The 144179-nt window shown below is 44.2% G+C and overlaps 1 protein-coding gene across 2 annotated transcripts; it reads right to left on the bottom strand.

Annotated features, from left to right (window-relative positions):
- Positions 1–42056: 42056 nt before the first annotated feature.
- Positions 42057–140628, bottom strand: GAK (cyclin G associated kinase). Of its 2 annotated transcripts, none has more exons than XM_065549802.1 (28): positions 140284–140628; positions 120008–120069; positions 117996–118055; positions 115092–115206; positions 113955–114097; positions 110923–111048; positions 109173–109262; positions 103825–103960; positions 103023–103135; positions 98268–98379; positions 95818–95941; positions 93154–93203; positions 92915–93063; positions 89529–89651; positions 86965–87098; positions 85368–85562; positions 84049–84166; positions 78321–78400; positions 77724–77917; positions 76118–76276; positions 74470–74961; positions 71887–72057; positions 59911–60048; positions 58144–58263; positions 52120–52350; positions 47121–47269; positions 45312–45488; positions 42057–42744 (listed from the first exon to the last, which is right to left on the bottom strand). In XM_065549802.1, the coding sequence occupies exons 1-28, from the start codon at positions 140423–140425 to the stop codon at positions 42643–42645; spliced, it is 4005 nt and encodes a 1334-aa protein (XP_065405874.1). In that variant the 5' UTR covers positions 140426–140628; the 3' UTR covers positions 42057–42642. The 2 variants fall into 2 exon arrangements, with proteins under 2 accessions (XP_065405874.1, XP_065405875.1); XM_065549803.1 differs by having other exon boundaries at positions 58222–58263.
- Between the last annotated feature and the right edge of the window lie 3551 nt (positions 140629–144179).

Raw genomic sequence — 144179 nt, 5'->3', positions numbered from 1 at the left:
AAACACAGCCCACCCCATACTTGCAAAACGTTACCATCCCTTCCTCCTGGCCCTGACAATTTCATCTGAGACATGGCCTTCACTTACCCCTCACTAAGTCCCAGAGACCAATCATATACCACCAAAGTGCTGACGATCCCGAGACAAGACAACCCCATGCACTGCTACTGACACAACCTACAGAATGCAGGGCTGAAAGGAGGGATGCTTGATTTCTCAAGGTATATGTGCGCCTGTCCTCACATCACAGTGACAACTGCTCCAACCTGCTCCAATCACTCCCCCCTCAGCATTCAATACAGCCCCACCTAACACAGTGAATGCAACTGATAAATGCTGCAGTTCAACCATAGGCAATGCAACACAAACAATGGCAGATTCTTAGTCTTTCATGTCTACTTATGACGGCACCACCTTTACTGACCCACACCCAGTGACTAGTGCCAGCTCCATGGGGCAGACATAAGTTTGCATTGAAGGAGGGCGTGTACTTTAACTCTTCGCTTCCTGGTTTTCAGAGGTTTGAGTGTCACTGAACCTGATGCTCTGGAAAGGCACAAGGCACCACTGGGCAACCCTGTTAAGATTTTAAGCATTAATTTCCCTATTTTTTCTTATCTTATCTTTACTGTGTTTTATTTTTAAATGCATTTTTATACATGATTCTACATTTGTAAATTCAGTTTCCATGATAATGAGATTGCACTACAGTACTTGTATTTGGTGAATTGAAAAATACTATTGCTTTTGTTTTTTACAGTGCAAATACTTGTAACCAAAAATAAATATAAAGTGAGCACTGTACACTTTGTATTCTGTGTTGTAATTGAAATCAATATATCTGAAAATGTGGAAAACATCCAAAAAATTTAAATAAATGGTATCCTATTATTGATTAACAGTGTGATTAATCAGAATTAATCTTTTTAATCATAGAAAAATGAGGTCATCTAGTCCAACCCCCTGCTCAAAGCAGGACCAATCCCCAGACAGATTTTTGCCACAGATCTCTAAATGGCCCCCTCAAAGATTGAACCCACAACCCTGGGCTTAGCAGGCCAATGCTCAAACCTCCCCCCCTAAATAATATATGGAGATATACCTATCTCATAGAGCTGGAAGAGACCCTGACAGGTTATTGAGTCCAGCCCCCTGCCTTCACTAGCAGGACCAAGTACTGATTTTGCTCTAGATCCCTAAGTGGTCCCCTCAAGGATTAGAACTCACCACCCTGGGTCTAGCAGGCCAATGCGCAAACCACTGAGCTATCCCTCCCTCCTTAACAACCCTCATCTAAAGTAAAATAAGTCTGCATGTGGATTTCAGAGGCCTTTAAAATATCAAACTAGAAACTTTGGTCCCAAGGCAAAGTGTCCAATGCAAACAGAGCAATTAATGTGCACAACACACATTCTCTGAAAGCTGCCAAGAATAGGACTTGAGCTCCCAATATGCGAATATAGCCCAGGTTCAGCGGCCACAGCATGTCACCTTGAACCGCAGTTACTGTACCAAGAGCCTGGCTATAAAGCCTATATGGCATTAGCAGAGCCATAGACTTGCTGCACATGGGCATTTCACCCTCTGGCAAGTCAGTTTGGCTCAAACCAACCTGGCGTTCTAAATTTAACTGTCAATAACTTTTGCTTCCCCACAGGGGCTGGAGCTGCCATCCTAGTTGAGCTCAATCCTGAGTGGGTGAAACCCGTTTGAGGCGGATCAGAGCTTTAGAGCCCCAGCTAGGCACACCCACAAAAGAAAGCTAAGAAACAGGTGATTTTGTAAAGACATGATTGGGGGTCTGTATTTTGGGAACCCTTTGCTCAAATGATCCTAAATTTGGGCCACCAGCTCTACTCTGCATCCCCATGAGGCACAGCAATTTTCAGGGCAATCCGAGTCAGCATATGAATTTCAGAGCATTTCTAATTGGTCTTCCTTCAACCAGTAAGCGAGGCTCAACCTTGAGTGGCAGCTCTGCTATCACATGGCATTAGTGAGCAGGGCCAGCGCAACCCATTAGGCGACCTAGGTGGTCACCTAGGGGCTACAATTTGGGGGGCAGCGACTGTGGCGGTATTTCGGCGGCTGGACCTACCGCCGCCTCTGTTTGGGGCAGCATTTCGGGGCAGGACCTTCCGCCGGCTAGGCCGGAAGAAAAGCTGGCGGCACTCCTGTTAGTGAGCCCGTTACTGGAACACCGTGTTCAGCTCTGGTAGTCACAGTTCAACAAGCGTGTAAAATGGGAAGGGGTGTTTAGGAAGGGGTGACAAGAATGATTCATGAGCTGGAAAACTCGCCTCACAGACAGAGACTAAAGAATCTCAGTGTAAGAGACGGTTGAGGTATTTTGATCAGTCTACAAGTTCCCTCGGGGGATAGAGATTTCTGATATTAGAGGGCTCTTGAATCGAACAGAAAAAAGTAGACTGAGATCCAGTGGTTGGAAGCTAAAGCTAAGCTATTCAGACTAGAAATAAGATGCAAATGTTCAATAATGAGGAACAACTATGGATCTAACGATAAATCCACCATTTACTATAGACTGCAACTTTAACTCTTCAGTGATGGAATGCTGATGGAGTCTAAGCTACAGCTAAGAGATGTCCTCCCCTGGTAAACACTCTCTGCACTGACTTTGGAGTAAATCATCACCATCCTTACTGAAGAATAAAGGTGGAAGAAACATACCAGACAATATAGTTTTGAGTCGAGGTCAAAGAAAAACCTTGCACATTTCTAAGTGACCTTCTCACTTCAGTGATATAGTTGGTTGCTGTCTAGACAGCTACAGAATCCGTCAATCTCACACTCAAGGTCTGACTCATCCAGTGTACTTAACGACTTCCTGAACACCGAAGACCAAATTCAGATTGGAGTTTAAGCCCTTGTAGTTTATGCCTTCCAGCCTCTTGGCATTTAAATTACATCAAATTAGGCTGCCTTACATACATTTAAAACCACTTAACAACATGTGACTTACTACATTTCTGCCAGATGTGAACAAGAGCTCTCAAAAATGCGTAGCAGAAAGGCCCACAGTTGCACCGGGTGTTCTCCAGGGGCAGTGCAGACCTGCACCATCCCTGTGGGAGCTCAAGGAGGCAAAATGCCTGAGCTCGCTGGCGAAGAAGGTGAACACATCAGCTGCTGCCTCCCTTCAGAGGTCACGGCCTACTTCCTTTGCTATCTCAGTCCCCTTCAGGACACTGGTGTTGGGTGGAAAGGGCATTGCTATTGTGCCATTGCCTCTGGGTGCTATATGTACCCCCAGGGGTGAAGGAAGGGAGAAGTCCCTGTTTTCCCCTGATACAGGCCCTCCGACAGCAATTCTGGGCCCCAGAGCAGAACAGTCAACGGGCCCCCACACACACACAAGCCGCGCCCACGGTCCACCTAACATTTGGGCGGTGCTGCGCCTGCGCTGGCTAGTACCCAGCGAGCTGCCGGCTGCGCTGATGGGCACCCTCTTCCGGCACGGCCACGGCTCCCACGTGCCCGCCCCGTAAGGTTGCCAACTAATTGCGCAAACCCAAGGACCCTTGCCCCACCCCTTTCCTGAGACCACACCCCTGACCCGCCCTTTCTCCAAGGCCCCACCTCCTGTTCATGCCCTCCCCCGTCCCTCTGTCGCTCGCTCTCCCCTACCCTCACTCACTTTCACCAGGCTGGGGCAGGAGGTTGGGATGCGGGAGGGGGTGCAGGGTGCAGGCTCTGGGAGGGAGTTTGGGTGTGGGAGGGGGTGAGGGGTCGGACTATGGGAGGGTGTTTGGGTGCAGGGGGGTGCGGGCCCTGGGGGGGAGTTTGGGTGCAGGCTCTAGGCTGGGGCAGGGGGTTGGGGTGCAGGAGGAGGTCAGGGAGTTGGCACTTACCTCAGGTGGCTCCCGAAAGTGACCGGCACACCCCTCTGGCAGCGGCTCCTAGGTGGGGGATTCAGGGGGTCTCCGCACACCGCTGCCCACAGGCACCACCCCCGCAGCTCCCATTGTCTGCAGTTTCTGGCCCATGAGAGCTGCGGAGTCAGCGCTGGGAGCGGGGGCAGTGCGCGGAGACTCCCTGTCCCGCCCGAGGCCATAGGGCCGTTCCGGCCGCTTCCGGGAATGGCGTGGAGTGAGGGCAGGCAGGAAACCTGGCTTAGCCCCACTGCACTGACAACGGTGGCAGCTCCTGGGCCCTTTTAAATCATCTGGGCCCTGGGCCATTGCCCCCTTTGCCCCCTGTCAGCGGGCCTGCCCTGATCACAGGGACATCTCTTATGTGGGCTACCCAAGGTGCGGGGTGAGATAAGAGAGCTGCTTGTGGACACGTCCACACTGCAATACAATCTTAAAGGCCAGGCTCAATCTTAGTGATGTGCTTACTGCCAATCCCTGCTCTATGCAGCCAGGAGACATGGCACCTCATTCCCAGGCCTGTAATTAACTAAGGAGAGATTGGGAGGCTGTAAGAAATTGTGGGGAGACTCAAAAAAAAAAAAAAAGTCAGTTGGCTCCAGGGTTCCTCCTCTAGAAAAATCTGAAAATAGCAAGAGAAATTTCCTGCACTTATAAGACTTAAAATATTTTCAGGATAAAAGGGCTCAAATTCTGTACTCAGGAAAACTTCACAGTGGGGCAAGCAACCCAATCAGAGCAACACACACTCATGGAAATCAGCGGGGCCCCAAGCGCTTTCATGTCTCGTTAGATGCATAGAGGAGAAAGAGCACGCCTGGGGCAAGAGCTGACGCCTGAACCAAAGTTGGGCTGTGTATCAAAGCAGATGTTTACAAGTTCACTACATGACCTTGGCAAAGGTACTGCTAGCACGGCTGAAACACAGGCACTCCGAAGAAGCGACGGATACTGGGTATGCGTGAGAACATACTCCAAAAGATTAGCCCAGGGACATGCTGGCCTAGTGCCAGATAAGAGGGTCTACTAGAAGTAATGAATAGGGATGTTGTGCCAGAGATACCTGGAGCATGATACAAGGGGAGGTCACAAGCAGTTGTCTTGAAACATGTAAGATGGCATGAGAGTTGTTTATCTCAGTCTATAAATATTAGGATGCCTTGCCTTTACCATTTGTGCGGCCTTGGGAACAGCAGAAATTCCCACTGCTGATGAAATGTTCCTTGCCACTGGAGACTCTTGTGTTAGTGTAGCCATAACCATGGAGCCAGTATCTTGTGGGCAATAAATCTGGCTGAGTGCCTTTGTCACTGAACCATGCCAGTGGTCATTCTTTCCGAGTAGTACTGTCAAGGTCTGCTGAATCTTTGCAGGGTTTGGACAGCACACAGAGAGAGCACACACGCACCTACCTGACAACAGTGCACATAGAAAGGGGCCTGGAGCTTCAAAGATGCATATGCACAGCCTCTTTTTGTGCACAAATATGTGGCTCTTACAAGCCACTAAACCCCAGTACAACAGAGCTAACCATGTAAATTAATTGCCTAGATTTCAAGGCCAGGAGGGACCATTTTGATGGTGAGGCTGGCCTCCTGCATCACAGGACCTAGAATTTCACTCAGTGATTCCTGCACCAAGCCCAATAGCTCATGGCTGAACCGCAGCATCTTTTTTAGAAAAACATCCAATCTTGATTTAAAGACTAAGCGATGGAGAATCTACCACATGCCAGTCTGCTACAATGGTTAATTACTTTCATATGTTTCTCTTCACCGTTTTAAACTTTGAGCGGTTGGATTTTATGCCATTGCTGGACTGAAGTGCGTTGTGGTATCAGACTAGATCAATTTATGCAGCAAGGTTATTAGCAACCAGTAGAGAGACCTTATAAGCACGTATACAACACTTTTCCTCTGTAGATCTCAAAGTGCTCTGCAAAGAAAGGTAAGCATTGTCACCTCCACTTTCCAAACAGGGAACTTGAAATAGACACCTCACCCAAGACCACAGAAGCAAGCTACACTGAAAAACACATACCCAAGGGGTCTTTTAGCACTGAAAGCCAAGCTGCTATCCTGTGCCACAACACACAACCTGCTCATATGAGGCATGGAACATATAGGTAGGGTCCTTCGTTTTCAGTTTTTATTTAATTTAATTTTCCCCAGGAATTCATAGGTGTTTATTATTACAATAATGAAAATCGGAGCAAAAAAACTATTCGTTTTTCTGGGTAAATCTTGGGTTTTATATTGGTGGACGAAAGGACGGGGGGGGAAGTATTCCGTAGATTAATAATTTGATGAATGGAATTCAATGTGCTTTACTGCAGAACTAAAATAGAACTCAAAACACAAGGCCAACTCTGAGTTTAAGAAAACAATACATCTCTAATCCCCAAATCACACTTTTCATTTGAATCAACAGTTTACTGTTGTAGACTTCAAACTATTAGCCTATAAATATTTACATTTAATAATTGGGCCATACTATTTGCAGTGCGTACACTCAACTTCATCCTCTTCTCCTGTTTTTGTTTTTTTTCAAACTTTCGAATACTTCCTTGTGTTCTGAAACGTATTCTGACACAGATTTCGTTTTCTTCCCATTTTAGTGTGTCAGATCTTTAAACAGTTATCTGCTAACAGCTTGAAACGTGTACGTGGTGGGCGTGAGATTCATCAGTACGTTCAGATGCGCGCACTCTTCAGAACTTGCATGCTGCCTGTTTGTTTATTGGGTGTATCTTCTAGACTAACACAGAGCCTGACTTCAACAGGCAGCTTTGCACATACACACAGACTAATGTATCATAACACATATTTCTCATGCAATTAATTGTATTTTCCCAATAAAACAAGTTATTTTTTATATATTTGAATGATACCAAAGTAGGGTGAAAAATCGGAAAAAAACGAATAATACTGTTTGTAAAATCCAGGATTTTTTCGGTAAAAATTGGTTTAAACTGAAAACGAAAGGACTTACATATAGGCCAAGAATCTCTCGCTAGGAAGTGCCCTGCAGGAACGATTTCCTGTTCTTTAGCCACTAGCCAATTAGAAGTAAGACATGGGCCTATCTTAATACATTTTATTTAAGGAGGGCACTGGGTCTGGGCTCTCAGAATAGCCAAATGAGCCAGACAGCTGCCGACAGTCTGCAGAGCCCAATTCCCCAAGCTCGAGGCTGCATAGTTTTAGAATATTAGAAGCAGTGCGATTTTGTGAATCCTGGAACACAGAACGTGAGGAGAATAATCGTGGGAGTGAACAGCTCCAATTACCTAGGAGCAGTTCCTGAAGCACTGGCTGCGATGACATCGCTCTGCGATAATAATGAAGAGGAGTCTTTTTGTACATCAAGTTATTTGAAATATTTGCTAGCTTGTTCTAGCACTTCCGTGACAAGTTAACATCAGCTAGTCTCATTTCTTACAGCTTGGTTCCTGTTAGCTTGGTGCTATAACACTGGTAACCAAGTGATATTTAAAGCAACTTTCCCCTTGTTATTTTTCAAGGAATCAAAACTTTGATCTCTGCTTTCACTTAACCCACTCAAGATAAGAATCCAGACGCCAGAAAGGCTCAGACAGCAACAAGGGCAGACTCCTTGATGATAGTGGGACTACTTTTCCATAAAAAGCAACCTGGTAAATTGAGAAACTAGGTTGGAAGTTTCAATCTTGCCAAATTGTCTTCTTCTTGTTTGTTTTTGAATTTGCAAAAAGATAAATTGGGGTTTCATTCACTGAAATGACTGATCCCTTTGGCAACTCTGCAAACATTTCTATCTGACAGGTTTCAGAGTAGCAGCCATGTTAGTCTGTATCCGCAAAAAGAACAGGAGTACTTGGGGCACCTTAGAGACTAACAAATTTAGTAGAGCATAAGCTTTCGTGGACTACAGCCCTGAGTGAGACAAAGTAATGAAAATACCTGCACCTTAATTACACTCACACCACTACCTAATCCCACACTCTCATAATGCTGTATTTCTTAAAGGGCAATGAGCACTATTTTCAGGTTTGCAAGCTAAGAAAAATGAATGCTCATGGGGTTACTAAATGAGCATCTAGCCTCATTCATTGCACCCATGTAAGTACCAGCCATCTTGAGCACAAATACTAACGGCGGATTTATTAGCGTTTTGGCATCATGTTTACCTCATTTTAGTTTACACAATTGTGTAAACAGACAATATTGTACACAGTGTGGGAGAATAACAGTGTCTTCGCTCTTAGGTTGGTTGCAAGATGTCAGAGGCAGTTTATTCTCAAGCAATATTGCAAGGGGGAGAGTGCACAATGGCAGGTCTCCCAAAAGATAAACAATGAAGGCAAGCATTTATACCTTTTGTTACACACAGTAATGATCAACAACTGCATTTTGTTTATACCTATTCCTTCCTGATAGCTTACTTTTCTCAGCAGTTCTTGCTATAGTCTGCGTTCCATTCTTATCTAACACAAGGTCAAAACAACCTCTCTTACAGTTCTTTTCCACGCGCCCAGGCCCTGCCAGGACATCTCGCGTTATTAGCTGTTAGAGTTAGCCTGACTCTTGCTCTTCCTAGAAGACTAAGATATCTGTGCTTTTTTTCCACTTCCACAACAGAAACAACCTAACTCCATACGAAACAAGCTGAACTTAAAATATGAGTCAATACAGGTGACCTTAAATCTTATTAAAATATGTAGAATCTGTTTGGCCCACACAAGGTTGTGGTTAGGTTTATATGGCCCTCCTATGTAATAAGGCTGGGCACCACCGGGTTAGGTGACCATAACGGTCCTTCTGGCTTTGGAATCCATGGATGTATGTGGAGAAGTGAGATTTCAGTGGGGCGGCGGATAGCCAGGGAGACACTAAGTAGACAAAAGGAGACCTTCTGGGTGAGGGAAGAGGTGTGGAAAGGGACTGGGAGGTGGAAAGGATGACAAGGGGAGGTCTATCCCAAGAGAATTGAAGGTGAAAACTGAAGGGGGAAAGACCCTAAAGAAAGTAGTAAGTGGGTTATCAAAGGGGGAGAGAGCCCAGGAGAGGGAAGGGACCCAACAGGGAAAGAGGAACTTGGGCTGAGCTCCTGTATGAAGACATCCCAGGGGAGACATCCCAGCTGGAAGATGGAATAAGTGGATTTAGCAGGAAGACGGAGAAATAGGGACAATGAGGGATGGGGAAGAAGAAAATAAAAAGAGGAAAAGGGAAGTGTTGGAAGGGCAGAAAAACAAATGCTGAAAAGGACTGAGAAAAAGATGAGATTGGAGTGAAAGTTAACAACCATCGGTGGAAACACAATAAATCGCTGTGACCCAAAGACCTCTTGGTGTCAATAGGCAGAGGACACAGGGGTACATAGCATTCCAAGGATCCCCTGGGTCTGGTATCTATCTACCACTTCACACAAGAGAGCTATGCACGGCCTGTATTGAAAGCCCATGTCACGCTGGTCATCACAATCACTGCAAGATGTATTTGTGGAAAACATGTGAAGGGTTATATATAGGGCCCTAGCAAATTCACGGCCATGAAAAACGTGTCATGGACCGTGAAATCTGGTCTTTTGTGTGCTTTTACCCTATACTGTACCAATTTCACAGGGAACACCAGAGTTTCTCAAACTTGGGGGTCCTGACCAAAAAGGAAGTTGCAGCGGGATCACAAGGGTTATTTTAGGGGAGGATTGTGGTATTACCTCCCTTACTTCTGCGCTGCCTTCAGAGTTGGGTGGCCGGAGAGCGGCGGTGATTGGCTGGGCGCCCCTCCAGCTGCAGCACAGAAGTAAGGGTGACAATACTATACTATTCCACTCTTACTTCTGTGCTGCGGCCTTCAGAGCTGGGCGGCTGGAGAGTGGCGACTGCTGACTGAGGGCCCAGCTCTGCAGGCAGTAGTGCAAAAGTAAGGGTGGCAATACCACAACCCCTTCCCCCCCTCCAATAACCTTGCAATCTCTCCACAACTCCTTTTTGGGTCAGGACCCCTACAATGACAACACTGTGACATTTCAGATTTAAATAGCTGAAATCGTGAAATTTACAATTTTAAAAATCCTATGACCGTGAAATGGACCAAAATGGACTGTGATTTTGGTAGGGCCCTAGTTATGTAAACATACTACAAATTATGTTCTCCAGGGCTGTGAGCAAAGGCAAGTCCCCAAGAGGTGATCCACGTTCTCCTGTCAGACAGGGGGAGAAGAGACACTTACCTCGCTCTGGCTGGTCATGTGCAAATTGAATATAGCCTGGCTCATGGGAGATGCCCATTTACAGTCCGAGCAACATGCTAATCAATAGATTGCAGGGGGTGTAGGAAAAAACAAAACCAGCAGTGGTTATCCTGTTTAGGGGTAAAACAATGAGTTTTTGAAACTATAGGTTTTTAAGACCCAGCTTGAGAAAGCCCTGGCTGGGATGATTTAGTTGGGGATTGGTCCTGCTTTGAGCAGGGGGTTGGACTAGGTGACCTCCTGAAGTCCCTTCCAACCCTGATATTCTATGATTCTATGCTGGTGCAGCTGAACCATCAAACTGCGAGGACAGGCTATCAGCAGGCTTGATCTTAGGAGAAAGGATCTCAGCCAAGCTCACTGAAAGCTCTGGCAGAAGGACTTGGGGTACACCATCTTGCAGGAGACAAGTAAAGTTAAGTTTAGGCTCTAGAAAGCCTGCTATGATTTTGTTTTATATGTAACCGCTTGTTTCCAATATTCTCACTCTCCAATTAGTTGAGCCTCTGTTCTTTGATAATAAACGCGTTCTTGTTTCCACTCTGTTATAGAAGTGCGGTGTGTTAAACAGAGTGGTGATCCTGTTCCTTTGGGAGGAGCGAACCCAAGAGTTCTGGGAGTGCTCAATGGATCAAGGACCGGGCACTACAGGGAATGTGTGGAGGACTCTGGGGTTGGTGTAGGCCAATCGCTAACCTCTACAGAGAGCGTGAGGCCTGGAAGGCAGAGCCTGTGTGGCCAGAGGCTGGTGGATTCAGGGAGCTGATCCACCGCAGGCACAGACAAGACAATCAGAAAACAAGAAAAGTCAGATTTCCACACAGTGGTTTTTTGCTGCAGACCAGGGCCGGCGCAACCCATTAGGCGACCTAGGCGGTCGCCTAGGGCGCTACAATTTGGGGGGCGGCAACCGCGGCAGTATTTCGGCAGTGGGACCTTCCGCCGCCTCTGTGGGGGGGCGGCATTTCGGGGCGGGTCCTTCCGCCGCCTAGGGCAACAGAAAAGCTGGCGGCGCTCCTGCTGCAGACAGATGAGCATTGTGATATCAGGGGTCACTCAGCCAGTCATAATTTGCTGTCTCCTGTTCATTTGCATACTTTAATCCCATTGGTTGAAGTGAGTCAGCAAATGAAAATGCAGGTGACTTTCACAGAGTCGGTGGATGCGGGTGGTTCAGGACGAGTAACCGGGGCTGCTTCAGGTCAGGGGCTGAATTGGCCAAGTAGGCGCGAGGCTGGAGATTTGTGTTGTGGCTCCTTCCCTCCACACTGTACTGGCTCAAACAAAACCGGCCACCTTTGCCCAGTCAGAACTGTCTAGTTCATCTAAACAGTGCCCATTCGGTGCTGCAGGGAGAGAGATTCCCCTGCCTTCAGCACCAGGTGGGCACTGGCGAGCCGAGAGACGACCAAGGCAGGCAGCGGGGTCAGGGTTCCAGGAGGGAGGAAAGGAGTGAAGAATGGCTGAGTTGGACAATGCTCATTGTCCCCTGCCTGCAGCACCAAATGGGCCCTGTCAAGGGGAAGCTTTTGTTGAAATGAAACTACTAAAACAATGGCAAGAAGGAGGAGGAGCAGCGTAGAGAAATTACCAATCACAGGTAGGGTTAGTGGCAGTGCCCTGTAAAATGGCTACAAGTTCAGGGACAGAGACTGCGCGCCTGCCTTTCACGCCAGCTGCCAGCTCCGGCGTGTGTCAGCAACTGAACATGCGGCCCTCTACTATGGCCCTGGCATCAATACAAGGGTCTGCCCTGAAGAGCTAACAACTGAAACAGGTGGGCCACCATAGAAACCAGCACCTCTGCCGGGGAAGCCGAGCCCAGAGCTGCTTGGTAGATAGTTTTTTAAAATAGCTTCTGCGAATGCTACGTAACAACACATCCAGACTTAGATTTTATCTAGCAGAGACACTGTTGACATGGCCATGGGAAGCAGAACCGGGCGCTCCGTCATGGTGAGCATGGGAAGGGGTAACACGGTTTGGTTTTCTTTTCAGCAGCGATGCTGGCTCTTCAAATCTTTTTTTGTACGTCTGTGTGTTTGATGAGCAGTCAGGGCCCTATGGATCTGGTGCATCTTTATTGGCCTCTGCCAAATTTTGCTCGGTGAGAATGCAAATTATTAAATACAGACTCGCACCAGGAGGTTTCTTATTCTCTTACAAGGTTTTTTTTTTTTTTAATTAATGTCTTAATCTTTTTGGAAAGTGTTCTGAGAAAGGTGCCTGGGCTGCTCCATTTCCAGCCTCCCCTAAAGGTCCATTTTCAGGTCCCTAGATCAGCCTGTGTTTTCAGTGCCAGCGGCAGTCATGGGAGAGGGATAGCTCAGTGGTTTGTCCATTGGCCTGCTAAACCTAGGGTTGTGAGTTCAATCCTTGGGGGGATCATTTAGGGATTTGGGGGATTTAGTTGGGGGTTGGTCCTGCTTTGAGCAGGGGGTTAGACTAGATACCTCCTGAGATCCCTTCCAACCCTGAAAATTCTATGGTTGAAACAGCCCAGGAGAGTGCTGTGGCTGGGGCAAGAAGCCTTGACTGATTGGGGAAAGTAGGATCAGCTGTGGCCATGCTCCAATCAGGCCCAGCCTGTCCCTATAAGAGGCTGTGAACCAGAAGCCCACTCAGTCTCCCTCTGCTTGTAGAGGGAGAAGGGCCTGGCTGCAGGGACCTAAGCAAGACACCTCGATGGGGGGTGGAGCTGGGAGCTCGGGCCGGGAAAGGCGCAGGCCTGACTATAGGCCGAATAGGTGCAGGGTTGCAATGAGGCAGCAGGTCCTGAACCCCTTTGCCTGTGATGAGTGGCTTATACTGCAGGCTGCCCCAGTGAACGGGGGCTAGATGGTGACTGGCAGTAGCCCAGACGGAGGTGAAGTGGGGTTAGTGGGTGGGGAGACCCAGAAGCTGAGAGTGTGGGGGTTACTGCCAGGGGGGTAGCAACCCAGAGAAAGGGGGCACTGGGGTCCTGGAGGGACACAGGGGCCCAGCAGTAGCGGATCACCAGCCAACAGATGGTGTGCCAGAGGGCTGGTGAGCTAATTCCCACCGACGACCAGCAGGAGGCACCACCTGCTTACAGACCCTCACATGTTGCATTTCAGGAATCAAGAGACCATGGGTACTTGTTTTAAAGAAACATTACAAGATTCAGGATAAGTATCAGGAGACCCGGCCACTTGCTTCTCTCTCTGCCCTGATGGGGATTCCTGGGCTAAGATGAAATAACTGCATCACTGTCTCCCCCTTCCCTTCACAATGTCTGCCCAAATAAATAGGATTTATTGGGGCTGCAGAACTTGTAGGAACATGGCTCTGCAGGACCTGTGTTTCCACAGCAGCTGGGAGGTAGAATGGGTCACACAGCCACCATCGGGATGGTTGGACCTCTGCTGGATCTTCTGAGATGATCACATTTGGGGAGGTGTAGGGGGTAGCCAGAGGTTTCCAAGTCAATCTAGTTCTCCAGGGGAGACCGCTAACCCCCGAAGCAGCTGAAAGAATCAGGGGGCAATTCAGCGTCCACTCTTGAATGTGAGCATTTTACACACGCAGGAGACAATATGACCCTCTCCCTTCAACAGCGTTAGAATGCAATTCAATCTGCTACTGTTAGAATAGCGGCTAAGCCTGCCTGTTTTTCCATAAATGTTAGTGCGGTTTAAGTGCCATCTGTGCCTATGCAATCTGCCATCCGTTTATAAACCATGTGCAGGGAACTGGGGAGTTCTCTAATTGATATGCTTTTCTCCAAAGTCCTCTCAACATGTTGAGCATGTCAAATATTTGTAATGATTGAAACCGTTCATTTCAATAAAACGTCGGCTAAGTACTTTAAAAAAAAATTTTTTTAAACCCTCACACTGTTAAATCAAAATGATGTCAAGAAAGTTAAAACATGAAGGGAAATGCTGGCAAAACTCTGACAAGAAACTAAAAGAGCAAGTGACCAAAGTCAAATTGCTCTCAAGTAGATGCCATTTGATGCTAAGAGAATATTACAAAGGCTCTGCTTAGATCAGAAAGTGAATTCAATGCTAGCAAAATAAGCACCTCTTTAAATCAGCCTCCACATATTCCTATTTCCACTAAGAGTTGTCTGAAGTCCCCTTAACGTAATCATCCCTTGAGGGAAATTTCCTTTTGCATCTTTGTACAAATTGCTCTTACTGACTAGGTGATCATTTCGCTCTGGGAGATGTGAGAATGCCTCTTCCTATCTGGCTCAATTCAAACGTCTTTTTTCAAAAACGTAACCCCTCATTTTCTGCACATCTTGTGTTTCCAGTCTTGTGTCTGAAATTAGGACACACTTGGAAACACTAATTACTTCATGATCTAACAGCCGATTTAATCTAGCTGTATCTCTTATTCAGAGTAACAAACCCCTTCCTTTGGATTCAACCCCCTACTTTCCCCAGATGCTAATGTACACATGTTGCATTTATCGCATTTCACAGCAATGGAAACCTTCCTAGCCATAAAACTAGCAATACCTCTGCAACACAGTCTGACAAGTCTGTTAGGGAATTATCCTCCGTATTGCCAGATAGGAGAAGCTGTTTCCGGAAAGGAAGAGAAGGGGTGGATGATAATCAGCATGTGCTAATGACAGAGATGAGGCTGCATCAGCTGGGTTTGACAGCCAGGATTTTGCAGATTGGCAAGAGGCATCTACCCTAGCGAATCCTATCATTAGTAACTGACCAAGGATTGCACTGGCAATGTCCCAGCTCTGGGCAAGGCCACAGGCTAACCAGTAAATACATTCTTGTACGACTAATACCTATACCACAGGCGTTAGCTAAGAACTGACCAGCTCAGAGCTGGAACCCAGCCCAGATCACCTGGATGTTAGTTTTGTTCAAAATAGGTATTAGTCGTACAAGAATGTATTTCCTGGTTAGACCAGGGGCGGGCAAACTTTTTGGCCAGAGGGCTGCATTGGGTTTCGTAAATTGTATGGAGGACCGGTTAGGGGAGAGGGTCGTGGCCCAGCCCCCACCTCCTATCTGCCCCCTGCAGGACTCCTGCCCCATCCAACCCCCCCTGTTCCCTGATGGCCCTTCTGGGACCCCTGCCCCATACACACACCCCTGCTCTCTGTCCCCTGACTGCTCCCGTACCCCCGCCGCCCCATCCAACCCCTCCTCTCATTCCTGACACGCCCCCTCCCACCAGGACCCCTGCCTCTGACTGCCCCCTGCCGCCCCATCCAACCCCCCCTCTCCTTCCTGACTCCAGGACCCCGACCCCCATTCAACCCTCTGTTCCCCCCCGACCACTCCAACCTCTATCCACACCCCCGCCCCCTGACCACCACCTCAAACTCCTCTGCCCTCTATCCAACCCCCCCTGCTCCCTTACCACAGTGCCTGGAGCACCGGTGGCTGACGGCACTACAGCTGTGCCGCCCGGCTGGAGCCGGGCCATGCCGCCGCTGCCACCGCACAGCACAGCACAGAGACCGGGTCAGGTCGGGCTCTGCAGCTGCGCTGCCCCAGGAGCTCACAGCCCGGCCGCCCAGAGCACTGCGCCGGGGGCAGAGCGAGCGAGATGAGGCTGCGGGGGAGGGGGGACAACGGGGGAGGGGCCGGGGTAGCCTCCCAGGCCAGGAGCTCAGGGGCTGGGCAGGACGGTCCCGTAGGCCGTAGTTTGCCCACCTCTGGTTTAAGCAATGACTGAATGACTTCTACTTAAAGCAGCAACTTCTGCCCGCTGGAGTGAAGGGATTAAAATAGCCAGAGTACCAAGATATACATTTTCACAGATGGCTCAAAAACCGTGCCGTGATCATGCAAAGCCCTGTAATTTGACTGGGTAATAGTGACGGTGAGCAAATCAGAGGACAGGGATTTGCATAATCACTGATTATGCAAATCAGGCCCTCAAAACCAGAGTGCAGGGAATTGAATAACTTGTGGGGGGCTGGGGCAGAGAACTGGGGGAGTACTGTGACTGACTAGCAGCCTTCCTTGGCTGTCACTTCCAGTTCCGTATGATATTAGACATTAAGAAATAAATACATGGATGTAAGAAACTACATGTTGGGAGGGTGACAGATGCCCTGAGTGCAGGGTTCATTCTCAGCTTGAACGCTTCTGCTTAGCTTCGGGGCCACTCACTGAGCTGAGAACTTCTCCCAGGGCAGGTGAGAGGGAGGGGAAGAGGCCAAGAGGCTGGAGCCTACAACCAGCCAAGGAAGCCGCCTGCTCTGCCCTGGGGCTGCGCGGTTAAGCAGGACCAGGAGGCTGAACGGAAGAGGGGTCTAGGAGTTATGCATGTTGCGAGGTTCTCCCCGCAACTCCCAGATTGGGTCCAGAGACTTTTGTTTGCTGACTAAGGTCTGGTCTATACTACCCGCCTGAATCGGCGGTTAGAAATCGACCTCTCGGGGATCGATTTATCGCGTCCCGTCGGGACGCGACAATCGATCCCCGAATCGGCGCTCTAACTCCACCAGCGGAGGTGGTAGTAAGCGCCGCCGACAAAAAGCGGCAGAAGTCGATTTTGCCGCCGTCCTCACAACGGGGTAAGTCGGCTGCAATACGTCGAATTCAGCTACGCTATTCACGTAGCTGAATTTGCGTATCTTAAATCGACTCCCCGCTGTAGTGTAGATGTACCCTAAGTCTGGGAGCCCTGAGGAAAGAGCCTTCTGAATTCCATTAAGAATGATCCTTCCGTGAGACCTTCTTAAATGGAACACACTTGTTTTGGTTTTCCTTTGCTCGGATCCTCTATGGTACAACGCAGCAGCAGGACCAGGAGTAGCACGAGGAAGGCGGAGAGGAGTTTGGGGATTGAAGCTGGGTGGAGGGCTTTATATCAGTGATTTAAACCACTCCTTGTGGATTTAAATCCAGTTGCAGCTTTGTAAAACAAACTTGAGCTACTGCAACTTTGGATGAAGATTTATAATGAAGTAAATTATAAATGCAGTGTTTTAAATGATAGTACTAGTAGAGTGTCACTGGAATCTTTCAAACTCCCGTAGACAATACATAAATCATTTAATTGACAATTAAAGCCCTGATCCGGCAAACACTTGTGCAGCTATGTAACTTTGCTCATCTGAATAATCCCATTTGACTACATGGGGACTACTCCCCTGCTGAGAGAGAAGCAAAAATAGTGTTTTCAGCACTGGGCTAAAATTGGATATTTATTAATACTTTTCTTAGTACTGTATCATAAAACCTTTGCCACTTCAAAACAAAAGCAAACTTGACTTTTACTAGATCTTTAAAGGTCTGAGGTGTTGCTGCGCTCAGCTTATTGAGATGGGTTTTAGGCTCTGAAGTGCCTAAATCACTTTTGAAAAGGAGATTAGGTTTCTAAATCAGTTAAGCAGTGCAATGCTGAACACATCAATGCCTAAATGCCTTTACAAATCTGGGCTTTAATACATGAACAGAATTAGTGTGCACACAGGCAAAACATTTCGGTGATAGGGACCTAAAGTGGGACTCCTAAACCCACGTGCAGGCCAGTGAAGGGTGAGCTTTTCCAAAGCACGTCAGTGATTCAGAGTATGTCAAATGAGGGGTGTCATTCCCAGCTCAAGCAGATGTACCGCGCAAGCTTTGATTGAGCGAGCATGCTTCTATTTTTAGCTGCTTAGCTCAATCAGAGCTGGGGCTTTAAGGAAAAACAACAAATACCGTGACATTTGCTCTACAAATCCCAAGAGTTGGCACGACGGCATGCTAGATACAGTGGAGTAGTTACCAAATCCAATTCTGCACCCACTGCATTCAGTGCAAGTTTTGCCGCTCACTTCAGTGGGAGCTGGATTAGGCCCGTACTGCGGTTTAGTGAAAATGGAATCATTAAAAATATTTATCCATTGGGGGAAATTAATCCCTGGTGTAACTAGACTGAAATCAATTCTGCTAAGAATGAATTAGACCCATTATAGGTGTTGTAAATGTTCTATGATTACTTTAACCTAACAAGTTTGTTTGGACTTTTTAATGGACTTATATTTGGGTTCTGTGAACTGTCAAGGGCAGACAGAATTAGAGCATTTTGTATGTGATTCGAGGGGGAAGGAAACAGTGGAAGTTCAGCAAGGGGACGAGAAAGTGAGGGGGGATGGTTTCCCAGCTAACCAGCGCCACTAGTTCAGTCCCCTTTGGGTGTAAAGAATCCATGGTGCGAAGCTGAGAGAAATGGAGAATTGTCATTGGAGGATCGCGACCGACAGGCCATGAGAGCTACGACGGACTAAACTCTGATCCCTTTACTCACACAGAGCAGCCCTACTGATTACACGTGGTGCAAAGTACTTTCCAACATTAGTAAGGAGATCTCAGTTTTGCCCCAAAAGAAGCAAAGCATCTATGGGAACTGGAGCAACTGGACAAGCATTAGTGTTGTGCCTATTGGGGGTAATTCACATTGGAAAACATAATCCAAACTATACATATGAAATGATGGGGGTCTCAATTAGCTATTACCACTCGAGAGAGAGATCTTGGAGAGTTCTCTGAAAACATCCACTCAATGTGCAGCGACAGTCAAAAAAGCGAACAGAATGTTGGGAGTCATTAAGAAAGGGATAGATGATAAGACAGAAAATATCATATTGCCTCTATATAAATCCATGGTACACCCACATCTTGAATATTGTGTGCAGATGCGGTTGCCCCATCTCAAAAAAGATATTTTGAAATTGGAAAAGGTTCAGAAAAGGGCAACAAAAATAATTAGGAGTATGGAACGGCTTCCGTATGAGGAGAGATTAATAAGATTGGGACTTTTCAGCTTGGAAAAGAGATGACTAAGGGGGATATGATAGAGGTCTGTAAAATCATGACTGGCATGGAAAAAGTAAATGAGGAAGTGTTATTTACTCCTCCTCATAATACAAGAACTGGGGTGGGGGGGGTCACCAAATGAAATTAATAGGCAGCAGATTTAAAACAAACAAAAGGAAGTATTTCTTCACACAACATACCGTCAACCTGTGGAACTCTTTGCCAGAGGATGTTGTGAAGGCCAAGACTATAACAGGGTTCAAAAAAGAACTAGATAAGTTCATGGAGGATAGCTCCATCAATGGCTATTAGCCAGGATGGGCAGGGATGGTGTCACTAGCCTCTGTTTGCCAGAAGCTGGGAATGGGCAACAGGGGATGGATCACTTGATGATCACCTGTTCTGTTCATTCCCTCTGAAGCACCTGGCATTGACCACTGTTGGCAGACAGGATACTGGGCTAGATGGGCCTTTGGTCTGATCCAGTGTGGCCATTTTTATGTCCTGATGACTAAGAGCTAGTCCTTTCCTCAAACTAGCGTGAGTTGCAACTAGATGTGCGTCATGAGGAAGGTGGATCCCATACTTTGCTTCATTACTGTATAGCCTCAAATATAAATACGGTGAGTGACAGAATGCTGAGAGCCGGTCGCTGACCCAGCACTCTGATCATTTAAGCATTAATTAGCTCCACCGGGAAAGGCTTGATGGGGGAGGAGAGTACTAAACTGCCTAAGCAGACTGGGGATTGATGAGCCAAGGAGCTAATTATCCCACCAGCTGGGGAGGCTCGTTAAAAGCATAGGAAGGAAGTGCAAAATGGAAGGAGAGTCTAGCAGAGCCCATGGGAAAGTAGGTCTCTGGCTGCTGAAAGTGCTTCCTCTTCCTGGAGACAAGGCTGAAGGACACGAAACTAGAAGCACTGCATGAGATTGTGATGGGGGACGTGATGGTGGTAACGTTAAGGAAACTCACAGAGGTGCTGACAAGCAAGAGGTATCCAAGACTGTGAGGGAGAGGAGCCTGCCCTGTCACAGGAGGGCAGAATAAAGTATAAAGTACAAAGGGTGTTGATTATACCCAGGATCTAGCCCTACCCTAGAATAAGGGATGTACAGAATTTTCATCTGGAACTCTAACTACAAACGAACAGGAGTACTTGTGGCACCTTAGAGACTAACAAAAAGGTGGGAGTTGTCTTACCAACTCGAGAGGCCAATTAAGTAAGAGGAAAAAATACTTTTGAAGTGATAATCAAGATAGCCCAGTACAGACAGTTTGATAAGAAGTGTGAGAATTCAATAGGAATGAATAAGGACTGGGAATGGCTGAGCCATTACAAACATTGAATCTATCTCCACTTGTAAGTATTCTCACACTTCTTATCAAACTGTCTGTACTGGGCTACCTTGATTATCACTTCAAAAGTTTTTTTCCTCTTACTTAATTGGCCTCTCAGAGTTGGTAAGACAACTCCCACCTGTTCATGTTCCCAGTATGTGCGTATATATATATATCCTCAATATATGTTCCATTCTATATGCATCCGAAGAAGTGGGCTGTAGCACACGAAAGCTTATGCTCTAATAAATTTGTTAGTCTCTAAGGTGCCACAAGTACTCCTGTTCTTTTTGCGGATACAGACTAACACGGCTGCTACTCTGAAACCTTCAGAAGCATGTACCTCAAAAGATTCACCATATGGCTCAGAAGTTTTGTTTATCATCCCCGTAGAAACTTCAGCCTTCCTCCTGCTCTTATTACTGCTTTTGCTGCTGTTATCTCTGCTCATTCTTGATAAAATACTAAATACTTGTTTTATGAGAGGGGTCATGGGAGATGAATTTGTATCACAATGTTGGCCACAAGCGTAAAAAAATCATTAAAAGCCATGATAGGTCATAGTGACTTGTCTTTCAGTCTGTTTAAATGATGCTCACCTTTGACAATAATCGTGTAACACTATTTGCATCGTGTTGAAATTTAAAAAACCCACATCATCTGTATCCGCCACAGCAGCTACGTTACACTTGACACCAACGGAATTAGACTTTAAAGCTTCTCATTTTGTTTACTGTACACAACATACTTGATCATATTAATGATGCAGGAGAATTTCCAGCCCTCCCTCTGGGCAAATCTCTAAGTGTTTGATTTTAAGGCATTATTAATGACTTACGGTGATAACTATTCACACTAGGCCAGATTCTCATCTCAGTTACACCAGTGTCAATCCAGAGTAATCCCGTCAAAGTCAATGGAGTCACTGAATTTACCAGGCAGATTTCATCAAGTACTTGTATCATTTCATAGTGTTACTAGTGCTCATGATTCTAAAATGTTTAATACTAGGGATGGGCAAACCTTGGGGCATTCATAGTGGGAGTGTAAGAAAATAGAAACTAAATCTATTTTATTCTATTTGCAATTGACTATTGCAGTTTAACCACTTTTCTCTTTAGGATCTACTTCCAATGCAACCTTATTCTATTTTTTCCTAATTTCCTACACAGCAAAAATACAGCTGGATGACAGAAGCGACTCAGAGCCCCGATCCTCATGTGTGCCTGAACCCCATCACTTTCGCATTCCTTCCATCCTCAGAGAAACTGAGGGCCAGTTCAACCTCCAGCATAATTCAGAGCAGCCTCAAGGCTATTCTAATTTACGGCTGCCTACGGTGGCCATTATGCTGATGAGCTGCACTCTGGCCAACATCCCTTCAGACCTGGCCCCCATAGCAGGAATGTGTATACCTCTCTGCCAGCCAAGGCTGAATTGTGGGATGCAATGTGTGACAACCAAAATGAGGGATATGAAATTATTTATACAAGAAAGTTAAAAAGCTGTAGGATTTTGCCCCTTAGTGGACATGACTTCCAATAAGCTCCGTTTCTTTTAGAGGTAAATAATTTATCAAATGGGAGGGGAGCATTCTTTTAGACTGTAGGGAACTTTGAAAGTCAAGCATGATGTCTTTTGAAAGGAGGAGTATTTGAGATGTATAAGCAGGGGGGATAGAAGGGGATGATATAGAGCTGATTACACGTCTCCCAGTGATTTCCCCCATGTTGGGGGGTTCTCAGCTGCACTGGTAGGGCATGGGCATAGCCACACTTCCATCATCAAAGCAGCACAAAGGAGACTTATCACATGCCATGGTCTGGCCCCTCTGTGTTTTTAGACATACAACGGATTGGAAAGCGTTGAGCAAGAGGGGACAGCCAAATTCCAAAGGAAAATTCCTAATCCTACTTTTCCCAGTCAGACAAAAGCGGTGGAGAAAGCGGTGAAACTCCTTGCAGACCAACAAACCAAGAGCTGAACGATGAGTGACTGTATTGCCTAAGTACAGTCAAAGTTGTACTTAAAAGCAGCCGGTGCCTCTGAGCAGCTCTGCACAATCCCATTGGGAAGCGAAGGGCAGGGCTTGAGCGGTCCTGTCTGAAAAGACGGCCGTGCTTTCAGTTTGCCCTGGCCGGAGAATGTTTTTGGTGTTGAACCTACACGTCCCCTTTACCTCATCCCATTGCAAATAGCTCTAGGCCTTGAACCACTCACCAGCCTTAGTTTTACATTCTTTAAATTCGTGCAGATTTTACTCCTATTCCCCCTTACTCTCATTTAGTCCCACACTGCAAGTCTCTCTTAGCTCAGCCTCCCCTCCCCTCCCTTACCATTTCTGTTGCTCTTCGCTCCCTTTCACTTGTTGAGGTTTCTCTTGCCTGGAGGTACCCAAGTGCTTTATCTTTTCCTCCCATTTCCTTTCATGTACATGAGATGACAGTAAGGCTGTTGTCACATTTCCGTGTTGCGTGCTATGTGACATAGGCACGACAACCAAAACGATCCCGACAGCTACGGTGGAACCACACCTGGAATACTGCATTCAATTCCAGATGCCTCCAGGCGAGACAAATGACCGAGAGGGCAGCAGAAATGGCCAGGGGAATGCAGATAGCCTTGCTGTGCAAAATGTGTATAGCTGGGCTAAGTGATGAACAAGGGGGATCTGATCTGATAAACATCACAGAGGGAGAAAAAATGGAGTTGTTCGAGGGGGCCTGACTGGGAGTCTGGGGATTAAATTTTAAAGGGGGGGGGGGGGAGATTCAACAATAAAATCTTCCTGCTGAGCAGGCTGTTAAATTGTTTAGTGGACTTGTGAGGAAAGTTGGCAGAAACCCCAGGGCTTGAAACATTTAAAATGATATCGGAAGTTTGCCAGGGCTTCTGTCCTACAAGGAACAATCCTGCCTGGGCAGGGAAATAAACAAAAAACTAATTTTGCTTGAAACTCCATTGGCTATTCATAGGATGGGAGCCGAGTTACCAGCCATCCAAACAGTGATAGACTTTCCTATAAAAAGGTTACAGGAGTTCGTGCATGTGGTGCAAACTCAGAGAAAAATGCCAGTAAAAGCAAGCCAGCTCTTTGCACAATGACTTTCCCCCAGCTAGAATTGATAGGAATTTGCCCTTTCAGGCCAGGAGGTGGCAGTATAAGCTAAGAAATGTATTCCGTTTTTTTAAAATTATCATACCCGTTTGTATTCATGTGCTTTGTTATCCAAGGAATTGTCAAACTCCAATGTTTCTCTGACTGCACCTGTCTTCCAGTTGTGTCACTAGCTGTAGATTTGTGGTCGTGGGGGGGATCAGGGTTTCCATGCAGTAGAAATTGGAAGGGGCTATCTTTGTTTCTCCAGTAGATTTTGTCTTTCAGCATGTGTGCTGCTTGACAGTCCTTGAATCCCTGTACTTGCTCCCCCTTTTCCACTCTATCAGTTTCCATCTGCTTTGCCTTGGGAGGCATGGGTGACTGCCTCTCTAGCTGTCTTTCCTGCGGTCCCCTCTGTTCTGCCACCAATGCTAGCTTTGTGTACTTCTAACAAGTGTCCTTGCACCTTCTTTCTCTGTACGCATGTAACATTCTCCACAAACTGATCTGCAAGGCTGCTACTCTTTGAGGCCTACAAGGCCAATTAATAATTGAGAGGCCAGGCAGCTGGATAGCAGTGGCACATCTAACGAAGTATATTGTACATATAAAAAAATGAGCACAGAACAGGATTCTATTAAGCCTCTGCCTTTTTATCTGAAATTTCCTGTACTGTAAGCTTTTTGGGGCAGGGGACTGAACCATCCTGTAACATTGCAACAGTGTGGCCTACTGCCTTGCTAGCAGAGGGAAGTTAGTGTTGCTCAGCAGAGGAAGATGGTCCTTCGCCCCAGGGGATTACACGCGAAAGATGACAGACAACAATTCAGAGCGATGCAGCACCAGGAGGTGCTGGAGTCATGGCAGGGTGGTGGTGCCAGGACTGGGCATTGTGTTTTTTAAAATGAGTAAAATCTCTCCTAAGGTGGTGGATTAACACGGGCATGCTTCACAGAAGAGGACTCTTGCAGGGGTATTGAAAAAGAAGAAAGTGGACTGATTCTCTCCAATCGCATAACTTTTTAATATTTAAAGGCCTTATTTGAAGGTTGTCATGGAGTCTCCATCACCGGCACCTTTTAAATCAAGACTGGATGGTTTTCTAAAAGATCTGCTCTCGTTCAGACAGGAATTATTGTGGGGAAGTCCTACGGCCTCTGTTATAGAGGAGGTCAGACAAACTGATCACAATGGTCCCTTCTGGCATTGGAATCTATTAAACAATCATAGAACGGGAAGGACTGTAAAATGCTGGTAATAAAGAGAAACACAGAGAGGGCTGTGTATGGGATGGGCACACATTCATGGTGCTTTCTCAGGGTTAGTGTGTTCCTGTTTGAATAGCCAACTGATTTGGCGTCAGAATTTAACCCCCGATTTCTTTCTGCTTGGATAGAGTAAAATTACTAGGGACATTCACAGCTTTCACTGTGTCTGAATTTGGCCCATTATATTGAAATTCCACTGAAGGTGATGGTCCTGCCTCCCAGGCAGAGACATATGGCGTGGAACTGGTGTGCAGACAAGGTCTATGTTGCGTACTAGAAAGATGAGTAACAGAGGGCTGGGGGAATTAGGGAGGTAGGATGCCTCCCGGTGCTTCCCCCAGAGCAGTTCAGCTCTGCATCACATCCAGCCACGGCCTGGGCACTAAAGGCACAATAGAATCCAGCCGTTGCTAGGTAACAGTATTTTGCTCTGGAAGGGCCATGTTTAATCAACCTGTGTTGGTTCAGACGATGTAGTGTTGCTGATCCAGTATGTGTTAGAATTTGTAGGGGAGCTCTCTATCGCCAACACTACGTCTCTGTAGCTGAGACCACTACAGCTAGCGTGCTCCGTCAATGAAGCAGGCATCTCTCATTAGCTTCTTGACTCCAAACAGAACCAGTAGGAAATCATGAAGCTGCTTACGATGCTACTAACCACAAGTTGATGCTTGTTCTTGCATCCATTTTGCCGATAATGACTTGTGTTTTGAAACCAAGAACGGTAAAGCTATTGTCATGGAAATTCTCCAAGAGTTAAATGGAAATCAAGATGATGGAAATGAAAGCACCAATGACGGTAGAAACTCAGGGTCAAATACTCCATTAGCAATTGCCAGCAAGGCTGTCAACATCACTTAGCATTTTAGAAATTCATAATGAAATTGACAAGATCCAACTAATGCCGATTAGAAATGTGTTGAGAATCGGTCAGGAACTGACCTGAAGAAAAGGCAGATGAAAGTATTGAACTCAAACGGCATTAATCTAATGGAAATGGAGCACTTTGCAAGACATCAAATTTTACATTAATGAGCATCAAATACAGTGAGTGTGGCTGTCTTACTTCTTTAAATCACATTTCTATGCAGAAATAACAGTGCACTGCAGCATGCTTATTGAATACTATATTTTATTCAGCACTCCAAGAACACCATATTCCAAAACTAAAGTGGATTATTTATATAATCAGCTTTAAATATTGAATATTTGCTTCAGCTTGTTCGGTAAAGTAAATATCAACAAGCATGTTTCGTAGTCGATACCTTCAACATATTAGAGGTCACATAAAGAAAATTACTATTCTGAGTCCATTAAATCTGCTGTCACAAGGTTTTTGACTCAAACTCTAAAATCTACCTATGGATAAATATACTTGGGATTGCTTGAGAATAAGGGCATTCTCCGGATATAGAACAGTCAACCACCAACCTGTGAAAAACACTTCAGTGCTCTCTCTTGGCAGAACACGTGTGTTTTCATTCACCAGATTCTGCTGCCCACGTGCTAAGTAACACGTTACTTCACAAATAGTGCCCTTGACTTAAGTTGGACGGCTTGCGGCGTGAGAGTGGCAGAATCATTCCCCGACGAACTGTGGGCCCAAACATAGATCTTTAGACTAAGTCCAGAAGAGACCATTATGATATTCTACTCCGACTTACCTCTGCATAACACAGGCCAAAGAACCTCACCCAGTAACTTTGGGCATCAAGCGCAGAACCTGTTTGAGCTGTAGCATCTCTCTTAAGATGACCTTCAGTGTTGATTTAAAAACTACAAAAAGCTGGAGAATCCACCAGATCCCTAGATAAGTTGTGCAATGCTGCACAGCATGTAGTCAACGCGGGGAGGAATGACGTGAGTCAAAGACAGGAATCTGGCAGGAGAACTGAAGAGTGTGAACGTAGCTGAGTTTGGCAGATTATTCTTTATGAATAATGAAAGGATTGACTGGAGACAAGTCTATTGTGGAGAGAACAACTTGTGGAACACTGTAAACGCCTTCTGTGAGGGGAGGCTGGTTGAGAGTCAATGGTCCTCATTTAAAACAGATGGGTGCCAACCAGCTGGGTTCAAAACTCTGAGGGCTTGTTAAATGGATGTGAGGGGCGGAGGGTTTTATGTTAAAGAATCTGAAATGCTTACAGTTTGAATGACAGAAAGACAATGTTCTGCAAAAGATCAACTAAGACTAAAAGTCAGTATTATCTACTTAAGTGACTACCGAAAAAGGCAAGGAGTGTGGGAAAAGACATGCTAAAGGATGCAGAATGGAAAGTTGGTGGGAGGCTTATCACAATGAGACTGACTGCGTCAATGGGAACAAGCTACACAAGACAGACGAAGGAAGGAAGAGGTTCAAGGGTGCTGTTACAGTTTCAAAGGTGTTTAACAGACTGACCCAGAGAGTTATGATTTGATAATGAAGGGAGTTAAGGAAATATATCAGGTAAGGAAACATTTACAAAATTACAAGTCGTGGCATTAATCTTTTACAAACCACCACTCTCCAACTCCAGTGCTAGAGAAGTCGTGGGGGGGGGGGGAAGGGAGGAAATAATTGAGGATCAAAAAATGGAGATTATGTACTTGTAACTGGAGGTTCTTTGAGATGTGCTGTCCCTGTGTGTATTCCACACATGGGTATGCATGCACATCATGTGACTGAGTCCAGAATTTCTTGCAAGCAGCATCCATTGACCTGCACATGCACCGTAGCTCTCTTTGCACTCCCAACCCAGGGCATAAAGGATGGGGTGGGCCAATGCCTCTCCAGTTTCCCATTCTGACTGCAGGGTAACAAATCTGCAACAGAGAGGACGGCAGGCAGGTATTGGGATCTAGATAGGGACCATATATCTCGAAGAACCTCCCGTGATAGGTAAGTAACCTTCATTTCTTCTTCCAGTGATGGTCCTTAGGTGTATTCAACATACGGGAGATTAACAAGCAATGGTCAAATAGGTCCTGGGTGTGAGGACACAGAGAGGTGTTAGCTGACTGTAGTACTGCCGTCTCCACTGCCATAGCTGCAGTTGACGACTGACCCAGGGCGTAGTGTCTCAGGGAGGTATGCAAAGAGCTCCAAGCAGCTGCCCTACACATCTCTAGTACAGGTACATCTCTCAGAGATGCAGCTGAAGGAGCTTGACCCCGGTGGAATGAGCCTTTACCCTTTCTGAGATGGTGGAGGGATACCAACTAGTTGGTAACAAAAAGTAATACAACCCAAGATCCATTTCAAAAATCTCTTGAGCGGATATAGGTTGACCTCTTGATCATTCTGCTACGGAAACAAACAGTTTAGGTGTCCTTCTACGGTCTTTTGTTCTTTGCAGGTAAAAGGCCAAAGCCCTTTAGATGTCCAGAGAATGCAGTCTTCTCTCCTCTTCTGAGGCATGTGGTTTAGGAAAAAATGCAGGTAAGTGGATGACCTGTCTTATATGAAACTTGGAAACTACCTTGGGTAGTAACCTGGGGTGGGGGTGTAGCGAGACCTTTTCTTAATAGAAGGTGGTATATGGTGGACCCACCGTAAGTGCTTCCAATTCACTGACTCTTCTAGCTGATGTTCTAGCTATCAGAAAGGCCACGGTCACTGACCGACAGGTCACAGAGCACATGGCCAGTGGCTCAAGGGAATCTTAGTGAGACATGATCGAACAGAACAGAGGTTCCACTGAAATGTGAACTTCACCATTGATGGAAAGGTTCTGAGAAACCCCCTCAGAAATCTAATTGTGACCGATGTGTGAAGCTCACACAATTATCCATTGGAGGACCCCCTCCTGATGCTCCCATAGCAGCCTCCCCTGGAATCCAGATGTTGCCCTTCCCCCAGAGCAGCCCATTTTCCTTCGCTCTGCTGCACCAATCATCCAGCTGCCCCCTGCTCCCCCCCCAAAGCAGCTCCTGACTCTGCCCTCCCCCATACTGTCCCTTGATTCCTCCAGGGCTGCTCCTACCCCTCGTCTCCTGCCTGGACCCTCCAGGGCTCCTCTTCCCTCTCCCCCAAGCCCATGTAGTCCTCACTGTGGTGTGTCCCTATCCCCAGAAGCTCCCCCATTCCCAGGTGCCTCGCACCTCAAGCGGTTGGGTGAGGGGAGAAGGGAAGCTGCTGATTTCAGGCCTCGCCTGGCTCCACAGACCCTTACAGCCTGGAGGTGAGTGGGCAGGAGGCCAAGCAAGGTGGGGAGCGGACTGCAGCCAGGTGCTAGGGGAAGCAGCCTCAGACCATTCTGACCCCCCCCCCCCCTTCACAGCCAACCAAGAACTGAGGGGAGTTACTCCCATCCCTTCCAGCTGAGAGATGACCCCCGCCCAGGGATACCAGGTACTCTGCTCCCTGCCTCACATGCTATACGGCAGGAAGCTCTCTGGCCCCACCACATTCTGCCCCCATTGGAGCATCTTTAAACTGGATCGTTGAAAGCCCATCTTCACATATCCACTCAGGGAACTCAATCACTGGGTCACGTTGCACTCCATAATGTTTTATGGAAATATGCTTATGAGTAAATATGATGTGACTGGAATATGTTTCACGCAAAAGGTCTCTTGTAAGGTATCATTACAAAGCTTATGATCTACTGAGTGTGTTCCTCCCATTTGTTTGCATGTATTATTTCTATGTCTGGAGTTAGGAGAATAAGATATAAACTTGTATTACTGATGTAGACATATTAAGTGGAAGCCATTAAAGGTGCTTCAGAATCAATGAACTGTGAATGGCTCTGTTTACCTGCAAGCCTTCCTGTGTATGTGTCGGCCAGCTCCTGGGTAATGAAGAATGAGGTCTGACAGGACATGTGATCATGTCACCTGAACTGGAATCCATCTTAAACCTGGTACTTTTCCATTTAGAAAGAGGGGTGGGGACCCAGAGACACACAAGATTCCCGCCTTGTGCCAAAGCTATAAAAGGGGATGGAGCAGGACAAAGAGGGTTCCAGTCATGAGAAAGGCCCTGCTTTCCACTTAAGATGCCTGCTGGAACTAACAAGGACTATACCATGGGAAAGGATTGGGCCCAGACTAGGAAGGAGTCTAGTCTGTGAAAGAAGCTTATTGGAACATCTCTGAGGGTGAAATTTACCTGTAATCAGTTTCTTAATGTATTAGGCTTAGACTTGCGTGTTTTGTTTTATTTTGCTTGGTGACTTACTTTTTTTTGTCTGTTATTACTTGAAACCACTTAAATCCTACGTTTTATACTTAATAAACTCACTTTTGTTTATTAATAAATCCAGAGTAAGTGATTAATACCTGGGGGAGCAAACAGCTGTGCATATCTCTCTATCAGTGTTATAGAGGGCAGACAATTTATGAGTTTACCCTGCATAAGCTTTATACAGAGTAAAATGGATTTATTTGGGGTTTGGATCCCATTGGGAGCTGTCTGTCTGGGTGCTGGAGATAGGTGACCTGCTGAGCAGTTTTTGGTTAAAGTCTGCAGCTTTGAGGGCATGGACCAGACCTGGGTCTATATTGCAGCAGGCTAGCATGTCTGGCTCAACAAGGCAGGGTTCTGAAGTCCCAAGCTGGCAGGGAAAATGGACTCAGAGGTAATTGCAGCACATCAGGTGACAGTCCCAAGGGGGGTCTCTGTGACCAAACCCATCACACAGTCTACATAAGAGTGTAACTGCAAGTATGAGGCTTGCTTAATTGTAACCCACGTTGCCTGCCTAATGTAATACAGAAACATTTAAAGAGGCTTTGAAAATAAGTTTTGTGAGGAAAAGTTAAGTTCTTTCCTCTTCTTTTAAAGAAAGAAATAGGCAGAAACTGTGTTTGTTTTGTTTTAATTGATCATTGATTGAATCATGTCACATTTCAAACAAAGTGTTTTGTTCAAAAACGTTGTGCCCAACATTAATAGCCCATTCATTTTTTGTTTACAAGGTTTAATCTTAGACTATTTCCTTTATATACATACACATGTATAGATTTTCATTTCACTAGTAGCAAAATGACTTGATACATTGCATTTCCTGATAAAGATGCCAAAAACAAGGTACAAACTTCCTTTGTCCTTCCACTCAGAAAACAAAAAACTCAAATAAAAAGTACAGTAGCAACTACATAAAATTACACAAAGTATCTCCAAGTGATTTAAATCTTCCTAATTTAGATGCTAGAAGACTAAATTGCAAATATACAGTACATTCAATTAAAGAGAGGTTTCTGGATGCCTCTCAATCCTGTTTTGCAACACTTCATCAAAAAACTTCAATCAGAAAATGCATCCTTCATAGAACAGTTGCATTCATATTTTTGGAGTGTCTGTTTTAAAATGTGAGGCAGTATAACCACCAGTCTGGCCATAAACTTATCTTAAATAGGGGGTAAGTGAATTATGCAAGATTCAAAGAGATTAGGACCATAGTCCATTTGTTATTCTCTTACCTTAATACACAGATTTCAATATTCTATGACCATTGCTAAATATTCTGAATACACATCTCTGGTAGTTAAAAGATTTCTGCATAGGAGTAGACTAAAGCAGTGGGAAAGTGACACATTCTTATTAGTGATTTTGAAGGCTGATTACCTTCAACTCCAACAGAAAAACCTCAGCTGACCCACAAAAAAAAGTGCAAGACCAAAACGTTAAGGTTTTATTTTAACCTCATTCACAATATCAAAGTATTTGTGATAAAGAAATTCTTGGAAAACTAAGTGTAGAACTTATACAAGTGAATCACTTTTAAAATCAATTAATTAAACTCCTAAGACCCTGCAACTATTTTTCATAGGCAGCAAATGAAATAAATTGGGCCTAATTGCCAATGGCTGGAAAATTAAAAGCCTGATCCGGAGACGCTGAACATTTGAGAGTCCCAATGACTGAGAATTGCAAGTCCTCAGCACCTCCCAGGTCAGGCCCGTATTTGTGCAAAATCTTAATGCCCAGAACACAACTTTGAGAGAACAAACTCTGCTTGGAGAGGAACTCATTCTGCTCATGGTACAAAGCCAGCTCTTCTAAGGGGAGGTAAAAAAAACCCCCCACAATTCAATCTAGTGAGTGTGAGCACTAACGGAGCAGCACTGAGAAGTGCAAAGGGAAAGACTACTTGCCTGTTTTGCTGATGGATGAAGAAGGGTTGAAAGTGTCCCTGTATTGCTATTTATGCTCACATCCCTCCTGGCCAGTGTGGCTTAAGAGGACAATTTCAGGTCCTGCCTACCTTCTTTGCTGGAGGAAAGAAGTGACAAAGTGGAAGGGCTATTTAATCAGACTGTTCTTTGGGTAGCCTACTTAACTCCATAGCTAACACCCACTAGGGAGAAAAGGCTTCGCTGTTAATGATTCTATATGGCTAGCACTGGATGAAAATACTAAAATGCTCAATTCTAAATCACTATTTTATTCCTTTTGGATATGTCCGAGTTCTCAAGCCAAAGTAGGGAAGGCCAGGCTTGGCTTGCCTGGTGTTCTTACAGTTAAAGAAAAAGTAAGCGGATTTCAGCATCACCACCACACACACTTTCAGGAAGATATATCCCTCCTTTTAGGTCATCTTTAAGGTACACTGAACCATTCTTAACCATGCCTTCACTGTCAGCTCTCCTTTGGGTCAGATCTATAGTCACAGCCCAATTGCCCTACCCTACAGAGCTGACAAATTCCTATTGTCTACAGTTTATTACCCCAGAAACAATGACTAGAACTGTCCCTCACTTTCACATTGTATATTCCCTTCCCTCACTGCCCCACTCACCAAAAATGGTCCCTGCAGCCAGGCCTTGGTCCTGGATTTAACTGATTGCAGGCAGGCAGTGCTGCTCTGAAAACAGTTGGAGACCAGAGACTATACAAGTCTTAGCCTCTGATTCTGCATGTGATGATGATGGTGCAAGGCATGAATAATCCCACCGCAGTCAATGGAGTAGCGGTGACTTTTTTACACTGGTGTTTTAAGTGAGTTTAGAATCGGGCTGTTGACCTCTGCTCCTCCACAATGATTTACGCTACATCCTCTTAAGTTTGCTCCTGCACTACAGCAGTGTTGACTTTGTCAAGGACTAACTCCTTTGTGGCTGCAGCCATGAACTGATAACACGCAAAGATGGTTGCTTTTCATTCACAGTAGGCCTGAAAGGACTCCAGATCCAGACCACAAAGCATTACAGTTCAGTATATCAAGTGTGGTCTTTAGAGGCTGCACTGCTTGTAGACTGAAATACAGTGGATAACCAGACGGAATACCATCTTTGCAAACACAGCAAGTGCAAAGTTTAAGACATAATACAGGACTACATCAACAGGCCGGCAATCTGTAGGAACTTTAATTCATCTGTGATGGATATCAAATGAACTTCTCAGGGGACAATTGTTTGTTTCTAACTCTTAAGTGCACGTTGTTACCTTCAGTTTTACCTCAGACTCTAAAATGCTCTAAATATTTTTTTATGTAGTGTAGTTGTAGCCATGTGGGTCCCAGGGTATTAGAGAGACAGGGTGGGTGAAGTAATATCCTTTATTGGACTAACCTGAAGAAGAGCTCTGCGTGGTTCAAAAGCCTGTCTCTCACTAACAGAAGTTGGTCCAAAAAAAAAAAAAAAAAAAAAAAAAAAGGTATTACCTCATCCATCTTGTCTCGCTAAATATTTTTGATGACGAAGCACCACATGCTGAGTTCCTAACAGAGCATATAAAATCAAGTTGTGATGGGTACTTGTTCTAATTTTAAAGACTTAACATGCTTGGGAATGAGATGCTGAGGAGGAAGGGGAGAGAACAACGCAACCAGTAAGGGGCAGTCCAGTGAGAAGAGCTACCGTTTACGTTTAAATGAGCAGTTAACAAGTGAGAAGGTAAACACGCAGCATTTCAGTATGGCTGAAGGCATGCATCTGCCAGCAGGATTAGCATCCAGGACATTGCATTTTGTAATGAATTGTAAGGGCTGCAGTTAAACTGAATCTCATTGCAGGTTTGCATTACCAGTAGGGTGACCAGATAGCACGTGTGAAACATCGGGACAGAGAGTGGGGAGTAACAGGAGCCTATATAAGAAAAAGCCCCAAATATTGGGACTGTCCCTATAAAATCAGGACCTCTGGTCACCCTAGTTACCAGTGAGGTTCCAAGTACGAAGAAAAGGGTTTGCAGGGCACTGGGCTACAGACCAGGGAGGTTGGGATTACTGAGTGGTGTCACATGTCCACTTCTCCTCCAGCTGCAGAGGGAGCAAAGAGAGACCCTGCTGCCACTTCAGTCTCATTAGGAGCAGAAGTTGATGGACCTGCTCTTGCTAGATCTTATTTATTGCTCATTTATTTTTCATTTTCCATCCTCTCACCATTAAACTCCTTGCAAGCTTTCTGGGGAAGGGCTGTTTTTCTCTTGCTTCTCGAGGGCCTAGCACGCACTTGTTGCTATGTAAATAAAAGTAGCTGTGGATCAGGCCTCAGCCAGGGGCAAGAGGGAGCAGGGTGACATGGTTCTCTGCAACTGATCAGCACTACCCCTGCTCCCTAGCGCTAACTGCTTGTAAACATCCCTAACGGGCTCAAAGGCCTCCCCCTTCGCATCGGTGGGCCCCCAAAACTTCCTCTGGAGAGAACGGAAACTGGAACACCTAGAACTTCTGAAAAGCAAGACCCTAGGGAGGTTCTACTGTACGTCGAATCTTTAGCCAGGGTTAAACAATAAAATTAGGAATAGCTTTTCCGAAGTGTTGGTCAGTTTTTCCTAATTTAATCACCATTACTCCTTAATACAACTGTTAAATACCCGACTCACTTATTCTGCTAATGCCATTCTAGGTAAAAGAAAAACAGCACTGAACGCAGCAGTTCCTCTAGACGTGTACTCACTAGCCACTTACACACTCCAGCCACACTGTGTCTGGCTGTAGGAAAAGACTAACTAAAATGGCTGCATTATTTTCAATTAGGACATGTATTTAGATGTGTATCTTTTGGACTGTGGGTGTGTCATGCGTAATTGTTTCAAAGATTAAATTAATCACAACATTCAACCAATAGAAAGAATGTGTCCCAGTGGTGGGGGAGGGTTCCCCCACTGGCTTTTCTTTCAGTAGAACTATTTCCTGGGTGACAATTGCGTGCATGCTGGTCATCTGGGCCAGTTACAGATCAAGGTCTCCTGACCTGTAACTGGCATTTTGGGGGTCATTAGGGCTAAAAGTCAGTCTTGCCCCGACACTTCACCACCTGCTGCTCATTATGGCACTTAGGCCTGAAAAGGCCCTGCTCACCTCAGCCAGTATAACAGCTCGGGAAAGGAATGATGTCAGAATTAGAAGCGACACAGAACCGTCACCAGGTGGCTGCCCTTCCCAATACACTACCAATCATTAGTGAATACTTAGCTTTGTCTAGCCTTTAATCTTTACGTTGATGGCACTTTTCTCTGAGAAGCTACTCTGCTGTTTACAGTCTCCGTTCAGAACACTAACTTGCTAGAACTTCATCTGAACTTCTAAACAGAAACCAGCAGGGAACGGGCACGTGTTCCATACACTGGTCTCCAATATTTAAGTCACCCTCCACCATCTGATTCTGAGATGGGGCAGCTCAGCTTTTCCTTTCTTTGAGGTGCATCATTTGAGTTCCCTGCAGTTTCCTGAGTTGAGGTATTTCTGCTGAAACACTAAAAAACAGAGGCTGGTGTTTTCAAGTCGGGGTGCCTAAGGTTGGGCAGCTAAGTGAGAGATCAAGTGCTAATCACTCTGTTCACTTCCACAGGAACTGCAGGGCTCAGTCCTTTGAAGATTAGGCCACTTATTTTAGATGCCTAACTCTAGGTACCCAGGATTAAATACTGATGCCCAGAAGTCCTGGCTGTGCTGCGTTGACATTAAAAGGTCCCGTGACAGGTTTTGTAAGATTAAGCACCGTGTGCAGTGGTGGCACTTCCTGTCCCCAGCCATGGTGGAGATCCGCTGCTCCTTGTACTAGAGATTGTGGCATTTCAACAGTGATGATGATTGTGATTTCTGAAAACCCACAAACGGAAACATGAACAGTTCTTTACTGTCTACTATATACATTCTTGTATCCCATAATAAACAGTTCAGTCAAAGGCAATCAAGTGTCTCTAGCAAGATTTACTAAGTACACATCCATACAGCATCTTCCATCCCCAAAGACTTCATACATCTCTATCACTTCACCCGTCAATTAAATGGAGACAACTTGGATGAAAGGCAGGCAACTCATTCCCTGCAGTACCCCACATTGGTTAAGGGGGTAACTCTAGGCTCTTTGTTATTCATATCGCCTCTCCATACTTCATTACTTCACAAAGACTTCACAGTAACTGGCAGAATTGGTCTTTTCTTAAAAATCCACTACCACACTCCCCAGTTCTCCTAGACTTCAAAGGACACCACACTGGAAACCTAGCCACATTTCAAACTGACTTGAGTTTCTGGTCCTGTACTTGTCCTTCCCTCACCTCGCCAATTTTTATTATTTTAAATTGCTCCCTGTGGCTGCCCCCAAAACCCGCACACTGATGATACAAGAGAAAGCGTGAAAGTGACTGCACATGAAGTGCTGTGAAATATACAAAGTAAACAGAAAAAAATAGTTCTCTAACCTTTTCCATTACAGTAATCTTAGTTGCTATACTTGTGGTGTTTTTTTCTTTGCTACATGATTTTAAAACGGACAACCTCCCTTTAAAAAGGTCCCTGAATGTCCTGGCCCAACAAAGTTTAAAAATGCACTACTGCCTAATGGTCCAAACCACCCTTCCCCACCCCCCCGTATACAACTTACATTGCTTTACATTACCTTGCCCCAGATAGATTTGTAAAAGTCCTTATAATCTTAATACTTCAGCCCTCCCAAGAGGACCTTAAATTTCATGAAAATAGGCCTTGTATATAAGTTGTATGAAGGGCCCCAAACATGTAAAGTGAGTTTGTCATGTCCATTCCACTCTAGGTAACCACATGCACAGTTGTCAGAGACTTTTGCCTTAGTGGTGTTTGTAGGGCCAGCTGTGGCGTGCCGTGCTCATATGTCGTTATATCAGGTGCCAGCGACCCTATGCCCTCTCAGTTCCTTCTTGCCGGCAACTCCGACAGAGGGGCAGGTGGGTAGGTAATGGAATGGACATGAGCAACACACAGAATCATAGAATATCACAGTTGGAAGGGACCTCAGGAGGTCATCTAGTCCAACCCCCTGCTCAAGGCAGGACCAATCCCCAGACAGATTTTTGCCCCAGATCCCTAAATGGCCCCCTCAAGGATTGAACTCACAATCCTGGGTTTAGCAGGCCAATGCACAAACCACTGAGCTATCCCTCCCCCCTTCCCTCTCCAAGAACAGATGTGAAAAGGTGGGTAACCATTTTTAATTCTTCGAGTGCTTGCTCATGTCGATTCCATTCTAAGTGACTCACAAGCAGTATCCCCGGAGGTGGTCTCAGAATTAACGGATGTGCAGCTTGCAATACTGCTCTACCGAAGCCAGCATTGTCTCGGGCTTGCTGGGTAAGTGCATAGTGAGATGTGAATGTGTGAATGGATGACCAGGTGGTGGCCCTGCAGATGTTTAGAACTGGCACATGGGCCAGGAAGGCCGCTGCCAAGGCTTGTACTCCAGTTCAGTGGGTGGTTACAATCGCCGGTGGAAGAACTTTTGCCTGATGATAGCAAAATCGGATGCAGGCAGTGATCCCTGATTAAATTCTCCAGGTGGACACTGGATGACCTTTCATCCTATTGACCACGGTGACTTGCAGAATGGCTTGGTCCTCTCGATGTAGAAGGCTTGCAGGGAGTGCAACCTACGTTCCTCCTCAGACTTATGAGGCTTCAGGAAGAAGACTGACAAAAATATGTCCTGGCTCATGTGAAATTGCGAAACCACCTTGGGCAGGAATGCTGGATGCGGCTGCAGCTGGACCTCGTCCATGAAAAACATTGTATAGGACAGGCCCGAGGTAACTGCCCAAATCTCAGAGACCCTTCAGGCAGAAGTGATCGCCACCAGGAATGACAGCTTGCAGGAGAGCAGACGAAGGGAACAGGATGCCAAGGGCTCGAAGGGAGCTCTCTTGAGCTTGGCAAGCACCAGATACAGGTCCCACAGAAGGACTGGGTCCCAGACCTGGGGGTAAAGTCACTCCAGACCTTTCAAGAACCAGACTGTCATGTTATGAGCGAAGACCGACCTGCCCTGGAACGGAGGGTGAAAAGGTCCACTTAGCCGCCATATCAGCCTAATTGATGGAGCTTGAGATGCACAAGGTAGTCCAGGATCGACTGCAGCAAGGCCTGCTCAGGCCTAACCCCTAGGACCGTGGCACGTGAAGAGTTTCCATTTGGCCAGGAAGGTTGCTCTAGTGGAGGGCTTTTTACTCCCCAGTAGGATCTGCTGGATGTGGGCCGACCACTCCTGCTCTTCCGCAGTTAACCATGCGGCAACCAAGCCGTCAGGTGCAGCGCTGCCAGATTCGGGTGCAGGAGCCTGCTGTGATTCTGGGAGAGAAGATCCAGCCGGAGGGGCAGCTGCAGCAGGGACGTCGCCAACAGGTCCATCAGTGTGCCGAGGCCAAGCCAGGGCCATCAGGTTAACCTTGGCCGTGTCCATTTATCTTCACAAGGACTCTGTGAAGCAACGACACTGGTGGGAAAGTGTACATCAGAGCCCCGACCACGGAAGTAAGAAGGCGTCCGACAAGGAGCCCGTTGATCCCCCGAAATGAGCAGAACAGGCATTTCCTTTTCTGTCAAGTTGTGAACAAGTCGACCTGGAGAGATCCCCACTTTCACAAGATCCCGCTGATCACCTCGGGGTGGAGTGACCATTCATGGAGAGACGAGAAGGCTCTGCTGAGGCAAGCTGCTAACATGTTCCTGGTTCCAGGGAGGTGTGCTGCCACGAGATGAACAGCATGCTGCACACAGAAGTCCCAGAGCTGGAGAGCTTCCTGGCAGAGGGCTGGTGACCTGGCTCCGTCTTGCTTTTGTTGATATAAAACATCATGGCGATGTCATCCATCAGGATTTGAACCACTTTGCCTTGTATGTGGGACTGAAAACCCTGACAGGCCAGGCAAACCGCTCTGAGCTCCCTGACATTTATGTGGAGGGAGCGGTCAAACCCCGACCAGCGGCCTTGTGTACTGAGCTCACCTAGATGGGTCCCCCAGCCCAGGTCCAAGACGTCGGAAACCAGAGTTAGCGATGGGACCACCAAGGGAACTCCCTGCAATGCCAATGTGGGGTCCAACCACCATGCCAGTGATGACTGGGCGTGGTCCGGCACCTTGACTACCAGATCGAGGTCATGCCTGTTGGGGATATAGACCGATGCCAACCAAGCCTGCAGCGGCCCGAGGTGGAGCTGGGCATAACGGACCGTGTAAGTACAGGCAGCCATGTGGCCTAGCCACCATAGGCAAGTGCGGGCAGTGGTGAGCAGGTGGCCCCTTATACAGGAAATCACATCCGAAATGGCTTGGAAAAGGGCCTCCCGAAGGAAGGCTCTGGCCCGTGTGGAGTTGAGGACTGCCTCAATAAACTCTATTCGTTGCACTGGTATGAGGGTCGATTTCTTTTCATTCACTAACAGGCCCAGGTCGTGACTGGTGGAACGCACCAGATCAAGAGACTGTTCTGCATTTGATCCCGCGACTTGCCCTTGATGAGCCAATCGTTGAGATAAGGATAGACCTGGGCCCCCCCAATGCCTCAAGTAAGCGACTATTGGGGCCAGGCATTTTGTAAATACTCGCGGTGCTGAGGAGAGGCCAAGGGGAAGCGCAGTGAATTGGAGCCAATGAGAGGATGGAAACCGGGAGGGCAGTGCTGGCCATCTGTGGTGGTGAACCGGTGACCTGGGCTAATGCGGAAACCAGGGACTCAGCGACAAGGAGTTCTGCCTCAGCTCCAGAAACTGGCAGCATTCACTCGCCTTCTGGGAGGCTTTCATGGCTGGCTTGCCCTCGTAGAGAGCCTTTGCCAGGTCCATCGCCATACACGATGTCCTTTGCTTTCTCAGCGCTGGGAGCGGGGAAGGCGTTAACTCCGCCATAGGTCTGGGTCCCCTACCGACAGGGCCGGCTTTAGGAAGTGCGGGGCCCAATTCGAACAGTTTCGACGGGGCCCCGACAGGGATGACTAAAAAAAAGACCACATAAAAAAAAACACGCAGGGCTTGTACTAACCCGGCCGCGCTCCTAGTCTTTGGCGGCAGGTCCTTCACTCACTCCAGGTCTTCGACGGCACTGAAGGACCCGCCGCCAAAGTGCCGCCAAAGACCCGGTGAGTAAAAATTAAAAAAGGTGCCTCTAGCCAGAGAAGGGATTCTCTGTCACTTGCCCCCCACTCTGGGCGGCCCTGCCACTGGGCGCGGGGCCCTCTTAGGCGCGGGGCCCGATTCGGGGGAATTGGTGGAATAGGCCTAAAGCCGGCCCTGCCTACCGCTCCCTGGTATCAGTGGCAGATCCCTTGGGGAGTAGGAGGTCCCCTCAGGGACATGTCCCCCTGGGGCTCTGGCATGGGCCAGTGGCCAAAACAGGGTCCTTGACCCAATGCCCCTTGGTCCATCTTGCTCAGTGCTGGTTCCTGCTTTTTAGATTTCTTCTTGGGGATCAGTGCCAGGTAGAGCCCGGTGCCAGGGGTGCACTACACACTGAGCCCAACGTGCTGGGAGTTGCATCCGGCTGGGACAGCTCTGAGGCTGGAGAGCAGTCTCCATGAGGAGGGCCTTCAAACGCATGTCGCATTCTTTCTGTGTCTTGGGACAAAAGTTCTTACAGATGCAACACTTTTCTTTTACCTGGGATTCCCCCAGGCACTTCAGACAGCTGCCATGCAGGTCACTAACAGGCAGGGCTTAAAACCCGGTGACTGGGGCATGCCCTGCCTGGGGTAAAGTCCCCACCGGGACCCTTAAGTACTGCAGTTAGTCCGTAACAGCTACTTACTAACTAATCTACAATAAACAAAACTATTTACAGCTGTAACTCAAAGGGAAAGAACCACTGACCACCTGCGAGGCACTTGGACCAACCAGCACAGGTGGCAAGAAGGAACTGAGAGGGCGTAGGGCCGGTGGTGCCTGATGTACTGATGCATGAGTGTGGCACTCCAGAAGGCACCACAGCCAACCCTACGGATACAGCTAAGGCAAAAGTCTCTGACAACTGTGCATGTGAATGCGCATACACCCAGAATGGAATAGACGTGAGCAAGCACTCGAAGAAGAACCAATGAGATTAAGGCTAATTCAGAGCTGTGCCGGCCTAAGGCCATACTTTGCATTTCAAATCAGAGTTCAATAATCCTCCTCCACTCTTTCAAAATTCACAGTGACCGAATATATGTACACACATTACATACAGAGGTAACAGTTCAACTGTGTTGTATCTGAGTTTGGTGGGAGCCCGTAAAGTGTACCCAGCATACAAACAAACCAACCAACCAACCTCTTCTCCAACCCATTCACTGTGATGTCGATTTGGCAGTGGAAAGCCTCATTTCATGCAAATTGTGGGATAATCGGAATAGAAAAATTAGAAGATGCTCATTGTAAGACAGCTGCCTTGATGTCACTGCAGCGCCTTTCGCAATTAAGAATCCAAACTGGATGCAAAGGCAAATTGATTAAAAATACATCTTTTAAGCGACTTGGGTAGCAAAGTTCCAGTGCAAGAGACGGTCACCAAAACTTAAATATCACTCTAACAAACATTTGCAAACTAGCCCCAGGAACTGGGATTTACAGTTTGGAGTTATACAATACTGTACAATAGTCATTGGTCGTTAGTATTCAATTATCCATATACTTGTACATGTTAATTTGTTTGTTTCTTTTTTAAAGAGACGAGAAACAACAGTGGAGTGAGCTGTGTTCTCACGTTGGGTTCTCAACTAGGCTTGCACCAGCCAATGCACTCACAGTGTACATCAAGTATATGATGTCCTAACTATACACACTGGTTGGTTCTTTGCATACATAGCTATGTGCATGCAGGCTTCTAAAAATCAAGTTCTCAGACATGCAACATAAGTATCCCACTGTCAGCATAAGCACAGGAAATGCTTTCAAGAGGATAGCTAACAATATAACATTGACTCAGTTAAAACAGACAAATCAAAGCAGAGTAAACGGTTTTGTGCTCACATTTCAAGTTTCGGAATAAATGACTGTCAACATTTTTTCTAGTATGGTATTTATAACGCCAATGGAAGGCACATTCCACTGGAAAAAAAATACGAGGAAAAGCTGAAATTCACAGAGTAGGAAAATAAACGCTAGTCATAGTTGTGCCTTTCAGAAGTTCATAATAAATAACAAAAAGTTAGAATGTGCAGTCCTTATATTAAAGCTAAGATTTATTTCCAGGTTCATGATATGCATTAAAAAAAAAAAAATCAAGAACAACCCTGGCTGACTTTCCCATAACTGGGAGCTTTTTGGCTAAGCAACTGTCAATTCATTGTAAGGAACACAGGTATTGTCAGAAAATATTTTAATTATTTACAGAATGATTATCTGAATGATTACACAAAATACAGATGAAAATGTACACCTCTTATAGATTCAACAAAAAGATATGCTGAGCAAATTCACTGCTGATAATATAACTAAAGCACTTAGAATAAGGCGACGGCACCAAACATCAAAATCAAATCATATAACTATTGAAAATATAAAGTACAAATTGAGGTTGTGTGTTTCTTTTAAAGAAAAATAAAAAAAACAGTGGATTTGGAATGGCTTACGCTTTTGATACCATTACACAAAAATCAGTGGACATCATTAAAGTTACTTCTATTTCACCATATTTAAACCGGAATGGAAAGATCTGTTCTCGGGCTAAGATTCTGAAGCATTGAGCAGCTGTTTTCTGAGTGCATCTGTGTATGTTTTGGATTCTGCATCTTACAAAATGCATCACCCACTTCTGAGTGTATGATTTCAAACGGTGCTGAAATCATGCAAAAATCTTCCCTAAATCCTAGAGATAAGAAATACAGACTAACAATACTCCACTCCATTTTGCTGCACATACATTTTGAAAATCCCGTACAGATGAAGTTTTAGAAAAGGGATTTTGATCCCTGGTTTTCAAACTCTGACCACGCATCACTCAACTCCATGAAGATCATTTTGGCATACTGTTCATAAGGCTGTCCTGTGGCCTGTAAACAAACAGAGCAGGTATTAGACGCTTACTGCAGAAGTCTAAAGAATGTGAAGAACTGCAGCAGGGCTTGAGAAAAAACTGCATTTTACGAACAGTGAAATTCACACATTCTGTTTACTTTTATTTGTTCTATAGTGCTGTAAGTTTGTGTGGCTTTTTCATCCAGAACCTGTAATTCCCTTTTCCCCAAGTCCCCATATATACCAAAGTCAGAGTTTAAATGGCACTGAGGGATTATAATTTGCCTGCATCGCTTCAAATTTTTAGTCTAATTTGCCCAATGTAACTGAAGTCATACTAAAGTTTCCATCTTGTATTAAAGGAGTTATAGCGAATGATCTTCATTTTCAGCAAGTGGCTCTTTAAAAATGAAATCAAAACCAATTTAGGTAGAAACTACTGCACAGCAGCTCTGACATTAGTACCCCACAATGCAACTGAAGAGCAATTTCCAAGAACGCTGTTAAATTCTTTTATGCTGGAGTCCGACTTTCCCAGTTGAACATGCCCTGCTGACTATGAACACTCCTAGACTTTTTACCTTCAAAGAAATACACCAAGTCATGGAGGAAGTTCTGCTGTCGCAGCACGGACCTCAATCTAAATTGGTCTGGGGAACCAGTGCGTGCACAGCAATACTGCAGATACACCACCTGCTCCATTTCAACTCATCCTGGCTCAGATGGGCATAAACAAGAGGCCCCGTGTATTCTGCAACCCCAGACGTTGCTGCGGGATTATGCTCCAGAATCGGAGTTTTCTTTTTTTTTTTTTAAATTCCTTAATTCTTGCTCTCGTTGTTAGAAAAGCATGAAAATGTGAACCAAGTGCAAGAGATGCAATGTTATCTTCCTACATCTGTACACAGCCACGAACAGGAGCCCTGAAAGGGGTGAACTGCCCTAATACTTTTACAGGAGTCAAGTAACAGAGGGGTAGCCGTGTTAGTCTGAATCTGTAAAAAGCAACAGAGGGTCCTGTGGCACCTTTAAGACTAAACAGAGCTTTCGTGGGTGAATGCCCACTTTGTCGGACACAAGTAATGGAAATTTCCAGAGGCAGGTATAAATCAGTATGGAGATAACGAGGTTAGTTCAATCAGGGAGGGTGAGGTGCTCTGCTAGCAGTTGAGGTGTGAACACCAAGGGAGGTGCTTCTGTAGTTGGATAGCCATTCACAGTCTTTGTTTAATCCTGATCTGATGGTGTCAAATTTGCAAATGAACTGGAGCTCAGCAGTTTCTCTTTGGAGTCTGGTCCTGAAGTTTTTTTGCTGTAAGATGGCTACCTTTACATCTGCTATTGTGTGGCCAGGGAGGCTGAAGTGTTCTCCTACAGGTTTTTGTATATTGCCATTCCTGATATCTGACTTGTGTCCATTTATCCTCTTGCGTAGTGACTGTCCAGTTTGGCCAATGTACATAGCAGAGGGGCATTGCTGGCACATGATGGCATATATAACATTGGTGGACGTGCAGGTGAATGAGCCGGTGATGTTGTAGCTGATCTGGTTAGGTCCTGTGATGGTGTTGTTGGTGTAGAGCCTCTGTTGCTTTTTACAGGAGTGTTATTGCAGACACTACAGATAATGTAGATATAGTCACCATTTACATAGGGACTACTGTGCTTATTGGATTATTCTTTTTGTATCTTTATTTATTTATTTATTTTTAATTGGAAGCTGCCACATAATTCCCACCAGGACCTTTCAGCAGATTTTATATCCAGTTTGCTGTGACTTACATGGGACCACTGAAATCTCTGGGAGGCCTGGGAGTTGGAGGACCCTCCCCAAGACCCATTCAAGAAGTAGAGATTAAGCACAGATTACAATGATCTGCATTTTGGTTGGCAGATGTCCAGAACCTAACAGAACTCTGCTCCAGTAACTGGGCTTTTCTCAGACTGATCCGAGTGGGACCGAGACGGGCAGGAGTTTCGGTGAGGGCAGGACTCAGCCCCGGCTGCTCTGACACCTCATCACTGTGTTATGGATGAGGGGTGAGACTTGAATTCCTGTACTGCATGGTCTCATTGGTGTGCTAACTTCAGAAGACAACACAACAAACGGAAGGAAGGCAAAGCATGTGGCTAGACAAGCACCCATGTAGCTGGGTCTAGTGAATGATAATATGAGTGGTGGTAAAAGTGCTTCTCAACCTTTGCATCTGAAGGGAATCCATTCCACTTCATTCCTCCTTCACCAAACAGGTGCTGATGGGTAAGGCAGCACTAAGCACTACTGTCCAGCCCAGCTGCTGGAGACCCTCTTCTCCCTCCTTTCCCTGGAGATCCTTATCTCCACAGTCTGATGCTGCCACCTTAGAAGTGCCAGAGTTCAACACAATAACCGTACAGCAGAAAAGTGGACTGAAAAAATGCCCAGAAACTAGCCTATTGTCCCTGGCAATATCAAACCCTTCCTCACCGAGCCTTGCTGTGCTTGCGTGGGTGTCTGTTCAAAAGTAGGAAGCTTAGCAGATTTTCCTTTTAGGATTGCAGAATTAATTTGGTAATACCAGTTTGATAAATAGCCTTTAACATACCCAAGAAAACTACTCACCTTATCTGGATGAACCACAAGTACTGCCTTCCTATAATACTTCTTTACTTGTTCAGGGGTAACTAGGTCTGCCATGCCAACTGGCTTCCACTTGTTCTCCCCTTCCCAGAGCACAGTGTGAAGAGTGGATATTAATGCTCTTATATTTCTCTCTTTTCCTTCAATCCAATCTAGAATCTGAAACAAAATTAGAAAAATTCAAATGGACTGCAGTTGCCTTAAATGGTGCTTCCAATTCACTTGAAGATGTTTTCAATGATGGGAGAGGAAAGTAAGACAATTGGACTTTGGGCTTCAAAAGTTTTGAGGGCATTTTGCAAATACGATCTTAATCGTGCATCCAAATTCCACAGAGTGGACACCGTGCTTAGCCTTGGAACCCAACAGTGATATATCTAGTCTGCTAGCCGAGGACCAGCATGTTTATACGTAATTATTTATTTGGCCCTTTCTTAGATAGGAATCATTCCAAGAGAACTGAATTATTAAGAAGTTAAGTGTAAAAACTGTATAATAGATGACAAGAAGTGATCTGAACAAAGTAACCATGGCAGAATATTCATTTTAGTTGCACTAATTAATCCCATGGTAACACAGGTTGTCCATTCCAGTGCTAGAAATCTTGTTTTACTTGTAAATTTCAGGTAAGGGTCTTAAGCTCTTTTGAGACTTGTACACTCATATGGCTTGTTTGAGTAAATTGAAGTTTTCTGTACTAGATTGCCCCTTGAACTACAATTGGCTAACAGTGCCCTTTTCTTAGTTGATTTTATAGAATGATCTTTGCATCAATCAATGTAGAATCCTTATGGCAGTAAGGGGAGTCTCTCTAAACTGTAATATCACAGTATAGAATATCTCCCATCTCCCCTACTAACACCAGTGATGGCAGGTAAAAGGCTCTATTTTTTATTTATAGTATTTTACCTAAAAAAAGCATTCAACCCAACCTATGGACACGAGTTGGAATATTCCATCAATAAGCTGATTTCCCCACTTCCTCCCGGAGATTATTTCTATTAATATTGTTCAGAACTACATACTTTATCCTCACAATGTTTTACAAAACTAAATAGTAAATGTTACCATTTAACCTTATCTGCAAGTAACGTACCAGGAAGAAATACAAAATCGGATCAGAATACACATGGGGGTGATGCCACCCTGGAGACTGGAAAGAGTAATTTTAATATGAGTTGAATAGTCCATTTTCAGTGGATTTGATAGAGGGGCAGAGAGCCACTGGGAGGAGAATGAATGACCTGCCCTAAGAAAGTGATTCTCAAGTAGTTTTTGTTCTCCACAAGCTGTAATTTTGTATTATCAGACACAGCCATCACAGCACCATAGTCCTGAACCCTTTCGCTGAAAGGGCACTAGTAAAACTGCACTTGATTGGATAAAAGGTAATGAAACAAAGCTCTAACTGCCAAAGAGTGGACCTGACAGCAATGAAAACCTTTTGACCCAAGCTCTCCCAGTTTGGCACAGACCAGAAATGCACCCTCCCAGCTTCTCCACAGTCAAAAAGTGAGTTGTGCTTGTCTAGCCAAGTCTGTACCAAGACATGCTCTTTAATGAAATGGGAAACCCAGGCCCTTGTACTCCCTATGGGAGAAAGTCCTGCATTAGATGTAAAACTTCAGTTCACACACATCAGGATTTTACTTGTTTGTATCCTGGTTTGTTTTCAGCTGAGTTCGTAATTATGTTCTTTAGAACTGTCCAGCTCTCTCACAATAGTTGTAAGTAACAGAATTAGGTTTATATTTGAATCAAAACAATGGTTTTTATTATTAAACATCAAACCTTTAATTTTAAGGGGTCCATGTCTTTAGACATTTCTTGCTTTCTCATCTCGGCAATTGTCTTGGTTCCTTTTTTGTCAGATTTAGCTGAAAATCCTTGATTAGATAATAGATCCTCAAAATCATTTTCTGAAACTTTTGGCTTCTGTCCTGTTAAAAAGAAAAGAAAAATTAACGGAAGAAAAATGCTTACTGGTACATGATCATGACAGAGGTAACAAGTGTACCACATTATGGGTATGTCTACGCTGCACATTCACTGACAGCAGCATGTAGGGCAGACGTGGGCAAACTACGGCCCACGGGCCACATCCGGCCTGCGGGACCATCCTGCCTGGACCCTGAGCTCCCGGCCGGGGAACCTAGTCCCCGGCCCCTCACCCACAGCCACGCCGCTCCGGCTGGGCAGCGTGGGAAGCACAGCTGGCTCTGGCCGGGTGTCGCAGCTGCGAGCTCCTGCTGCTGGTAAGGGGCGGGGAGTGGGGGGTTGGGTAAGGGAGCAGGGGGTCCTGGGGGGCCGTCAGGGAGGAGGGGGTGGCTGGATGGGGTGGATGTTCTGGGGGTGCAGTCAGGGGATGGGGAACAGGGAGGGTTGGGAGTGGGAGTCCCGGGGGGCCTGTCAGAGGGCTGGGATGTGGATAGGGGTCGAGAGGGCAATCAGGGGACAGGGAGCAGGGGGGTTGAATAAGGGGGTGGGATCCCAGGGGGGCAGTTAGGGGCAGGGGGTCCTGGGAGAGGGTGGTCAGGGGATGAGGAGCAGAGGGAGGTTGGATAGGGGGTGGGAGTCCAGGGGGGGGGGCTGCCAGGGGGCGGGGAACAGGGGGTTTGGATAGGGTGCGGGGGTCCCAGGAGGGGGCGGTCAGGGGACAAGGAGCAGGGGGGGCTGGATGGGTCAGAGGTTCTGAGGGGGTCAGTCAAGGGGCAGGGGCCAGGCTGTTTGGGGAGGCACAGCCTTCCCTACCCGGCCCTCCATATAGTTGTGCAACCCCGATGTGGCCCTTGGGCCAAAAAGTTTGCCCACCCCTGATGTAGGGCGTGTGTAGCCACATACCACAGCAAAGAGCAGGCTGTGTCCACACTGAGATGTGTAACTACACACAGCAGTGAAAGGCTCCAGCAGTAGGGAGCTACCAGAGCCTTTCCCCCCTGCAAGAGCCTTTCCCCACTGCTGGGAAAGACTCCAGCAGTGGCACATGACGCTGCTAAAAACAGCCGTGTAGACAGGGAAAGGTACTGCTATGCCAATAGAGAATTGTGTAGAACCACAGAATCGTAGGACTGGAAGGGACCTCGAGAGCTCATCTAGTCCAGTCCCCTGCATGCTTGATCTAGACCATCCCTGACAGGTGTTTGTGGAATCTCCATCACTGGAGATGTTTAATAGCAGGTTAGGCAATCTCCCTAGGCAATTTATTCTAGTGCTTAACTACCCTGACAGGAAGTTTTTCCTAATGTCCAACCTAAACCTCCCTTGCTGCAATTTAAGCCCATTGCTTCTTGTCCTATCCTCAGAGGTTAACAAAAACAATTTTTCTCCCTCCTCCTTGTAACAATCTTTTATGTACTTGAAAACTGTTATGTCCCCTCTCAGTCTTCTCTGCTTCAGACTAAAACCCAATTTTTGCAATATTTCCTCAGAGATCATGTTTTCTAGACCTTTAATCATTTTTGTTGCTCTTCTCTGGACTTTCTCCAATTTGTCCACATCTTTCCTGAAATGTGGTGCCCAGAACTGGGCACAATACTCCAGTTGAGGCCTAATCAATGCGGAGTAGAGTGGAAGAATTACTTTTTGTGTCTTGCTTACAACTCTTCTGCGAATACATCCCAGAACTATGCTCGCATTTTTTTTGCAACGGTGTTACACTGTTGACTCATACTTAGCTTCTGGTCCACTATGACCCTCAGATCCCTTTCCGTGGTACTCCTTCCTAGGCAGTAATTTCCCATTTTGTATGCGTGCAACTGGTTGTTCCTTCCTAAGTGGAGTATTTACTTCAGATCATTTTGAATTTTAGTCCTATCCTCCTAAGCACTTGCAACCCCTCTCAGCTTGGCATCATCCACAAACTTTATAAGTGTACTCTCTATACCATTATCTAAATCTCTGATGAGGATATTGAACAGAACCGGACCAGAACTGATCCCTGCGGGATCCCACTCATTATGCAGTTCCAGCATAACTGTGAACCACTGATAACTACTCTCTGAGAACAGTTTTCTAACCAGTTATGAAGCCACCTTGTAGTAGCTCCATCTAGGTTGTATTTCCTAGCTTATGAGAAGGTCATGCGAGACAGTATCAAAAGCCTTACTAAAGTGAAGATATACCACATTTACTGCTTGCCCCCATCCACAAGGCTTGTTCCCTGGTCAAAGAAAGCTATCAGGTTGGTTGGACACGATTTGTTCTTGACAAATCCATGATGACTGTTACTTATCACCTTATCTTCTAGATGTTTGCAAACTGATGGCTTAATTATTTGCTCCATTATCTTTCTAGGTACTGAAGTTAAGCTGACTGGTGTGTAATTCGCCAGGTTGTACTCATTGCCATTTTTATAGATGGGCACTATATTTGCCCTTTTCCAGTCCTCTGGAATTTCTCCCGTCTTCCATGACTTTTTGAAGAGAATTGCTAATGGCTCAGATATCTCCTCAGTCAGCTCCTTGAGTATTTTAGCACGTATTTCATCAAGCCCTGGCGACTTGAAAACATCTTATTTGTTTAAGTAATTTTTAACTTGTTCTTTCCCTATTTTAGCCTCTGATCCTACCTCATTTTCACTGGCATTCACTGTGTTAGATGTCCAATCACCACCAACCTTCTTGGTGAAAACCGAAACAAAAATATCATTTAGAACTTCTGCCATTTCCACATTTTCTATTATTGTTTTCTCCCCCTCATTGAGAAATGGGCCTACAGCGTCCTTGGTTGTCTTCTTGCTTCTAATGTATTTGTAGAATATTTTCTTGTTTTATGTCTCTAGCTAGTTTGATCTCGTTTTGTGCCTTGGTCTTTCTAATTTTGTCCCTACATACTTGTGTTATTTGTTTATATTCATCCTTTGTAATTTGACTTAGGTTCCACTTTTTGTAAGATTTTTTTTTTTTTTTTTTTTTTGAGTTTCAGATCATTGAAGATCTCCTGGTTAAGCCAGGGTGGTCTCTTGCCATACTTCCTATCTTTCCTACGCGGTGAGGTAGTTTGCTATTTTACCCTTAATAATGTCTCTCTGAAAAACTGCCAGCTCTCTTAAAAACTGTTTTTCCCCTAACACCATGTCTACACTAGCGAGCTTACTGATGCAGGTGTGCTGCTGTCGGATAGCTCATGTAGCTGCTCTATATCCACAGGACAGAGCTCTCCTGTAGACATAATTAAACCACCTCCAACGAGCAGCAGCAGTAATGTCGGTGGGAGAGCCTCTGTCCACACCAGCACTTCTGTCGGTGTAACTTTATGTCACTCAGGGGGTGTTTCACATATCTCAAGGGACCATTCAAGGTTAAGTGGGTTATAGCTTTCACACACACCCCCACCCCCTCCTTTCCCGCTCTATGACTGAAGAGATGTTAACAGGCCACTTAACACATTTCAAGGGACCATTCAAGGTTAACTCCTTATGCTAAACAATCTACCCCCTTGTACTTAGCTGTGGCACTCTGGGCTTTTTGACGTTTAGGGCTTAGCTACACTTGCAAGTTAGAACGCATTAAAGGAGCCCAGGGCACACTCGCTCACTACCTGTCCACACTGGCAAGGCCCGTAGAGCACTCTGACTCCACAGCTAGAGCGCTGCTGGTACTCCACCTTGGCGAGAGGAATAACGTTTGCTGCGCCCCCGCTGGAGCTCCCCTGCGTCAGTGTGAACGAGGTGTTGCATTACTGCGCTCTGATCAGCCTCCGGAAACGTCCCATAATCCCCTTAAGTCAAGTGAACACTCTTGTCATTGTTTTGGATATGCCCTTTCAAAGCTCCGTTTCTGATAGCTGGCTGTTTAGCTGCTCCAAGACAAAGCAACCATTAGTGTGGAATGCTGCGTGTGAGAGAGAGAGGTGGGGAGAGAGGGGCTCTGCTGCTGTCTGAACTTACAAGACAGCATGCGGACATGCTCTCAGTCCCCCCCAAACCCACTCTTTCCCCCCACATACACACAACACACTCCCTGTCACGTCACACCCCCACTTGAAAAGCATGTTGCAACCACTTGCATGCTGCTCTTTGTGGCCGTTGCAAGAGCTGCTAATGTGGACAGACTGCAGCGCTTTCCCTACTGCGCTGTCGGAGGGCTGGTTTAACTCAAAGCGCTCTACATCTGCAAGTGTAGCCATGCCCTTAATGAAGACACTACCTATGCCAATGGGAGGAGTTCTTCCATCAGTGTAGGTAATTCACCTCCCCGAGAGGTGGTAGCTAAGTTGATGGGAGAATTCTCCCATTGATCTAGAGCTGTCTACACCAGGGGTTAGGATGATTTAACTGCATTGCTCAGGGGCGTGGATTTTTCACACCCCTGAGTGACAGAGTTATAACTGACCTAGTTTCCTACTGTAACCAGGCCTCTGTGTACATTTCCCAGATCTGAAGAGCTCTGTGTAAACTAAAAAGCTTGTCTCTCTCAACAACAGAAGTTGGTCCAATAAAAGATATTACCTCACCCACCTGTGTCACTAATATCCTGGGACCAACACAGCTACAGCAACAATGCATATTGTCATGCTAATATCTATTAGGAACTGCTGGTAGGCAATGAGAGATATCTGAGAAGTGGACCTTTATCTGAACACAACTGCTTAAATGCCACTCATGTCATTGCTATTAGACCTCATTTAATAACAAAACAAAATATGAAGCCTGTAACATGACTAAAATAAGTTCTTCAGAACCTTTCAAAGCTTCTGTTTTCATAAAGCGCCAGAACCATGCTTGTAGAGACCACAAGGACTTCATACGCAACACGCCATTATAACTATAGTTCCAGGAAACAGAACTTACCAAAGCCTGGAGCTCGGATACCTCTCTCTTCTCGACCTCCAATAACACTGAAGTTCCCGGTATAGTTGGGTTTACTCTGTGTGCTGGATTTAGCTTGCTGTGGTTGAGTGTGGGACTGCCACGTAGTACCTGTATTTTGTGGTTTCTTTGTCTGCCACTGATTCCCTCCTTTCTGGGATGGAGCTGACTTCTGACCAAACCCACCAGCTGGGAATCCACCACTGGAAGGACCTGGACAATAACAGTGCCTGATTTAGTTGCAATACATTTTAAAACATTTTGACTACATAATACCGTCTCGTCCAAGTTCTTGTCTGATGCCTACCCAAGTGTTTTAATAAGAGACACCCTTCAATTTAAAGGAAATCTAATGTAGAGAACACGGGCGTCTGAAAGTGAAACTTAATGAGAACAGTTTCAGCAGAGTTCGAGACAATATCGCAGTTCTAGTCTGGAACCCACTACTGTGTGTCAGTTATTCCATCTCAAACCTCAACCACTTAACTGTCATTTTGTGACAACTGCTAACCCTGGTCTGGTCACCACACAGTGCACTTCGGTGGATATATTCACCACAGAAAAATGCATTAGGTTTTCACTGCCAACTATTCACATTTAAGTATTTACTAATTATTACGAGAAGGATGCTGGGATACTCCTCTCATACTCAAGAAAAAGTGGTGTGCTCTGAAGGCACTCCCAATAAAATCCATGCCCTCAAGCTTCCTTTTGTGTATTAGTGTTTTTAAATAAAGAAGTCTTCACCAGGTCAGAGAAATGGCTCTAAAGACTTTTAAAAAAACGTTAGTAACGGGCTGTATACAAATACGGAGAAAATAACTGAACGAGGTCTGAGCAGAGAAATTGCTTTAAGAACAACACTGAAGTACGATATATACACAAACCCAACACACTAAAATTATCTTGAATGATAAGCTAGCATTATCTCCCTAATTAAATCACAGACTAGATTTCTCTAGTACCTCCCATCTCTGCCTGGAGAGTGGAAAATATATTAGTCCTCTGTAACTTTGCCAGCTACAACGGAAGGCCTGATCCTCTATTGGTTACACCGGCGTAAGCCCAGTGTAATGGAATCCAGTTCTAAAGCTTTAGTTTCAGCACTCAGCATGACAAGCCAGGGAATGATACTCCTAGCCAAGCTCCACCCAGACTGCCTTTATTTGACTTCTCTTTCCTCCAGACACCATTTCTAGAAAGCGAGTTTCCTTGGCAACTGGCACGTGGCCAACAGAACACTTCCTGGCACAGGCCCATTCAACTGAAAAGTAGCTTGGTAGTTGAATTTAAATGCAGTATTATCATCCAAATTCAGACTGGAAAGAGGAAGGTCATGTTCTTTGGAGGAAACTTCCTTTAAACCTGCTACACCTCCATAAAGCAGATCTAAACCACTTCACACTGGAATAGGTGTAAGCCAAGCACAGATGGCCTTAGACATCCAAACACAGGCAGGAATGCCCTTTACTTCACCATTTACCCCGTACCCCACCTCTACAAAAAGTTACAGTTGAGCTGTTTTGAGAAAAAAATCAGAACAGAAGGCCCTGCATGTATGGGTCTATTTGCAGCTTTCTATATGACACTGTTTAAATTTGGCTAATTTTACAGACAGTACATTGAAGCATTGACAATATTCATAGTAAAGGCAATAGGAAAACACATTGTTGTGAGAAACCTTATATGGTACATGAACACGCAGCAAGCTTCTAGTGACAACCATGCAAATTGCTTATATGGACTAATTTGACACCCTCTACTCTGGTTGTCACAAATAATTATGAGCTTTAATTTCTCCGACACAATCTCCCCACTACGCCCCACTGTGGTGGTTACAAGTGGCTGGCCGGCTCTTGCAGTCTGATCCTGAAAGCTGTGCACCGAGGGGCACAGAGGTATTTTCTGCATTTGCAGTTTGCTTCTGCATCTCTTCAGATGATTGCCAATGAGAGGAAGGGGACAGAGGTGAAGGAGGGAGCTGATTTTGGTGGCCATACTGAATGGGAATTAGTAATGCTTGGTTTAGTTTTTATAGTAAGGGTGAAGTGCTAGCCCTGATGATGTTTCTTTGGGATGATCCTGTAGTGCAACAGGGCCATAGAAGTTCCCTAAGCAGCTAGGCTGTGAATTTCCCCAGCATAGACCTAAAGCCTCAGGTGATACTGGGCTGGGCTCTCTCTATGGTGCCACGTCTTCAGGCTGCAGCGTGAGAGGTGTGGCCAAAACGCTTCTACATCCTGTTGTAACTCCCCCACTGGACTCTGCGGCACACTGGCCTAGATTATGGTTTGACATACACCAGTGTAAAACTGGGGTAACGCCACTGTAGCTGATGGAATTACATTGGTGTACAATGTATGAGGGAGGACTGAATCAGGCTGACTAGGACATACTAAAGTGACAAAGCTATTAAGATAAAGGCGTGCATGACATTAACCATATCATAGTTGTTTGGCACAGGGTAACCTAATGGGGATGGTATAAAATGAAAAACAAAGTGTTAGTTACATCAAAACTATTGAGATTATCTAGCAAAAATAATTTGCCAGATTTGCCATTGGCATGAAGTAAAGCAAAACAGAAGCGTGTTGGCACTTCTGCAGCATCTAGCGTCTCCCCAAGAGCTTCCACGGTTGGCATATAAACGACATTTTCTCACCTCCCCAGCACACAAGGGCCTTCCATGTTTCTGCGCCTTTGTGCATCTGGCTGCCTAGGACAATGGCAACGAACCGCCAGGCATAACAGACTGGCACAATAGCTCATTTTCCCCCTGAAGCAGCATCCCAGCAGAAGCACCTTGAAGTTATCAGGTAAAAGGTGGTGGATCATCAGCTGACGCAGAGACTTCATTAGTAACGGCATGTGCTGTATTGCTGCACGCAGCACAAGGACCAGGCTTGGATATCATGACCTCTGTGCCTGGCCTCCCCCATCCCCCCCAGTCTTGCACTTGCAGTGGAGCCGAGTGAACTGAAATCTCTCAATTGCTAGAGACGGATTCCATCCAGCTGCACTATCACAGTGTCGTTCTAACACAGCAGCAGAAGGAAGACACGGTTGGGGGGGGGGGGGGAGGTAACAATTGGAGTGGGGGCCATGGAGAAAGATCAGAGTGAGCCAGCACTTCATGGCTCCATTAATTACTGATTAAATTAACAAAAATCATGTTTTAAGCTTAACACATTTTTCTTGGACAAAAGCTCTCCCAACGTGAACTGCACTGAGACTGCAGACGGGATTCAAATAGGAAGGTGTAGAAGCTTCCTTACTGATTCCAGCAAGAGTAAGAGCTGGACACAGCCACAAAGACACTCAAAAAATTCAGCAAGAAAGCAGAGTCCATGCTGGAGACTGACAATCCAGAAGAGGAGGAAACCTGATGCCTCATGCAGATTTTAATACAAGGTAGAAAAGACCAGGCTTCTCTGATTAGGTTGGCACATATTTTACTAGGGAGTAGGGGCCAGGGAGTATACAGACAGACAATGTAGGGGAATGAAAGACCACACACCATATATACTTTGCTAATTGTATCAGAGGTTTCTTGCTTACCCTTGACTTCCAACCCTCTGCTCCCAGTGCCTGACCACCTCACCTCACCTCCTCTCACTCACTCTCCCAACTCCAGCTCCTTTTCCTTAGCATAAAAACTTGCACTAGGACCCTCACTTCTCAAAAGGCCAGTCCTTAACCCCTATTGCCTCGCCAACTACTGGCGTCTTTCTTTTCCACTGCACCTCCTGAACAAGCTGTTTATAGTCACTGCCTTGATTTCCTCTCCTCCAATCCATGTAGATCCCCGGCTGTGCAGCCTGTGCACTTCCCCACTCCATTGGATCAGCTCTTTCTAGCTCTCCAATTACCTCTTCTTGGCCAAGTCAAAGAACTGTCTTCACCCTCCCTGAGCTTTCTGCTGCTTCTGAGAGTGTCAATCACTTTCTCCTTCCTGGATTTTTACCGCCGTGGCCTCTCCATTTTCTGGCTGCATCCAAGGGCTCTTTCAGCATCTCCTGTAGCAACTTCTTCTCTTCCTTGCCTTCACTGTTGTGAGTCCCTCAGGGCTCTATCCTCAGTCCCCTCTTCTCCCTGAGTGACTTCATTGGCTCGCAGCTTCAGCTACCACTTCTACGCTACCACTCAAACATGCTCCCTCCACTCCCGTCAACTTCCCTCTGTACCTTACACAATATCTAAAGGTCTTTCCAAAGCATCGTCCTGGATGCACTTCCGCCACCACCAAAACCCAGCGGAGCTACTTCCAAAACATTTGCCACTTCCTGTTATCAGTAACCTTTATCTACACTCAGGCTCACAAGCACAAGGCCATTTTAGACTTCTCCCCCTTCCTCCCCTGTACATCCAAGATAGCACTAAATATCATTACATCTTGCCCTTTATTCCATTTCATAAACAGTACAAAAAAAAAAAGTCGGACAATTCCTTTCTGTCCTGTCATCACTGCCTGCCTTGGCTTTAATAACCACCTCCTCTCTGGCCTCCCTCAGCACCGACATCTTTCTTCTCAAGTCTGCTTAAAACTCAACAAAAAAACGTTAAACTTGTCCTTTCCTCCAAAGCCCTGTGCAATGTTGCCTCGAGCAAGTCTCAGATTTTCTCACCCATGTCTCCTTCTGACTCTGCCAAGTACGCCAGTCGCACCACCCAATTTGTTTTCTTCTATTCCAGAACCCTTGCTTTCCTCCTGGCTGCCCCATATGCATGGAACGATCTCTTGGTCTGTGTGCTAGTCCCCACCCCTTCCCAAAGACCTGCTGCTTTCATAAACCCCACAAACTAACTCCTTCTCAAATGCTTTCTACATCCCATATTTAATGGGCAGTAGACACCTGAATGGGTTTTTAAAATCATTTTGAGATACCACCTCCCCCAAATCACTCAGTGTATCTTCTCTCTTACGCCTGTCTTTTGGATAAAAAGCTTCTGGGGTAGGGACTAGCTATATATTGGAGTCTTATACAGTTGCAAAGATATGGTCAGTACATAAACATTAACTTATAACCAAGTAGTTGGTTACTCTTTTTCTTGATTGAATTTGCTGCAATATGGCATGTGGCCATTGACAAAAGGAAGCGCTAATCCAGGTTTCTGAGGTTTCCTCTTTAACTCAATACTTGCTGCAAAATTATACAAAAATAGTGAAGAGAAATAGCTAATTTTAACAGACATACCAAGTCTGTAAAGTTGGGTGTAAATTTACAGATGACATACACTGGGTGCAACTCAGGAAGTCAGACACTGAGATAGCATGTGGATAAATACTGAAAAATTCTCACTACTAAATAATGATTCATAAAATGATCATAGACTCATAGGAAAAATTTCTGAACAGAGAATATCAGGGTTGGAAGGGACTTCAGGAGATCATCTAGTCCAACCCCCTGCTCAAAGCAGGACCAATCCCCAACTAAATCATCCCAGCCAGGGCTTTGTCAAGACGGACCTTAAAAACCTCAACCCTGCAATGAAACTCAGTGTAACACTGATCATGTGTGAGTACTGAGAGACAATTTAACAAGGAAGTTCTTTAAGTTCCTATCCAGAGTTCAACCATAAACCAGTGGAGAGAGATTACAACTGGCCATGTATTCTGTTTCCTTTTTTAAAAGTTACCAATATAAAATAAAGAGCAGTTTAACATTTCTACTAACGGCGAAAGCAGTTTCATAAGTTCTGCATTTCACAGTTGTCCTGGTCCACAAAAAATTAGGATCATAAGTAAATAGAAATTGCCACACCAGCTCAGACCAATAATCCCATCGCTGACAGGACAACATGCATCACAGGAAGGTGCAAGAAACCTCCCGGTGGGCAATTCTGGAATAACGTGCTCATTCAGAAACGTTTTTCAAACCACTTCAGTTAGAAGTTGAAGCATTAAAGGGTTTATATTGCTTCCAAGCTATGTTTTCAAAACAATTTCTGTGTAGTAACTGGAAGTTATTAGTTGCTTTATTCTTCTAAGAAAACATACAAGATTACCTGGAAGACCAGATTTAAGGTTAGCAAGGTCAGCAAAGGGGTCGAAGGTCTGAGATTTTGGTTGGCTGAAAGACAAACCTGAAGGCACACTTGTCTGGCTTCCTGTAGTAAGAGCTTGGCCTGTGTCATAAAAACAAATATGAAGTTATGTCCAGGGCGCACAGATGGCAGGGGATGAAAATATCCACTTAAAAAAAAAAAAAAAAAAAAAAAGATGTTGACAGAAACTGTCTCCCTGATTCATAGCAAATTGCTATCAATATTTTCTAGGTAGATTCTTGTCGAAGGCCTCTCCTCCAAAATTCTTCTCAGGGCCAGCCAGAGGATTCAGGGGGCCTGGGGCAAAGCAATTTGGGGGGCCCCTTTCATAAAAAAAAGGTTGCAATATCATAGTAACATGTATTTGGAAATGTAAAAAATAACCATTCAAAAATTAGTTTTAATAATTTGAAAAATACACAAAATACATTATTTAAAAATATTAAATGCTTTAATGGTATGTATAAATTTGCAATTACATAATGGGCTGTTGCTGGGTGATGGTTGGTGCCAATGGGCTGTCACTGCCTGGGGGTGGTGCTGCTGTTGCCCAGGGCTGGGTGGGGAGCTGGGCTCTGGGTCTGGGGGTGCCCGGCTCACAGGGGCTGGGGGTCAGGGCTGTGGGGGGAGTCCGGCTCAGAGGAGCTGGGCTCGGAGCTGGGGGTCAGGGGTCAGGGCTGTGGGGGTGTCCAGCTCAGAGGGGCTGGACTGGGAGCCGGGGGTCAGGGCTGTGGGGGGATGGGATCGGGGGGGGGGGGTGGGTGTCCGGCTCAGAGGGGCTGGGCTCGGAGCCGGGGGTCAGGGCTGTGGGGGGATGGGATCGGGGGGGGGGGGGGGGTGTCCGGCTCAGAGGGGCTGGGCTCGGAGCCGGGGGTCAGGGCTGTGGGGGGATGGGGTCGGGGGGGGGGGGGGGGTGTCCGGCTCAGAGTGGCTGGGCTCGGAGCCGGGGGTCAGGGCTGTGGGGGGATGGGGTCGGGGGGGGGTGTCCGGCTCAGAGTGGCTGGGCTCGGAGCCGGGGGTCAGGGCTGTGGGGGGATGGGATCGGGGGGGGGGGGGGTGTGTCCGGCTCAGAGGGGCTGGGCTCGGAGCCAGGGGTTGGGGGGGGGGGGGGGTGTCCGGCTCAGAGGGGCTGGGCTCGGAGCCGAGGGTCTGGGCTGTGCGGGGAGTGGGGTCGGGGGGGTGTCCAGTTCAGAGGGGCTTACCATGCTGCTTACTCCCGCCTCCCCCCTCTCCTGGAGCCTCAGTGCGCCGCGTCCAGGAGCACCGCTGGATAGCGCTGCAGTGGCGTGGCTCCACGGGACCTGAGCTCCCGCCGCTCGGAGCCCCGCCTCCTTACCACGCGGCTCTGAGCGAGAGGAGCTCAGGCCACACCGCTGCAGTGCGGTCCAGGGCTGCTCCTGGATGCGGCGCGCTGAGGCGCTGGGGAAAGGCGGAGGGGCAGCCTCCGACATTCTCATGGGGGCTCCTGCGGGGCCTGGGGCAAATTACCCCATTTGCCCCCTCCTCTGGGCGGCCCTGATGCTTGTTATATGTTACACTGTTAGCTTTTACCATGTCTATAACTGTCAGTATGTTAAAGCCGAGTACTTTAATGAGACTGTATTTAATGAGCCACGAGAGTTGCATAAGGTTGTTCCGTTGTTTTGGGTGGCTGAGATGACTGATATTTGGAGTGCACGCATTTTCTTTAGCAATAGAAATACACAGTATATTTTTGTTGAATAATACCTTCAAGTGCAGGCTTCTTCGGCTGTTGTGATGCTAGGTTGGCTGTAGCTGGGGAATCTGCCCAAGAATCCCATCCGCTTAAAAGATCTGGGTGGCTTGCGGAGGAAGTCATTTTAGGTAGGTCTGGAGCCAAATTTCCTAGAAAAAAATTGCAAAAATTGTCAGTAACAAACCCACAGTGGTAACTGCACTTTTGGGCAAGAGAACTCAAGACTGCTATCTAGATTCCCAGCTGGGTCACTATTTGGCCTGTTTACATTCCCTATATTAGTACCAATTATTAAAATTATATAGTGTTGCTGCGTTCCTAGAAGGGTTCTGCCACTGGGGTACTTGAGATGTAGCTTTGATTTCTATTTTCAAACTTTGCTGAGCAGGCCAAAATAAAAGTACCTTCATTCACAGCTGCTGCTGTTAAATTAACACTTTAGCTCTTCCAGACTAAGGGATCATGCATGGGTCACTGCTTCAGGGTCCTCATCTGTTTTTTTTTTTTTTTTTTTTTAAACAATAGAGCAGATGGCTCCAAACCCGCAGCACTTTAGGAATGGCGCTCCATGCCACTCAACAGCCCAGGAACTACCAAGCTGGACTGAGGGACACCTGCTCTCCTAAAATGGATTTACATGGGCTACGGGTAGTGCCAGTGGAGCTCCATGTGGGGCAAAGGTTTGTTCATGGGCTCAATACCATAATGACCACAGACAGCTGAAGAGCAGGGCACAGCAAGGTATCTTCTGCTCCATCTTGGGAAAATAATTTCAGGGACAAGTGAATCTTTTGCTCCAGGAAGAAAAGGTGGAGAGTGAACCTTCAGGCCCTTCCCTCCGTACATGCAGCAAAAGAAGAGTCTGTCCTGATTTAAAATGCAGAATGAAATGAGAACAAAGTTAGACTGAAAAGGGTTTGAGGGGACCGTCCCATTGACTGCCATTACTCGTGTCCCAGCTAGAGTATTAACTTAGAGCTGCTTCCTTCTTCTCCACCTCAGCGATTTGTGCATTTCACTGATGGAATAAGCAACTCATATACATGATGCAAAATATTTGGTGTCCTTTCAGAGTCCGAAGTGCTAGATACATTGGCATTTATTAGTAAATAACATTTAGTGCCTCATGTTAGCTTTGAGCGTTCCCTCCAACAGTTTGCTGAGAAACTAACATACAGGAATACACCTCTACCCCAATATAACGCTGTCCTTGGGAGTCAAAAAAATCTTACTGCGTTATAGGTGAAACCGCGTTATATTGAACTTGCTTTGATCCGCCGGAGTGCGCAGCCCCCCCGCCCTCCCCGGAGCACTGCTTTACTGCGTTATATCTGAATTCATGTTATATCGGGGTAGAGGTGTAATACACAATTTTGCGCTCTCTCTTTTCTTGACTGCTCGGGCAATGGGTGACCAGAAATACAGACTGCAACTGAAAAGTTCTTTGGTGAAGGTGGCATATAGTTTAGCATCAACCCAGGACAGCTACCAGAACAAGGCACTGTAACCCAATCACGACGACTCAGGAAAACATTATGATTTTTCCAATTCTCTCAGTCTTCCAACTCCAAAGAGCCTCACTTTTTGGAGGCTGAGAAAAGACAGCACCATCACCCAGTGTGTGTGGAATACTCTGAAAATCTGGTTTAACAGAATATAATCTGAAGCTCCGTATTTGCTAAGTCTCCTTTTTCTAGTCCCGTATGTTCAAATTGTTTAATTTAAAAAATTAAGTCTGTGGCACTTATGGTTGCAAAGAAATCCTTTAAAATAGGAATTATGTGTAACTGACTTGTTCATCTAAATAGAATGTTAACTCTGGATTCTAATGAGGACACCTTAAAATGTCAGCACTGAAGTATCATACCATCCATTCAATCTTAGCTACCTCACCACTGATCATGTTAGCAGATTCCTCAAGCCAAAGTACTTCTCTGTTGCTACATGTAACAGAAGACATAGGGATAGAGGACAGCTAGTTTCTGATAAAGATTACAAGAGGCAAATGAGCTAGGGTATAATATAGCTCCTAAGTGAATAGCCATCCTCTCTCTGAAGACATTGAAACAACTTGTTCAAACTAGTCCCTCCAACAGGTTATTCCAAGTTGCAAATAACAGCAGGAGACACTCAAGCCTACACTTGTTTAACTTCTAATTATGATCAACTATTATAGCTCTTCCCTACAATCTAATGAGGTCTGGTGATTATTTACTGCCCATGAAATTTACTCATTCCCTCTAATTACTAAGCCCTCTACACCAATATTCCACACAAAGATGGACTACAAGCTATCAGGAACAGTATCCCTGATAATGTCACAGCTAACCTGGTGGCTGAACTTTGTGATTTTGTCCTCACCCACAACTATTTCACATTTGGGGACAATATATACCTTCAAGTCAGCGGCACTGCTATGGGTACCCGCATGGCCCCACAATATGCCAACATTTTTATGGCTGACTTAGAACAACGCTTCCTTAGCTCTCGTCCCCTAACGCCCCTACTCTACTTGCGCTACATTGATGACATCTTCATCATCTGGACCCATGGAAAAGAAGCCCTTGAGGAATTTCACCATGATTTCAATAATTTCCATCCCACCATCAACCTCAGCCTAGATCAATCCACACAAGCAGTCCATTTCCTGGACACTACTGTGCTAATAAGCGATGGTCACATAAATACCACCCTATACCGGAAACCTACTGACCGCTACACTTACCTACATGCCTCCAGCTTCCATCCAAGACACACCACACGATCCATTGTCTACAGCCAAGCTCTAAGATATAACCGCATTTGCTCCAATCCCACGGATAGAGACAAGCACCTACAAGATCTCTATCAAGCATTCTTAAAACTACAATACCCACCTGCTGAAGTGAAAAAACAGATTGACAGAGCCAGACGAGTACCCAGAAGTCACCTCCTACAAGACAGGCCCAACAAAGAAAATAACAGAACACCACTAGCTGTCACCTTCAGCCCCCAACTAAAACCTCTCCAGCGCATCATCAGAGATCTACAACCTATCCTGAAAGATGATCCTTTACTCTCACAGATTTTGGGAGACAGACCTGTCCTCGCTTACAGACAACCCCCCAACCTAAAGCAAATACTCACCAGCAACCACACATCACTGAACAAAACCACTAACCAAGGAACCTATCCTTGTAACAAACCCCGATGCCAACTCTGTCCACATATCTATTCAAGTGACATCATCATAGGACCTAATCACACCAGCCATACCATCAGGGGCTCGTTCACCTGCACATCTACCAATGTGATATATGCCATCATGTGCCAGCAATGCCCCTCTGCCATGTACATTGGCCAAACCGGACAGTCTCTACGCAAAAGAATTAATGGACACAAATCTGACATCAGGAATCAAAATACTCAAAAACCAGTGGGAGAACACTTTAACCTGTCTGGTCATTCAGTGACAGACCTGCGGGTGGCTATATTACAACAGAAAAACTTCAAAAACAGACTCCAACGAGAGACTGCTGAGCTAGAATTGATATGCAAACTAGACACAATCAACTCCGGTTTGAATAAGGACTGGGAATGGCTGAGCCATTACAAACATTGATTCTATCTCCCCTTGTAAGTATGCTCACACTTCTTATCAAGCTGTCTGTACTGGGCTATCTTGATTATCACTTCAAAAGTTTTTTTTCTCTTAATTAATTGGCCTCTCAGAGTTGGTAAGACAACTCCCACCTGTTTATGCTCTCTGTATGTGTGTATATATATCTCCTCAATATATGTTCCATTCTATATGCATCCGAAGAAGTGGGCTGTAGTCCACGAAAGCTTATGCTCTAATACATTTGTTAGTCTCTAAGGTGCCACAAGTACTCCTGTTCTTTTTGCGGATACAGACTAACACAGCTGCTACTCTGAAACTCATTCCTTTATTATTGAATTATACGCACCCATCACTGCTCCGACACTGAGTTCACTCCATCTCATTACAGTGGATTATTTTAATGAACACGGACAATACTACTAATTCACTTTTTAATGAGTTTAAAATTGCTTCTCGATTCAAATGACCCTAGCTGTGCTTGTGTTTTGCTCTACATGTCCGTGGTAGCGCTCTGGACATGGTCTCTCTCGGTCTCTCGCTAAAGAAGTTGCTCTCCTTTGCACTTGCATTTCAGGTCACCGTACACCAGTCTGTGCGTCTTTTCACTCAGTGGGTTTTGCCTCTTACTGTACAACACTCCCTTAAGTTAACAGCACTACAATTATCTTTGCATTCTCTAAATTTCTTATTAAAATAAATGCATAAACCTGACCACAAGGTGAAGGGGGGGGAGCGCACAGAGAGCCACTTCAGACACCGTACTGAGGAGTTTTCATTCTGGAGGTCAATCTGAAAGATCCCTAACAGCAACCTACCTCCCCCATTTCTGCTGGGTTTTATGGAGCCTGTGAGACATCAGTTTGCTGCCAAAGGAAATCTGATGACAGATGCTGAACAACAATCTCATTAGGGAATCACTGAAGGAGAAAAAATGGGCTTTTCTGACTCTGAAAGGACACAAATATTTGGTGCCCTTTCAGAGTCAGAAGTGCTAGATACATTGGCATTTATTAGTAAATAATATTTAGCACCTCATGTTAGCTTTGAGCGTTCCCTCCAACCGTTTGCTGAGAAACTAAACCCGGAATAATACACAATTTTGCAATGCATTTGTGCTCTCTGTTTTCTTGACTGCTAGGGCAAAGGGGGACCAGAGATACAGACTGACAGGAAGGATCAGAATGGTTCTATCTGCATGTGACACACAAGCTTGCAATTGTAGAGATCCATTTCCTGGTTCGGGGGGAAAGGGAACACCTGAAACCTGAGGATATTTCTGTTTCAGTGAATGAGGATTTTCTTCACCATGGAGACACGCACCATCCTTGCTGCCAGCCAGCCTTTCAGAAGCTCTCCAGTGACATGAGGTTTAACAGACCACTATTCAGTCCTTGCGAGGAGGGGGCATAGCAGAGCCTTTTTCATCAAGAGTATAATTGACCTGGGCTGGACTGTAACCATTATCCATAACAGCCACAAAAGAAGAATACAAAAATCCAATAGCAATTCACTCATCCATAGAGTAAAAGATGGCTCAGTACAAGTAATATTGGCTCAGCTTATCTATGGAACACCACACCTCAATGCTAAGCAACGTCAGCTGATTTTCTGAATCCATTAATTATGGCAAAAGAAATTTCCTACCAAATGTTTCAGACATTGGGTCATCATTAAACATGTGCAACAGAGCCAATGCTACTGGGGGAATTGCCGCAAAAAGTTCAATTAATGCTCCCCCCACTAGCCGGGGCACAGCTTTGATGGGGCGGGAACATTGGAGACTCTTTCTGGGGCAGAAAAAGATCTGAATTGGAATAGCTGAGGCAGTATGCCACATGCCCATTCCTTTTCTCCCCTCTCCTCCCTGCCTTCACTGGGTGGGGATGGTTATTTCTCTCTTCCCACCCCATGGTGCAAGGCTTAGGGGACAAAAGCAGGGGACCACATGCTGCATCTGGCCCTATTGTGTCCACTGCTGTTGCCAATGGACAGTTGGGGTGGTGCTGTGACCAGGTGATTGGCTTCTGTCTGTTCCTTGCTTGGGCGGGGGGGAGGGGGAATTTATACACTTTGTGGACTCCTTTCAGCCACATCCTTCCCACCCTTAATCTAGTTGCTGGATCTCGGGGGTGCCAGGAGCTTGGTTTATCGCCAGTTTGGGGTTCTGAAAGGGATTTTGCCCATATGACAAAATTGGCACATTGCTGTGTGGGCTTTTTCACCTTCCACCTAGCATCCAGGAGGGCTGGTTGGGGAATTTAGGTTACAACTGCTGCAAGGCAGGTTCCTGTGAGGTTGGTGGGTAGAGGGTCCAATTGATGTCCTCATAGCCTGAGGCCTGCATCAATACACACAATTCCCTCTTCACTCCAGTCTCAGCTCTGCAGAAAGCTGTATCCATCACTCGTGCTTTTCCTGCATGCTCTGATCTCCACTGACTGCCCCGCCCCCATCCACATCCCTGCCCCCTGAGCACCACCCCAAGCTCCCCTGCCCTCTATCCAACACCCTTCCCCTTCTCTCCCCCCCCCCGCTCCCTGCCCCCCTTACCGCGCTGCCTGGAACACGGTGGCTGGTGGCACTACAACTGCTCCACCCAGAGCTCCAGGACAGGCAGCCATGCCGCCTGGCTGGAGCCAGCCCCGCTACCGTGCAGCACATAGCACCGGGTCAAGCCGTGGCTCTGCAGCCCCGCTGCCCACAGCATTGCGCCGGCGGCGCAGTGAGCTGAGGCTGCAGGGGTGAGGGAACAACAGGGGAGGGGCCAGGGGCTAGCCTCCCGGGCCAGGAGCACAGGGGCCGGGCAAGAGGGTCCCGCGGGCTGGATGTGGCCCATGGGCCATAGTTTGCCCACCTCTGTCCTAAATGAACATAGTTAACTGCATGAAAAGACAACCTCCTAATGGGAAAGACTGCCTTTGACTGCCTTCACTGGCATCCTAGTGCTTCCTCTCTCATTTCCCCCACAGACTGACACCACTGGTGAGCTCAGTTTTTATGTGGGTGAACTGTACTATTTTTCTGTAAACACTAGTTTGTATGATCTTTGGGGCAGGGCATGGTCTAACTAGGTAACTAGTTTTGTAAAGTTTCAGAGTAGCAGTCGTGTTAGTTTGTATCCACAAAAAGAACAGGAGTACTTGGGGCACCTTAGAGACTAACAAATTTATTTGAGCATAAGCTTTCGCGGGCTACAGCCCACTTCATCGGATGCATGCAGTGGAAAATACAGTAGGAAGACACACACACACACACACACACACACAGAACATGAAACAATGGGTGTTACCATACACACTATAAGGAGAGTGATCAGTTAAGGTGAGTTTTTATCAGCAGGAGAGAAAAAAAAACTTTGTGGTGGTAATGAAAATGGCCCATTTCCAGCAATTGACAAGGAGATATCTTGTTAGTTTATACTGCAAATTCAGTGATTTTTAATACTTTTGCCCGTTTGCTTTGCTCCATCCTGCCTACATGACAAAGTGGAACAGTGTGGCCCAGTTCCCCTACCTGAAGTGCATAAGGGCCTTTAGGCATTGTCTAAACTACACAAATAGACATATTTTATCATGGTTGTGGCCTAAACAGTTTCTTTTTGCCTGTGCAGACAGAACATCTTGCAGCCATGTTAAAATAGCCTCGTGATGGGGTATACAAACCCACACTGGGACAGAAGGAGTAAAAGGGCAATGCTGGGCCCAGCTAGCCCCGCTCCTCCAACCCTGCAGAGCCTACTCCAACCGGAAGCAGAGTTGAAAAGAGAGCAACCCAGCTCAGAAGTGGGGAGAAGTGCAGAGCTACCCCTGCGGGCTCCTGGAAAAGGGATTACAGACACCTCCCGGAAGCACCAGGATGCTATGCTGAGCCCAATGAGGCTAACGGTTTGGTTTCCTTTTTATTTTCTTTTTCCTTATCTGGGACCAGAAGCGGAGGGAGCAGTGGTAGCAAGCGACCCAAGGAGGGTAAAACAGAGGGTTCACTCCCACCCCACTCCGGGGGTCAATGTTGCTGACACTTTGAGGGCCTTGGGTCAGAGCGTGGTGGAGTGGGTGGACCTGCTCTCTCCTACTACTACCCTTCTCCCCCCAAGATGAGTGGACGCTAACCACTAGGCCACCTGGTCCAGCAAGGATGCTACTACAATCCTATCATGTCTAGGCAGATGTATCCATCAGGATTCAAGTGTCCGTAAGCCTGCAAGCACTTCTTAAAGACAGCTTCATATCTCCTATTGTTATAACAGCAAACATCACTGTAAATGAAAAGTCCCACGTTCAACTTGTTTCCTCTGACCCTACACAAAGTGCTGCCAACTGCACAAGTTTGCTATTCCCTTGAATAACCAGGTAGTTGGTTTCTCAACTGTCCCAAAAACCCATATAAAATATTAGCAGGGAGCAGAATGTCTTATTCGAGGAATTTCTTCATTTTTATTCTGGGTATTATTTAAAGGGCATCCTATTAGAATCTGGAGGGGGGTTTTGTTTCGTTTCTTTAAACTAGTCAACTCAGAGTTCAGGTTGACAGTCCCTTCAAAACAATTCCCTAAAATGGTATAACACGGCTTTTTCAAAACCAGGATTCATAATTGTATTTTAACATGGTCAGCTCTGTAGTGTAGACAGAACTTGTGTGGCTCCAGATAAGCCGGTTTCCAGCCAACTAAACTGAAAAAAGTTGGTTTACTTTTTTGTTACAATACAAATGGGACAGTAGGTAGTGCAGTACATGTACTGTAATTGTTCAGACACATTACACGATAGGTGAACTTGTCTAGACTTTGGTATGGGCTTACTCCCAGTGACCGTGGCTGATGAATTCAGGCAGCCATCACAACTCCACCAAGCCCTTCATTCATCAAACCAACGAATGACAGAGAACTACCCAGGAAGCTGTGAGAGACAGCCTCTGAGAGTCAGATACAGGGTAGGATTCTAAATCCATGCAAAGGCTTTTCCCCCTTGGTCTGCTCTAATTTCCTACCAAAAAATTCCTCTTCCGCGCGACACTTGTTATCTAAGTAGATACTGAAACTTTCTATGCCATTATTTTCACTTGCACAAGTGATGATTTATCATCAGACAGCCTTCATATTGATCAGTAATACAGCAGCTCAGCTGAGAATATGCAAATGGGCCTTACCATTGTGTAAAGAAACAAGTATTGGGATACACCTTTAAGAGAAGAAAAAATTCTTCACTGTTTGGTATTAGTCAACAATCCCTGCACTTCTATATTACCCCTAGTTTCAGATGGGATTCATGAGAATAGGTAACGTGTATATTCAGTTTTCCTGCATCATTAAACAATTGCACCTTGCCCTAAAGCATGAAAGATTCCCCTACACACATACCTGGCATCTGCTTCAATTTTGCAAAGGGAAAATCATTTTCAAGTAATATCTTGCTTTGAAATGATTCCAGTGTGGGTGGTTTTATAAACCTGTGAGAGCATAACATGATATTTACACGGATTTACAATATAGACAAGGTATGTCCAGCCATAGCCCTTTGATTGGCTTCTCATTTTAAGGACAAACTAGTGTGTGATCCAATATTGCCTTGCCCAGTTTTGGATACCACTTATATGTGACTAATAGTCAGACTGCAATATGGCACACTGCAAAGTAATCTAGTACTACTCCATCAAGGACAAGAGGTTGTCCCAAAAAACCCTTTCCATAAAGCAAGCTTCTGAGAAGGAGAAGATGCCCCATATGTCAACTAGAGGAAAAAACAGAGGTGAGGAAAAGGTATTACTATCCCCTTACTATCACCCACACTTTGTAAGCTCACTCTTAACTGTATATAGCTCACACAACCATTTTTCTGGTTCCACATATTTATCCTACCTAGCCTTGTACTTGACTGCATGGCAAAGCTGAAAAAGTTGCATGGCTGACCTTGTACCAAACCACAGCACTTCCTCTGACATGAAAGGAAACGAAATCCCCACAGTGGCAGTGAGCAGTAGTCATAGGACCCACAGAGGATATTGTCCAACATGCCTTATGATATCTGGCCTCTGTCTTGGTGTGCAGAAACTACCTCTCTTCCACAGGGAACTTCAAGGTTTTAGCAAAATTGGCCCTTCCCTCAGGCGAGGTGCACGCAATGCTATTTGTCACGTTAACCATCTAGCAGGATCTCTTCCTGAGACAGCAAGAACTACCCAACTTAAGAAAATGGAGAACTGTGCCCCTGAAATGCCATGGCACCTATAACCTGACTCTAAATGGGTCCCTTCCCACTGAGCTCCTGTTTTGACATTGTTAAATTATATGAGTGGGTATTTCACCTTCACAAGCTTTTGAATACAGTCTAGTATTCACATTACAGTAATCTCATAATCACCACCAGGGCCCGGCTCTGTTTAGCGCTGTACGAAAGTAAAGTGAGACCTGCACTTTGCCTCAAACTGCTTACAACCTGGGGACAAGAGGCAATAAGTGAATAACAAAAGGGGACAGGGAGTGAAGACAAACGAACAGTTTTATCATGTGGTTAAAGACTAACCATTTACACAACTTGATGGGTCCACATTAGACTTCAAGAAATATTTTAAGGAGCCACAGCAAGTGGTAGCCATCTGTGCTCCCTTAACATCCGCTCCCATCCCCAGGAGAGAGTGACCTAAGCCCACGACCTATAGTCTTCTTCATTCATTTGCTTCGCCTTCTAGATAGGCCACTCCCCAATCTCCCATTTACCTGACATCATTAGCCCTTTATTTAAAAAAGATGCAGACTGTTCCCACAACTCTAAGAGGACGAGCCCCTTTAGGGAATTAGCATCTCTGAAATTTCCACTAAGTGGAGTTTTAGAAGAGTATCCTTATGCCAGGGTCTTTCATTATTCCTTGGGCGATTCATCAGGGACATGGGGCATAGCATTGGTTTGTTCTAGGTAGGAAGTACAACTTGAGCGCACTTTACTTTTGCCCATTATGATTAAAAGTATGTGCACAGATATTTCTCGTATTTACAAAACTCTGAGATCTGTCTCTTTTACAAGGGGGGCTAAGCTTCATTATCCTCGTTTTACAGCTACAGAAACCCAAAGAGAGGGGTTGTGAAGTTTTTACAGAAGATCAACACCACACCCAGAATAGAACTAAGTTTTTCTGAATGGCAGGCCAGTGCCCTATCCAGCGACTACCTTCACAGAAAGATGTTCATATACCGATATGGACGGTGCTGTATTTTTTATTTGCTCCGTAATTCAGACATGTTTCTAACACAGATTTCAGATTTTACAATTAAATTAAAATCTGAAGGTGTAACTATTATGGCAAATTTACTGCATGACAGTTATACTTCTGAATCACATCTCACTGAATATTAAAAAAAATTAAATTGAAAAATCCACAGATTAATTTTAGCTTTATGAGAAACTGAGAATTTAAAGGGTGACACAGAATTCTTGTACCTTCCGTTTTTAATTAACAGGGATATATATTTTTAAATTTTTACAGTCCAAATCAAGTAACTTAACTTGTTTCTGTTTAGTAAAGCAACCATGTAGTCTACAACTTCATTGGATAGTATCTGAGTTAACTGACAAATCTAAATGGATGATTTAATCTTTAAATGCTGTTGAGTTACTTTACATACACAGTACTGGAAAACTGAAATTTGCTTTTGATGAGTATATAGGTGAGTTGCTATTGAGTGACAGTTTGTATTACTAGTTCTATCGGCATTTATGGAAAATTAATCATTTTATGTAATTATTATAACTAACTTGGATATAGTGTTAAAAGGAAGCACATGGAGAAAAGGATTTTGCCTATGGTAGCCGGAAGAAACCACTGAAACAAATTAGATTAGCTCCAAGTATTATATAATGTAGCCTATAAATATATTTTAACAAAATTACTTCAGTACAAGTAGTTCCAACTAGCCTCAGTTCTGAAATGTTTAAGGAAACAACATTCTTTTATCAGATCCTATTCCAGAATCACTTGTATTCCTCTACTCTCCCTTTCCAAGACCTTAAGAACCTAATTCAAACCTAAGCATGTAAATCACATTTACATTTAGTAATCTAGGTAATTTAATGAGATTGAAAACACAACACTCTGTGTAACCTCAGTTCTACACTGTCATCTTCCAGAAGAAAATTAAACACAGGATTAGCAAAAGATTAGCAATCTTAGCAAAATAATTGTACCAAGACTTACTACAGTAACACTATACAGGAAATACTACCAGATGGACATGTTCATCTGTGCACAGGGAACATGGAGCTTATTAAAATAGCAGCCACAACAAGAGGATCTGTTAGACGCTAATCAACCTTGACTAAACTGAGAGAGTAAAGAACTAAACCCAGGGAAAGCCACAGAAACCCTTACCAAAAAATCATGCCAAAAGCACACTTACCTAAACGTAAGAAGTCTGAGCTGGAAGAAGGAGGTGGTGCGCTGTGTGTGGAAGGAAATATACTAGATGTAGATGTTGCATTTGGATTAAGAAAGGCTCCAAAGAGATCAGAACCAGACAAAGTCGGCTTCTCAGATCCTGATGACATTGTGAATGGGTCAAATGGATCAGCTAAAGAAAGAGGCAGAAAACAAAATTATCTTGAGGGCAGGTGTTACTGCAAATAAAATCACAGGAAAAACTTACTTACACCCTCTTGGGCAGGGGCAATAAGGTGAGGTCATGGGTGTCAACTGACGAAGGCTTTTGAAATTTCTCTTCTTTCCGGCAGGAGACAACGATCGGTCCCTGCCTCCAGACATTAGTACTTACATGCTATTAGACAAGCAGAGCATTTCAGCCAATCACAGTCAGGGAAAACAATTATCCCTTCCAACGGAAATCCTTACTGACACTGTATAAAAATTCAGCCACAACGCTAGTTTTCTCTACACAAGCCATTCCCTCAATCTTGAGTCATTCATTTCAGATCAGCCCACATTTATCCAAAAAGTCACATTAGTAGGGAGATCTAAAAAGAAGTCAGCAACAAGATAGGAATCCCAGAGCCCCAGATAAATTGTAACCAAAGTGGGTTGTTAAACTAGCAAAAACAAAACAGAACAGCCACAGTACAAGGAAGGCATGACTAAAGGTGATTCATGTTCATCGTGCTGACACACGAGCTGGAGAAGGCAGCAGCACAGTGTCCAGGAGGGAGCTACTTCAGTGACCACTGGCAGGGAGAGAACTAACTGGAACAGTATTTATACCCAGCAGGGGATGGCATGTGATGGCCAGCAAGAGGCTTGGCTCAAGCTCTGCCCTGTACCAGTTGCCCTCAAGGGTGAATGAACTTCAAGAACTAAGGGACTTCTACCAGTCTCACTCCAAAAACTAGAATCCAGGAGTGATAATCCGGTCCTGATGTGCCTTTAGATAACATGATTATATTGCATATGATGCTGTAAAGCATGTTATCCTGAACACTGAATCTCATGCATATACAGCCTGCCTTTTGCTTCAGCATGCAGGTACAGAATCTCAGACATTGATCTGACTTAAGAAGGTAATATGCAAGTTGAAAAAAACAGTAGAAGCACCAGATATACTCATTCCTGTAATTCAACAAAACTACTATATGACGGTTACTTTCTTTATATAATGTAACAATAGGTTGAGGTGCATTTCTCAGTGCTTTCCCCATGGCTAAGTTATCGAACAAGGAGCGCATAGTCAAAGGATAAACTACACTGATTATATTTTTATGGACTCCTGCCAATGAGAGAAAATGCTAAACCTAAATAATTTTATTTATTCAAACAACTCAGCAATAATGAAGCAGGAAATAAATATTTCAGGGATCATATAAGTTATCTAGAATGCAGTAATGTAGCATGTCATTCTAGCCTTCTGTCCAAATCTGATGATTTTTGTGCATTTACGTCAGATCCCTTAACCAATTCCCAAAGAAAATGATGTCATTGTAACAGGGATATTTTAGAATGACATTTACAGTGATGAAACTGGCAAAAAAATTGGGTTGAAGGAACATTTAATACTACATTAAGCTTGAAGGAATTCTGCACTCTAGAATTAAGACTAGTTCTAAATCAGGAATAAAACTGATGGATCCTAGTCCTTTTAGCCCTCTTAATAAAGGAAAGCGGGACTTCTATTACATAAATCAAAATAATTTGTGTTCTGAAGATCAGGCAGTTGGCAAGGTTTTGCTTAATTGTATATTCTCCTTGCACTTTAGTCTTATGAGGGTGCGGATGCTGAATTACGTGAGGATCAAGACCTACCACTGGCCCAGTCCTGTCCACACACTGTCAAAGACTCAGACCAGTAACATCCAGTAGTTCCTTAATGATGTGTTAGTAACACTTCTTGGAGCTCCTGTCTTTTGACAGGGATAAATGACTGTATACAAGTGCAAGACTCAGTAATGATCGAGTTGTCGTCTTTCACTCAAAGCTGCTATCAACCTCTGGAAAACGGGAGGAAGAAATGGGTAATCATCCTTTCATGTCTTGGCAATGTAAGTTCTATGTACTTGGGTCCAGAGAGGAACATAAAACAAATCAACACTTTTGCATGCAGAACAGCACAAGGTTTCGCTTTTGTATCGATTTTTTTTTTTAAACGAAGTGAGATGAATTTGTGTAAAACTCAGATGAAGCTGTACTTCAAAGTCATGAAAACAGGAAAAAATGCAACACTGCCAATGTCATATTTTGAGTAAAGGTGGCTTTTTCAATGAAGGTTGTAAACTTGAGCCATGTGAAAAGCTGCTAAGTGTTATGAAGCAATTATTCTGTCATAAGAAACAGACAAAGTACATATTAAAAGGTCTAAGTATTATGTGCCCCTTTCGGAGATTCTGATGACAGACGGCAACAGATCTTTTAGATATAGATCAAAACATGGTACTAACCTAGTGTACAAACAGAAAAATAGTAAAACAGCTAATAGTTATTGCCTCATTCAGTTATTCACACTATATCACAATTCCGAAGTAGAGAGAATTGAGTTACATACCAGCAGAAGACAATGTTGTGGGTGGAGATGTACTCTGGTTACTAGCTGAAGGCTGAGGTTGACTGCTGAAAAAGAAGTCTGCCCCTTCTCCTAGAAGGTCCCCAGTAGACCCTTCTGAAACCTGCGATGTGCTACCCACAAACAAATTGTTCAGTAAGTCTGCGTTGCTAGAGGAGCTCTTCATATCTGAGGCAGTTTGATTCTGCTCTGATGGAACATCAGAGTCTAGTCCCAATAAATCTACATGGTCTTCCAACTGAGGTTCTTGTGGTTGGGCAGATGGTGTTTCAAAATTAGCTTCAAAGAATATATCTGCATCTTCTTCTGGAGGACTGGGTTTTTCTTTTTCTTCAACTATTTCTGTTCTTCCTTCACTAGGAAATGCAGCAAATTCTTCATCTGATGGGTCACTTTCATCCCTGTCATCAATCAGTCCAGGATGATTATCTTTGGACAAGCGGTCCTCTGCTTCAGACTCTGGATCTTTTCCTTCTATTGAATGAATAAAAACAGATTTACCTTTTTATAACACCTAAGTTAAGAGAATTCTCCTGCTCAACAAGGAGAAACCAGGTTCAAGTGCCAGGGTCTGAACTTAAAGTTCCTTGCACAAGAAGGCTCAGGGGGCAGGGACAGAGAAGTGAAGTGCCACTAGCTTGCCCTGCTCAGAAAAGGAAGGGCGGGGGGAGAAGAGAAGCTTGTTTTCCTGCAGGTTTATCCTCCAGCCACTAGAGGCCAGGACTGTTGCTACTGAGCACTAGCTACAAATGCCACCCCCCCCCATCCCCATCCCCTCCCCCTCGTGTCCTTCCATCCTCAGAGGTAAATACCCCCCTTCCCATAGGGGAAGCCAAGGGAGCAGAATGGCTCTGACTGCCAAGAGCACATGGACCGGAAATGTGACTAAGTAGTATATTCCTCCACCGCTCAACATGTGCAACTATTAACACTGCACAATTAAAGCAAACCCTTTGTGCTGGACAAGGAGATATGATCTGAGTTGAGGACAGGAGTGAGACACTGGGGAAGAGCCTTCAGTCTGACACTCCCCTTTGGGACACTGAGTAAATTATGGTTTAAAGGCTTTGTATTATACTGCTGCTCTAAAATCAGTAGTAACGCTGTCACCAATGACACCCCAGCAATTTTGCTGTCAAGTGCTGGGGAAAGCCAGGAACAGCGTGGAGACACAGCGCTCTCGGAAAACACCAGAGCAGGCAGGCCATGTTTTCAGTCCAGACCTACTCAGTTCAGCCCAAGACAGAATTTCTTGGCCACTCCACCTGCTCGCTTTGCAGCCAGCATCCACAAAGGAAGGGGGAGGATACAGCCCTGCCTCAGTTTGATTTGTGAGCAGCAGCGCATGCCTATTACCTTTACTTTATGCGGATTTGGAGATCCCAAATGAAGCTGGACAGCAACATTCGCAGACCTGAAAAGCTCACTCTTTTTAAAATGGTTTTTACTTGCCCTCTGATGAGGCAACACACAAAACTGAAACAATCATGATCTGTCCCTTTGCTTCCACTATGTAACAATGTGCCAACGCTGGAGCAATCCTTGCAGGTGGGGGGGAAGTGGGGGGAGACAATTGAAGTATTGCACAAGAGATTAGTCCTTTTGGTAAATAATTAGCAACTTCACCTACCTTCCCAGTCCAGAGTATGGAAGAAGTTATTTGCATCAGTGCTGCTGCTCTGTGGAGAGTCCGGCTCTGTGGGTGCGCTTTCGGGAGACTGTTCGGATTTGGACTCTTCTGCTTCGTACTGTGCTGTTGAACCTGGCTGTCTAGGCAGCTCAGGTTTACCTGTCAGATGGAATTTCAAGCCAAAAACCTTAGACCTACAGTTCTGACATTGGAAAAATTCAGATTGTGTCAATCCTAACATGCAGCACGTGGTATCTTACTCAAAAACATATCAAGGTGGCAGTCAGGAAATAACTCTTGGTTGGATCTCATGAGCAAGCTGCTAGTCTCTGTGTAGGAAAAAGCCCATACAGCTGTGAATTTAGGATGGAGTTTTAACCCTGGTTTCAGCCACACATGTAACAGCTGTGAAATTAAATTAAGGTATCAGACTTAATATTCTAGTAGAGTTTTGTGTCCTATATTTAAACTGATGTGACTCTATTCAAGTCAGTTGCCATCCATTTCTGGTTCTTTACTGCATACCAGTAACACTCTGAAGATATTACAAAATAGACCAAGGTGGACAGGAGGGCTGTGAACAAATCACAGCCATTTCAAAACAGGACACAGAAAGATGGCTCCGTTTCCCTTCTCCCACAAAAAAACCCAAAAAGAACAGGTTCAATGAAACTCATAGAAAGTACTTACAATATAAAAGGGAGATTTATGTTCAGGAAAGAACAACAAGGCTTAATGCAAAATGCAAGCCTGGCAGAAATATACTTTTCTAAAAACATAAGAAAAGGGGAAAAGTGACTATGTTGGGTCAAGAGAAAAGTGAAGAAAAAAGCAAATGCACTGAGTTAAAAAAGATAAAAGAAGCAGAAAGACAAGAAGTGAGGTCTTACTTATTCTCTAAATACAGCCATGTTAGAGAACATTAAAGAAAGGATGAAGGAGTGGAACATGAAAACTAATAAGACCAAGAAAAAAAGCAAACATTAAGTACAGCAATCCTGGCAAAAATTACTAAAAATATATCCAGAACGAGGAAGTTGGCTAAACAGACAAGATGCAATGTTGACAAAGTAAGATCCCTTCAAGAACAACGGACACTCACTAATGCAGGGGAAATCTTAAGAGAAACAAGCCATAACTCTACTGGACTATGCACAAGAAACATCTCAATAACAATATATTTTGAATTATGGGTATGAAAGGCCACTTATGGAGAATGCTAGAATACTTTGAACTGCATTGATGAAAGCGTAAGTTCAGCTAATCAGCGAAAGTGGAGGGAATTCTCCCCAGGTTTTGGAGGCCAAGGGCTCAACTGCCAAGTATTTTTGTTTGATGTGTCCTCCAGAGCTCTGGGAAAAGGTGAAAACAGTGCCAATATAGATAAAAATACTGGGCTAATTACAATCTAGTATTAAGGAAAACTCCTATTCCTTAACAACGGGCAAGGGTACTGCACAGCTGTTCACAAGAATTAAGTTTTCCCTTTTAAAGGTCTGTTTAAAAATGTATGTCTAAAAACTAAACAAAAGAGTCCTGAACTGGAATGCTTTAAAAGGACAGGAAACAGGCTAAAGTTTCTAATGCCTCCAAAGTTAAGCTTTACCAAATTTCGATAAAATCTCTTGTTGTTCCTCCCGACTGGAGAAAAGGATCTTGGGATTCAGTCCCTTTATGTTCAAGTTATCCCATGGCGCTCGTTCACTACAGGGTCTGTCTCTGGGCTCCACCTCCACTTCCAGATTCACTTGAAATAAGTCAGGATATTTCTCTTGAATGTCACAAGCATCCAGATCATACCTGTAATATGGCGATGTAATAAAATCACAAATCAAAAATCTTTCAAGGCAAATATTCCATCAGCCCATCAGGTTCACTGTCTTGGACTGCAGCAAGTTAAGTGACTAGTACTTCTACGGAATTGGTGTGCAAAGCATAAAACCAATTGGATTTGGTTACTTTTTCCCTGTTTAATCTCATAGGGATGATTTATTATGAAGAAATTTCAAGAAAACCCCTCATCAAGAGACGCTGAGTCAAAGGAAGTGTAGTCAATCAAAAGCCAGGACTCATTTTGTTAAAAATGAAAGCTATCATTTCCCCACACTAATAAAACATACTCCCCCCTGGATCTGTTGATCTGGCAAGTAAAATAATTTGAAAAAAGTTTCTGCAAATTGTGTTCAGCAAAATATTCACATACTTAGCAAATTTCACTGTGGTGGCATTCCGGGGCACAAAACCTGTGTGGAACTGAATCTGGAACATCTTCATTGAAGCCATCTATGGGGAGGAGAAAACATAGGATAATTACATAATTCTGCGTAACAGAAGATAAGGACTCTGTATCTTACTTTCCTTTTGGTGGAAAGCATTTTTGATATTCATGAAGGCATTCTCTTTCAGTTCAGCTTCTCTAAATATACAATAGCTCCATATAGCATTTTTCTTGGGATGGCTGAATTTGGACTTGTTTATTTCAGTTTTTCAAGTAAGTTGGTAGTATCATTGAAGAAACACCATCAGAAATAAAGACACAAGGAATCTGATTCTAATCTCACACCTGTACAAATTGGGAAAAGCTTCATCAAAAGCTAGTACAGTATGCTCAAACTCAAGACAAGCAGTGACAGATTAGCCTGCTGGGGAGCAGGGCAAGCCCCCACACCCCAACCCCGATCCCCGTCAGGAGCGCTGGGTGGATGGGGGAAGCCCTTGCGCCCCAACCCCGCTCCCCAGCAGGAGCGCCGGGAGGGACTGCAGGCAGAAGGGATGGGGAGAAGCCCTTACTTGCTCTTGCCCAGGGCCCCACAAACCCCTAATCTGCCTCTGAAGACAAGACCTAATTCTGTAGGGTAGAACTCTGGATCTTTCCGTAGCCTTTTCAGAATAACTAACACTTACAGAATCCATTTACAGCATTGAGGGAGAACAGCTTAAAGAGAACTAGATGTATTAATCAAGTGAAAGTTTGTCAGCATCTCAGTACTTATGTTTACACAGTATGTCATGTGTATGCAAGGACTTCTATTCGTTTCCTGTGCAATATCCTGGCTGTCAATCTCACACTGGCCAGCATAATAGGGGTTTTTAAAAACTGATTCATGATATTCAACTCTTCCTTCTGCTGACAGACAAGACGATTTTCCCTTCTGCAAACACCAACGTAAGTAGTTTGCCTTTATTTACACATATACATCAGTCCTGGAAGAAAGGTAGCCAAAAAGTACACAGGGCAATCCATCCTTTCAGAAATCTCAGCCCAAAGCTAATGCCAAGTTCTCCGAGACCAAAAGAGAGAGCAAACTCCCCTGCTGCTGCCTAAAATGCTCCCTCTCCAAACACCACTGCTTCTTGCTCAGAGCCGTTTACTATGAAGGTAAAACACAGCATGTCTTCCCGAGACTCAAGAGTTGCTCATACTCTAATTAAAAGAGCATGGAAGATGTATAAAAGCACTATCTGGAGATACCTGCTGTAATATTTGCAACACTATCAAACTCAATCTAAACTTGACTCCGAACTTCAAAAAGGAGTTTAAAAAAAAAAAAAAGGTATTGTGAATAGTACAGATCGAATAATCCTCTTTCTTGTTGATGTGTTTGCACTTGATTACGAAGAGCAGCATTTACCAAATTAATGTACATAAACTTAAGGCAAAGCAACAGGTTTCATTTTTAGTTTTAACTGCTATTGTAACATCTTCATTTCAGTCAAAATCCATACACGACAACCCAGTTCTACAGAATAACCAAGTGCAATTTGGAAGATCAGAATTGGCAAAGTCACATTAAGGTCAAAACAGGCCAACTCCATTATTGGGGCTGTCACTCCACATACCAGTGTTGTGGCTTGGAGTTCGACTAGGACAAAGAGCTAAAATAGCGAGATCATGGCAATTGAAAATTTCAATGTCCAAGAGGCTTAACGGGTAAGTGCTCAGTACTTTGGAAAGTCAAGCAACTTATCTAGGAGCCTAACTTTACACACATATTTTTTTAAAAGTCTTGGCTTTGTTCAAGAGAGGACAAAATGTCTTACATACCCTGCTTCCAGTAAGACACTGCTATCCTGGTCTGTGGCTTTTGAAAAACGTGAAATCAGCTCTACTTATTTTGTAGCCAGTAACAGACATTTCTAGTTTCAAATAGTAACCTTCAGGGCTAGTTCTCCACTTTCAATGCACTGGCAGCAATTTTCATAGTCAACAAATATCAGCGTTCAATTACCAGGAAGTGGGAAAAGCTTCTAAAAAAGGCATCAAGAACTGCTTATGACTGGATAGCGGCCTCCCCCAACATTTAACCAAATGTCATTAAAGCGGCTTCTTCGTTGAATTAGGAGAAAGATTTTTCTGATCTGGCAAGAGTCCAATTAAAATTCCACATGGAAAGCAAGTTTTCCAAATAGATGGTATGTCAGCCACAGGCTACATGTAAGATACAACAATTGCTGGAGCAATGGTCTGATCCAGTATGTTAAATCCTACCGATTCATACAGAGATCTCAGACTTGAAGGCAAGAAAGGACCATTATGATCACCTAGTCAGACCTCTTGCACATTGCAGGTCACAGAACCTCACCCACCCACTCACGTAATAGTCCCGTAACCTATGCTGAGCTACTAAATCCTCAGATCTTGATTTAAAGACTTCAAGTTACAGTGACTCCACCATTTAATCTAGTTCAAACTAGCAAGCAACCGTGTCCCACGTTGTAGAGGAAGGTAAAAAACCTCCAGGCTCTCTGCCAATCTGACCTAGGGAAAAATTCCTTCCTGACCTCAAATATGGCAATCAGTTAGACCCTGAGCATTTGGGTGAGACCCACCAGCTGCACACCTGGGAAAGAATTTCCTATAGGAACTCAGAGCCCTTCCCATCTAGTGTCTCATCTTTGATAGCTGGAGATATTTACTAATGGCAGTTGCAGATGGGCCATATGCCACTGTAGGCAACCTCATCATACCATCCCCTCCATAAACTTATCAAACTTAGTCTTGAAACAAGTTTGGTTTTTTTGCTTCCACTACCCTCCTTGAAAGGCTTTTGCAGAACTTCACTCCTCTGATGTTTAGAAACCTTTGTCTAATTTCAAGCCTAAAACTTATTGATGGCCAGTTTATATCCATTTCTATCTTCTCCAATTTTTGCTAATAATTTCCCATATGGAACTGTATAAAAAAAAATCTTACTGGAATCCAGGTAGATAAGATTAACGCATTTGCTTTGTTTAGAAAATCAATTATCTTTTCAAAGAAAGATCAGATTGATCTGGCAGGATCTCTCTTTTGTAAAACTATGTTGTATTTTATCCCAATTACCATTTACCTCTATTTCCTTAACTACTTTTTCTTTAAAAATTTGTTCTAAGACCTTGCATATAATTGAGGTCAAATAACGGGCCTGTAGTTTCTTTGGTCACTTTCTTTTCATTTCTTAAACATATTTGCAATTTGCCAGTCAGAGTACGACTCCCGAGTTTAAGGATTCATTAAAAATCGTTGCTATTGGGATCACAATTTCATGTGGCAGTTCCTTTAATATTTTTGGATAGAGATTATCTAGGTCCCCTGACTTGGTCATTAAATTCTTTGAGCTAGACTTCCAACTCACATGTGGTAATTTCTACTTCCATATCATCATTCCCATTAGTCACCCTGCCAATGTTCACAAGCTCCTCATTCTTATTAAAAACTGAGGCAAATTATCTTTTATCTCCACTCCATCCTCTGTGCTTCGCAGTCTCACTTCTTTCTTTATTTTCATGGCTAAAGAATCTTTTACTGTTTGTTTTAACTTCCTATGATGCAAGGTCCAACTCTGCTTGGCTTTTGGCAGTTCTCACTTTTTCCCTATATTTTCTGGAAACCTAGCAAACCTAAAGAAGGAATTACAGATTGAGCGAAGAATGTGTAGTAGAGAAATACAATGGTGAAAAAAATCTGAAAAACTAACTTCTACCAGCACTGAAAGTATTTGCATAGATGACTAAATGCTTGTATCCATTATATTTGCATGCTAAAATAATTGTTTTCAGAACCTCCGTGTGACAATAATTCCTTGAATTCTGTAGGTAAGTAATCCTGAAATGTATAAATATTTCACATTTGTATCTCCAGACTTCACTATGGCTACACCAAAGCAGAGAAAGCTAGAACTTTTAGTAATTTGGGTTGAGATAGACTTCACATGCAAGTTTTGCTTTTATAGCCTGAAAAATGTTAGCATTTTTAGTTGAAAGAAAAATCATGAAGCAACAATATTCTGTCGCCTCCTGCAGCGTGAAGAATAGTAAGGAGACTATGCACTGAGCCAGACCACAGATGGAAGCAGGACACTGGAATAGATGGACCTCCTAATCTGTGCGGGATGGAAATTCCTGGAATCCCACTTTGCTATTGGCCCAAATACCTATTCCAGTGGTGGTCTCTGTGTTCTGGATATTAAAAAAGATTATATCTATATTATATATGAGAGAGACAGACAGACAGACAGACAGACAGACAGACACCTCTACCCTGATAGAACGTGACCCGATATAACACGAATTCGGATATAAAGCTGCGCTCCGGGGGAGGGGGGGGGGGGGGGCGGGGCTGCGCACTCCAACAGATCAAAGCAAGTTCGATATAACACCGTTTCACCTATAACACGGTAAGATTTTTGGGCTCCCGAGGACAGCGTTATATTGGGGTAGAGGTGTATATACATACATACATATATAAGCACTATCACGTAAGTTAGCAAAGAGGTGTGTTATTAAGGTGCCCCACCTGATCATGGCAAAGTATATTATATGCCAGCTCTCTTGTGATGGAGAAAGAAAAGGAATGTTAAATGTGCTAGGACGCATGCTATCTAGTTTATGCAGCTGTCAGATGGCTGGACACTGCATGAATACAGTGAGGCCAGGCACCAAAACAGATGTTGGGGGTGGGGGGAAAACATCCCTATTTTTAGAGATGTTGAGCATCCATAAAACATCCTGACTTCAATGGGAGCTACTCCGTGCTCTGCACTTAGGTCCCTAAGTGGCTTAATTTTTCATAAATTTGCGCTTTGGATAGTAATTTTAGGTGCACACACTGTGAAAATCATAGTCCAAGTGGCCTCATTTCATCTTAAGAAAAGGAGTGTCAATTCTAGCTCGAGTTAATCACTTACTACGTGCTCTGAATCCTGAAGAATCAAACAGTGACATTTTATATCTAAAATTCAATCTCCCCAGAACTGGGAAGGATGGTGGTCTCTGTTTCAGTGAGAGTTCAGATAGTCCATACAAGTTCAATCTGATCCTGTATCACAGAATAAGTCAGAAAACATAATTCTGTTTTTAGCAGCATTCGAAACAAACATTTTACACAACTGTAATCAGACAGGCAAGAAAGTAGCTGTTTAAGATTCTGTTTTAGTGATTTACTCTTGGCAATTGATGTGATTAGAGAGCCTGTATCATACTGCAGTTTGACTTTTAGACAGAAAAAAGTAATCAACCTTCCTTTTGGTGGGAAATAAAAACAACAGATGAAGTCTCCTGGCTAACACACAAAGTTCTGATTTTTTGCCACTAAATAAGGAACTTTGGCAGAACCGCATGGAGAAGTAAGGGGCAGGAGCTCCAGGCATCAGACACTGGGGAGAACTACCAGTTGTTGAAATGCTTGCTAACCAGAAAATGCTGCAAAAGGAGCAACTAACTGTACACTTCTTGCCAGAATGCTGACCAAAGGCTGCACGTCATGACAGGATTGAAAGGGAAGGTTGAACTCCTAGCCACCTGAACACCTCAAACTCTTTTCTCAAAAGACAGATGAGCGCAGAGAAGGGGAACAATCAAACAATTAACAAACAACACAGAAAGAGACCATGGGGATTGTTCTGCATTGCAAAGAATAAACCCTGTAAAGGTTCCATTAAATATGTCATTACCTTGGCTTGGAGTCTGCCTCCTAATGTCGACCTGGCATGATAGATCACAATGAGAACATCACCTTGGACTGTTATACCCAGTGGGATTACGGCTTTACCATCCTCAGTTTTGAAGTCCCTGAAGAAAAAGAACATCTCACATTAAGTTTCAAGAAAAACAACTGCTTTGAAATGAATGTGTTTTTACCTGTTCTGTCTGCTTACTCCAGGTCCCTCTAGGCAACGTAGAAATTCCACAACTTTGGTTTACTATGGAACTAGGGCTTAGATATTCAGGAAGTAACATCTTTTTTAGGAATTGGCCCTCTCCCCGCAGGAGAGGGAGGCCCATCTAGACCAGTCTCCTATCTTGCACAGTGGCAAGGAATCAGATTGCTGTTACCACACTATTGAGCTGACCATAAAACTAGTTACCACACTACTGTATGCATCATAGTGTGTCACTGCAATGTTTTCCTAATGCCCATTCCTACTGCTCTCCTTAGTTTATTGCTCAGTTAGATAGATTATCCCCCAAATTTGCTTCACACTCAATGCCCTCCTCTCAAGGAGGAGCAACCACCTTTTCCAGCTTCTATAATAGTATGTAGCTCTGCCCCTTGAAAGGATCAATTTCATAGTTGCAGAGAGCTGCGGGTGAGGTCTGAGCAGGCATGTGAAAGTTGTCAGGGGTACAATGACAGACCATCACGCTAGTAGCACAGATGCATCTGCACATGCTGGGTTCCTGAAAGACCATCGCTGAGCTGTAGTCTACCACTACTTTTCCATTTCATTTCTCTGGGAAGCTCTCCTAATCCAGTGTGTTTAGAAGGTGCAACCCCATTTTTATCCCCCATTTTTAACTCCTGGAAGCAGGCCTGACCTTCAAATGTCAGTGGAATCTTTCTCCGCTCCTCCCTACCACCAGAGTTCGGGATTTGAAATAGACGATTATAATAATATGCTGCTGGTACCAATTCTCTTCCTGCCTAGGTTCCAGACTCTCCCAAAAGCACAACCACTAGGCACAACCTTAACACTGGTTATATCTATCCCCTGCACAATGCCACAGGTTTAAATGCGCGTCTGAATACTAACTGTCCGCTGCTCTGAGACTGTGGATGGAGTTAGGCCTTCCAGACAGAACTTGGGTAGACTATCACCAAGTCTGCCCTCAATGACCCCCAAGCAAAGACAGGACAGACCTGTCCTTTCAGTGCAGAGTTTGTATGAGAGGGGTATTCACTGCACTGGCACTGTCCCTTCAGGGAGCAACGTTTCAGTATTAAAACAGCTCCAGAAAGAGTTCAGACTTACGTTTAGGAACCTGCACTTACTTCATTTTGTCATATTCCTGTGAGGTAGTGGTCACTCTTTCATCCCCAACATAAACTTCACAAAAAGGCCTACAGCCATTTCGCAGTTTGCTGAACAGAGGAACTGGTGTCATGATAATTGATTTGATAAGGATTGGCTTGCTGTGAGGAATAATGGGTTCTTCTGCCATCATGTCACACATGTATTCTATATACCTGTCAAAACAAGAGGTATTCGTTCAGAAAAACAATACAGCCTGGAAATGCATGATCTGAAACTTACCTTGTCATTGTAAATATTCGATTCCACAAAGTTCCATGACACCATTACTCATAAGCGCAAGGGAGTATATTTAACAGCACATTAGGAAACTTAAGTCTGATTTTATATATTTCAAAGTCAACCTTGCACGGAAAGAATGAAACAGAGAAAAGGGGAAAACAATCTAGATGTGTATGTCTAACACATTTCACCCATGGCCAAAGGAGAGTTACTATAGCGGTTTCCATGCACAAATTCCCATACTGTTCTAACCTAGGCACCTATATGGCCCTCCATCAACACAGTAGTTGAGTGCCTCAATCTTTAAAGCATTTCTCCTCCCGACACCCCTGTGAGGTGGGGGAAGTGCTAATATCCCCATTGTACAGATGGGGAACTGAAGCACAGAGGGAGACAATGAGCTGTTGATGGTCACACAGGAAGTCTATGGTGGAGCAAGGAATTTCGCCCAGCTCTGTCAAATCCCAGACAAGCATTCTAGCCTCCAGACCATACTTGGATTCATCCTTGTCAGAATGCACCGACTATTTCAGTAGTAGGGCTTTTAAAAAAATTAGCCAATTTTAACCAAGCCGTATCTAATTAAAATATTTCTAAACTGTAGTGTACAACTTTGCTCCTCTGCAGTTTGCTAATCCACACACCCCCTTTTCAGACATCTCTTTATTCTGAAAGGCAAAGATTTATTGACAGATGCTCTAGTGAAGTTACTTAGATTTCAGTATTTTTACAAAACCTAAATACAGTCCACCTGAAAAACTCAAGTTATGCTAGTTGCCAAAATAGATGTTACAATGCATAAAAAGATATGCATTTACTCTTTTTAAAGGAGTATATATCCTCTTATTCACTAAATATGCAATGAACTGACTTCAAGTAAGTACTTCTTATACTTTTGAATTCTGTAAGTCTGAAGAGCGTTCAGACACCCGGAACAACTTACGTCCACACTGAACAAGCTTTACTTTTTGTCTCGTCCACATTTGAGGATATAGGTTATACTTTGCTTTGTAGAGAAGTATTTAGGACAGTTTTCACTTTAAGAATGAAAGCTGAGGTTGTAAAATGCTTTATGTAGTTCCAACACACATCATGTTGATTTGTTCAGTAACTAGGGTCACATGAATAACAGATTCAAAAATCTTGCAGAATTCAAAATTTACCCAGCGCCTAGGTGACTCATTTGGTTTTGCAAATGTTCTATCATCCTACCAGGCTAATTCCTAAATCAACTACCTCGTCCTACAAATCGGTGTGCTAATTATTATTTTTTTAAGTACATGCTCATAGGTAGATTTGCTTCAACAATGCTTTGAAAAGAGATTGATACTGTACCTTTTATGAGAAGGCCAAATGCCAGGTGGACAGCGTTTCATACTGAACATATAAACCGCAGCCTCCGCAGTAGTGAAGAGACGGCAAAAACATAAAAAAGAGCAAACTACAACAGCAGATGCTGCTCTTCCATCCTACAAAAAATTGTGACCTAAAGTTATTAAACCTAGTTAAAAATGTTAAGAAAATTACTGAAGAACATGCCTGTCTACATAAGAAGCCAAGTTCATATCCTTAATTTCAAGTTATGAATTAGGCATAATTTAAATTGATAATGGCTGGTTTTTGAACCACAGTTTAAGTAATAAAGCCTTAATGTTGTGGGAATGTAGCACATTTCTTTAATAATTAAAATTAAATGTTTTTAAAGATGAAACACAAAAGCTAAGCAGGAAATAAGGAATTAAGTGCTCATTTGAATGCTATTACTGAGTAGTTACTAACTTTAGCTTTATATTATCTCAGAGTTCTGAGTGTTCATTTTCTTAGCATCACTACCCTAAAGTTTTAACCACATAGTCTGGCTGCTGAGTGGGAGATCCATTTTAGGCACTTCTGCTGACAAGCTAAGGGGCTTCTGTTATGGCGCCAGCAAGTCTTGAGGTGTACAGGAATAACCGGCGAAGCCATGCAGTCAACATCGGCTCCAATTCCTGCCTGGCAATACAGCTTTGGTAATTATTCATGTATTTAGAGGCACACAGAGGGAAATTTGAGACATTAAAGAAAAATTCTTGAGCAAAATTTTCATTTTGACAGGGCAGGACATTCAGGAAATGCAACACGATTAAGACCACATAAGAGAAAGAAATAGCTAATTGGTAAACAAGTCTCTGATGACAAAGCTTTGCACTTCATACAGAAGCTTGAAAATTTACAGAATGGAAACAGGAGAAATGTCAATACAAGAGGGACGTGGAAAAGAAAAGCATGGACTTCAGTAATTTCTCCCACCACATTTTGACGGGAGGGTGGTGACAGGATATAGTAACAAAGCTAGTGCTTGGATCAGAGCAATCATTAAGAGAGTAATCCAATGCAAAAAAATTCGGAGACTGCTGAATTCTGAAGATTCCCCCTCCCTCGCCAACAGCCTCAAAGCAAGTTAACAGATTATGGCTCCATTATTTCACAGTAGGAGTACAACCTTCTTAAAATACTATGTACACCAGCAAAATATGAATTTCAGCAGTGTAGGTCAAATATAGCCATTTGGTGAACTATTTAAACCGGAAGGCTTATTTAAATGAAATCACTGTAGTTTTATCATCGAGTTTTACACATGATTATTCATTAACGATGACCATCGTTTTGTCTGCATAAATCCCAAGTTATTAGGCTTTACTGCAGGTGAAACAGGTAAGGGAGGGGGTATAATGCTGAAGGGCAACCTCCTGGCAGCGACTTCATCTTATGGGCTAGAATGGCAGCTTCTGCACCAATTGTGAAGGAATGATAGGGCCACTGGGTGTGTTATTAGAGATCCCACAGCCCCTCTAAGTCCAGAAGACTCTCTGTTAAATGCAGTTTCTGTGGGGCAAAAAGCTTTACTTGAGGTCTCCCCATAAAGATTACTTACTTCTAAAGTAGCTGGGCTTATATTATGAAATACAGTGTTACTGGTTCATTCAGCGAAGGCCTCGCTGAATGGGTAAAGAAAAATTATAAATCCTCTATGTTAATCCTTAATTTTGTTTTTTCCTGCTCCTTGCATGCTGTTTCACCTCTATGGGGAAATATCAACAGAACTATGATCATCATTTAGACACAAGCTAGTTCTCTGGAGTTTGTTTAGCTTCTGGATCACATCTTCTGAATGAAAGACACTTTAGGCTTATGCAGTTATTTAGAAAATTCACTTTATCTTCTAATTAAAACCACCAGTTCAGAGACTTCTTTTGTTTTTCTGGTTTCTAAACAGAGGAACTTCTAGTAAGAAGAATCTGAGATCTGCATATGGCCGGTATTGCTCATTTCTATTAAAGAAGAAGAATTTATGCCAGTACTATGTGGAGTGTCTGGCCTGTAGCCATACCTCACTCAAGCTTTCCATCATGTCACATCTCAAACAGGGCTGAACCATGTACGTGCATTGACGAGAGATCTCCATAGACTATTGCAAGAAATGGAGTTAACTCATGAGATATCACTCCTGAGTCTGTACTGAAACAGTGCCTCTAGCATGGTATTTAGAGACACTACACTGGTGGAGGTACCATCTTAGAGGTCAACTGGATTCCTAAACACACATGGAATTTTTAATGATCACAGCTTTTCTTTTAAGAGCTGTGCATTAACTAATGTTGTACTGGGAAGTAAAAAGGGAATGTATTTAACTTTCCTTCTTCTTGACCTATTGACCATCAAATTGGTGAAAGTTACACCATTTTACCACACAGGCTCCTTTTCTTTAAAAATAAATAAATAAATTTAGATCGCTACAGAATTGGCTTAAGACAGTAAAAATCAATGTTACTCGTACACAAGAATTGATTGATACTGCAATCCTTGTTGTCACCTAAAGCTGGACTAGATGAAAAATTTCAGATGTACCTACTACTTACAAGGCAGTGTACAATGCAAACTTTTTTGTGATCTTGCTTTAGCCATAAATGCATGTTCTTGCAAATGCTGTAAAGGTTTTGAAGATTTGGTGCACGTCTTGCTGGCCAACCACATTCAGAAACCTGGGTTGGGGAATGGGGTAAGAGGTAAGAAAATAAAAGTGACTACTACAACACTTATATAAGCTATAACAACAACAAATTGGCAGTTCTGTAGGTAAATATTAAATCCAAGAACAAATTAAACAGGAGCAGTCTCAAATAAGCTCTCAATTTGGATAAGCTCTTCTCAATATTCAGCCCAAAAGGTCCTTAATCTTGAGTGTTGTCTCTGAGTGCTACAGAAATACAAATAAATAGCTACAGTGTGAAGAACAAACAGTCACTATTAGATAATGATGCAAAACAGCTCCCTTCTGGCTCATTCATAAGCTCAGAACATTCTTAACCATTCTCCTTTTGGGCTGAATTTTCTCATGCTTGGTCTCTGCTCAATAAAAAAAAATTTAATTGAGAAAAATCCTTTCAGCAATTTCAGAGTTACAACAGATTATAAACAACCTGCCACTGGTAAAAAAATAGTCTACATTTTAAAACAGGATTATAAAATGGGGCAAAATATGAAACGATGCTTTGTGATAACAATTAGATACGAATAGATGCTTTAAATTGTTCCTCTGAACCCAACAAAGAAGGTTTTAGTTTAGACCACTGAGCGTGCTCAGGGATAGATTGATATGGCTTTCACAGAATGGATTGAACTTTGCTTCATCACAGCACATTTTCTTGCCCAGACTGGCAGGTGCAAGGGCTGCTGGTGGGACAAGCTGCACAAGGCTGTTTAAGTATCAGAGGGTAAATCTATGTTACAATAAAAATACCTACTGCACCAAATCTCAGAGGCTGGGTCAGCTGGCTCAGGTGGGGGGTGAGGGTGGCTGTAAAATTGTAGTGTACACGTTTGCGCTCGAGCTGAAGTCTGGGCTCTGAGACCACCCACATCATGGGGTCTCGGACCCCGGGCTCCAGTCTGAGCCTGAAGATCTACACTGCAGCCTGAGCCCCACGAACCTGAGTCAGCTGACCCAGCCCAACTGCAGCTTTATTGCGGGGCTTTTACTGAAGCATAGACAGACCAAACACTACGTAATCCTCCAAAAGAGATGTCAATGTCATAGTCAGAAAAAATTGGCAGAACGGAGAGTTCTGCTGACTTAGGCAGGTTCTGGGCACCCAGAAACTATTATATTAGAATGTACAAAGCTATTACATTAGAATGGGAGTCAGAATAAGCCAGGAGAGGATTCAAAACTAGCATTAACTTCAACTGTAACTAACGCAAAAGACAAGAAAGTTCTGAGAAAGTTTTGTATTGGTGGATGAGCACAGGAGCGAGAATTTAAGCACGAGTTCGAGAAATAGCTGCCTGCCAGGCCTAGAGTATCCACAGATGAGGAAACATCCATTTTGCAATGGCTAGTAAGCAGAGTATTGAAGTTATAAGCATGTTGTGTTCCTCTGTGATCGTAACAACACAATGAGTCTCAAAGGGGAGCCTTTATGGACACTGAAGGAGTCTTGAATGCTGTTAGCTTCTGACATGGCTGCTTTCACTCAGCATGATACTCTAAATTTAGAAACTATCTTATTTTTGTGTCCACAACAATGAATTAATGAGTCCAATTTGTAGCAAGATTATATTGTGGGGATACATTTTTTGCCCTGCTAATGTCCAGAGAATTAAGAAGCATGTCCTTCAGGTGTATGAGGTTCAAACAAAGATGAAAAGGGAAAGCTTCCTGATTCAAGTGAAACAAAGAGCTTATTTTCCAGGATAAATTTCTGCTGTGTGAAGGAAACCTTGTTTTTGTAGCTCCTCAAATACCTCTGGCCATTGATGGGAGCCTTATCAAGATCAGTTTGAGCAACAGCTTTTACTCAGACTCAGACTTTAAGGTCAGAAGGGACCATTATGATCATCTAGTCTGACCCCCCGCATGATGCAGGCCACAAAAGCTGTCCCAACCCCTTTCCCTTGACTCCGCTGTTGAAGTCCCCAAATTCTGTGATTTAAAGATTTTTGACAAGTGCAGATCCACATTTACCTTCTGACTACAATGGAACAAGTAAGGACCATGTCACTGACCGGCTAAATGAACAGTAAGGGCTGACAAACTTCAGGAGGTCACTGACGGCTTTGGATTTGCCAATTTCAACAGTGCCTTCACCCGTGCCAAGATGGCTCGGGCTGTAACTGCATGGGCAACAGACACTTCAAATATGCATGCTAAGGAACTGTATATCTTATGGATAGACTCGAGTTTTCTGTCCAGGGAATGAGATCTCTGTAAACTGCAAATGTGATTTGAATTGAAAACTCTGGATAAAGTCAGATTTTTGGGGGGGGAGGGGGGAGGAAGTGGATGGAGAGATCCCACCTTACAGGTTAAGGTCCAAGAAGGGATCTGGAATAGATGAGACTTCCAGACTATCCAATACTAACACCCCTCTGGAGTGAAAGATCTCCCTGAGCGGCTTGGACTCCTAGCTGTATAAAGGTCAAACCAAAGCCTGAAATGTATAGTACAGGGAGATCTGGGGACAGCACTGGGGCATGGTTCTGCTAGAGGGCTGAGGTATGTCAACCTGAGACTTGGCCGTTGAGCCAGTCAGACTGGTTGAGAGACAGGAGTCAAAAAAGGAGCAAAGAAGTGTTCACCGATACTTTACGGCCTACCTAGCTGGTATCTTCTATCCCATTATGGAGTAAGTCATGTCCTCACCCCACCCCCCTTCTAGGTTCTGCAGAACTGGACAGGAAGGTTTCACAGAGACGGGCAGGCTGGGCTATGCTGCACCCACCATTTCAGGAAGCAGCAAGGAGTAGGCATGGCTAGATCGCTCACTTAAGGAAGGGCGTCATTCGGGGGCTGGGTCCAGATGGAAGTCAAGAATAAGGAAGAGAGAGATGAAAAAAAGGAGAAATCCCAGTAGTGAAGCCATCATAAGTAGTTCCCACGGTAGGGTGGGAAGCCTCTGCAAACAGGTGGAACACAGATTTGTTCCTGAACCTCATTTACTATATCTAGAGGGAGGTTCTGGGTGCCTAGATGTTTCTTCAGCAAAGCTACCCCATTCCAGTAAGTGGACAAATCCTTCCTATTAGCAAGTCTGAACTGGTGGTAAAAGCATGGCACGGGTAATGTTGCCATGAGACCTTTAACTTTTGTAATTGCTCATTTGTGATTTTAACTATGCATCCTAAACATTGGATTGTAGAAGATTTTAGCACGTAATACAACAAGAAGTGGTAGGTCTACTCAATTTATTGTGTTGAAAGACCTACTAAAGGAAAAAATCAATAGGCAAGAAAAACACATACACACCCTATTATGAAATCTTGAAGACCTGTATGTTCTTGGAGATAGATTGTAAACAGCATAGTGTCCAGGGTGTTTAGAGTCTAAAAATAACCGCACATCTTCTATGTTATTTTTGATGGCAGATTCTACACCTTCTGCTGGAAAGGACATCACTGAAAACAGAACACCACCAATGTTTGAGGTATCAACTTTCACAAAACCACAGTTCAAAACAATGATTAAGAAAGATGAAGCTGTCATACCAGCAATTCTGGAAGTGATATACGATATATCCAAATCTCCCTTTGCATAACTGAAATTAAAAAAAACAAAACACACCTCTAAGTTAATATATTAAAAAAATGAATCCATTCAAATGCAAATAGCAATGTCTGAAGCAGTAGTTTCTTCTATTAATGAGCTAGTATGGAGATCATGTTTCCATTTGGGAATATCATCAGTAAGAGCTCTGCTTAAAGCAGGAGAGCTGTGCACTACAGGATAAGGCAAATACTGCAAGACCAGATACATTTAACCGAGAAAGGCAGCTGTTGTGGACACTGATTAGGTTTTCAAATGGAGATTTTTTTAAAAAAACAGACAGTTCTTGCACTTACACACGAGGAGGCTAACGAATCTTAACCAGGCAGTTATAACATATGGTAGCATGACTAACGCAACTCACCTGCCTATCAACTTCCAGCTATTCAAACCTTTTTATCAGTATCTTCCTACGTTAGGTACTTCTATGGACCTCATTACTACAATATCCCAGCATCTCAATCTTTAATGAATTTATCCTCACTCTATGAGGTAAGGAAGGGCTATTATCCCCATTTTACAGATAAGGAACTGGAGCACAGAGATTAAGCGACTTGCATAACAGCACACAGGAAGTATGGGGCAGAGGAGAGAATTATGCCTAGATCTCCCAAGTCTCTGACTAGCACCCATCCTTCTTTCCTACACAGGCTCTTACTGCCTAAGCAGTAATTAACTGTTTCCCATTTTATGAATTATAGTCTCCAAAATAGAATTCAAATATCTAGTAGGTAAACTGAATATTTAAGATTCACTTTAGTTCCATGAAAAGTAGCCAGTATGAATTTACAGAGGATAGATCATTGCTAAAAATGAAAGGAAGGTGTTATGTATATAAAGCATTTGAATCGAAGAGTAGCTTTTGAAAGAGCTTCAAGACACTAGCAGGTAAGGTATCGTATTGTATTGTACATGGGTGGGCCACATAGGTAGTAAGCTGTTCAGCGATAAGTAAGCAAGCAGACAAGAAAACACTGAGAGGTACAGAAAACTAGATCAAACTACAGTTAATATTTGAACAATTAGTTACAAAGGGGTTTAAATCAGTCTAGGACATGGAAGATAGATTACTTCCGTTACAAGTCATTTATATACAGTATGGTTACTCTAAAAGGGAAAAAAAGGAGACATCACCACAGTGAAGCCTTCTTGCAGGACAGAGAATAGAATAAATACTAGCATTAATCTTCAGAGATTCTGTCTGCTCCACCACTGAGCTCCTGGGGACTTTGAAAATAGGGGGCAGTAAATTTTTGTAGCACTTCCCAAACCAAGATCTCAAAGTGTTTTATGAAACTTGACAGCTCCCTTATGAGTAAATTCCTATTATCCCTATTGTACAGATTGAGGAACAGAAAGATCAAGCACAGATGACTCACTCCAGGTAGAGATCTGACCCAGCCAGGAATAGAAACCTGATGCCCGACTTCCTTCCTCTCAAAATAGCTCAGACAGACAAGGCATACAGACAGAGAAAAATGGAAATCTAATTTTCTATAGGTAAATAAAGTAATGAAGGCACATTTCTAAGGCTAGTTAAGACAGACTTCTCTAGAGAACACTTGATTGATCATTTACTGACTGTCTGCTCTAGATGATCAAGCAGTGTTCATTTGACCTTCAACATGGATCAATTCACCCAGGTGCTGAAAGGGGAAGTGTTCTAGCCATACCAATATTTATGCCTTTTTCTGGTGGAAGTAGCCCACTAGTCAGTCCTCATGCATAGTGGGAAACCTAACACGAAATGAACAGGGTGGATAAAAATCAATGATTTAAAAAAAAAAAAAAAAAAAAATCGGATTTTTGTATTTAAATCGGATTTTTTTGATAAAATGCTTTGAGGAAAAAAGCAATCTAAAGATAGTTTTAATTAAGAAACATTATAGCTCAAAGATATCTCATCATGGAATAGGGATTATAAATTCTAATTCTATAGTATGAGACAATATATTCATGTAAGGTTTAAGCAAAGTTTTGTAAATGAATTCCAATAGTTCATGGATTAGGGTCCCAATTTTATGGGGCTCCAGGGGCTTCTGTATAGATTATTTAGGTTAATCTTTCTATCTACCCAATGGGACTCAGTGCTCAGTCTAGAAGATACCATCAGAGATGCTTAGTTTCGCAGTTCTCAAACTGTGGATTTGTCTCTCCAGAGATAACATGCTTGTTAACAGCCTAAATGTTTTAAATAAATAAATATATAGAGGTGAGAAATAACAGACCTCAACCCTATTGTCCCTCTGCAAATTTGTGTACACAGAGTCAAGTATGTGAGCTCTATTAGTAATGGGCAAAGCAAGGAGGCTGTCTGTCCAGGTGCCCTACTTGGGGGAATTCTGCTGTACATTGCAGGAAACCATTCTACAGTGACTTAAAGATTCATTTAATTTAAAATGCTCTTTTCCAATTCTAACTCCTACGACATAGTTACCATAGTGATTTTTACATGAGTTCATAGTGATGAAATTTTAAATGGAACACTACATACTGGCATGTTTGGTCTCATATCAGCACCAGCAGGAAGCGTTTTGGAGTTTCAGTAGGACACTTCTGACTTTCCCTTTTAGAAAATTATCAACACTGATGTTCTTCCTACTTACTTGGCCACAGACTGGATCACTTTAGAAGAAGTATCCTTGATGTTTGTGAAAAACCGTTCTGTTCCACCTTTGAGAATGTCAAAGAACCCTCCGTAAGACTGGTCAAGTTCTGCAACTGTCAGGCCTAGAATTAAAAAGCAAATCTAAAGTTACAATTTAAAATAAAACAAGGAATGTAATGGAACTGTGCTCAAATTGCTCTTCACAAGGCAAAATCAAACTGAACTGCCAACAACTTAAGATGTACAAAAACAGGATCAGCCTTCCCGTCATGCTCAGTCCCAGAACGAAGCTTCCAACTTCTGAAGAACAAACTACACAACAGTATTTTTCCATGTTCCCAACTACGGTGGTAAACTAGAATAGTCTACAGGTATTATTACATTTATAAAACATGTAACAAACCATTTTATATCTCTTTATGAAGGAAAGACAGACCACCAAGTGTCTGGCTGTATGCATTTCTGCCATATCACTGTTTAAATCAGGGGTCTCAAAGTTCCGGCCCACGGGCCATCTGCGGCCCAAGAACTTCCCCACTGCGGCCCGCGGAGGAGACACCTGCAGCCACGCTGCCAGCAATGTCTGCTGCAGGTGCCGCCCTCGCAGCTCCCATTGGCTGGGGGAAGAGGGACAGTGATACCATCACTAGTTGCCGGGCAGAGTCAGCCATGGAGGCAGTGTTCCTTTTTCCCCCCACAATTAATATAAACAAGTCAAAATACTGAACACAGCTATCTGACGCACACCTTGCTGCATCCTGTAGGTTTCAACTGCTCAGTCACTGAGGCCAACCATCAACAAACTGACAGAACTGAAGCACTGCCAGGTGTCTGGCAAACACTAAAAACTCTCTGGCAGGCGAAGAAGTTGTATGACAGTTTTATTATTTCTGAGAAATTCGAAACAAAAAAAATACAATATAAACATTTTCTTTTCCGACCACTATCTTCAGTGACATTATTGGCCCGCGGGGAGGGTTTGAGGACTGGCCCTGGCCCTAAGGTAAATTGAGTTTGAGATCCCTGGTTTAAATTGTGGCATGCTGCCTTTCATCCTGATATGCAGCATGCCACTGAAAGCTACTTGACTGTACGTAGTACATTTTACAGCCATTTCTGGTTTTATCTCGGAAAGTTACATTTGTTACCGATTTCAGAGTAGCAGCCGTGTTAGTCTGTATCCGCAAAAAGAACAGGAGTACTTGTGGCACCTTAGAGACTAACAAATTTATCAGAGCATAAGCTTTCGTGGGTTACAGCCCACTTCTTTGTTACCGGGATCACTAACATTTCCTTTTATCATCATCTGCTGGACTACAGCCTGTTACCATTATTGTGTAATACATAAAAAAGAGTCCTCTTTGACCCTGCGTGAAGCAGATGGTCAGACAAGCATTTGAAAACACAATCCTGTTATGAAAGAAGATTCATCCCACAGAGAATAAAGTGTGGACAGTATTACTAAAGTATTTTATTGGTAGTATAAATTTACCTCATTTTAAAGTTCTCCCTTCAGGTAAATTAATATTTGAATATATACTTTTCTCTCATGAGCTGCACAGAAGGCATGAATAAAATAACTTAAATCAAAGAGGAGAAAAAATTGCATGCAGTAAAATGATTAACATTTCCAGTCTTTCATTTTAGGTGAAATATATCCAGTTCCTTGAAGCATTTATGCTCATGAAGTTAACAGTTTAATATTTAGCCGTGAAATCACACAGGATAGAAACTGTTATTTCAGTTAACAAGATTATATCTATTGGACACAAAAAAGGATGTTTTGACTAAGACCAATTAATAGGTTACTTTGAAGAACTGCAGTTCAACCAAAGTAGGCTATTATCTGTTTTTAGCATAATATATTTATAAAGTGGAGGTTTCTATTTGAGTTTGTTTTTTGGAAAAATGACATTTCTGATCCTAAACCAATCTATGTTTATGTTCTTATAGCATATTCCAAATTTTATATGAATCTTTAAGTGCTGCCTTTTCCTTAGCTGCTACAATTTGTATAAATTGATATTCATTGTACAGATAAGTCATTTTCATCTAAGTGTTTTATTCCACAGGTTAACAATGTCATTTGGTATCAGCTGTTGCACTTTAGCAAACAGTCCTTTCTCTTTTCTTGTGAGAAGAATGTAGGGAGTAAATTTTTACATTTGCCATATATAAACATGAAGTCTATTCTGAAGAAGGTGGAATCAATCTACAAATGTGAAGTCCTTCACAAGAACTATACAAGCTTGTTTAACAATAATCACTTAATCTAAGTGGTTTTCATAAAGCAAGATACTGAATAGCAGTATCACTCAGGAGAAATGAACATTTCTGCTAAGGAAGTTCATTTAAAATTTCAAGCCCACCCAGAAGTTTTCACATACCATAAACACAACTAGTTTGTATTCAGATGGTGTGTGCAGAGATGCCTATCACTGTACATACCTGCATTGTACATATTGTTGAGCTGTCCCGCAGGCTTGGAGCCCTGTGGCACCAAACTTGTAGACATTCTAGGCACAGCATTGTTTCCATAGCCTCCATTTTGTTCCAGGAGCTGCAAAGAAAAAAAAATTTCTTCTGATGGATATGATTAAGTTTGTATATAAACACTGCATTGGCAAAGGACAGTTACAAAACTTAAGTTGCCCGGTCCTCACTGTTTAACCCTGAATGGCTGTTTAAACTACTGAAAGGACAAAAAAGAAGTTTCACTAGTTTTATTTCAGTGCATTAGGCACCATGAGAAACAGGGCCAATATTCTTTAGTTCGGCTTTCAGCCCAGGTTTTTCTGGCTGCTCTGGTACATTGTTACTGCTCAAAGTCAGTAGTAAAACTCGAGGTTGAATGGAAGGAGTATCAGGATCTTGGCAGGAAAATCTCCCAGCTCAACTGCTGAAATACGGATACTATGAACTCAACAGGTTAGCAATAAGGTGGCTGCCTTGCAAACCTATCCTTAATTTTTCTAAATCAGAGCTAAACTTACCCACAAAGACTCAACTTTCTTCTACAACACAGATGAAAAAGGAAAGGCTAAGAAAGATGGCCCAGCTTTAGAAGAGTGATATGGCACCTTTACTCCAGAGCAGTGATACTCAGACCTCAGTGGTTCAGGAGCCAAATTACGATCAACATTCCCCAGAAGAGCCACAGGAGTGTGAATTCATTGTTTCACTTACTATTTTTATATACATCTCACAGCAAAATGACTGACCAAGTATTCGACAATTGGTTAATAACATAGAAAAGACATCTTGATTGGTTAATAACTTAGACTGGTTAATAATTAAATCATTCAGTGTTTTACTATCACGTGTTGCAAAGAGGTACGGGAGATACAATAAGGAGCCACTTGCAGCTCCCGAGTCTCAGTCCGAGTATCGCTGCTCCAGAGCAAAGGACAGGCAACAAACGGGACAGCCATACTTGAGCAGAATCCTACTCCCATTTCTAGACAAGGGTGCAGAAACTTCCAGAGCTTCCTTCTCTCCCGCTTCCCCTACAGCAAGAAACACTCCTCATGAAAAAAGTGTGACCCCCCCAAGTAGGAGACAAAAAAAGCATCAAGTTTTATCTAGCAAGACAAGCTTCTGTAGCCCACATTACATGTTTCATTTCGGTCGCTGCACCTCAAGGAGGAACACGGACAGAAGCGTACCCTAGACAGCCACTATACTAGTGAGTTTCAGAGTTGGCATGAGGGATTATTTGAACTCCAGGAAGTAGGGCACTTAGATTGCAATATTTGGGGACACATGCCTAATGTCCAAATTACGCTTGGATGAGCCATTCACCTAGGCAGAAATAGAGGGGTACCACATGAATGCAGATATGGCCAAAGACACCAAGGGAGACTGCTTAAAAACGGAAGATGGGAAAAGGACACAACATTGAAAACAACAAGCACTTCCCAGAGAAGAAGGGGAATCACCAGATGAAGCACAAACAGGTAGACTGGGCTGCACACAGTCTCCTTGGCGGGAAGGGGAAAGCATAAAATACACTGTTACCAAGGCCAGAAAATCTGAACCCATATGCAGCTGCTACATTATTTTGGGATCCAACCCATAAACTTACCAAGTGTAAACTTGCCAACAGGAATGTAACTGTAGCTGGTAAAAAAGATGTTTCTTGGGAAAGCTAACCCCAAAGCTTGGGAGACAGAAAAGGGTTCGCCAACCAAGAGTTAAGGACAAACAGCAGCCGCTACTGCAGAATCCCATTCATACAGAACAAAGTGGCAGGTCTACACTATATAGGGTTACCATACGTTCCGGATTTTCCCGGACATGTCCGGCTTTTTGGACTCCAAATCCCCGTCCGGGGGGAAATCCCAAAAAGCCGGACATGTCCGGGAAAATCGGACATCTGGCCGGGCGGCTCGGCCGGCGGTGCTCGGGGGGGGGGGGGGGGGGGCCGGCCGGGGGGGCCGGGGGGGGCGGCTCGGCCGGCGGTGCTCGGGGGGGGGGGGGGGCCCGGGGCCGGGCGGCTCGGCCGGCGGTGCTCGGGGGGGGGGGGGGGGGGGGGCCCGGGGCCGGGCGGCTCGGCCGGCGGTGCTCGGGGGGGGGGGGGGGGGGCCCGGGGCCGGGCGGCTCGGCCGGCGGTGCTCGGGGGGGGGGGGGGGGGGGGCCCGGGGCCGGGCGGCTCGGCCGGCGGTGCTCGGGGGGGGGGGGGGCCCGGGGCCCGGGCGGCTCGGCCGGCGGTGCTCGGGGGGGGGGGGGGGGCCCGGGGCCGGGCGGCTCGGCCGGCCGTGCTCGGGGGGGGGGGGGGGGGCCCGGGGCCGGGCGGCTCGGCCGGCCGTGCTCGGGGGGGGGGGGGGGGGGGGCCCGGGGCCGGGCGGCTCGGCCGGCGGTGCTCGGGGGGGGGGGGGGGGGCCCGGGGCCGGGCGGCTCGGCCGGCGGTGCTCGGGGGGGGGGGGGGGGCCCGGGGCCGGGCGGCTCGGCCGGCGGTGCTCGGGGGGGGGGGGGGCCCGGGGCCGGGCGGCTCGGTGGCGGTGCTCGGGGGGGGGGGGGGGGGGCCGGGGCCGGGCGGCTCGGCCGGCGGTGCTCGGGGGGGGGGGGGGGGGGGGGGGGCCCGGGGCCGGGCGGCTCGGCCGGCGGTGCTCGGGGGGGGGGGGGGGGGGGGGCCCGGGGCGGGCGGCTCGGCCGGCGGTGCTCGGGGGGGGGGGGGGGGGGGGGGCCGGGGCCGGGCGGCTCGGCCGGCGGTGCTCGGGGGGGGGGGGGGCCCGGGGCCGGGCGGCTCGGCCGGCGGTGCTCGGGGGGGGGGGGGGGGGGCCCGGGGCCGGGCGGCTCGGCCGGCGGTGCTCGGGGGGGGGGGGGGGCCCGGGGCCGGGCGGCTCGGCCGGCGGTGCTCGGGGGGGGGGGGGGGGCCCGGGGCCGGGCGGGCTCGGCCGGCGGTGCTCGGGGGGGGGGGGGGGGGCCCGGGGCCGGGCGGCTCGGCCGGCGGTGCTCGGGGGGGGGGGGGGGGCCCGGGGGCCCGGGCGGCTCGGGTGGCGGTGCTCGGGGGGGGGGGGGGGGGCCGGGGCCGGGCGGCTCGGGTGGCGGTGCTCGGGGGGGGGGGGGCCCGGGGCCGGGCGGCTCGGGGTGCCGGGTGCTCGGGGGGGGGGGGCCCGGGGCCGGGCGGCTCGGGTGCCGGAGTGCTCGGGGGGGGGGCCCGGGGCCGGGCGGCTCGGGTGCCCGGGGGCCGGGCCGGGGGCTTGGCCGGCGGTGCTGGGGGGGCCCGGTGCCGGACCGGGCCGGGCAGCTCGGCCGGCGGTGCCAGGGGGGGGGCCCGGGGCCGGGCGGCTCGGCCGGCGGCTCGGGTGCCGGGCCGGGGGCTCGGCCGGCGGTGCTCGGGGGGGGGCCCGGGGGCCGGGCGGCTCGGCCGGCGGCTCGGGTGCCGGGGGCTCGGCCGGCGGTGCTGGGGGGGCCCGGTGCCGGACCGGGCCGGGGGGGCTCGGCCGGCGGCTCGGGTGCCGGCAGTGCTCGGGGGGCCCGGTGCCGGGCCGGGCCGGGGGGCTCGGCCGGCGGCTCGTGTGCCGGGCCGGGTGCCGGCGGTGCTCAGGGGGGCCGGGTGCCGGGCCGGGAGCTCGGGGGACGGGCTGGGGACCTGCGGTGCCGGGGGTGGGCCGTGCCTCCTCCCCCGCCCCCCCCCCACACACACCCTTACCTGCTTCAGGCTTCCCGCGACTCAAATGTTCGCGGGAAGCAGGGGAGGGGGCGGAGACTTTGGGGAGGGGGCGGGGTTGGGGCGGGGCTGGGGCCCCTTTAAAGTGTCCTCCTTTTGGAGGCACTAAATATGGTAACCCTAACACTATAGCTTAAGTCGATCTAACTCATGTCACACAGGGATGTGAAGGACACCCCCCCCCCCCCCCCCCCCCCGAGCGATGCAAGTTCCAGCGAAACTAAGCACTGTCCACACTGGTGCTATGTCAGCAGGAGACGCTCTCCCACCAACATAGCTTCCACCTTTTGCAGAGGTGGAGTCATTTATGCCGACAGGAGAGCTCACCCATTGGCACAGAGCATCTTCACCACATGCACTGCAGTTGTACCAATGTAGCACTTCTACTGTAGACCTGCTCTTGGTTAAACCAGTGCAGTAAAACTAATGCAGCTGTCTGTGTGAATTCTTACTTCAGTTCTGCAAAGTTTAAGGTTTTGTTTCTTTTACAGACAGCAGCAGAAATCACAACAGTTAAAAAGGCTCGTCTGCTTGCAGAGTTGCACCAGTTCAATTGAAGGTAAGATTTAGTAATCTATTTACTTAAATCTGTGCAAAAGGACACTCAAGTCAATTAGGAACAGGTTTCAGAAACTGAAATAAGCAACCCTTAAACCAAAGTAAAAGTCCACACAGGCATTTGCATTAACTAGGGTTACCATCCGTCCGGGTTTCCCCAGACATGTCGGCTTTTATAGCTTTAAATGGCCGTCCGGGAGGGGATTTCTAATAAGGTAGAAATGTCCGGGATTTCCCCCTTCCCCTCATGCAGAGTGCGGTGTGGCTGATTGGACGTCTGTGCCTGATTGAAAGCCGCTCACAGCCACTGGGGCCTCTAGCAGCCAGAGTCCCTCCCCCTCAGAGCAGCCAGAGTCCCTCCCCCTTAAACTCATTTGAAAATCTCACTGCAACCATTTTGACAGCCGTTTCAAAGTTCCTATCGATTGAAGGTGGGGAAGAGAAGGATTATACTCTTTGTAGCCCTCCCGTACCTCCGTGATGGGAGATTTAGGATTCACGTTCCTAGCAGCCGCAATCTCCTGCAGCTGATTCACAAGTTCAGTGATTGACAACCTCTCCTCTGGGTTCACCTTCAAAGTGGAACCTAAAAAAAGGTAATTTAGACATTACAACAGTCCTTTTTTGATGGCATAAATCTGTTCTTTCCTCAGCGGATTCAAGCGCCGCATGATTATCCATAGTAAAGCGTGCAGAAAAACGAGGGAAACAGCCAACTTGTACCCAAGTATCATTTGCCTTTAACAGGCATCTCTGTATTAAGAATAAGGATTTTAGTGATGAATCAAGACGACACTTTTAAAGAAAATACTACAAGAGAATCAATCTTGAAGAAATGTTTACAGGCAACTTAGAACCCACCCCATTTCATCAGAAATTTAACAACCAACTGTAGTAGTTCAACTGTGTCTTCTGAACTTTAGTAAAACAAAGTTTCTTAAACAAATTCAAGGAATCCAAACCAAAATGCAAAATATTTCCAGCCAATTTATCAAAATCCTAAGATTAAGTATTGAAAAAAAATCAGTGAAAAACCACAAGGTTTACACTAAAAAAATCTAGTTCTTAACTGCATGTAGAAAAGTTTGAAAGTTCTTCATATTGATGTCACATAGCTAAAAATAAACTAATCATTGTCATATGGTTTACGATGCTACTTCAATGGAACTGGAAAATTCTGATTGATTAATCCCATTGTACCTAACATATTTTTAATGATGAAAGAAGTAAGGTCCACAAAAGCATCAGAATAAATGAACAAGATTTTAAACTTACGAATGAGATCATGGAACACAGAATATCGAGTGTCATTCTGAGGAATAGAGTATTTCCCATTGACTATGCGAAGCTTAGCCCCATCTTCAAATGGATGTTGCCTAAAGCACAATAAATACAGGATACAGCCCAAGGCCTACACAGAAATAAAAGCGAACATTACAGAAAAGTCAGTAATTCAGGCACCGAAAACCATTTAAAGTTGAATTCTAGATATGAAACTGATTAGAAACTGGAACAACTCTAATCAAGCTCAAATCTAAAATAACTTTGCTCTATGAAATGCAAATTGCTTAGTCATGGAACCCAACACTATTTACAGTGATTCAGCTGCATACCCCCCTTCTTTCTAAAATAACTAGACCCTTGAAGTTTCATTCTTTAGGATTAAAGATTAACAAGCTAGTCTACACAGACTAACCGTTTCTAGCAGCATGAAGACTGTGGTACAGTTTTGCCATTATGATTAAAGGTCTGCTAGTTTCCTCAGTCTCAGATTTTTTTTTTATTTTAAAATTCTCTCCAGGTTGAGGGATTTATATTCTAGTATAATATATAGGTAGCAACACCTTTATTATATATGTAGCAAAGTGTAGCACAATGGTTTTTAAAGTAGGTGCTCCAAAGAGAGAGTTCTATTTTTATGGGCCAAATCCTACATTCATAGTTTCTGTGTAAGTCACTCCTACTTAAAGGATTTGGTCCTCTCTTTGCTCTCCTAATTCAAATTCATTCGGTTACTAAGTACATATTGGGTAGGTTGTCAAAGCGCAAATCACTATTCTCCTGACTATTTTTGCTGCCAGTCTTTGGACAGTTTCAGCTACCTCCTTTTCAAGCGCTGAGCAAATTGTGGCATTCAAAGCCAACGTGTGTCACCGATTTGTAGAACACCTATGTAATGGGATTCATTATTCTCTTTCAAATGCAGCCTAATACTTTGTTAGTTATTCTGATGGGTGCTCTGCATTGAGCATTCACCTGTCCATAACGACACCTCAATGTACTTTGTAAGGTCTTAGTCATTCAGAACCCATAAACGTATATGGTTTATTTAAAGTTATTCCTTCCAAAGTGCTTTAATTTACAGATATTTACTTTGATAGCTATCTGTCACTTTGGTGGCCACCTACTTAGCACCCCTACTTGTGTTACACCAGTTAAGTTCTGGGTGCCTTCACAATTTTCACTAGTCTCTGAATTGTGTGCATAGTAAATTTTGCCCAATATATTAACCAAACAGTTTCACTAACGGTCTCCTAAAATCTTAAAATATAAATCATCTTTCCACAATGAAAACATAGCTTTTCATTCTTACACTTGCTTGCTCTCTTAACCAGCTTTTAAAACCCAAGATGCAACACTTCACCACCCTGTGGTTTCCAAGTTCCCTTAATAGCCTCTTCCTTTATAAAAGTTAGTTGTCCATCTACATTATATCCAATCAGTTTTAACTGAGAATTCTCACAAGTTAAAAATGGTACAATTCACCATCACAAAGAACATGCTTAATATGAGGTTACATTACTCGGTTCTTTGTAGTTCTGTTATTTTGTCTGGTACTGAAGAAGTGCGCCCAGGGTAATTCACAGAATCACCCTCAGTTCCACATGAGCACATGGATACAATGTGATGCCATAACTTGGGCCAAGTGACTTCACGTCTCTATGCCTCTGGTTACGCTCTCACGTTCTGTCTGTCTTGACTATTCAGACTGTAGGTAGAGACTCGCACTGTGCTTGTACCCAGCCCAATGGGTTCTCTGTTGGACATTGAGTCCCTATTGTAATGAAGATTAATACTAGACGTCTGAGGGTGACTATGAAGTTGCACTTTTGTGTTTGCAGCTCAGTTAACTTGTTTTTGGTTCTGAATTCTTGGATGAAGGCTATCCAGCCTTGGCTTACTACAGTTTAATTTTCTAACCGGGTTATTTTTGTACAAACACCTTTATAGAATCAGGAAATGTTCTCATAACGACAACTAAAGGTAAGAAGGAGTTAACGTTTAACAGAGCAAATGCACTCAGTAACAGATGTGCAGAGAAAGAAATCTGATTAGCTCCACTGCAAAGAGCTGTGATACTGGAAAAAGCCAAAAATCAAAACAAGGTTCTGCTTTTTGAAGTTCTAGTGCTAGAGACCCACCAGACACCAACCAAATGGGTTTCAATAAAGCATCAGAGGAATTACCCTAAAATAAGTGATAAAGCCACATTAAAGAACTAAGTGAAACTGCATCAGCGAAAATTAATAAGTTGGATAAAATAACGAGCAAAGAAAACAGCCTTCACAAAAATAATCTCTAACTCTTACATAGAGCTTGTCATCAGTAGACTTCAAAGCACTTTACAAAAGAGTTCAGTATCAACTCCATTTTGAAGATAGGGAAACTGAGGCACAGAAAGGAGAAGTGACTTTCCAAGGTCACCCAACAGACCAGTGGCAGAGCTGGAAACACTGTCTATGTCTCCTGAGTCTTCATCCACTGCTCTATACGCTAGCGGCTACAGACAACGTAGATCGAATGTAGAACTGGAAAATGTAAGCCACAAAAAACCTTGCAATCATAACATTAGTGGGCATCTTGACAATCAAATAAAAACTAAGAATGTGTGCACTCTCATGGTGGTGGTGGTGGAAGAATGCTCCCTGAAGCCCATTGAATTTGTGGAAACCTTCATTAATGCCGATACTAAACACCAAAGATTTCACCTACAAAAAAGCCATGCGACTTTCAAAGAGAAAGCACTAGTGATAATGGAAGAACTCTGATAAACTATCTGACAGGACAGCATTTTTTTCTGGAGGCCAAGTCCCAGGAGGACCTGCTATTTGAGGGGACAAAAATATTTTTCCTTAAGCTCAGCCTGAAGATAGAAGCAAAAAAAGGAACTTCAATTCAAAAGATGCCCATTGGTAGAAGACGCCATTATTTCTATGGTATTACTTATGATAAAACCTTTATTTTAGGTACAAAAATCTTTAAAAACAGTATCTTCCAGCTTCTTCCATCCACAGGTCAACTAAGTCATGGTGACTCGTGAAGCGCAGAGAACATGACCTGACCATGAGCAGAAGCCAGCTCAGATGGAATCTGATCAATTGCAGCATACGGAATTCCGAAGCGTCGTGCTTCCCCCGTGTGGGATGCTGAAGATTGTGCACAACAGCGTCACCCATTTGGTAAGTAGCACATCATGCCGGACACACAGCACCAAGATTCCAAGAGCCACACTGGCTCCTGCAAGTTTCTAGGTGGATTTCAATGTGCTTGTTTTAAACAGGCAGCCGGGATCTGGTTAGCTGGGAGATCCCGTCTCCCATTCCATACAGACACAGCTGAGATCAGACAAAAAGAATTGAGCTAAAGGACTCTCAGAACAGCTGGAGGAGCTGCTGGCAGGACACTGGCAGTGATGGGGTTCTCTTGACTCTGCATTTCACTTCCTTCTTTCATCCAGATTTGTTAACCGTCCAAACATGCTCCAAAGCTCATTCCCCCTCCCCCAGGAATTTAGGGAAATTGGGGTCACTAGGGAAAGGTGCTGGACATGAATAGGCTTTGCATGATGATACGGTGAGGTAAGGTGTTTGGTTTGTGGAAGGCTTTTACTTGGAAAGTATAAGAACTGTACTGAGGGTTTTTTAATGGTGTGCTTTAAATTTTAGAAGGTGTCTAGACTTCGGAAAAGGAGCCAGAGAAAAATGAATAAAATAATCAAAAGCCAGGAGAACGCGGACCACATTTGAGAACCTGGTAACTGGTCAAAGGAATAATAGGAGTAATATCTAATGTATTCCTGATCTGCAAAAGCATTTCAGGAAGCTTTGTGGTTAACAGGAGTTACATTTTTGATCCACACTGAAGTTCACACATTTTTTTATGGCCTGAGCAGCAGCACTACAAATTCATCTAGACAGTATGGTGAAAAGCGCCTAGAATAGAGCAGTGGAGGATACTGAACTCCCTGGGGGAAAGTAAAGTACAACCATTCACCCGAATCACAAACTAAAACCACGTATGCCCCTTGCAGCTGTGCTGTACTGCATATGCAACTCTGATTTCCCTGACCACAGACCATCAGACAAGAGACAAGGCAGCTTAGCAGAATGGCAGGCGCTACATGAGCCCCACTGGCTGGGACACGGCCCTTTTAAAGAACAAAGCGGTATGTGACAACAGCTGACATACTGTTAAATAGGAGGAGTCAGCCACGCCAGTAAATACCTGGGTTATCCTAACCGAAGATTTCAATTGCCCAAGTCCTCTGAATAAATGGAGGGCTACCTTTCCTGTTTTCAGTAAGTGGATGCAATTGTGGTCCAACTTGTATGGATTTAATCTGATATATGAGTAAGGTGTTTAAGAACTATATTACCCTGGGTTTACTCTCACATCTTTCACTCCAAAAATTCAATATGAAGATTGACAACTACAGAGGCAGAACACAAGAAGCTCAAGTTAATTTTTAAAATGTATTGTTTAAAAGGTTTAGACAGTAGTTGAGATTCCAATAGCCCGGAACAGCCATCACAAATTTTGATGTTCAAGTGTCTATTCTGCATTTGATATTAAAATACATGTTTAAAAAGTCATACAGACTTGTTTACCAACACTGGTACAGTTTTTAGAAGTTAAGCATGTGCATTCATAAAAATATCCAATACTCTGAAAAATACTAATGTGTAACATGACCAAAAAGAATGCAAAAGGACTCCTCGCTGACACTTAACTGAAGATGCACTGGGAGTTTAAATATTTCTCTTCAAATGCAACTGCAATCCTGTCAATGCAGGTTACTCATTTCCCACTGCCTTTTGCCATCCCACTTAGTTGCAAGAGAAACATACGTGATTTCCACACAAACAAGAGTTAAGAAGTACTAATGTTTAAGTTGTTCCTGCATTTCATACTCTGAACTACCTTGAGACTAGGATTTGTGAATGAGCAAAATCAGAGTTGTGTGTCTTAGCAACCTCTGTCTAATCACGTAGTAGTGATCATGGACTCCAAGAGAGCCCTGTCCTGACCTCCAGAGAAGAAGCAAAGTTGTTGCAACACAGACATTTCACTCAAGGCATTGAAGGAGTTGGGACAAAGTTTCTGAGGTCTATGCCTCAGGTCAGCCCAAATTAAGATTTAAAATTCATACCAATGAAGCTTATTTTGCCTGAAATGTCTCAGATACAGACAGCTGAGGTTTTGTTTTAATATCAAACAATGCAATTCCAATAGCAGTGAATGTGCAATTGTTTAAACATCACAAATATGATGAAATATAGGTACTATTTAACTATGATATCTAACAGGCATCATTACATACAAAGAGAAACAGAAGTTCCTACCCATATATCCTGTTTTTCACCGATTGGAAAGTTTGAGTACAAGTCTATCATTTCTGGAGTCCTATACATTGGTGTTGTGTTTCTTGTAATCTGCAGAAACAAAAGTAAAAGTTCATGAAGCAGAGACCTGAACAATGCTTTATGTTCAGCCTCAGGGAACAGCGTTCCAAAAATGTTCTGCTAAAAAGCAAGTAAAAAGGGCATTCTGACTTCAAAACCTAGTTTGGGGCACATTAGTCAAGGTGCAAGTCCTTGCTTCAAAATAAAGTTACGAGGGAAGTATCTCTATGTCAAGCCTACAGGAATGACATTTTAACTGTAATTAAAAAGTACCTGCTGCAGTAGTCCCTTCAAGCCACACAGCAAGCAAAACCAGACTACCTGCTCTCAACAGGGGAGAGTGACACTAAGAAACAAGGAACAGTTAGATCAGGGGTAGGCAATCTATGGCACACGTGCTGAAGGCAGCACGTGAGCTGATTTTCAGTGGCACTCAGACTGCCCGGGTCCGGGGGGCTCTGCATTTTAATTTAATTTTAAATGAAGCTTCTTAAACATTTTAAAAACCTTATTTACTTTACATACAGCAATAGTTTAGTTATATATTATAGACTTATAGAAAGAGACCTTCTAAGAAGGTTAAAATGTATTAATGGCACGCAAAACCTTAAATTAGAGTGAGTAAATGAAGATTCGGCACACCACTTCTGAAAGGTTGCCGACCGCTGAGTTATATCATGCCCTTAGGATGCATCTGGAGGAAGGACCCTACTTTGTGCCTTTTTTCCTCCGCCCCATGTGAGAAGTTGGCCAACTGCATGGCACCATCTTCTCTTCCCTTCCCAGAGAGCCAGCAGACAATTCTCCATGAGTTCAGGTTCCAAAAAGGAGAAGGGGACCAGAAGCAAGCAGGTATCATTCTTCTAGTACTCAGGACCTCCCAAAAAAAGAAGTTGATGCTGTCAATGAGCGTGCAGACTCTCACAAGTTAATGGATTTAGTTTGCATCTCATTACTGACCTTCTCCATAGATTTAGAAGGGTTTGAGAAATCACTTAAAGTAAATCCATCTTTACCGCTACATTAGGATTTGTCAGCATTACTAGTACTTAGCCAGATCTATGGACAAATTGCATTTTGAAAGAAAGGGGGAACATGCCAACATTGATATAGCTGTCCTAAGAGTACAGCAATACTGTCTAGTCCAAGATCTGTCAAACCTACTGCTTCATCACATGCCACCCAATTCAGTTTTAGAAGCCATGTTTGATTAGATTTGATCAGAGTCACTGGGGTACAACTGACTTTTTACTTTTCTGCAGATGGTGAAAATTCACGTACTAACAGAAAATAGCAGTCGATTCCTTACTCCTCTCCCTTTTTATTAAATAGGTCATGAAAAGTTACACTATCAATTGTGTCAAGTTTCAATTAGTGTTTATATTTTATTTCTCCACAGTAGAGAGTAGCAGGCACTCCATGGGCATCGACTAGGATGGGTGCTCAGGAAAGTAGTTTAAAAACACAAACTGTTTTGTTGTAATGGCAGATAACATTTGAACAAGGTAGCAGCAGCTGACTCGAAAAATAAGGCCTTGTAATCCACTTCACAACTGAAAGGGCTTCAATTGTCTTAGAACAGTCATAAATGAGGGAAAGGTGTGTGTGGGGGGGGGAGGTTAATGCTAACAGAGCAGCACTAATAGAATGAATTTAATATCTTATAATTAACTGCTGTCAAGTTTCTCACCTCCTCTTCAACTATTGCTCTCTTTTGTGCAGACCAGCTGTAATCAGGATAATGTGCTATAGTTGTAGCACTGCCAAAATCACACAGCTTAATTGTCCCTTGGTTACTAATCAGCATGTTCTCCACCTGCAGGTAGGTTAACAAATTGAAAAAGTTACAAACATTTATGAAGGCTGTGTAGCTCATGCACACTTTTAAATCATGCTCAGGAAGTGTACAAATATTTATTAAATAAAATGAATCAATACTTAGTATTTTACTACACATGGTATCCCACGTTAGAATGGACACTTAAGACTCTATTAGAGTAAGTGACGGGCTTAAGGTCCAAGCCGTAGGCAAAACAGGTAGTAAGCCCAGGAAGTCCAGCTCTCCCCCTTAGTCTTGCCACTAGACAGCTTGCCCTGAATGACATGATCTATTTTGTGGAATAGTACATCTTTATTTCTAACAAATTCAATTCAAAGGATCTAGTATTTTATTTAATCCATGTCCCTCCATATGTTGTTTCTGCACGACATTTTCTAGTGCTTTAAGCTAGAAAAGACATGCAAGGAGTCTTTTACAAATTGCCCTTCAAGATTAATGAGTAGTTTAAAACTGTATCAGGAGCACCAGTTAATAGCTTGGGGGGGGGGGTGGGGGGGGGGGTGGGGGGAAGAGATTCTCTCCAGGAGAATTCTGTGCTGATTGTGAGGCCCGAAAAGGAAAATATAAATTAAATGTTTATTCAAAAAATTAAAACTGTTTTCAATAGGTCTCGTCTTCTCTGTTAGCCTTAGATTGTGATAGCCTCAGAGCATGGAATATCTTTATCATTGTATCTTGAGGCTGCATTCCCTTGACCCACCCTGATAACTGACTCTTCCATTCAGTGGTTCCTATTCTGTTAGTACACTCTTTAGTGCTCTCCTGTATGCGCCAGGTCTGGCATAGTGGGCAGAGCAACAACCAAATACAATCAGCACACACGAATATCATTGGCACCCCCTGGGAAGACAGAGTAAAATGTGCATGCTTACTTGGGCCCAGCTTTTAGAAACAGTGGTCACTCCCTTCCTAAGAATGTCAGTAGAGTGTTCATATTTTAAGGGGGTCTCTACCTGTGTCTTCCAAAACCAGCTTAGAGGGACCTTTAAAAATCCAAATTTAATTCGAAGAAAATGCCTTCCCTATGCTACAAAATGACTTGTTTTTTTCCACATGGCAACTACTCAAGGGGACAAATTAATTGAGAGAGTTTCAAGTATGAGAGCCATGCGACTATTTTCAAAATACACCTCTACCCCAATATAACGCTGTACTCGGGAGCCAAAAAATCGTATTGTGTTATAGGTGAAACCGCGTTATATCGAACTTACTTTGATCCGCCGGAGCGCGCAGCCCCGCCCCCCCCGGAGCACTGCTTTACTGCGTTATATCCAAATTCGTGTTATAGCGGGGTAGAGGTGTACCCCATAATTAATGTGGAATTTAAACAAGTGGCACCAGTTCTTACAATGCCGCGTGCACGTAAATCACATTAACATTAGCCATTGTGAAAAGGATTGGGGGAAAGCAAATGAAGGAGTGCGTGCCACACCAACAAACAAAGGAATGAAGTAATGGAAAGTCTGCAGTGGAGGTCACTGCATGAATCTCAACCCATTTGAAGCTGCATTATATCAGAGAATTTCAGAGATCCTAATATCTTTAAGCAAAAGAATATTACAAAATTTTGATGATACTGAGCTCAATCACTCGTTTTCCCACACAACCAATACTAGAGTCATTCGCTTTAAGTACAAATAAAGAGAAGATATCTATATTTGTAAACAGTTATTAAAGCAAAAACATTTTAGTTTAAAAATGCACAGAGACTGTTTGACGTAAGTTTTCTCCTCAGTCTACCTAAACTCAGTTTTCTGGGAACTGCAGTGCAAACACACCTCCCTGGATCATTTTAGTGAGGCCACTGTCTGTTGTGGCACAAAGATCAAGATCTTGCTCTGAATTTTCCTATAAAAGCCCCTCTCCCTGTGCAGCTACTGTAGTATGAAACCTGCTTTCTGCCCCCTCTCCCCATCACTTTGAGTCTCTGCCAGGGACAGGTTTTCTTAATAGGCACTGGAATAGTAACAGAAGAAATCAACAACATAATTTTGATTTAACTCTGAAAAACGGTCTATTATAGTAGCATCCTACACAGAATCAGGGCCCCCACTGTTCAAGTAGAGCAGAGTAAAACATCAGTCCCTGCCCCTGAACTAGTGTCTCAGGAAAAATTTCAAGTTTTAAAAAATGCTAACCCTTGGCAACTGCTTAGTTCCTCCCAACAGGATGGCACTGGCCACAATTTTACCTCAGAGCTCAAGGCCTTCCATACCATTTGTAAAGGACTGACAAAGGATGAAAGGTCTTAAAATAACCAATCAGGAAATAAGTGCCCCCCTTGATTAATTTTAGTTCAAAAGTCAATGTGCTCCAAAACCAAGCACTACAACAAAAAGTAGATTTTAGTGCTTTTTGAAACTCCAGCCATCCCAATCCCCTACACTCACTGCAGCTGGTCGCTAGGTTCAAAAGAGAACAGCATTTCAGTAGCACACTGACATTACGCTCCGCTTCCTTTCACAGCTTTATGTTTCTGCTATTAAAAAAATTGTTACCACCAAAATGTGTGTGGCTTCCAGTCACGAGCTTACTTACCAGCAAATAGGAACTATTGTTCAGACTAAAGTAAGAGTGGGAAACAGACTACATGGTTTCAGTTTGAGCTCGGAAATTTAACTAACAGGATATTCAACAAGTATTTCTAACACCAAAAATATAGATAAAGGATGTGGTCTAAACACTAGGCCATGTAGTGGTGTCCTTCATTCCCAGCCAGCACTCCCAATGAGATGGATATGTACTCATGCCATCGTTTGAAATGCTGCATACTCAAGTGTCTCAATTTCATTAGTTCTACAGCATCAACTTTGTAGTCCGCCCTGGAAGTCTGCTTTCACACTTCATTCAAATGTTGCAGTCACTTAAATTCTATACTGTACCTTTAAATCTCTATGAATAATAGGTGGTTTCTGTTTATGCATATGTTGCACTGCTCTGCAGGTCTGATAAAATATCTTCAAAACTGTATCACACGAGAGGGGCCCTTTGGATTCAACTTTCTTTAAGAATTCCACCAATTGCCCTACAGGAGATAGAATCAATTCATATTAGTATACAGATGCTTCAAGTTTTGGAAACGTGCCATTAAGTATATTAGATAAGTCTAAACGTGACACACACCTGTCCTGACCAAGAAGCATTTAATCCCCTGAATTTGACAAGAGATTTGATCAAGACTATTTTTGACTATAAAGAAAATCCAGGAAGATTTTTGACAAAGAACTAAGCACTAAGAAGATGATGTTGTCATACCAAAATAAAAGGACATTGAAACATTCTTACTTCAAATGATCCATAGTTTTAAAGCATTTGTAGCTTGCATCCCATTAGGATGAAAATACTGCCCCTTCATTTCCTCAGACTATGCCAGCAATACCCACTGGACATTTTATTGCCCAATATTAGCTACCAGCGAACAGTGTAGGGTTTACAACAAGGAATCAATGACTAAACTGGCCATGAATCATTTTAAAGGGGCCTTTCACTATACCAGCTGACACTCTTCATCACAGATGCAGTATGCTCTTTTCCCTCCTCTCTACTCCTGCCAGGGCGTGAGTCAGAAACCACCCTTCCAGCTGAGTAAAACTGGACAACACCCTTAGCCAGGAAGTACTGCTCCTAAACAAGCAACTAATGGGAGTCTGAATGCTTCAAGTAATTAGTCTAACCCATGGTAGTTAAAGGTGTGGTGGGATTTACAGACAATTAGAGATTGCAAACATTGACTTGCTTAACCTTGAAAGGAGAAGAGTTAGAGGGAATTTATGAGAAGTATGGTAGATTATGAAGGGGACGGTAAAAACTGATCACCTTGCTCCTTTTCAGAATGGCCCATAAATATGAAAAACTGGTCAGTTAATAGCAGGTAAATTGCTGTCTTGCTAGATAAGTTTTAGCTGTTCTCCATGTAGTAAAACTGCACTTTTCCAGTTCAAGATCTATGTATTCATTTGGAAGAATTCACTCCATTCCTAAAACAAGCCACACCACGCACGAACGAAAATAGGTTTTACCTTTACAAAGCTCGGTGAGCAGAAGAAACTCGCCCTGTCCAGTATCCGATTCTTCTTTTCCTATTGATGCAGCAGAGCAGAACTGGACAATATTAGGATGACCTGAAAGCTTTTTCTGGGGATTTGTTCAAGGAAAAACTAAACATGTCAGAGATTTTTCTTCATACTATCAAGCACAATCAGCTCACATACACGTCTAATTGGATGTGTTTAACATACACAACAGAAGAACCTAACCGGCATCTCATTTGAACAGAATAAGAACTACAGGCAAAGTCACCAAGAGTAAAAAACTCAATACCTGTTAATAAGGCTCTGGAAGATGCAGATTCTGATCTGGATACAGCTTGGTCTCTCTTGACAATGAGTGCAATGCAGCAATAGAGGTATTTGTAAAAGACTTCTCCAGCGACTAGACTGAATCATGGATATCTGCTGACATTCTGGCTGTGTGACCAAGGCAGGCCACTGTGCCCTCCACACAGGTCTATACATTAGCCTGGGGTGCCCTTTCTGGTATGGTTTTCCTTCAACTAAGTAGAAAAAGGTCTCTCAAAAATCAGAGCCAAGAAGCTTCATTATAAGCAAGATTATAAAAAAGGAAAATCAAAAACTTTTATAATATAAAGGCTTTTTAAAATTTCACTTTCAATTAAAAAGAGAATCAAGGCTCCTCATTCTGGTGGTGGGAGGGAGAGAGAGAAGTGAACCTAAGTGACCTTAGTCACTAGCTGAGGAGCTTACAATGTATCTGGTTATGTGTTTATATCGAAACTAGAACAGTGGGACCCTGGTCTAAAATTGAGGCCCACCGGTGTATTGAGCCATGAATGCATGAAACCAAGCTGCTTAAAAAAGGGTATTGGCCAAGGGTTGTGAGTAGTGTTGTGACTCTCGGGCTTACAAAGCGTGCCCCTCTTGTGAACTCAAATGTAAGAAGTATGCAAAAGTTCATAAAATGTTACAATAACCATGAAAAATTGGTCAAAGTTGCTTACAAAGTTGCATGTTGTAACAAGTGCATGAGAACCAGACAAAGAAACTGGATTAGTCGAAACCAGAAAGGCCATGCTGATCTAATCCAAGGACTGGTGAAATTATGCTGGTTTTTAAAAAAGTGGAACCAGAAGATAACAGATCAAAATTGGTGTGCCAGATATTAGGCCTAATTAGTGGACAAAATAATGAGGGGGATGGACTATGCTGCCCACTTTTTCCCCTTTTGGGGTTTCTTAAAAAGAGACATGTGCGAGATAGGGCAATGATCAGTTCAATTCAGCTCTCCCTCTCATCTCCAGTCCCACCTTGCATCCTCCGACCTGCCAGCACCGCAACTCCTCTAAGGGACTTTATTCCTGAAGGGAAGGCCGGCTGGCGTCGCTCTTGTTTAAGGAACTTGGTTTTCACCTGTGAGTGCTGAAAGTCATCGCATCATCATGACAACCAGTCCTCAGCTCGCCAGGGGGGAGAGCTAATTACCAGCACCACAAAAGCATGTAAGATCCTGTATTATATTCCCTTCCCTTGTGTTATCTTCTGCCCCACGGTTTCTTTCTTCCTAGCCTCTCTCACTCCTGACTTTTCATCGAACCCTGAAATTAACAGTTCTGCAGTTATCCAAGCCTGCCTTGTCTAAGGAGAAAGGATCCAACCAGATGACAGCCCTGACCAGATCATAACTAACCAGGGTCAAAGCAGCAGGCATCTTGATCGACTAGCCAGCCAAAGCATCCACTCGTAACTAACCAGCGATGCAGTGTTCCAAAAATATCAACAAAAGCCATATTTTACCCATCTTTTCTATCCCATCTCTTCTCCACCTTTAGTCTGCCTGTTTGTTAAGAACAGGATAAGTAGATGCCCTTCACATCAGGACAGAGTAAAATTAACTTTTGCCTTTTCATCAAAGAAAGGCTGTTCTGAAAATAAGAGGCTGATAGTTTGACACCAAAAAGAGAGAGACTTTGATAAGGTCTAACTAAGTCTGTTCTGCATAATCACTCAACCACAGTTTCAAAATAAACACTACTTCTAATTTCTTGTTCTTTCTTGTGTTTAACCAATAAACTTTCAAATGAATTAAATTAATGCTTTGAGGTGTTTCCCAAATAATCAAGTAAAACCAAGGGCTCTATTTAAAAACAACCGCAAACCTATCTATCACTGTTTAATATTGGACAGGGAGTGAGTTTATAAAACCTGTAACTCTTCAGGCCTTTGAGACCAATATCCATACAACAGTAGGGAAAAAGAAGAAGAGTTGTTAACTCAACAAGAGGAGTAGAAAGTTTAAACAAATCTTTATCCAACTGGGAAATGACAAATTTTCTGAATTTCCCCTCTGAAATTATGACAGACCAAACCATTATCTCACATTCCATGCATAACATTACAGCTGTTTACTTTAGTATTTTGGAAACCTCCTTTGACTTCACAAATTATGGCTTAGCAATTAGTGACCTCTAGCCTGTGATTGGTCACTCAAGGAAGGAGTAAATAGCAGGTGCAATCATTTATTTAAAAGGAAGTTTGATACCCACAACTCTTTATGATGTACAGTTTGATACCCACAACTCTTTATGATGTACTCTTTATGATGTACAAAACCTTGGCATCAGTTTTCCAGAGTTCAATTTTATGGATGACACTAAAATGTTAGTTAAACATTTGAATAGACGACAAAAAAGGAGCTGAATAACTCAAGGGACTAATGGGACTGAAAACCTTTTATCCTGTAACTCGTTGGTCTCTACCAAGCCCAGGTTTCAAAGATTTTCTTCACTGGAGAAATACTTTAGAAATACTTTCAGTGTCCATATGGATCGTGAAGACCAGAAGCTTTCTAAGTCTTCAGGATGTTCATTTCTTTATTCTAAATATTGAATTTTGACCTAAAAAGGATACCATAAAACAAACTTCTTGAATGATAGCTCTGTTCTTCTCCTCTTCATTAGACAATAACCTCTGTATCGGAAAAAAGAATATTGAAAAAGGGGATATCATTTTGAAGTATTATAAACTTATAAAAACACAGACATGGGAAAAATCAGAGCTAACAAAACCGTCAACTCTCAAGATAAGGGAGCAAGTGTCAAAGCTGGCTTGATCCCGCTTGGACGTGTCACCGCAACAATAACCAGGTTTCTAGTCACCTGTCCTTCTGTTCATCTACATCACTGGTTTTCAACCTTTCCAGACTCCTTTCAGGAGTCTGATGCTCAAGCCCCACCACCCAGGGATGAGGCATGTAACTTAGCTTCACGGCTTCCCCCAGCCAATTACACTGCTTGCCACCTTCTAACGCCGACCCTGCACTTGCGACCCCCTCTAAATCCATCCCGTGGCCCCTCTGGGGCTCACGACCCCATAAGTTGAGAACTACTGATCTAGATGAGTTGATGTACCCCCTGAAAGACCTCTGCGTACCCCTGGTTGAGAACCACTGATCTATATCCACTCTCTCTGGGAGCGCAGCCTCTAGAATCATACTTGCACTACTGCACATAGCAGTTAGTTCTGGAAGTTAGTTCTACAGCAGTCTTCTGGACTTCTGGGATGTTTTGCTACAGGAAAGAAACTTGTGCAGCAGATTCAAGGGAATTTTTAATGGAATTAAATATGACCATCACTACCATTCTTCCTGGTTTTATTGATGTGGATATTAAATATAGTGTCCCCCACACTTCCAATTTGCTACTGATGTATGCATTAATAAATGTAATTCCATTCTGGTGGCAGAGGGAGGAAAGAGACTGGAGATTTGGGTAGCTGTACCTTTTGGCATCTACAGAATGGTTGTGGTTTTCTGACAACAGTGCCTCTCTCTCTTGTCTTAGGTGAAAAAGAGAGATGGACTGGGAGAGATAACTTGGGTGTTCTTGCCACTCACTTGATGGTCCCGTTCCCCCTTCTGAAATGCATTTTCCTGAGGATTACCCCTAGAGAAAGTTCATTCCCGCTGAGAGGTTGGAGTCATGCAGTCTCATGGTGAAAGAGGTTTCATGCTGTTGTCTGCTAAGCAGTAGTGTAGACCAGCCCTTAAGTCAATCTAACTTACGTCACTCAGGGGTGTGAAAAAGAAACCCCCCTGAGCGATGCAAGTTACCACGACCTAAGCACTGTCCAGACCGGCACTATGTCGGAGGGAGATGCTCACCTGCTGAGATCACCTCCGCAAGAGGCGGAAGCTGAGTAATTATGCCGACGGAAGAGCGCTCTCCCGTCGGCATAGAGTGTCTTCACCAGACGTGCTGCAGCTGCGCTGATGTGGCGCTTCTAGAGTAGACCTGCCCTTGGATGAAGATCTGTTTATTCCTGCCCCCCTTCCTTGCCAAAGAATGGCCACTTGGTAGGTGATGGCCCATCATCTTTGAGGACACCTGGCTAGACGTCTTTGTTTGTCTTTGTTTGCTTGTTTGTCTTTGAGAAATTGGTTTACCCACTCCCCAGACATGTCTGGTAAACACACTTCAGTCATGATTTCAGCTTATATTCATGTACAGTACTAGTATCCCGCAGACTATCGGACCACCAATATACGTATGCCCATATCAGTGGACCAGCTCAGTGAATGGTGGGACTTTCCGTTCTTCCCTAGGCCAGACAAAGATACATCCTCTGAGATACATCTTTATACACCAATACAAACAAGTTAGTTACTCCCCCTCTGACATGCCTAGTTATCACCCATCACCTTATACATGTTGGTTTTGACAAAGTTAAGTATTTTCTGTGCCCGTTTACACAGTAGAGGAAAGTGCGTATGTGAATCATCTGGACTGGTACAGTAAGCAATGGAGAAAATCCTTCAGCTCTGACTTTTGTTTTGTATGTACACATGTACTACAGTGACCATCATGCTAATGCACTGAGTCAAGAGACATTTCAATCTTTAAAGCGATTTAAACACACATTACCTTTAAAGCGTAATCTTTGCCACTTCCAAGATCTTGAGCTTCATATACAAAAGCAAACCCACCTATGAGATTAAGAAAAGTAAATTATACATTTCATTAATGTCTCTACCAGGTAAATTGATTAGTTAGCTTTATTTTAACAACTATAAATAGAAAAATTTCAGTTAACATTAGAAGTGTCTCTAAATACAGTGAGTGTATTCGATTATTTTTCAATTCCTAATGAGCAACATTAAGAATACCATAAATGTATTGGAAAGTTGGAATGGACTTCTGCTAAGATTCAGAGAGATGGATTAGGGCTGATTCATTAGCCCTCTACAATTGCCCCTTGTGTTAGCAGGTCCCTCCCCTATGGCAAAAATATGGGTGGGCCTGCAGCCATACTACAGAGGTCAAAGAAAAAGCATCCTTGACATGCCATCCATTCTGGTCAGGTTTTTTTTGGTGGTTCAGTTATGGCCTGGACACAAAAAGAAGGTCTCCCAAAATGCAAAGAGCTAAGGTGTTGCAGTCTGTGGGACAGAGTTCCCCAAAGAAAGTACCCAAAAAGTGAAGTGGCTAATGACGTTCACTGAAGTGAACCTTAAAATGATTTCACCACCTACAAATGTGTGTATCTTTTTATGAAAACGTTTTTACTCTTTACTACTGTAATTAATGGCCTAACACAATAACTCTCTCTCAGGATGCTAGCCAATCCCTAATCCTCACTCCTTTTTTGGAGGGCTCCATGCCTGGACACCCATTTAAGTTGCCTTATATGTGCTCGGGAGTAGTTCCCGCATCCCATGCTTTTTATCTGTTTTTCTCATTTTCTTTAGTCTCTTATTTGCAGGTTCTACTTTTTCTTTCTTCACCCTTTTTTCTTCATTGCTCTGCTCCCCTACTTTGTGAAGCACACACGTTCACAGCTGCTCCCACTGTTCACTTCCCCAATTCTCAGTAATAGCAGGTCCCCCACTGCTTTGCTCTCCGATCTCTGCTGGCCTCTTTGGGTATTATGCTAACCTTGCGCGGTCTCCAAGCCCTACCACAAACAGGGCAGGGAAATAGCAGCTTTTGGAGCTCACAGCCTCCCTTTATTCCATCGTTGCTTCAGGAAGCACTGCTTACACCACCATGCTCCACCTGGGAAGTCTGATTTCACTAGGGGAGGGTATGCCACACAAACTCTCAACCATCAATCCACTGCACTTTAAGTTTTAACTGGCTTTGTTCAAATTTTTCTGTCTTCACCTAGCAAATCATTCATGGGTCAAGTTTACCTCCGACAGGGAGAAAAGACAATATCTGGGTCTTGACACCTTCCACTAGGCCTCTTTCCACTTGCAGAAGGGCTTGCAGAAGTAACAGTAGCCCCTTTAGGAGACAGAAGTGAAGGGAATGCATTTGGACTCTATATCTAAAGAGATACTGAGACCGAAAAGAAGTCCAAACCGGGGAGGTTCTCCGTTGGCTTTGTTATACACACCACAGCTTGAGAAAAAGGACACACTGGCTGATTTTTCCGTCAAGATATTCTGTCAGTTTACACATTTGCTACCTTTCACACATCTCACTTGATTAAAGGCTTGTCTACAAGTGAGGTGCTGTAGTGGCACCGATACAGCAGCACCGGGCAGCATGTCTGGCGCAGACACCCTACCCCAGCAGGAGCGAGCTCCCCGTCGGCATAATAAAACCATCTCTGAGCGCGGCAGACACAATGTCAGCGGGAGAGCTTCTCCTGCCAACACAGCGCTGTGCACACCAGCACTTGTGTTGGCATAACTCAAGGGGGTGGTTTAGTCACACTCTTTAGCGACAGAAGTTATGTCAACATAAGTTCTAGTGTAGACACAGCCCCAATTTAGGTCTTAAAGCCCAGCTTTCAACACTGCAAAGGCTAAACTGAATCAGTGTTCAAGGTTATTCTGACTAATTCACCTCATGACTGGGTGCTTATTTTGCACTGCTTCCATCTGGCTTCAAAGGGAATCTTAGTGATATTTCAAGTACATGGGAGAGATAAATTGCTTATTTGGGTTTTCTTAGCTACATTTTGTTATCATTTATATACAAAACTCCAAATATCATAAAGTGGAGTCATTTTCTAAACATAGATGGACTTTCTAGCATCAGTTTACTGTTAAAAGCATTATGGGTTTTTGAAGAGGCAAAACATGTATGTGCTTTCATGAACTAAGTGAGGTGGTTTGTTACCAAGCTGCCATTTGTTATTGGCGATAAACAGTTTTCACTCAACTTCTTTTCACAATGCCTACTTGGTAACTAGTTAGGAAACTGGTTCAGAGCTCTGAACACAAAACAAAGCCACCTACTTAATGGGAAGTGACACAGGAGTAAGTCATGGGCCAGTCTATTTTCCTTCTTTATTAGCTACTTATTTAATACAATGTTCAGCTGTCTGTCTGTATACACCAATAGCAAACTATTTGTATGGTTCTAATCCATTTTGGAAGTGATTTCAATTTCTTTCATCTGTGGATATGCATGACAGCCAAAACTACAAATCAATGATTTATTTGGCTGCAGTTTTTCTTCTACTGTTGAAGCATTTGCCCTGTAAGATTATAGTAAACCGAGGAAGAGGGGATAACAAAATGAGACGGTGGTGGGAAACTAATCATACCTCTAACGGGATCTTATCCTAGTACCACTAAACAATGATATTCTCAGAGTTTTATATCAGAGAAGGAAGAGAACTCAGATGTCATAAGCCTGTAATGTTTCATAACTCAGCAACAAGAAAAGAAGGATAGAGCAGGTCTAAGGAAGAGAGCAGTGCAGGAGAGACAAGAAGGAGTTGACCTGCTATTCCCTTTGACGAAGGGACCAAGATGCCAATATCTCCAGCCCAGCCACCGTACACATGCTGGAACAACTGCTCTGCTTGAGGAACACTGCCCAGGTAAGGCAAGAGGATGAATGCATACATTTGCTTCATGAGCAATCCAAACAGCTACAGTAGCAGGCTTTTCAGAGAGCTGGTACTCAGAACCCTTTTGTAGGATTATGTGCAATCACTACATTCCCATCCAGTAACAGCTAACCAGCACGAGACTCCCACAGAGGATCCACTCATCTTGTTTTTCCAATAGTGCCAACAACAGAAACAGCGTGAAATTACAAGAACTTCTTGACTCTCCCTCTGCTGTTGGTATCCTTAGGGAACTACTATTTAAAGGCAAAATCCTGGGGGCTCGAGGTTGAAGGAAAGGAAAGGAATGAGATGAGCAGAGGGGCTAGGGAAAAGTCAGACAGAGCGAGAGAGCGAAACACTGGAGGGGACAGACAGACTAGTAGGGCACAGAAGAGAGCTCAGCTGAGAATATAAAAGAAGGGTGACAGACGTAAGTGTTACCAGTAAAGCAGCTTATTCATACCCCACGATGTGCACTTGGACTGGGTCCTTCATGGGATATAGATTCCAAATTAGAAAGTAAATCACAAGCCTGCAGCACAGCACATCAGGAATACTCCACTTCCTCTAAATGCCAAAGGGGAAAGGGGGGCAAGCAGAACCCAAAGGAAGTGACAAGTTTGTTCTCTGCAGGTTCTCCTGTTTACCCATTTATGCCTCACTGTCTAACTCCAGGTTCTGTACCCTCTGACCAGAGCCCACAGCATTTGTAGAGTGCCCCACGAGTAGGGCTCAGAGGCACTATAGTGATAAAAAACAAACCACCACCACCACCAGTAACTTAAATCCTTAAAAAGCCCCCACAATTCTGGAAAGAGCCCTGTTCCCACCATCAAGTGCAGAGGAGATGAAGTATCAACTGGGGCCAGTTAGTCTCTTCCTGCATGGGTAATGGAACAAAACATGAGAAATTACAGCATGCCCAGTGCTTCTGCTAATCAGTGGGTGAGACACAGTTGGTGCCATCTGGCAAAGGGTTCACTGTTCTGTAACAGCTACTCTTAACAGGCCTGACAAGTAGAGCCCTGTAAATCTGTGGCTATCCGCTTTATATCTGCGGATAGGATGCGGATACAAATTTTGTATCCGCGCAGGGTTCTACTGACAAGCTCACTACACCTAGCACCATTTCATAGTATTTATCCATAAAGAACATCAGGGGAGGTCCCTAATGTAAGCTCATGTCATATTCATGCTCACAATCACTGCGTGATGTGCGTACGGGTGAAATTTAAGGAGGCGTGTATATGTACTGAAAAGATGTTTGAAGTGTGTCCAAGGCAGAGCTGACCAGCAAGCCTTGGCCAGGCAAAGGATGTTGATTCATCTGTCTCTGCTGACCGTGTAGATTAAGCAGTGTAAACCAAGGCAATGGGAGCCCCATTTACATACATCAACAGGAAAGGAGCACACAGGAAAAAACAAGCCATGAGAGTTAGCTTGGCTACATGCAAAGGCAATGAACTTGGGGGGGAGCGGGGTACAGAAGGGGTATTTTTTGTGTTGTATGTAACCATTTCTGTTTCCATTATCAAATGAGCAATACTTGCTCAAAATTAATTAAGATAGCAAATTAACAACTATTGCATTATTTAAAAAAGCACTGTTGTTAAAGGAAAAATCAGGCTTTTTCTACCAGAAAAGCGTAATATCAGCTAGCACTCCCAATATCACTGCAAGGTCATTAATATTGCCAACCTCTTAGAAGCATGTGTCTGAAACTACAGCTGAGAAAGCAACAAGGTGCTTCAAGGAACTGGAAGGGGTTAGAACCAAACCTATTTTATGAGCCCATCTGCGCTGAACTGCTGTGACTTTGCTGCTATTAATGCAGAAATCTAACACTGCAGGTATACTCTTCACAGGTGTGTCTGCTTTGTGTTACGTTTTCAAACAAAATAAAGCCAGATCATGCTAAACTCCATCCCCAGTCACATAAGGAGTTAACGGTGAATAAAGTAGCTAGAGGTCAGCGATGACCAAAGTACACAACCAATCAGCTTGACGCTACCAGCAAACAGACTCAGACTCACAGAATTTTGTAGTTTCACCGTAATGACCAGGGGACCACCACTTGTCACGGTTGCAGGACACCTCACCTTTGACCCCTCTCTGGTCTGAATATATCCTCTCAGGTGTCAGGCCCTGTACCTTCACTTATCTCAGGGGAGAAACCCGGCATTCTCCCGTTCTTGGGTCAGGCCCAACTGAGTTCAGTGCTTCCCTTTGGGAGTTATCAGTGGTTAATACAGGGGATCAGGCAGTTTTTTTCAAACCAAACAAAGTTTAATATAAGGGAAAAAGCATTTTAACACACTAAATGGTCTATAAACCAGTCATGATTATCTTACAATAGTCCTAGGTAGGCCTATTTTAGCCCAAACCCCAACCTCCAGAATATGGGGGTCAGTTTGCTCCCCAACAGTGTCTGCCTCAGTCTCCCCTCTCTGTCAGGGACTCCCTTTTTAAAACTAACCAAAGGCTTTAATTCTCTCCTGTATCTGCTGAACCTGGTTACACCAGGTCCAATGGCTCAGCTCCCTCCCAAATGTACACTCTGCATGCCTCTTACCCCTTTAAGAGATTACCATGAGATGCGACTAGCAGGATCCTACACCCCCTGGACCCCTCATCCAACACCATTATGACAAACCTGCTAGTGAATTAGCTTAATATAGGCATATAGTAAACACCACAATACCTGGTCAAGATACAATATTTGTAAGTTACAGGTCAGCCCCATGTCCATTACACCACTGGAAAGAAACTAATTTTGCAAATTGTTCAGTATTTGCTAAAAAGCATAAAGCAAGAGTAAAGCATCAGAGGAGAACAATTTAGACTACGTATACAAGCAGTCATTTTGAATAAGTTGGAACTTGCTTGAAAATCATGAGTTATAAATATGAATAGAACTAGAATCTTAGAAGTTCCATTTACTTTGATCAAGGCATGCATATTTAAATTTTGGGGGGAAATTAAGGTGTAGAAGTATGGCAAGAATTACTTTCAAACACAAAGTCTTTGTTTGAATGACAAGCTTCAAATTAAAGTACATTTTTGGAGGTTTCCCCTGAAAAGCAATGGTTTAGAACAAGGGCAGAGAGGTTTTTGCAAAAACCAAAATTTCAAGTTATCTAAGTGTTGCAGAACACTGGGCACTGTATTTTACCATCTCTGACTTTACCATTTTAATTTAGCATTTCTTATGGAACTTATACATGTTCTGTTCTTTATCATACAATGGTAATCTACTGCAGTGAGATTCCAGGTGACTATTATAGCTTGATGGAGAAGCGTAGATACCAGTGGGAGTTTTGAGTGCATTTTGAAGTGCTGTAGGTGACTGGAGCTGTGTATTAGCAAGATTCTTAAGCAGTGGGTCTTACATTTTTGTACTGTGGACCACTTGAGAGCTGTTCCTATGGAACAACTCTCCTCTCTACATCCCAATACCCCACTTTAATTGAAGCAAATACTGTGAAGGCCCCTTCTCTGAAGCAACCCACTAGACCTAAATTATGCATTAAGGGTTCACAATTTATGCAGCAGTATTACAATATTAGTGTCAGGGGAAAGATAATTATTAAAATGGTGTTGAGAGTACATGAGTAAATTAGGGGCTAACGTCTTTACAAGAATATTGTAATTATAAAAAACCTCAAGCATTAGAAACAGAAAACTCAGAGTTGGGAATTGAACTTCACAGAAACCCAAACCTCAAACACTGTAGAAAAGTCAAGTTGCCACAGCATGGCTGGTGACATCTTCAATTTGGAAGCATCACTACCACCAGTCTGGTACAACGATGGCACCACGGCCATCATTTTGTCTTATCTTCAAATGTATTTTCATACGGAGTTTAAAAATCTGCTGCAGCTGTGGACTAAGCTTACGTTGAGAAACTATGTACTTGTCCAGACATGTACAGTACCAATTGTGAGTACATTTTCACACCACAGTAAGCTTTTCTCTTTTCAATTCAGAAGCATGATTTAGTTATCTGGGACTAGAAGGTTTCTTTATACTAGTTCTCTATTCAGCAATATTCTATAACTGGTACTACATGAAGTCCCACTAAAGAATGGAGAAAGATGCCATTTATCTCAGCAGCAATTTTGAACAGTGGATCTCTCTATAAACAGTGTAGGGCTGTAGCGGCCACTAAAGTTGTAAACATAATTAAAAGGGAGGAAGCATTTGGGGGAGGGGGTATGTCAAGGCTGCTTCCCCACTCTGAACTTTAGGGTACAAATGTGGGGGCCTGCATGAAAACTTCTAAGCTTAACTACCAGCTTAGATCTGGTCGCTGCCACCACTCCCAAAGCTAATTCCCTTCCCTGGGTAGCCTTGAGAGACTCTTCACCAATTCCCTGGTGAATACAGATCCAAACCCCTTGAATCTTAAAACAAGGAGAAATTAACCATCCCCCTCCTTCCTCCCACCAACTCCTGGTGGATCAAGATCCAACCCCCCTTGGATCTAAAAACAAGGAAAAAAATCAATCAGGTTCTTAAAAAGAAGGCTTTTAATTAAAGCAAAAGGTAAAAATCATCTCTGTAAAATCAGGATGGAAAAATAACTTTACAGGGTAATCAAACTTAAAGAGCCCAGAGGACCCCCCTCTAGCCTTAGGTTCAAAGTACAGCAAACAGAGGTAAACACCCTAGCAAAAGGTACATTTACAAGTTGAGAAAACAAAGATAAACTAACATGCCTTGCCTGGCTGTTTACTTACAAGTTTTGAAATATGAGAGACTTGTTCAGAAAGATGTGGAGAACCTGGATTGATGTCTGGTCCCTCTCAGTCCCAAGAGCCAACAACCCCCAAAACAAAGAGCACAAACAAAAGCCTTCCACCCTCTCCCCAAGATTTGAAAGTATCTTGTCCCCTTATTGGTCCTTTGGGTCAGGTGTCAGCCAGGTTACCTGAGCTTCTTAACCCTTTACAGGGAAAAGGATTTTGGAGTCTCTGGCCAGGAGGGACTTTATAGTACTGTACACAGGAGAGCTGTTACCCTTCCCTTTATAGTTATGACAGGGTGTCATGGACTAAATGAAACTTACAGATGGAAAGACTGTCTCTCAATGTATTTTACTTCTTGTCTGGAAATTTACTGGTAAAAAATGATGCAATTTAGCTCCTGGAAGCAAAGAGGCAACAACATATCAGTAGCTGGAGAACCACTAGGTTATGGGTTGAGTTTAGCTGGAAGGAGGAAATAGCAGCTCTGATATGACAGGCTTACGTTTTGTGGACAGCTTTCTCCCCACTGAATAAATGATGAACGAGGATGAATTAAGATGGGGTGTAGTGTAGGACAATGCTCTGGACTCATTTCAGTGCTGTCCACAGTGTACAAGCTTTCCCTTGCTTCATCCCAAGTAATACTGATGCCCCTTCTGCATCTCATACAGCTGCGTGTCCTCTGCTTCCCCACTTCCCAGCCACTCTGTCCCTTTCCTAACGAGCTCCTAAAATGGTGGTTAGAAAAGCTGAAGAGACAGAAAATGATAGAAAAACTGCTTCCTACTCCCCTTTCACGTGGTCACAGACGAGCTTATGTGATGCATGGCAAAAAGGTGCATTATAAAGCCAATTCATACCCAGTGTCAAAATATCTCCCAAAGCAGCTATAGCCCAGGGAGAGAAACAAAGACAGGGTCTTGCAAGTCCTGTGTCCCAGACCAGACATACCCGCCCAGGGCACCAGGCTCAGCAGCCTTGTATCTCATCTCCATATGGGGAACAAACACAGCAGCTATAAGAAGCCTTTGAAGTTCCATGACATCCTTAACTTCTGGAACTGGACTTTCCTCATTTGCTAAACTAGTTATGAGTCTCTCTCTATCCCATTCTTCTACCACTGCATCCCTTCAGCCACCCAAGTTCAAGCTCCCTGCCAGTTTTGCTTCTAACCTTCATCTTCTCCCATTTAAAACCCTCCTCCCCTCTTAACCTAACGCTGTGTCCAACACCAACTATTCCCCTATAAAATACAACAAAACTGAAAGTAACTTACTGTAATTTATTGTGTGTACAAACACACACAAGTGCTAGCTGTCTCACAGATGAAGTGCTGAAGACAGTTTTGAAAACTAAAATTACTCTTTGCTTCTGATGGGGAATTCTACTTTTCATTCTATGACACTGAAGGAACTTCACAAACTTAAAGATACTTCTGTCTGAAAAACGTGTGCTCTTGTTACATCACCTAAGATCACTGTAACCAAAGAATGTATGTTCCAGCTTGTTTGTTCTGTGCATTTGAGAGCACTCTGTGTTTAGTTTAAAGCAACAAAGAGTCCTGTGGCACCTTAAAGACTAACAGATGTATTGGAGCATAAGCTTTCGTGGGTGAATACCCACTTCGTCAGACGCATGTGTTTAATTTGTTTTCCATGGTATTTCTCTCACACAATGGGAGAGGAGAATTTTTTAAAACACGTACATATGGATGAAGAACTACCAAGTTTTCAGGGGATTCAAAGATAGTTGCATCTAAAAATATTTTAATTTATTTCACTAAAATTGTCTGAATTTCATGTTTACAGCATATTTTAGCAATTAGTTGACATATAAAACCATTGTTTTTATAGAACAAAGCCATCTGACACGTCAGATTAAAAGCTGTGTTCATGAAACTGCCCTTACATAGAGTGCTAATATTTTACATGATTTAAAAACTAAAACTTTAAGAAAACCCAAAGCTTTTGCTTTTTTGTTAATCTTGAACAAGAAAGCCTATTAGTCAGGATCACTTTCTCTTTCTGTGTTTGGAATGCAAACATTGCAAGAGAACATTAAAAACCAACTAGATGGAATGGGCTTACTCGCGCCTTTTTAAGATGGAAAAACATTTTAAGAACCTGTGTAAAAAAAATTACACACACACACACACACACACACTCTAAAATGTTGGGCTGACAGTGTGCTTTAAATGTACTGCGTTTTCACTACCCAACTCCTCTCCAGATTTCATAATTCTTCCAACTAAAGAACTACAGCAGCCAGCCAGGATACCCCAAATAAAGGACCTTCCCCATGCAAGCTGTACAATTAAGTTTTAAACACTGTTGTCTGCAATTACGTCTTAAAACTAAGGCACTGCAAATATTCTTTAAGTTGTTTGGAATTTCTTTTCGTGTATGCATTATAAAATGGAGGTAGTAGAATACCTCCTCCCCAAAGTGAAAATTGCACTGAGATTTGCAAATAAAGCAATTCAACATTCTGTATGACTATGACGAGTTCTCCCCAACTTAATCTGTGCCCTGGTCTAGGTTAGCAACAGTGATACAAACATAAAGAAGGCTTCTGTGAACACTGGTGTTTTTCAAGTCCTTGCATGAGGTTAGACAAAGTGAGATTAAGAATCACCACTAGCCTCCAGAACTTAATTTACACTAGCACTCCCACTACTGCTACCACTGGTGGAGATGCACCAGTAAGAATCTCTTTATGAAATTCCCTAGTGTGAACACCACCTTGGTACAAAACAAAGTTATGAGCGTTAACAAGTCAGTCTGCTGGTTTACAAATCAAACACCACATTGTAGGCTATTTTAAGTTTATTAATGTGTTTTCCTGTAACAGTTTATCTATGAACTGAATGTCATCATCACACAAGAGATGCTCAATGATGCAAGAACTTGAAGTCCATTTCTAAACTTCCTATTTGTGAACAAAATATCTTAAACACATAAGTTTAACCCAGTGACGACATTGTTCCAGAGCTGCAGAGAGCCCGAAATGGTCATTCATATGGATCAACTGCTCCACCTCAGAATGCAACCCTAAAAATGACCATTTAGTGTCAACATCATCAGCCGCCTCACTGAGGATCATTTTAGCAGACATCCAACTAACGCAAGAAATAGGTTGGATGACTAACCTGCACTTAAAGCTGGAATTCAATCTTTTTTATGCATGACTAATATAGTGTATCCCCTTCAAATTCACACACCTTCCAAATACAGAACGCATTTTCTGGGAATTTTAGTGAAATGTTATGCATTGTAAGGCCCGGTCTACACTACAAACATACAATGGTATAACTACATCGCTCAGGGGGGTGAAAAATCCACACCCCGAGCAACACAGTTATAGTGACCTAACCCCCGGTATAGACAATGCTATGTTGACAGGAGGGCTTTTCCCGTCGACATAACTACCGCCTCTTGTGGAGGTGGAATAGCTATGCCGACGGGAGATGCTCTCCCTTCAGCCTACTATCCCTTCAGCGTACTAGCATTTTCACTAGAGTGCCACAGTAGTGTAGCTGAAGCATTTCAAGATTAGACAAGCGCTAAGCAACTGAACCCTTCTGAACTCCTTTCTGGCCAATTAACTTTTTGTAGATCCACTGATTCACTTGTAGATTACTCTGCAAACTATTTCAGACAACTGATGTGCCAGTTTGATTTGAAAATACCTACTCAATACTTTCTATTTGTGATGCAGTATTTGTTGTGTTTTTTTCATATGAAGCATCTTACAACAAGATGTATAAAAACTGATTTTTAAAAATATTTTTAAACACCAGATTTTTTTTATTGAAAATGATTTTTTAATTTAAATACAAGTTTATTTTATTTAAAAATAAATCAAATTAAATTTTAGAGTCACAGCCTATATTAAAACAAGGAGTCTGGCGGCACCTTAAAGACTAACAGATTTGGGCATAAGCTTTCGTGAGTAAAAACCTCACTTCTTCGGATGCATCTTCGGAGCCTATATTAAGGCCTCATGACAATTTATTAAAATTATTTAAATTAGACACAAAATATTATTAAGCCGTACATGTTTGCTGCCAAGTTTTAAAAGAAAGTCAAAACACTGAACTGGTAGAAGTCACTGGCTAAGCACTTGGAGCCCGAGTTTGAGGACATGCCAAACAGCAGCAGAAGCTTCTTCAACAGGTGCCGAGAAAATATTTTCTTCATTTCATTTCATTCCATTTCATTCAACTACTTAAATTCAATGACTACTTCATCCAAAGTTAAGAAACCAACTGGGGAAAAAAATCAGGAAGGCTTGTTTTACTCTTCCAATCTCTGAGTAAAACTAGGTGTGAGAAAACAAGATCTACTAGCTCTAAAGTCTTGAAGGCTGCAGTGACCAAAGGAAACAGTTAAATTCATTTACTGCAAGTAATTTCTTCGTTTAAAAAAAAAAATCAGTTTTAAAGGCAATACATGTTTTGATAAGGAAGAAAGTTTATGTATCCAACACATTTAAGGCAGTTTTATTTAAAATGCCATTTGTGTATTTTAAATTGAATTTCAAATTTCAATCCAGCTAGATCTTGATACAGATTGCAAGTAAAAAAATTAATCACTTAATAAATAGAAAATGGTGAATGGTACATTTCTTAACAATAAAACATGTAAAATTTAATACTCTAAATAAATGTGAGTTCAACTATGCAACTGCTTAAATAAACGTTTCCAGATATAGTGTATCCTGGTAAGCAAAAAGAAGCAAACATTTAGTGTAAAGGCTCCATTTATTTGCAAACAACATGTTTTAATGGTTGCTAACTAATAAGAATCATCCTTTCTTTAGGAAAATAACTAAAGTAAAAACAGAACACAATTAAAATGGATTTAAATCAGTCTACCCTGTTTTATGAATAATTTTACACCATACAACTGATCCTGCTTCAAGAGCTTTCACTGGAGAATGGGATGTACACCATAAATTGGCACAGTAAGCTGCCTATCAGAACCCAACGGAGGACAGATCTACACTTAAAAAGCTGCAGCGGTGCACTGTACCACTGTAGCGCTTTAGTGAAGATGCTACTGCACCAACAGGAGAGCTTCTCCTGTTGTCATAGTTAATCCATCTCCATGAGAGGAAGTAGCTATGGGCAGGTCTACACTAGAAGCGCTACACTGGTGCAGCTGCACCTCTGTAATGCATCTGGTGAAGATGCTCTACGCCAACCAGAGAGCACTCTCCTGTCTGCATAATTACCCCACTTCTGTTGGTAGGTCAGTATAACTGCGTCGCTCAAGGGTGTGGACTTTTCATACCCCTGAGGGACGTAGTTACACCAATGTAAGTTTGTAATACAAACCTGGCTTGAGAAAGGATTTTAACACCTGGAGGCATATGATTCACTGTTTGCTGGCCAAACTACAAACGAGGACCCACTCCTAGAACTCGTCTCAAGTCCCTCCTATAGATTTCCTATGGTCTGCACCCTCACTACATAGAGGCACAATGGTAACTCAAACCCTCCAATACTATATTACTAATATAGTAACAGGTCTATTAAGTTATCTCAGCACTTGCTCATGCCATACACCAGACACACCAAGATAATCAGACCTAGAGACCTACAGTTAGGCTTTTAAATTGGTAATCGTGCAACTGCCAGATTTTCAAGAATGATGAATATCTAATACCTCCCACTGACCTCAATGGGACTTCAAATAACTACAATCTGAAAGTCAATGCTGGAACGTCCATACCAAATTTCAACTTTCTTGACCTCCCTTTTTTGCTGAAAAGCATGACATTTGTTAACATGCATTTCTTTTTACTTGAGAAGCATGCTATAAGTACAGGAATGTTATGCCTCACAACATAGCCTTCCCAGCCCACAACACGAGGCGCTGGATAAACAAATTTTTGAAACCAAGCTGGCAACTAAACAATCCTGTTTATAAACGGTTTTCTAGACTAGTACTAATCCTTTCAGATGTTCATGAAGGCAGGGCCTCAAATTCCACTACCATAAAAATGCCTTTATTCTTTGTTACCCTCCCACTCCTGCAGTATTGTATTGCCACTAAGGGGGGGGGGGAGAGGGGGGGAAGAGTCCCACAGATTTCCTGTTTCCCCTCAGCCTGGTGAGCTCTGTCCAGATATATTTATTTCCCTGCTGTGGTCTCTGCTCCACTCCTTTTAATACTCCACCTAACAGTACTACAGAGACCAGGGCTCTAGCATATTTCTCTCTGCTACCCACACACTGAATGGAGCTAGAAAAGCAAAGCAAGTAACAGGCTTTCACAGGAGTAAGCCTCCAGACCAGATATGTCAGGCACCCAAAGATCATGTGGTCGGTACAGAACAAGCTGTCCACATGCCCTTTACTATGAGTATAGTCACCACGAAGCTCTCTCTCAATAAGGCTGTCCCCAAAACAAGCCACATTAAAGTAAAAAAAATCTAGACTATAAACTATTAGGCAAAAGACCACAGCACCCTAGTTATCACCAGGTCCACAATTAATGAGGAGCATTTGTTTTCTATATTGTGGATCTGGAGGGAATCTAGACCTTCCAGGTTACATTACTCCTTTTAACAGTCACCAGCACATGAGCAGGCCATGAAGAGAGGTATACACAATCTGATAACATCTTGCAAGACTATTTAACACAAAGTAGGAGTATCCTTGCTGCCATACAAGCATTTTCCCTGAGACAAAACATTCACAGAATTCATGGAAGGTGAACCTGCACTAAAAATACCATTGTTCCATTTCACATAGAAGCTTTTAAGCTTAAAGTCTGTACTTCCCAGATTTTTTTTTTATTATTATTATTATTATTAAATTAACAGTGGAGCCAATTTTAACCTTAACATTCCAAATGATGCAAGTACTGCTCAATTGGCCATTTGCCTATGATGGAAAACAGTTTTAATAAAACAGTAATTCTGGCATACAAATCGTAATATTTGAAACTAATTTGCATTACTAAAAACAACCTTGTGGCACCTTACAGACTACTACATTTATTTGGGCCTAAGCTTTCCTGGGCTAGAACCCACTTCATCAGCTGCACGGAGTGGAAAATTTGTATTATTGTAGCACCTAGTAGGCCCACTCAGACCAGAACCCCATTGTGCTAGGCGCTGTGCAAACGTACGTATCTGGCTCAAAAGGGGTTTAGAAGTAGCCTTTTCGGTTAAAGCAGCTAATTACATATCAGTTAATCTCAAAATTAAATACTCAGAAATAATTGTCAACTATTTTATTCAAAATCTCATCTACCAGCAATAAAATATTTTCAAATAGACTACCCCCAATAGCTTCTGACCATAGTTAAACACATCTTGAACCTGCCGACTGTAATTTTTCGGTCTATAAAAAATTCCTTCTAAGGGTATTTTGCTTAGCAATCTAACAAATTAAGAATCTGCAAAAATGTCAACAGAAGAGACATTTGTCCTAGTCTGTTCTTTCACCTCTAAAGAACAGTTGAGAACTGTCCGCTTTTAGCTCACATGGCTCATATTAAGCATGTGTTTATTCTATTGCTAGTGCATTGTTATATTTCCATTTTCTATTTTGTCAACACAAGACCTGAAATCATTTATGAACAGTTGAATTGTTGTATTGTTTTTCTGACAAGGAGGCAAGTCAGCCGCTGTGACACAAACGTACTACTGAATACATTCAAGAAGAGGGTGTTACTAATACTTTAACAACTATGCAGCCCATAAATCTTTTAGGATACAGTTAAAGAAACACTAAAAACATCACATTGTTGCCTTTTTTTTTTGTTTGTTTTTGAATATACTGTTAAGAGTAGCAGAAACTGCCATTTACTCTATGTTTGGACAGTGCGTAGCAAATGGTACCCTGACCTCCTGAGATCTCTGGCCACTACTGCAATTAACCATAATCATCACCACATTTTATCATCACCACCACCTACATTTACTGTAATATTCGGAAAATAGCTCTAATTTTCTCAGTGTCTTTTTGGGATTTGAAAGCACTTTATCTAATGAGTATCACTTTTTGCCCTGGGTAGTTAATTTCCTTTTCCGATTGTGTAGTTTGTTCGCAAGGAAACAGGGCAAAGAGAGCATTTTAAATACAGAAAGAAGGCCCCCATCCTCCCACGTGCAAGTATTTGTGGATTAGCTGCATCCACTCCAAGCCCCATCAGCATCAGTGGGACTCCACACAAGGGCAGCAGTCTGCTCTCCAGCGAAAAGATCCAGGGTAGTTGCATGGCTCAGAGATAAGTGGTACCTGAATCGATTAGGTCTTGTGGACATTTATGGATTTTCATAATTTCTCACGCTCAATGTTGCCAGCCCCAGTGGAAGAAATTCTGAAAACAATTAGTAAAGGTTTATTCATCGTTGTTCATGCTCTGAACAATTTAGTATCTAGTCCTTACGAAGACTGAATTCACAGAGCTGTTTCTGTAGAAAAAGTGTACGGACTTCTTCCAGGAAACAGTTTTCACTGTCTCACTGTTTCTTTGAACTCCCCCATCTGTCTGTATCAGTCTGTTGTCTTTTGCCTTATACTTAGACAGTAAGATCTTTGGAGCAGGGACTGGGGCTTTTTTGGTCTGTTTTTTGTTCTGCATTTATATAGCACCTAACACTATGGTGTCCTGGTCCATAATAAATAACTAACAACAATGAAACATAGGTTAATTTAATAGTTTTTCAAATGAACCTGAAACTTGTCTTTCTTGGTAGAATCAATGTCAATGAAGTGGTCAGCTTCAGGGTTTGGAGGATAAGCTAAGGAATTGCTACAGAATCCATACACTCAAGTGAAGTCTCATATTTATGCTCAAAATCGTCATTTAAAGTAAGCTATCCAAATGCAAAATGAAAAATACTGGGCCCAATCATTCAAGGATTCTCAGCCCTTTCTACAAGGTACTTAGTGATCTCAATTCCTACTTAATGCAAACAGAGGGAACCATAAACTCTAACAAAAAAGTACCTAATCTAACTGCCATTGAAAAAAGTTAGCCTGGTGATCGGTGACTTAAAAATCAAATGCAGGCAGGGGGCACATAGATGTTAGGAGTCTTAATAGGAAATAGTACAAGATAAGATTACTTGGTTAAAAAAGAGTCAGGAACCTTATTTGTAAGTACTGAATAAAAACCTAATAGACCACAGTTATGTTTGTTCTTACCAGGAGGCCTCTTAAACACAATGTCAGAGCTGAGATCAATCCTGGTTTAGGCAATGAAACAGGGGAAAGTTCAAAGGACAGAAAATAATTCCTGATTTAAGTGTGGTAACAGCAGGAGCAGGAAAATGCTTACAACCATCAAAGCATTTACAAGAGAGTATATTCCAACAACAATACTTTACGCAGCAGAAATCTGTGCACTCTGCAAAGAAAGGGCAAATGTCTTCTGGGATGTTTTGGCAGCCGGTTGGCTCTTGGACAAGTTTAGAAAAGACGAAATAAGAGTTTCCTAAAATAATTTTGGAATTAAAAGTAACTAAGAAGCAGACCTCAAGGCAGATCTAGCCTTAAAAACTATATATATATATATAAAATGATGGGGTCTAAATTAATTGTTATCATTCAAGATAGAGATCTTGGAGTCATTGTGGATAGTTCTCTGAAAATATCCACTCAATGTGCAGCGGCAGTCAAAAAGCCAAACAGAATGTTTGGAATCCTTAGCAAAGGGGTAGATAAGACAGAAAATATCATGTTGCCTCTATATAAATCCATGGTACGCCCACATGTTGAATATTGTGTGCAGATGTGGTCACCCCATCTCAAAAAAGATATATTGGAATTGGAAAAGGTTCAGAAAAGGGCAACAAAAATTATTAGTGGTATGGAACGGCTTCCGTATGAGGAGAGATTGATAAGACTGGGACTTTTCAGCTTGGAAAAGAGACGGCTAAGGGGAGATATGATTGGTGTCTATAAAATCATGACTAGGGTAAAGAAAGTAGATAAGGAAGTGTTGTTTACTACTTCTCATAACACAAGAACTAGGGGTCACCAAATAAAATTACTAGGCAGCAGGTTTAAAACAAACATAACGAAGTATTTCTTCACACAACGCAGAGTCAACCTGTGGAACTCTTTGCCAGAGGATGTTGTGAAGGCCACAACTAGAACAGGGTTAAAAAAAGAACTAGGTAAGTTCAAGGAAGATAGGTACATCAATGGCTATTAGCCAGGATGGGCAAGGATGGTGTCCCTAGCCTCGGTTTGTCAGAAGCTGGGAAATGGGCAACAGGGGGATGGATCCATTGATGATTACCTGTTCGGTTCATTCCCTCAGAAGCACCTGGCATTGGCCACTGTTGGAAGACAGGATACTGGGCTACATGGACCTTTGGTTTGACCCTGTATGGCCATTTTTATGTTCTCTTGCAAGTGTCTTTCTTCCTGTAATTCTCCTGTACTGTTCTCTGCAAACTAATGAGTTTATCCCCAATTAAAAGTATACGTACCAGCCATAACAACTTGATAGTTTGATGTTCAGTGAGGGCTCACTGAACATATTTATGTTGCACTCTGACAAATAATCATGACAACACTGTTTGACAAGAAGTAGCAAAGTAAAAGGTTGAATTGGAGCTTACACTTTAGCCCAGTTTTCAGATGCGCGTCATCACTACCTCAAAAATTCTACTTTTCCACGTTTAGGCTAAGGCCAAAAGTGATCTGAAAATTAGAATGAGATCTAATTTGCCAATTTGAGTAATAAGGTGGTGGAGGAAGACAACTTTCAGCTATAGGAAATTATTCTATATGTACTTGCACACACAACTAAAACAGTCACCTTGGAAAGCTGCACGGATGACAATTATAACAGTGCAAACCTATAATTTAGGAACTTTTTCACTGGGAAAAAGGTCTTGCCTCACATGGGGCTTCTGGGCACTACTTCAATACACACTATCAGCAGCAGCAACCTGCATAAACTCAACGAGCAGATTTAAAAATATATCATGAAGTTAGAAGACAGATTAGCATTTTACTCTTTTCTTCCAACAGAAAAAAACATGAAAGTTTATATGATGTTAACGTTACAATTTTTATCCTTCAGAACTTTCTCTAAGATATCGTAACTCCTCCACACCACAGATATAGAACATTATAGATAGTGCTAAATGTAAAAAAAAAATAATTAATAAAACAGGTACATTTCAGCCTCAAATACGCACATACAATTTCCACTCACTCCAATGAAAACTGCACAGATATATGCAACAGCAATGATGAGTACTATGTGTGCACTGTAGACAAGTTAAACTCCTAGAACCAAATCATATATCTTGACTTGAATGTTTAAAATAGTTACATTAGTATACTTTTTTTTGCACTGAACAGCTTAACAAGTAATAAGGTATAGAACAGTCTAGCTTATAGCCTTGGTGCAATTTTTTGTTAGATGTGGAAGTATGAATCTTTCTTTCCATTCCTGATTATGCCACTAGATTTAATAACTATTTTAGAATACTTCTACCGTGGAAAAAAGAAGTTAAGATACACACTTGCAGATTAGATATAGTTTCAAGCAGCTAAAATAGTTTGCACTGAAAGCAATACTCTCATTTCTCCAAGTCAGGGTCTCGAACGTTTTCATGTTGTGAACCACTTCTTTACATATATTCCTCCTATTAGATCGTCTCTCTCAAGATCCTGCAGACCACCTCTCATCCTATTTGCAAGGACATAACATCCCTGCTGCCACAACAGCCAATACTTGTCTAGAAATGAAATGTCAGAGAAACATTTAACATATTTTAGCAGCCATATGGCAGTAAAGGAAACTAGCATCTTGTGACCAGATAATTCTGCAGACCACTAGCAATCAGTTAACGGCCCACACCAGGGCTTCAGATCAGAAAACAAGATAACTCCACATTGCACCCGGTCCCACACATCTAAGGGTATATCCCCGCCCCTGCTGATGTGGGGGGTAGGAAAGAGAAAGTATTAACAGCAATATGCCAAAGGCAAAACTTGGAAACGGAGCCAGCCTTCGTTCTGGAAGAGGAAGGGACGGGGAAGCAGCGCAGGAGAAGGGGAAAGATGGGTTATTTGTGCGGGTGAGTCACGGCTCGACCACCTTGCTCGGACTTGTGAAGGGTTCGGCGCAATTTCTAGCAATGCTGTGTACAGAGAGGGTCACTTAGCTCGCAGTTTGCTCCTCCATAAGACTAACCCAGCCGAACCCGGAACCGAGCCGGCCCCGACCGGGAGAGCCGGGGGGGGGGGGTGGGGAGGGGATGTGCAGCGCCCGGCACACGGGGCCGGACCGGACCGGACTGGGAGAGCAGGGGCGGGGGGGGATGTGCAGCGCCGGGCACACGGGGCCGGCCCGGACCGGGAGAGCATTGGCGGGGGGATGCAGCGGAGCCGACCCAGCCCCGGGGGTGCGGCGCCCGGCCCCGATCCGCCGCTCCGAGCCGGGGCCCGGAGGGAGCAGGTTCGCACCCCGGCCCCGGGCTGCCCCAGCCCCGTTCGCTACGCCTCGCTCCCCGCGGCCGGGAAAGGAGCGGGGAACCCCCCAGGCGCTGCCCCAGACCCTGCCCGGCCCAGGGGGGAGGCGGCGGGGGGGCGGCCCGGCCCTGCCCCCCGCCCTCACCTTCGGCGATGACCCGCTTGATCCGCAGCTTCATGTCCCCCAGCTCCACCGTCTGCCCCACGAAGTCGTTGTGGTCGCGGCTGGCGGCCCCCAGGGAGCCGGGCCCCGCCAGGAAGTCCCAGGCCGACTGCAGCAGCGACATGGTCCCGCCGGGCTAATGGGGGAGCCGGGCCGGCTCCGGCTACCGCGCAACGACAACACCCGGACCTGCCCCGCCGGCCACCGTACCCCGCCGGGGCCACTTCCGCGAATGTTGCGTCGTGTATGACCTCACCGCACCGCCTCCATTGTGCCCGCCCGGCTGCGGCCAGCCTAGCCACGCCCCTTTGCCGGAGCCACGCCCCTATCCCCTCGCCCCCGCCCCCGCCTGTCTCGCGGCGGGGGAGGGGGTGAGGTAGGGGGCGAACTCTGCCCGGTCTACGGGGCCTGCCCCACCCGCCGGGAGCCTGCCGCGTTACCTGCCACTGCCTCCCAGCCCAGGCACCCGCTCCCGGGCAATCCCCTCCTGGGGGGGCACGCCGGAGGCTTGTGCGGCGGGGGGGAGGAGACCCATGGTGGGGGGGATGTGCGGGGGGGAGAAGAACCATGGTGGGGGGATTTGTGGGTGCGGGGGGAGGAGAACACCCATGGGGGGAGAGAAGAACCATGGTGTGGGGGGGATGTGCGGGTGTGGGGGGCGGAGAAGACCCATGGTGTGTGGGGGGGATGTGCGGGTGGCGGGGGGAGAGAATACCCATGGTGGGGGGATGTGTGGGTGTGGGGGGTGGAGAAGACCCATGTTGTGGGGGGGATGTGCGGGTGGCCGGGGGAGAGAATACCCATGGTGTGGGCTGATTTGCAGATGGGGGGGGGGGGGGGAGAAGACCCATGGTGTGGGGGAATATGTGGGTGTGGGGGGGAGAAGACCCATGGTGTGGGCTGATTTGCAGATGTTGGGGGGGGGAGAAGACCCATGGTGTGGAGGGATGTGCGGGGGGGGAGAAGACCTATGGTGTGGGGGGATGTGCGGGTGCAGGGTGAGGGAGAAGACCCATGGTGTGGAGGGGATATGCGGGAGGGAAAGACCCATGGTGTGGGGGGACCCACACCAGGGCTGAACGTGTGCATGGGGTGGGGTGCACACACATCGGGAAATGGGAGGCGAACCCATGGTGGGGATGGGGGCTGGGGGAACCCATGGTGGGGAGAGGCACATGCACAGCGGAGGGGTGTTTGTGGGTGACCCACTCCTGAGGGGATCAACTCACCTGAAGGATGGGAGGAGACTCCCTCACCTTGGGTTAAAAGAAGAACAGGAGTACTTGTGGCACCTTAGAGATTAACAAATTTATTAGAGCATAAGCTTTCGTGGGCTACAGCCCACTTCTTCGGATGCCGTATGGAGTGGAAATCCATCAACTACAGACTAACACGGCTGCTACTCTGTCACCTTGGGTTGTGTGTGCAGAACCCCCTTAGCTGTGGGTGCACTCACCTGGGGGGGTGCACTCATCAGGGGGGTTCACACTGGGTGTGTGGGAGGGGACTCAGTCACCTTAGGACAGAAGCGGGGGAAGGAACGCATTCAGAGCTGTAGGAGAACCAGAATTTGTATCTTTGACGCTGGCAGACAAGTTGCCAGCTCATGCCAAGGCCTTACTGAACAATGACAAATGCATAGCTGGAAACCAATCTGGCTTAAGTGTATGTTAGTGTCGTTTAAATAGATATTAGGGTTATTAGGATGTGTTAGACTTTATGGAATGCTTATAGGATGCTGCATGTATTAATCCTACTTATTATATCTGAGTCCCATGTTATAAGGTAATGTTTAAATGTTTGCTCTGTCACTATAAAAGTATTTGCTAAGACTGTCAATCCCACACAGTCAGGGGAGAAGCATTACCAAAGGTGAAATACTAGTTTACCACAAAAGCTGTTACCATCTCCCCAACAAACAAAGGTCTACAGACATCAGACAAGCCATTGTGGACAAAAGACTTTGATCACTTTGCCTGCACCCCTGAAGAGGGTAGGTACCCAAGCCCTCATCCCATCACAGTTGGAATGCTGGGGGAAAGGAATAAAAATGCCTGTTAAGGAGAAATTGGTATCTTTATGCTGTCTGGATTCTGAGAGGCAAAGATTTCTAAACACAAGAAGGAGATCCCCATGCCACTTGGCTTGGGTTAGCCCTAAAAAACATAAAAGCTTGTTTCTTATATGAGCTTCTGTTATCTTTTGAATTGAAGATTGTACCTCATTTGTGTGTGTATATTTACCGTCTTTAACTTTGTAAATATCTTTTTCCTCGTTAATAAACCTTCAGTTAGTGTGTTACAGGATTGGTTACAAGCTTTGTCTTTGGTTTGAGATCGAAATACAGTTGACCTGGAGTAAGTGACTGGCCCTTTGGGACTGGGAGTAACCTGAACATTACTCCTGGGGGAATTCTGCGCAGAGTCATGTCCCCTGCAGATTACTTTGCTTCCCCACAGAAAAATGACTTTCTGACAGGGAAGCTGCAAGAGTAGTCATGCCCCACTCCCTAGCTGCGCAGGTACATTGTTTCAGGCACCGGAGCAGCTGGCAGAGAGGTAAATCACTGCAGGGCTGGGGACACCCCAGCCAGTGGCTTCTCCCCAGAGCTGGGATCAGTTGCTAGTCCTGGCTGGGCAGGAGGCAGGAGAGGACGGGACTTCTTCCTCCCCTGCAAGGAGTGGCTGGGGGTGTGTTAGATCCACCCCCAGAAACCTCCCCCAGCTGCAGGCAGCTCAGCACCTTCCCCTGCTTCTGACCCCCATCACTCCTCAGCAGGGGGGGAGAAGGGTCACTGTACGGGGAGCTGCTCCCCCATCCAACCAATCCCTGTGCATCCGGACCTCCCATACCCAGACACCCCTGCCAAGCCTCCCCCTGTACGCCCAGAACCCTCCTAGTCCTCCATACCCAAACCCCACCCCACTGACCCTCAACCCCTGCATCTGGAGCCCCTGCACCCAGACTCCCTGCTTCCGGACCCCCACCTCTGCACCTAGGCCACCCCCCACTGAGCTCCCTGCACTCAAACCCCAACCATGATGAACCCCACCACCCTGAGCCCCTACATCCAAACCCCCATGCCCCTGACCCCCAACTAGCTGCACCCAGACCCCCACCTCACCAAGCCCCACTTCCCCAGCACCCAGACGCCCCTGTTGTGACCCCCACCCCAAACCCCTCTGCTGAGCCCCAACCACCTTCACCTGGAAGTCCCTGCAGAATCCCATTGCACCTGGAACCCTCCCAATGAGCATCTCTGCATCCAGAGCCCCCCACACCGAGCTCCTCCACACTTTGAGCCTGCCTGCCCCACACCTGGTGCTCCTGGCACAGAGGGGCAGGGCCCCAGGGTGTTTCTGGGGCCAGCCCAGGCCTTGTGCTGTGTCAGGGTCTGGTGCAACCTCACCACTGAGTCTCTGTCCCAGGGGTTTGGGGGGGGGGGACTGCAGGGTGATCTCCCACCTTCGTGCAGGCAGCGGCCTGTGCTCCCCCCCTGCCATGCTGAAGCCTCTGCATTTATTTATTGACAAATAAAACTTGCGGAATTTTAATTTTTTGGCAGAGAATGCCCTCAGGAGTAGAACATTGATGTGATTCGTGGCATAAGCAACCATCTATCACAAAGTCCAGCATGCCTGGGTGGCAAGATAGAAAATACCCAACGGACTGTCTGAGACTCCATGATAAGATTGTTATAGTGCTTTAGGAGTTCACATTTGTTACTGGGTTGGTATAGAAAACACAACAGTTTGAGGTTTTTGACTTGCTCCAGACAGTGTGACACCATCCCACAGAAAAGTTCACATCACCTCCCCCCCCCCCAAAAAAAAACGGGGTTCCCAATTGGAATGCCAAGTCAGGTTTGTGGAATTTTC

The sequence above is a fragment of the Chrysemys picta genome, chromosome 6, assembly GCF_011386835.1.
Source record: "Chrysemys picta bellii isolate R12L10 chromosome 6, ASM1138683v2, whole genome shotgun sequence".
NCBI lineage: Eukaryota > Metazoa > Chordata > Testudines > Emydidae > Chrysemys > Chrysemys picta.
Note: the sequence above shows the minus strand (reverse complement) of the source record. Positions and strands in the feature narration are given on the sequence as shown.

Excerpts from the sequence above, each read along its gene's own strand:
- GAK (XM_065549802.1), bottom strand. The coding sequence starts at position 140,425 with ATGTCGCTGCTGCAGTCGGCCTGGGACTTCCTGGCGGGGCCCGGCTCC. Across the intron at positions 118,056-120,007 it reads GCAAAGATTACGCTTTAAAG|AGGTTATTGTCTAATGAAGA; the intron begins GTAATGTGTGTT and ends TTTCCGATACAG. Across the intron at positions 84,167-85,367 it reads CAGGAATATGACAAAATGAA|GGACTTCAAAACTGAGGATG; the intron begins GTAAGTGCAGGT and ends CTTTTTCTTCAG.